At 31.6% G+C, this 122,022-nt stretch overlaps 12 protein-coding genes and 1 non-coding gene across 15 annotated transcripts; 4 read left to right on the top strand and 9 right to left on the bottom strand.

Annotated features, from left to right (window-relative positions):
* Window positions 1-10,449: 10,449 nt before the first annotated feature.
* Window positions 10,450-14,684, top strand: LOC113854354 (indole-3-acetate O-methyltransferase 1-like). The gene is made up of 4 exons (XM_027485304.1): window positions 10,450-10,554; window positions 11,247-11,663; window positions 13,016-13,291; window positions 14,328-14,684. The coding sequence occupies exons 1-4, from the start codon at window positions 10,453-10,455 to the stop codon at window positions 14,682-14,684; spliced, it is 1,152 nt and encodes a 383-aa protein (XP_027341105.1). The 5' UTR covers window positions 10,450-10,452.
* A 12,280-nt stretch (window positions 14,685-26,964) lies between these two features.
* Window positions 26,965-28,471, bottom strand: LOC113854351 (disease resistance protein RPM1-like). Its single transcript, XM_027485301.1, has 3 exons — window positions 28,431-28,471; window positions 27,650-28,208; window positions 26,965-27,594 (listed from the first exon to the last, which is right to left on the bottom strand). Exons 1-3 carry the CDS (start codon window positions 28,469-28,471, stop codon window positions 26,965-26,967), a joined length of 1,230 nt encoding a protein of 409 aa, XP_027341102.1.
* Window positions 28,472-32,902: 4,431 nt separating this feature from the next.
* On the bottom strand, window positions 32,903-35,725 carry LOC113854349 (disease resistance protein RPM1-like). Its single transcript, XM_027485299.1, has one exon. It carries the CDS (start codon window positions 35,723-35,725, stop codon window positions 32,903-32,905), a length of 2,823 nt encoding a protein of 940 aa, XP_027341100.1.
* A 10,714-nt stretch (window positions 35,726-46,439) lies between these two features.
* LOC113854596 (65-kDa microtubule-associated protein 1-like) lies at window positions 46,440-51,309 on the bottom strand. Its single transcript, XM_027485692.1, has 10 exons — window positions 51,183-51,309; window positions 50,504-50,590; window positions 50,223-50,426; window positions 49,849-50,103; window positions 49,526-49,741; window positions 49,075-49,230; window positions 48,671-48,982; window positions 47,868-47,955; window positions 47,140-47,288; window positions 46,440-46,965 (listed from the first exon to the last, which is right to left on the bottom strand). The coding sequence occupies exons 2-10, from the start codon at window positions 50,573-50,575 to the stop codon at window positions 46,663-46,665; spliced, it is 1,755 nt and encodes a 584-aa protein (XP_027341493.1). The 5' UTR covers window positions 50,576-50,590; window positions 51,183-51,309; the 3' UTR covers window positions 46,440-46,662.
* A 2,019-nt stretch (window positions 51,310-53,328) lies between these two features.
* Window positions 53,329-56,739, top strand: LOC113854343 (probable pectinesterase 66). The gene is made up of 5 exons (XM_027485290.1): window positions 53,329-53,474; window positions 54,578-54,737; window positions 55,602-55,817; window positions 55,995-56,245; window positions 56,571-56,739. The coding sequence occupies exons 1-5, from the start codon at window positions 53,329-53,331 to the stop codon at window positions 56,737-56,739; spliced, it is 942 nt and encodes a 313-aa protein (XP_027341091.1).
* A 2,896-nt stretch (window positions 56,740-59,635) lies between these two features.
* On the top strand, window positions 59,636-62,003 carry LOC113854597. The gene is made up of 3 exons (XM_027485693.1): window positions 59,636-60,050; window positions 60,736-60,888; window positions 61,595-62,003. The coding sequence occupies exons 1-3, from the start codon at window positions 59,766-59,768 to the stop codon at window positions 61,706-61,708; spliced, it is 552 nt and encodes a 183-aa protein (XP_027341494.1). The 5' UTR covers window positions 59,636-59,765; the 3' UTR covers window positions 61,709-62,003.
* A 1,444-nt stretch (window positions 62,004-63,447) lies between these two features.
* LOC113856155 (grpE protein homolog 2, mitochondrial) lies at window positions 63,448-66,348 on the bottom strand. Of its 2 annotated transcripts, none has more exons than XM_027487850.1 (6): window positions 66,036-66,348; window positions 65,532-65,706; window positions 65,253-65,446; window positions 64,986-65,153; window positions 64,373-64,501; window positions 63,448-63,940 (listed from the first exon to the last, which is right to left on the bottom strand). In XM_027487850.1, exons 1-6 carry the CDS (start codon window positions 66,174-66,176, stop codon window positions 63,881-63,883), a joined length of 867 nt encoding a protein of 288 aa, XP_027343651.1. In that variant the 5' UTR covers window positions 66,177-66,348; the 3' UTR covers window positions 63,448-63,880. The 2 variants fall into 2 exon arrangements, with proteins under 2 accessions (XP_027343651.1, XP_027343652.1); XM_027487851.1 differs by having other exon boundaries at window positions 63,587-63,900.
* A 1,900-nt stretch (window positions 66,349-68,248) lies between these two features.
* Window positions 68,249-69,992, bottom strand: LOC113856324 (upstream activation factor subunit spp27). The gene is made up of 2 exons (XM_027488109.1): window positions 69,693-69,992; window positions 68,249-68,638 (listed from the first exon to the last, which is right to left on the bottom strand). Exons 1-2 carry the CDS (start codon window positions 69,864-69,866, stop codon window positions 68,510-68,512), a joined length of 303 nt encoding a protein of 100 aa, XP_027343910.1. The 5' UTR covers window positions 69,867-69,992; the 3' UTR covers window positions 68,249-68,509.
* Window positions 69,993-71,134: 1,142 nt separating this feature from the next.
* On the bottom strand, window positions 71,135-78,204 carry LOC113854340 (EH domain-containing protein 1-like). The gene is made up of 16 exons (XM_027485283.1): window positions 78,120-78,204; window positions 77,765-77,844; window positions 77,450-77,518; window positions 77,300-77,357; window positions 77,095-77,147; window positions 76,978-77,014; window positions 76,811-76,866; window positions 75,880-75,993; window positions 75,622-75,724; window positions 75,459-75,508; window positions 72,956-73,084; window positions 72,615-72,866; window positions 72,427-72,506; window positions 72,020-72,146; window positions 71,422-71,565; window positions 71,135-71,320 (listed from the first exon to the last, which is right to left on the bottom strand). Exons 1-16 carry the CDS (start codon window positions 78,202-78,204, stop codon window positions 71,135-71,137), a joined length of 1,623 nt encoding a protein of 540 aa, XP_027341084.1.
* A 1,315-nt stretch (window positions 78,205-79,519) lies between these two features.
* On the top strand, window positions 79,520-82,123 carry LOC113855054 (protein transport protein SEC13 homolog B-like). Of its 2 annotated transcripts, none has more exons than XM_027486502.1 (2): window positions 79,520-79,661; window positions 80,392-82,123. In XM_027486502.1, the coding sequence occupies exon 2, from the start codon at window positions 80,396-80,398 to the stop codon at window positions 81,299-81,301; it is 906 nt and encodes a 301-aa protein (XP_027342303.1). In that variant the 5' UTR covers window positions 79,520-79,661; window positions 80,392-80,395; the 3' UTR covers window positions 81,302-82,123. The 2 variants fall into 2 exon arrangements, with proteins under 2 accessions (XP_027342303.1, XP_027342304.1); XM_027486503.1 differs by having other exon boundaries at window positions 80,389-82,123.
* Window positions 82,124-82,687: 564 nt separating this feature from the next.
* Window positions 82,688-86,415, bottom strand: LOC113856274. Its single transcript, XM_027488025.1, has 4 exons — window positions 85,889-86,415; window positions 84,537-84,986; window positions 83,454-83,772; window positions 82,688-82,824 (listed from the first exon to the last, which is right to left on the bottom strand). Exons 1-4 carry the CDS (start codon window positions 86,300-86,302, stop codon window positions 82,688-82,690), a joined length of 1,320 nt encoding a protein of 439 aa, XP_027343826.1. The 5' UTR covers window positions 86,303-86,415.
* Window positions 86,416-89,583: 3,168 nt separating this feature from the next.
* On the bottom strand, window positions 89,584-92,644 carry LOC113854624 (aspartyl protease family protein At5g10770-like). Its single transcript, XM_027485747.1, has 3 exons — window positions 92,309-92,644; window positions 91,162-91,596; window positions 89,584-90,780 (listed from the first exon to the last, which is right to left on the bottom strand). The coding sequence occupies exons 1-3, from the start codon at window positions 92,511-92,513 to the stop codon at window positions 89,954-89,956; spliced, it is 1,467 nt and encodes a 488-aa protein (XP_027341548.1). The 5' UTR covers window positions 92,514-92,644; the 3' UTR covers window positions 89,584-89,953.
* Window positions 92,645-98,816: 6,172 nt separating this feature from the next.
* Window positions 98,817-98,923, bottom strand: LOC113856766. Its single transcript, XR_003502999.1, has one exon. It is a non-coding gene; the product is annotated as a small nucleolar RNA R71 (small nucleolar RNA).
* Between the last annotated feature and the right edge of the window lie 23,099 nt (window positions 98,924-122,022).

Genomic DNA, 122,022 nt, shown 5'->3' with positions numbered 1-122,022 from the left:
ATATATATATATATATATATATTATATATATATATATATATTTATTTATTTATTTATTTTTCATATAACTTTTATCTTGATTTTGTAGATGAGAAGTATATATATTTTTTGGCAATTATAATTTTAGATTTTTATATTATTTTAAATTAAAATTAAAATTTTCAAATATCAAATATTTTATTGGAAGAAAAACAAAAATGAAAGGAGAGGATTTCAATCTACTCATTTTCCCAAATCTCTTATAATAAAATTATTTAATGTGAATTTGTCATTCTCTCCAACTTTTGAGTTTCCAATTGTAGTAGTGCTTACATTGAACTGGTACGAATCTTAAACTATCTCTAATCTTTAATATTCCCCAAAATACAAGATTTTACTCCTATCCACACCCCATCACCAAATTTTGGGTGCCTATCCTCACTAATCTTGGTAGTCCCTATAGTGTCACATTATGCAAAATAAACTTAAATAATATTCCCTATAGCATAGTTGTCTTGTCTCCCCCACTACAAACCTAGTAGCATTATCCAAAAAAATCCCTCACCAATATCTTGACTTGTAATGGATATCCACCTCAAAACTTTAGAAACCTTGTTTTAAATCAAAAGTTTCAAAACCTTGATCCTTTGTAACCACAATTTGTAAACCATCATATATATAAGCTTGACATACCATAAAAGACCATGGTATTAAATATGCATTACAACTACATGTCTCTCCATATCTATCCTTGCTTGTTTCATCCTGTATCTGTAGCAATAGATCAACCTTTTCGCCATAATTAAGACAAATTTGAAAACTTTCTAGAGACTGTATTTAAAACAAACATCATGTGTAAATATCTCAAGTTATACACAAATATCATATTTAAGGACTAAAATTATTATCTAACCCTCAATTTCTATTACACACCCAAGACAACTGTATCCCACATATTATTCTTAGGTCTACAATGATGGAGACTGAATTGAAGGTAATTTTACATATGAACCGATTTAAAAGTTTAATTTTTGTGTAATTAGGAACCAAATTTAAAAAAGAAAGCCAAAGGTTTTATTAAACCTTAAATTAATTATCTCACAATCGAACTTTTTAAGGTTATTTATACTGGTAAGGTCAAATATAGCTTCATGTCTTGATTCATCTAAATTGGTCTTAGAACATGAATTCCATATATGGTCTAAGTCTCAAACAGTGAAACTAAATGATGACATTTTAGACACCATATATATAATTCACAATAGCATGGTTTCAAGTTCTAACTCACTATGGTTCTCCCTCTTAAATTTCATGTTGAAATAGAAAAGTTTGGGAATCCAGAGCTCCAATTTCTAGTCTATCCATTGGCCCCCTCCACTTTTTGAGCTCCTTTCAAGTCCAAACCGCCGTGATATTCGGCGGCTTGCGTGAATCTATGCCGGACCATTTTCTTCTTCTCCTTTTCCACATTTATATTCAACTACCTAACTACCCTTATAATTATTTAATGCTTATACAGTTTCTCTTTAATCTATAGCTGCTATATATAATATATTAAGAAAATCTTTAACTTGAGTCTCTAAAGTTATGTGTTACTCTATTAATCTCTCAAAGATTTACATAATGACTACATTAAATTAGTTTTCTAAAAGTTTAATTGTCACTACATTGATACTTTAAAATTTAAAATATCACCAAATTAAATCAATCTTTATATATAAAAGATTAAAGTAGTGAAAATTTTTTTAAGGGACTAGTTTAGTGATAAAATCTAATTTTTTTAAAAAAATTTTGAAGAATTAACTTGATAACCTAAATTTTTGATAAACTAATGTGATGCGCTATTTGTAATTTGGAGGATCAGAGTGAAATTTTTTTTTCTTTATTATAATATTCTATATTTCCTCTTCTAGCCATGTAACCTTTAAAGCAATGGGTTCATAGGTACCAGCTTTCTTTTGTTATGATGAATAAGGGTAGAGTGGATGTCCATATTGGAATAAACATTTGAAATCGTTTGATTTGTGGGTCATCTGGGATCATCATGAGTCAATTTTAATCTTTGGTGGAATTAAAATATATAACAATGCTTGAGTGGACTATGGTAAGTTACTAAACAATATAGACTTGTGCGTTTTAACTATTAAGAGAGTTCACAAATGGTGGAATGGTAAAAAAATGGTAGTTAATAGCTATTTAACTTTCTATTTATATACTTGTTCATTGGGTCATCTAGCTAGGGTTGTTTGTGTGCCCCCCCTCCCCCCCTGTTTCGATCGGATTTGCACTATGGAGACAGGAGGATGAGGGGCCTTATGAATTAGATAAAAAGTTTGCAAATGCTTGTTATGTGGCTTAATGTGTGGTGCTTCATTACTAGGTAGAATGGATCTTTATGCTTATATAGTTCCTATATATTTTGTTTTCAAGAGAAATTGTTCAGAAGGTAAATAACTTTAGGTTTTGTCCATATTAAAGAAGGTGATAAAATTTAATTAAGGTCTATGGTATTGGATTAAATTCTACTTGTTTCTTATATAATCAAGCCAAAGAGTGATTTTGAGTGTTATTTTAAAAACAACAATTTTAAAGAGATATCAGAAAATAATTTATGTTTTTGAAATTTGATTAAAAAAATAGAAATTGCACTTTATTTGTTTTAATTAGAAAAATACCTTTATTTTAAAAGGAAATTATAATTTCAATTTTTTTTTCAAAATAACTTCTCAAAATAAGAATTTTTTTTCCAAGATTCTGATTGTTTTCAAAATATCTTAACCAAACACATTAAAATTCTTAATTTTTTGTTTAAAACAACAGTGATTAATGAGACTTTGCTTCCTCTATCTATTACACACCCTCTCACTCTCTTTTCCAAAAACTGCCAGTTAATTTGAGAGTTATAAAACCAAAATTCGATTGGTTTAAATATAAAACGATATGTTTTGGTAAATCTTGTGGGTTTTCCAATTTCCATTGATGGTTCCAATTACGCAGTATGAATTTTCCACTTGTCTACTCTCAACATGAATGATAAAATAGAGAGCATATGTTACATATATAGAAATAAAGACATAGGGAACTTTAGAGGCTAAAAAAAGCCGGCATCAATGCTTGCATTCCTCGATCATGTGTACTACTAACGATACGATTTTATGATTTTGTTGTCTCTCTTTTACCTTTTCTTTTGGGGACATACTATTAGGCTAATTGGGTAGCTAGTGATGGAAAGTTAAGACATTATAAAACAGTGGGAAACAAAACGTAGTAATAAGGATTTCCATAGTCGTAGGCTGTGGCTTTCCTTGTTCTCTATTCTCGTAGCCATCTAGCTAGCTAGGCCTTATCTTTTTATATGACCCCTTAAAATTTAAGCAAACCCCATACACTCATGCAAATATGAAAGGAACACCAAATTTAAAATATGTTGATATGTAATGCTCCAAAGGAACAGCATTCCCCAAATTATTCAAGCATACCACTTATCGGTACCAAACATTTCAGGCAAAACAAACCATAGGTTGGGTATTTGTCAGTTCAAGTAAAACTATAGAACATTATATTTTTCACTTAAACTAAATTAGATTGATAGTATAGTTTTTTTATATTGTTATTTACTTATAGATAGTTATATTATTGAAAATTATGTAGATTTTGATTGATTAACATTATAAAAATTATAGTATATCAAAATAAACTTTCTTTTAATCATTACAAGTAGGGCATTTATTAGGTTTTATCCTTTGTCTATTATTATATCTACAAATATAAATTTGGGCCATCGATTTCTCTATGGCAATCAAACTTTTTTATGCCATGCTGATTGGTCAACAACATGAAAATTATAACCCCCAAAGTCCCACTTGGCGGATTTTCAGACAAAATGAGTCCAAAGAATAAGGCATTGGTGAAATTATGAGGTAAGCATCCACATGCCTAGTTGTATAAAATCAAGTTGTTAATTCACATGTAACAGTGTGGTTTAATCCAATGAACATGATATATATATATGTTAAAAATAAAAAATAAAAATAAGGTTATCTTAAATTAATTATCCGTCATTATTTCATTATGTTGAAGAAACAGATGTTTCTGATTTGAGCATGATTATCTCTAATTAAAATTTAAATTAATAAATTTTTAAAAATATTATTAATAAACAGTTTTAAATTAAAAAAAATTAAAGTGCAATAGTAGAATAATTTTTTTTACATTATCATCTAAATATAGATTGTTATATATTTAAAAATTTTTAACTTTTTAAATAATTTTTTCAATAGTGATTATAATGATTTTTAATATAAAAAATTACACTACAATGCATTAAAATTAAACTGATTTTACAAAATTAAACTAGTAAAAAAATTAAATAATAAAGTTTAAAATGTTTATATTATAAATAAATGATAGATTCGACGAGTACATGCTTTTGCAACAAAGACAAAAACATAACAACATGAATGCATATATTATAAACTAAAATTTTAAATAGAATGGAAGTGGTTATGACATTGGCAAAAAGGAATTCATGGTAATGATTAAAACATTGAGAGAAAAAAAAGAGAATAAGAAAGCTTATATACCTTCCAAAAAATGAAAATTTATTTATCATTAAGCACATAAATTATGTAGCGGGAGACTGTTCTAATTTAACTATTAACATTGGGCTTAAATTGAAAAGAATAGATAAATGTTAAGGGAATAAGAATAATTGTTTCTAAGAAATAATAATAATAATAATAATAGTAATAATAATAATAATAATAATAATAAAAGAATGATGTTATAAAAGAGAGCTTGTAAGGTGACTAGTTGTAAATTCTTTATTACCAATTTACTATCATAGAAGGCTATGTATGAGGCTATTTAGTTGTTAAAAGCAGTTAGGTAGGTACAAACGAAACCTTGATTTCTGGGGTGATGGCTTAATTAATCAAACATAATTAACCATCATTTTGACTTTAACAATCACTTTGACTCTCGTTATTTTATAATAATAAATTGCTACAAAGTGGACAAAATATAAATAAATAAACAAATGTAACTTTGATAGGGAGAAAAACTGTAAAAGTTGCTCTTAAGTTGATATGTATATTTGACAAACTTTAGGGAAAAAGCAAATGATACTTCCAGATCATCCAAAAAAGTCACACTTCCATAGCTTTAGGCTTTCTTTGGTATTATATATATTTTCAAGGAAAAGGAAAATGAAAGAATGTTTATGTTTATAAAAAATGATGAAAGAAAGGAAGGAATATTTTAAAAGTTATCATTCATTTGTTTAGTATTATACCAATGCAAAGAAAGGGATATCCTCATTTCTTTATTTTTGGTTTTATCAAATAAATTTTTTTTATTTTTGAATATTTTATCTTTTTATGTTATTGGTCATTAAGAATTAGAAATACTTATTAAAAACATTTATCATATAAAAAAATATTAATATTCTATCCCTTTCTTTTTAATCTTTCTATTTAAAATAATAATACACATATTTTAAAATATAATTAATATCTTTAATCATATCAAAAAATTATTGTTATCCCTTGATTCTGGGGTGATGGCTTAATTATTTTAAAATATTAAAAATTAGATACAGATGAAGGCATAATTAAAACACTAACAATTAATTTTATCTTTTTTTAAATAGATATATAAATAAAAATATTTTTTCTCCAAAGAATAGATATATAAAAAATCTAAAAGAATGTTTCAGAAATCGAAAATGTTTAATAAAATATAATAGTAGATGTTCTTGGGATAACTATCCTTTTAAAATTTGAATTAGTTTGTGTCTCTTGTTGTATGAATGTGAGTAGTTTTATTCTTTTTCATTATTATAGATTTGTTAAGTGCTAACGTGTCAATTGGATTGTGATCACGAGTCTCAAATCATTCGTTGAAACACATTAAATTTTAATTCTAGTTCAATATATGTGTCTCCTAGTTCTTAAAAGTGAACACTTTTAGATTTTGGTTGAACTAAAGACAAGTACCTTAAATATATTTGATCTACTTGATTCTAGCTTATGTATCGATATCGTAGGTATTTTATTTTACCATTTGGTCAGTCTTTTGAAAATCTTGACTTGTTTAATAATCTTTCTTGGTGTGTCTTTATTTCTTTTTTGGGGTCCATTATCGAGTCGTTGAAACAGTTTAATAATTAATGTTCTTATCTTTTAATAAATTAATAGACTTGAACCTTTATATAAATGGGTCTAATTTTTTTTAAAAGATAAAAGTTTATAAAATTTTAAGATATGTATTACACAAAATATTTAATAAGTAAATAATAGTAATAACATTATTATTATTATTATTATTATTATTATTATCATCATTAATATATTATTCATATTCACTTTAATATATAGACTCACTTATTAGGTTTGATGACAATATTATTATTATACCTAAAATCTAGCCCTTTCAGTTAAACATATTTTAAGAAAAAATCTTAGATTTAATTAAATTATTTAATAAATAAACTTGGGTCAAGTCATGTACAATATAAGTTAGGCTAAACGAATTTAATCATGATTTATTTTCATCCCTAACTCTTGCCACATTTTCGCCCTCACAATCATTGTCTTTCTTCTAAAAATTTTATAAATATTTTCATGAACCTCATGTAAAAGTGCAACATGTGATGGCTACTGAACAAATATTTTCCTTTCCTTCCTTATAAAATGGCATACCAAATAGCTTTTGGATCCATAATTAGTTGTCTTATGTATTATTATTATATATTATTGTTATAAGTATTACTATTGTTAAAACCAAATATTATTATTATATATTCATTCAAATAAAAGCCTTATAGTATTTACATTCTAACTAATAAAAATAAATCAATATATTAAAATAAAAAAATAAACATCTCTTTCATTCAACATTAAAACATGTATAAGTTGTAGTTTTGTTCCTAATTTATAGTGTATTGATGACCATACATCTTTTACAATGAAGAGTGATATCCAAGTAGTTTTAATATTTCATTATTCTGTATGATCAAAGTTTAATTTATGGCCAATTAGAAGATTAAAAAAAAATAAAGAAGAAAACCTGAAGTTTAAAATTTCAAACTTTTCACAACAACTGGAAAACTAAACAATTAAACTCTGTAGAAAATGAACAGTGTTGTCGCATATATGACAAGTCCATTATAAAAGACTCAACAAAGAAAACTAAAATACTTCAAAAGGGAGAGAAAAGTTGGCGAATTAGACCAAGTGATTCCTTTATAATACGTATCATTACTCAATAATTTCGACTACATATTAAACTAAAGCTCTCTACCATCAGATTTTTTATGTGTAGCCTCGTTAATTAATTATACTTGTATCATGATGCATTGAGCTAATTTTCTTTTATATAGGATGAAAAGGCTAGCTATATGTATAACATAGTAGTATAATATGAAGATCAATGTATAGCACTTATGATTTTGTACTTGTTTTTGCGGATTATATTATGAATTAATTAATATCACATGCTGAGATCAAAGTATAAATGGGAATCAATGCTATATATATGAGCACAAAGTACACTAGTATATATTTTTGGCATTCTCAAAGCTTGCTACAGTATATTTTTCCAACAGGTTGATTACGTGCACAGAAAAACTGCAGTTCTAGATGACAAAATGTATTTAATGATTTTTGGGACATGTTTGAACTTTGAATCATGAGAATCTCTTCGTAATTAATCTTAGAGCTGATATGATACAATATCAATTAATCAAGTGTGCATGTTTTGATTAGTTTACTTTTTAAAAATAATTGATTTTTTAATATATATATATATATATATTGTTTAATTGCTTTTACAAACACTTCTAAAGTTAATGTTTGGAGTTTCTGCTGGAGAAATTGAAATAATGAAAAATAACAGAAGAAGAAATTTTGAACCAGTCCCTATTTTTGGAAATAATATATAACGTTTAACTAGCTTAGAATTTTGCTTATTAAAAAGATATTTTTAAAAAATACGAAAAGCAAATTCTGAGTTTTGAAGGTGATGAAAAGTAGACTAAGGAATTGTTACTCTTAATGATGATGAATTATCTTCAGTATGTATTGATTTAGATTACAGTAATTTGGATCCAGCACATTACTTATTATATATATAAACAAGATGATTTATTTTGGACCCACATATGAATTATTACCTTTGAATAAAATTTAAGACCTTTATAAAATCTTTTTACTTTACTGCCTCTATAATTCACACAAACTATGAAGTAGAATATGATTACAAAGGTGTTACACAATTTTTTTTTCCACATATATTACTACAGATATTGATTTGGAAATGTTTTATTAATTAGTTCATTATTCTAACAGAAATTTGATTTTTTTAGCATTTTTTTTCAGTTCAACATATGTGGATAAATGAGAAATTCTAATGTGCAACTAATAGCATTTGCCATGAATATATGAACATTTGTTATTTAAAGAAAATGAATACATAAATAACTTGTTATTATACATCCCAATTAAATGCATCATGTTAAAGAGGAATAAAGTTAAGAAGCAATAATGAATGGTTTATTTTCATTTTCATTACTAGTCTTTTGCTAACCAATCATTTAAAACAGTAGTTAACAAAAATGAAAAAGTTAAGGTATAGTCAAAACTTGATTAGTGTGAATAATGTCTTAATTTCTATCACAAACACGTTGTTTATTGATTTTACAATTTATCCCTCTCTCTCACACACACATGTATAATTTTAATAAATTCAAAAAAATTAATGATTATATATATATATTTTTTATTTATCTTTAAAATGAATAATTTATTTTAGTTGAGTCAAATTTCCTCTTACTCATGTATCCACATTAAGAAAGGGGAAATTAAAGAAGAGAACTAATGAGTTAAGTTTCACTTTAATTTGTCAACCTCTGTAACTTAAAAAATTCAACATATTCCTAAACCAACTTGCTTAGAAATAATAATAAAAACTAGGTTTACAAATTAGTAAATTAGGCAAGGAATTAGTAATCGTTATTAGAACTCAAGTCTACAAACATAGGTGTAATAATGATGTCGAATATTTGAAGCTCCACTATATAGGTCATCTATCCTTCTTCCATTAAAGTAGCTTCATCCATTGACTTCATTGTTTTTCTCCTTTGTTTTATTGGCCTTGGCGTGTGTGAGTTAGATTCAAGTGAAGAAATATTGATACAGTAGTAATGTCCAAACACCAGAATACCACTAATATCTTTTTTAATATAAATACTATTTTGGTATTGGATAAGATTTCATGGTAACATGATCACCATAATGAGTCCAAACCAATATGAAATTTTAATTAATAATTGAAGTATTAAAAAAATACTTCTTTTAAAAAAAAGTGTGACATAATTGATAATAAAACATTCTTATCACAGCTGAACATAAGTGTCGTTAAGTCTAGTGATATAATTTCTTATTGGTATCCAAGATTGATCTTAATTAGGTCCTTTTGCCTAAACTTTAGCCATTCCTCTTCTCTCATACCATTTTTCTCAGACGTTCTTTTTTGTTTAGCAAAATCAAATGGCTCCTTTACAAGAACCGAAAAAGATGCCTCCTTCAAAGTTAAATAAAATATAAAAGATATCTTCAGTGACGTCCTTTCTGTTGATTAATTAATCAATAAATTATACAACATTTCTATTCATAATAATGTCATGCAATAAAATCGATATATTAATGCCCAAATACATGCAATCTGTAAGACAAGGATTTTTTGTCCCATTAATGAATATTGTTTCTGATAGGTTAGAAAATTGTATTCATTAAATTAATCCAATTTGGTGGAAACTGAAGAAAGTTAACCGTGACTGATTGAATAAAAATTCAATTTACAATTTAATATAAGATTGATTGAAATTATGATGCTGATATTTATATAGTTTGGGTTATAAAACAAGTCAAACCATGGGTTGAGAAAAGGGTCCAAATTAAAGAGTGGTGCAACATATTTGCAAGGTTATTTATTCATTTTATTTGCAGTGTAAGGAAGGGGAAAACAGGGTAATTCAATCTTGTATAGCCATTTTCAGTGAGTTTCTTGGTGCCTCTAAAAATAAAAATCCGGCGCAAATTTGGGCCTTCCTTGTTGCATGTGAGGCCCATAATCTATGCTTTGAATTATTCCTGTGTTTTCTTTTATTATACTTGGTTTCTTCTTTAAATAATGCATAATAATTGCTGCTTTTGCTACTAACTACTTACTTCCCCTTTGTATCTAGCTAGAAGCAAGGAGGCTATAGAATATAGAAGCAGACATAATTGATAACAGTCCTTCTCTCCTTTGTCTATATATATTAACTCTCTTGTCTCTCATTTTAGATATCATAGGTAGAAACCTATAGAAAACTCCACCACCATATAATAGATATATATATGCACACGCATTTGCACTCTCTTTCTTCATTTGGTTTCTAGTTCATTTCCTTTCACCAAGGCTATTGCTTCCATGGGAGACAATGTTGTAGTGTCCAATATGGAGCTTGAAAGATTGCTTAGCATGAAAGGAGGCAAAGGAGAGAGCAGCTATGCCAACAATTCCCAAGCACAGGTACCCTCTTTTCTTTCTATATCCTTCTAACTCCTCAATAATTCATCATGGTCTTCCTCCTCCATTCTCTCTCTCTCTCTCTCTCTCTCTCTCTACACAAACAATATGATGCCTCCAAAGTCAGCATCTAGCCAACAAAGTATGGAATATGACAAATACTTTTTCTTTCATATATATATATATATATATGTGTGTGTACACATGTATATGTATATATATTTACAGAATGAAAATGACTATTTTTCAACATATGTTAAACTAAATACACACTATGGGTGTATTTAAGTAAACATCTAGCCAAGCATTTTTTAATAAATTTTTGAGTTTAACTAGTGAAAATATTTTGATTAAAATATTTTAACAATTACTTTTAAATTAATTATTACTATAATCAATTATTCATGCTAATATGATAATTTATGATAATCTATGATTGAATAATAGTGTAACAAAATAGTGTATTTAAATTAAATTTAAATTTTATTGCATAATTAAAACTTATGTGAATGATCAGACTTACTGAAACAACTGAAAAAAATATATTTTAATAAATTATATTAAAAAATTAAAATAGGCTAAAATAACATATAATAGTCATAATGAAATTAACCCTCTCATAAAATCTCTCAAAAATATTCTAAATATACTAAAATAACAAATGATGATTTATGATATATAATATATGTATGCAGGCCATACATGCCAGGTCCATGCTTCACCTTCTCAAAGAATCACTAGATGGAGTTCAACTTCAAGCCCCTAATATCCCATTTGTGGTTGTGGATTTGGGGTGTTCATGTGGTAGCAATACCATTAACGTGGTGGATGTGATCATCAAGCACATCATCAAACGCTATGAGGCCTTAGGATTAGACCCTCCTGAATTTTCAGCTTTCTTCTCAGACCTTCCTAGCAATGATTTCAACACCCTCTTCCAGCTCCTTCCTCCACTAGCCAACTATGGTGTTAGCATGGAAGAGTGCCTCGCCGCCAACAACCACCGCTCCTACTTCGCCGCCGGCGTCCCCGGCTCTTTCTACCGGAGGCTTTTTCCAGCGAGGTCCATTGATGTTTTCCACTCAGCCTTTTCTTTGCATTGGTTATCTCAGGTAATTGAGAATTATATTGATTTTACACATATTTTGTATATATATATTTATATTATATCACTCATTTTATTCTATAATTTTCTCTTTTATTTATTTCTATTTTTCTTAATTATAGAAAAAGGTTATATGAATAAAATTTGTCATTAATTGATATCTATACCTCTTTATTTTTGTCTTTTTCTTCTATTGATGTTCTTATATTTGAAAATAATCATTATTGATGGAAAAGTAATTATCTCAAACTCCTGTTTTGTTTTTGTTATGTTTGTTTTAAAAGAAAAAGGCAACATCAAATTATTCTCATTTTTAATCCTAATATCTTTCATGAAATGGATCATTTTGTTTTTGAACCTTTTATTCCACCTGAACCAGTGAAATTACACATATTAAGTAGATTTCAAATCATGCTATTACTTTTCTTTCTTTTATAAAGCTTTTGATTAGAATTCCAACTTTAAGGTACCATAAATTTCTTGAAAACTTTTGGTGAATAACGATTACGTTAGTTTGTTAAACAACTTTTAACCATTTTCACTCTTTTATATGACTTTCAATGTCTCATTCACACCCCCACCACCCTCAAAGAATCTATGTAGTCTCTATGTAGTAATTTCTACGGCAAAATAAGAAGAAAAACAAATTTGCCACTTCCCGAGGATAACATTAAAAACCCTTACATGTGTAATGCATTAATTTGAAGGTAAAGTCATATATTATGGTCAAAAGTTGAAGCAACAAAATTATTGTCTCTAGAGTTGAAATAAAAAATAACCTTGTTTCAGGGACATGGTGACGTATTTGGACTATTTTTGAATGCATGGATAGTAATCACATAATCTTATTCAACTCCATGCATTTTGATTTTTAAATAATTATTAGTATCTGGGGCCTATTGGGTTTGATTAATTACCAAAAGCGACACTTGCTTTTCTGTTGAACTGCACTACGTGTTTATTTATTTTATTGTCAGAAAATCAATTCTTATATTTTTTTTTAAGGTCTAAATATGTTTAGTTTCTTAAAAAGATACTAAAATTTTATTCTGGTCTTTATAATTAATTTGTTTTAGCTTCTATTTTTTTTAAAATTATTGATTTTGATCTCTCTCAGTACTAATGACATATGACAACATTTAAGTTAACCACATCATATTTTTTTAAAAAAATGTAGACACTAAAGCAAAGAGATATACAGAGAGAAGATTTAAAATTTATTATATTTTGAACGACAGAAAAATATTTAAGCTTTTTTTTACGACAGCACACGTTTTAACAAAAAATCTATGTTTGAAATTAATTTTACTAAAGTTTAAAATAATGATCCTAAATTTATAATTTTGGTTTGGGACCCAGGTACCAGAATCTGTGATGGACAAGAGATCAAGTGCACACAACAAGGGAAGGGTGTTCATCCATGGTGCTGGTGAGATCACAGCAAATGCTTACAAGAAACAATTCCAAACAGACTTGGCAGGGTTTCTGAGGTCAAGGTCTGTGGAATTGAAGAGAGGGGGGTCCATGTTTTTGGTTTGCTTAGGCAGAACTTCAGTGGACCCCACAGACCAAGGTGGGGCTGGTCTCCTCTTTGGGACCCACTTTCAGGATGCTTGGGATGATCTTGTCCAAGAGGTAATTATCATATTCACTAACATTTTTATGCGTGCTTCTGTGTCAAACAGTGCAACATCACAACCTCGTAGTGCATACATTTGTCATTGCTATGCCAAAAAGGACTTTTAGATACATGAGGAATATAGAAAACATAAATAATCAATTCTTGTAGGTGTCACCATAACTTATTATTATTATTGTATTTTTTAGATACACGTTAAGAAACCGTATTCATTATTATTATGATCAAATTCACTTGTTGTCATCATTGAAACAAATTAATCTCAGCCGTTTGTTGGCCACCCCAATTTGTTCAAGCCATCCATACAATCATCATCATGTCGGCAGAAATAATAATTAGCTTCTGGCTAGCACAATATTACCCAACAATTAGGTTTTGGATGTTTAGAACACAAAATCATCATCATAACCTAAAGCAAGACAACAAGTCTCTGATCCATTTTTACCTAATGATTTGTAGACTAGGGGACCCAAAAGTACTGTCTTTTTAAACAGAACCAAATTCATCTACATTATGTTCTACCAAGAGATGTTAGTTATCCAATACTGTAATTAATAGAGTACATGAAATAATGATACCATCATAATAGGACTCAATATTATGTGAGAATGGCCTTCAAGCATAAAACGGTGGTTTTCTAATTGATCACTTCTGTTGAGTAAACCGTTTTCATTAAAAGTAAAAACTAATGTAATTACTAACTAGTACCATTACCATTAGACCATTAGAGTGCTTATTAATAATTTAAAACAGAAAATATTAAATGAACATGATTTTTTTAAAGTTGTTTTCAACATATTAAACGTTATACTTTTCATGAAACACTATTCATTCTTTTAGTTAATTCTTTAACAAGTGCAACACTTACCGAACTTAATCTAGTTTGAGGTCATTAGTTCTCTGTTTCTAACTTGGGTTTAGAATGGTCATTTGTATCTTTTAAGCTTTTTCAACCAATTAAAGCATCTAGTATCACCTTTCATGCATTGATATGTATAAGGTACATGGATTAAATCACATGCTTAATAACAGGGATTAATTAGCAGTGAGAAAAGAGACAATTTTAACATTCCAGTTTATGCACCAAGCCTGCAAGACTTCAAGGAGGTGGTTGAAGCAGATGGTTCATTTGCCATAAACAAGCTTGAGGTTTTCAAAGGGGGAAGCCCTCTTGTGGTGAACCAGCCAGATGATGCTAGTGAAGTAGGAAGGGCTCTTGCCAACAGCTGTAGGAGTGTGTCTGGTGTCCTTGTTGATGCTCACATTGGTGACAAGCTTAGTGAGGAGCTGTTTAAGAGAGTGGAGCATAGAGCCACAAGCCATGGCAAAGAGTTATTAGAGCAACTACAGTTCTTTCACATAGTTGCATCTCTTTCTTTTGCTCTATGAGAAGAGACAAAGAAGAAGGGCCCTTTGACAATAACAAGAGGACAAAGAAAGAGGCTTATCTTATCTAGTTATGTTATCCCTCCCTTTCTTTTTGTGTGTTGTTTTCTTCTTTTACACTTTTTACTTCATAGAAAGAGTCAAAACACACATGAGAGACAGAAAAGAGAGTTTGGCACTTGCAACTTCTATTTTCTCCCTCTTATGAGTGTTTTTTGTGTGTTCTTGCTGACAGTAGCCCCTTTCTACCATCATGTGCTTCCTGACTTGTGTCCCCTTGGATCCAAACTATGAAAGCTTTCTCAATAGCTTGTCATAGTGTAGCATGTACATGTCCATATTTTGTGAAAGTTGCATGAATGGAACGGTGTGCCTTCTGTACCTAACAAGCTGGAGTGTTGAATATTCCTCTTCCTTTCTTTCTTGTTCTTATCATTTAACACTGTTTATCATATTGGAGGTATATCAAATAATAATGTAACAAGTGAGAGCAGTTAATCATAATTATGAATGAAAGATTGAATGGTCATTAGTCAAAATTAGCTCCTCTTATACTCTCATGTAAATGCTATGAAGTATATCAGATGAGATAATTTTTACCATATAACCAAACCAAAATGAAGTTAATATTCGAGTTAAATAAAATAATTTTGACCTTTAACATTAACTCCTCTCACTAGATATGCTTTACATATACACACACATCCAAATTGATCATAAATGGCTAAATGTTGGTTAGTTAAGTGTTGTTATAATTGAAATGTGGAAGCGTGGTTCACTTTTCAAAGGCTTTGATGTATTCCTTGTGTCCACATCTCTTAGGTAGCTGACTTTACCATCCAGATTATATTGAAGCATGTGAACCATGTTTTGCTAAAAACACTACTATGTTGAGATCAATAACTAAACCAAATATAGGCATTTAATTGGTGGAGAAAACAAATGATAACCTCAGTAGAATGTTCAAGGCCCCACAACTTTCCTAATGCAATATTAAAAATAAAAATAAAAATAAAAAATTCTTACAATTTATGCTTGAATTATCTAATCTTAAGCGTAAGGAGGAGTGTTAAAATCTTACATCAATACAGAAAATAGAACTTATAAAAGTTTAAAATAATCGTCGCCTTACTAGGTAAATTTTGGAGAGTATGAAAAATATCACGAAAGAAACAACAAAATATGAAAAAGAAAACAAAGTGTTAGCTGAGTCTTCAGTCCGTGCAAGCATCTGTCAGTGAAAGTCCCTTTAGAAAATTCCCACACTGAAGAATGACTATCATGTCCATAAAATGAGAGACAGGTAAAGATATCAATCCAAATGTGCCACACTCCACCCAAAGGGAACAACTTCAAGGCACTTTGTACCCTTTCTACTCTCTAAACCTCCAAGTTAAGTAGGTAGAAGTTGAAACTTAGTTTGGATCCTAAATAACTTTGACATTTTATATGCTACTACTAAATTCACAATTTTTATTGAATCAGAAGAAAGAAACTACTTTACTTCTAATCACTCTTCAAAATCCACCACTGGTGTGTATACAAAATTATAATAATCATATCTGAATCTTCTTGTCAATAAATTAAACCCCTTTTCTTATTATTTTACATCAATTATCAATCTTTTCAACTTTCAAAGGTTTTCCAAAGAGGAACTTAGTCCCCAGAGATATAATTTTAAGGAAATAAAGGAGACTTGGTAGCGAAAGGTAAACACTGAATCGTTACACACTTGAAATTTGATTTATTGACTTAGTTTGATCAACACATATACAAGAGCGTTTACAAATACTCAAGTGATTATAGACTCATCTAATACATATTGAACTTCACTTACAATATCATATTAAGCACACATACAAGAGATGCTTTGTAGTTATAACCTCTTGAGACTACAAGTTTTTATTTTATGTTTTCAACTTAATAATCATTCACCAATCACTCTCCTTAGATAAAATGTATTCCCTAGGGTCAGAAGAACAGTTACTTTCTAGAGCTACTGAGGCATGATCACTGTCAAAGCAATGCTTAAAGGTCAATCTTAATAATATTAACCCTGGTAATTGCTGTCCTTTTCCACGCTCGTTGATTTTATAAACCACTACTCCAATATGTAAATGAGGGCATTGTGGTACTTTTATGTTTATATGGGCCACTATAAGATATCTTAGTATTATATAAAGAATAAAAACAAAATCCAAATCGTAATTGCCTATCTATACACAAGGACAAGTTTTCAGGCTTTTAAGAATTTTATTTGTCGGTGAGAACGACACTTCACTGTTGATTATTAGTACAATTAACGTTATTGGACTGCTATTCCATTTGGTTGCATCTATGTATCAATTCAATAGAAGGTAAAATGGTAAGGCCAAAATCAGTTAGTACATATGGTCCTACATTATAAAATTTTCATAAATAAAATTGTTCATGAATATCCTATTTCCCAACAGCATCCTAAACTAGGACAAATAATGAGCATAAAATGTCATGAATCATCCAAAAATACGTTAATTAACAGAAACATTCACTTTAGTTGTTAATATCATGCATAGTGAAGTACAACATCAATTTATTAATTGCAAGCCCTAATGAAACTCAATTCAAACCTTTTAAAGTCATGAAAGCAACTGCTAAATCTGAAAATTAGTTCAATAACTGAAATCTAACTCTTATTCAGGCAAATATATAGGCATAGTGCATTATTTAACATAGGCATGGTGAAAATGAGGTGTTACGTGGTGATGGTGTCAGTGGTGTCAGATGCTTTGTACAGATTGAACATAAAGGGTCTGCTCCTAAATATTTCCAAACAAACATATAATGAATGACACATTTTTTGATAATAAGTCTAATAAAGATGACTCTTCGTGGTCCATGTACTGTGGAGATTCCTTAGCTTTTCAGATTGATACTATAAAGCCCTTTGTCTCCCTTTCTTTTCATGGGCTTTTGTAGCTATGTCTGTGGGCTTTATCTAGATTGAAGAGCCACGATTCACTTGTGGTCCGCTGGATCAATGAAAATATTAGAGATCAAATGCTCTTAGCATATGAAATTCACGTTACTAAAAGCTTTGAGCAGCTAGACGAGCAGTTGTCTAGAGATTGTGCAATATAATCTGAGAAACATTAATCACTGGACAAAATCATTAAATCTTAGCATTAACTTCAAATTTTTTTCATTGTTTGCAATTTGCACTACTTTCTATTTTATTTTGTTTTACTTTTGTTTCTCTTACGTTTTCCTTTGCATGTTTATCATTTTCATTTTAGAGGAGAATGGGATACAAGGATTGAACGGAAGTATTTAATAATGCAATAATGTTATTAACACGTTTTCTTTACACCATTTTTACACTATTTTTTTTATCTTTATTTTCTTAATAAGAATAATCTTATTAATGAGTGAATTAAATATATTTGTTATGAAATCAAATAATAAGGAAAACTAATGAAAAGTACAACATAATAAACGATGAGAGCTTAAAAATCTTTAATGTTTTTATTTTAATACTTTTTATGTGTTAAACCTTATTATGGGTACCCATAATATTTCCCATAATAAATAGGAAATTTTTCCATCAAGTAAGTTCGGATGTGGGTACTACATCACCCTACTTAACACATTTATATAATATCTTTATTATATTCTTAACTAAAAATTAAAATTTATTAAATAATTTTTTGTGTTAAAAAATTAGTCTTAATGCTTTATAATTAGGAATTGAATTTTCTTTGAATAATTTCTTCATTTAAGTTACATATTTTTACTTTTAATCGATACTCTTTTATTAGTTTTTTTATCAATGATATTTATGTTGTATTAATTTGTCATGTAAGCACATAATTGGAATCATACTCAAGTTAACTAAAATGCCAATAATATATCAAGATATGGGTATGTAGGTACTACTTAACAAGTAAGAGTATGAGTATAGAAAATGCTACTAATTTAGATTTGAGTACAGATATATTTTTATAACATGGTTACGAAGACAGATACAATAGTCTCGTATCCAAATCGTATCTATTATCATCCCTATGAATATGAATTGAAAATATTTGCATATAATAAAATTCTTAAGAAAGTTATGGGTGGGAAAGACCAAAAACAGAGGTGACAGGGATGTAGCAGATCACTTGTCTCAAACAAAAGGGTGGGCTAAATCGATTCAAAAACAAAAAGGCTTTTTCTTAGAAGTGCTGAATGATCCGCATGCAACTAAACTACATATCCTGGACCATAAAAGGGAGTGATTATGATACATTATGGTTTCCACTGGAAGCTGCAGCAGCTTTGTTGGAGCAAAGGTCCCTTTTTCTGTCAAAGGAAAATAAATCATGTGGAAGCAGATCACAAATCTAATTGTAAGGATTCTGCTTGTTTTGGACAGATTCAATAAAATGAGTTAGCACCTGAGATTGCATTATCGGTATCAGAATTTTGGAGGATAGTTAATTCTTGCCCTCTCTTTAAAGAGCCAAACATGCTACCACGGTCTAATTGTCCTAACCCACCCACAACACTAGTTCTTGCATTGCCCAACACCATCATGAAAAGTACAAATGTGAACATAGCAGAATTATAATTTCCCCCTTCAAGCTACAATAATATCAGCACTAAAATCAAGAAAGATGCGAAGGAAATCAATTTATTGTGTCAGAATAAACCTAACACCCTAGACTCCTTGTAAACCAATAAGGAATTAGGACAGTAGTGTTACAATGTGGATGTTCACTGTTCAGTATTGAAAAATGTGACTCTCCCTTACAAATTGTAATTGTAAAAATAAACCAAAACGGGATAAGTTTGGTTATATTATACTAGACTTGTCTTTTGAAAGAAACTTCTTGGAACTATAATTTTTACTTAGTTAACTAAGCAATTTGACTGCTATAAGATTCAATTTCTCAAGTGTGAATAAGTGAATTTTTAGTGAGATTTAACCATAAAATGCTAAAGCTACTAAGGTTGACTTTCCACATCAGTGGAAAGGGTCATTTACAGAAGGAGAGTGAAACTGCTTGTTATGGAATTCAAAAAAAAGGGGGAGGAGTATCAAAATGGAACAGAGCTTGTTTCAAATAGACATTGCTGAGATTCATCATATAGACATACTCGTATGAATATCAATATCTTGCACAGATGTCTTGAGGAAAAATAGATCTCTTTAACATCAAGATAGATAAGATATTAGCCCATTCTTCAATGTAAATATCAAAATTCCATTCAAATCATGCTTTACTGAATTTGTTCATACATTTATACATGTTGAATTAATAACTGTTTACAAAAAAAAAAAAATATGGAAGTAAGAGGTTGAAACTCCTTGAAAACATCACTAAGTTTAGATAAAAATCTTATTGACCAAATGATGGATCATGGATTAGTATGCAACTCAAGTGATTTCCTCAAGGAGTCTACACCATTTGACCCCTCAACAACTACAAGTGCCTCAACAGAAATTCTTGCAACCTTGTGTGCCTCTGCTATTTTTTCCTGGTGGTGGCTGGTTCAAATAAGTATAACTGACTAGATTAGTTTATGAGACATTTTCATTTCTGCAGAGGGAATTTTGTTTGGTAATTGACGAATGGTTTGTAGTTGGAGGATCTATATGAAGAAGCATCATACCCTTGACAGAATGATAATCGTGAGAATAAGGATCTTATGATCTGGCAGGTGGATCTGGATGGTAATCTTGGGAAGGTAACCTTCAGGTGGAGAAATATTTGAAGTATTCTGATTATTTCTAACCTCTATCATGAAACTGAAAAGATTATGGAATGTTTATTGATTGCTGGTTCTAGTTAGTATCATGGAGTTCTGGAGAATGCTTGGCAATGGCTATATGTTGGTAGTCGACAGGGTCATTATAATTATGCCATGAATAAAACTTTGGTCCTGGATTGATAATTGTAGTTTGAGTAGTGCCAAGATCCTGCAATAATTAATAAACACACTTTCAGGTTACCTGTTTACAATTATTTATCAATTTGTAAGTTTTGCATACTAAATGAAAATGCTTTGAAGACTTTGGTTGAATGTTTGAAAGTACTTTCCATCTATTGTCTGATTTTAACCTTCTTCGATGAACCTCAGTCAGTCAATCACAACACTGAAGAAGTCTATACAAAGAAGAGCATAATGATGATGCATAGTACTCACAGATTTAAGATCCTTGTGGAATTTCTCATTCTGCAACCAATCTAACAAAACTCTCAACATTTTGATTAGTGAATCAAACAAATTTTTAATTTTTTTACTAATTAATACATTATTTGAAGATATAGTGAAGTTACTTTTCACTGTAATTTTAATTCTTAGAGTTGGGATTGATATTCATCCAACTTCTTCAAGGACAGGTCAGACTCATCAACAGCAAAATGATCACGTCTAATGAGGCTTCAAGTCCTTCATTGTTTGACTGTACACCTGAAGACTCGTTTATCCTTGCATCCATTTGTAGCCACAACTGTTCTAGAATTGATGCTATAAACTACAAGTTGTTCCATTTTAGTGCCTGAAGTCTTTTCAGGATAAAAGGAAACAAAAATTAAGTGAGGAAATTAGTTATGCTAGTTAAGTATTTAAATGCATCATAGAGTTATATTTTCAGTTGTTGGTCGTTGCTAAAGGACATATTTGATTATTTGCTAAAATTGATTGTTTCCAATTTTACAATCATCATTTTAGAAGATACTGTTTGAAGATATGTGATGTTTGTTGCGGGTTTTAACTCTAAAAAGTTTTCAATTAAGGGATAAATGTACAGTCAATTGTAGTAAAATGGAGTGTTTAAGACTTTCCTAGCATCGTTACAGTATTGTTTCCATAAAGATTGTATTGCAAGTATCTTCTACTATTATTCCTTAGATGTTAAGCAAATTCAATGATTGAGAATAATTGAATTAAAATAAAGTTTTGATTTGAAAATAAAACAAAAAGCGAAGAAATTACAAAGTTCATTTGACATGGATAAAGATTGGAGTTTTAGTTTTGTTTGGTGAGCAAATGTACTTGTCAAGAAATAATAAAGGGTTCTAAAATAAGTTCTCAAAAATATTCTTGCAAGGATTGATTTCTGATTATTAAAATTTTTTTAATATAATTATTTAAACTTCAAAGATATGAAATTAATTAAATCAAAAATTTATAAAATTAATTATAAAACTAAAAACAAAGAATATAATACACGTCTTGGTTAAACTTATGAGAGAGGAACCTAGAGCATATGAGTTCTCTCATTCAATCATTTATGTTATTTTTCCGTTTAATTCTAAATTTAATTTCTTTATGATTACCAATCATTCATACAATTACTATTAATACTTATTGGTCATACAATATTAATATTCTTTTCTCTAAACTAACATCTCTAATGGTTATGCAAGATATTAATTCAAGAAGACATAAAGTACCCATGAACTTGTTAATTTAATAACGATTAGAAGAGAAAGATTAGTTTGGTTCACTTAATCCTTTATCTTATTTTATCCTATAAATTCATTAACTAATCGAGGTATGGTTGTCTAATGATATAATTAATTAAGATTATACAACTATACGCAATAGAATAAAAACAAATCACGAATAGAAACCAAATTTAGATTCAAACATTAAAATTCCATAAATTCATAAACAAGTATTCCAATAGCCCTAACTATAGACTTAGCTATTCATGATAAAGAGAAAAATTAAAACAATCATAAACAAAGCCATAGAAAAAAGCAAACTAGAATGAGATGAGTTCCCGGTCTTTAAGTAAAGTCGCTCAAAACTTCAAGTCCTGCCAAGAGTATGCCAAAGATCTCGTGCAAGAGAGAGACTAGATGAAAGGTGTATCGAAGAGAAAAAGACAAGATGTTCAATTCGGTGCCCGATATCTCTTTTTCATATGGTTTGAAAACCCTAAAAGTTCTTTGTAATTGGATATTTCGCATATGTGCACAGTCGTGCAAGGTCATAAACACGACCTTGCATAGGCTCGAAGTACCCTCATGCTTGTTGAAAGGGTCTGGACGTGCTGACTGCTGCAAAGGTCTAATCTTCCATTAATTTGGGCCCAAAACGCACCCAAAATCTATTTATTACCTCTTTATACTAAACTGCACAATTAACATATAAATTATTATAAAATTCAAATAAAATAAAGGTCAAACATGAATATATAGACTGTAAAAGAGGGTCTAAATACAAACTTATCAAATTTTTTCTTATGATTACTTGTATAGTCCTTAATTCAATCTCATTCAATTGTGTTAGAGCAATTATCAACCATCTAATCAGTTATTGCCATTGTCAAATGATCATGCAGTAATGGTAGTCTTCTTATCTATATATCACCCTAATAATCATAGACAACAATAAATAAATAAGAGCATTAAGATACATTAGATTGGTTAGACTGATATTCTTAACTCCTAAATCCAAATTACCTCTTAATTTCATTAACCTATTAATGAAAATCACCTATTAATTGGTCAACTAGGATTAACCCTTGAATGATCAATTCAAGAATATAAATGACAATAAAGAAAATTTCAATTAGCATATAACAACAACAACATAAAATCAAACTAAGGTTCAAAATGAGTTACATCACAAGAATTCACCTCAATTCTATGACAAGAAATATTTTATTACACATAGTCGTAAAGATGAAAACAAGGTAATTAAACACAAAATATTTATAATAACAAGCAATAAGGGAAGAGAAAACTCTAGTGAATGGAAGCATAAATTTGTGATGAGGAGACAGAGGGGAAGCTTAGGATGGAAGATGTAGTCTTTTATTATGTAAAGAGAGGGATAGGTCAAATGTGTCTTTACCAAAGAAAGTGGCTCAGAAACCAGAAATGGGAAGTGACCAAGTAGTGCTTAGAACTCTCAAATAGGAAAAGAGAAAACTAAAGTTTGAAACACTTAATAAAGGATGAGAATTTGCTTATTCAACTTGATGCCAAAATGAGGAATACAATGTGGTATTTATAGTATTACAAGGATACTTCTAGAACATAGATTATTTTATAGTAGATATTAGACAGGATATTTCTAGACTTGGGATGTTTCTAGAGAAAGGATAAATCTAGAGTAAGGATATTTCTAGACTATAGATATTTCTAGATAGTGTAATTATAGATTATCCTAAATATAGGTTGAGAGAAAGTGAGATCCTTTTTATAGAATATAAACTAATTTTTTTATAGTTAGCATTATAGGCTTGAGCAAAGGGCATGCACCAATTGAGCATGCCCTTGACAGAGAACATCATCCTGTGAGCACAAGATGTGCTCCTCACAAGCATCCTTTGGTCAGAGACTTCAGTATTTCAGGGCATGCTCCTCCTAACCATGCTCTTGACAGAGGTGTTGCAAATCCGGTACAAGGCATACTCGTTTGGAATCCAGCATAGAGCGTGTTGATGTTGAGCACACCCTCTCCAAAAGATCCATCAACAAGGGGCCTGTTATGCCAGCAAATGATGTGTTGGATGCATTCTTAGAATACATTGGCATTCTTGTGAATGTGAACTTGTTTTAAAAGCATTTCCACCCAGTTCCTACAAATTGATAGCATAATATGAGTACATAGCAATACCGTAGTTGTGTGATCCGTTGTTTCTTCACGTAACTTGCATAAGGCAGAATTTCACATATTAAAAATAGCATGAAATCCATTTCTTCAATTCAATTTGTAGTTCAAATAGGAGTGAAATTGGAAAGTGGTAACTGAACCCAAGTCCTCGAGGGAACAATATATACTCGATTCATTCTATATTACTCAAAACTAACTGTGCACTTGTCGAATTTACACATCAATTACGTAAAGACTAAAAGTTTTGATCAAGTAAACAAAATATCTTCTAAAATGTTAAGAAGAAAAAAGCACACCTTTGTTTTTTTGAACTTTAGCACTTTGCGATTATGTCTATGGTTTGATTTCAAGCCTCTTGGATGAAGCTCAATCGGCCAATCACCGTACTGGAGAAGCCTAAAGAAAGGACATCATAAAGATGATGCTGTGGACACAAACTTAAGATATTTGTGTAATTTCTCGTTCTGCAAGCAAAGTAACAAAACTCTCAACATGTTGATTTGTGAATCAAACAAAGTTTGCAAATTATTTTATTAATTAATTCATTATTTGATGATATAGCAAAGTTACCTTTTCACTTTAATTTGAAGTTCTCTGAGCTTGGATTAGTATAAATCCAACTTCTTCAGGGACAGGACAGACAAATCAACTTTAATTAGGGTTCAACTCCTTCTACAGGATATGTGACCTTATACCTGAATACACATTTTACCCTTTCCTTCTTTTGTTGCCACAACTCTTCTATTGGCACTACTTCTACAAGCTGTTCCATATTAGTGCCAGAAGCCTTTTCATGCTATAACGAAACACAAATTACAGAGGAAATTAGTTTTCCTGTTCAATTTTGACTAGATCATTGAGTAAGTTTTGCAGTTGGGTTATTGCCAACATAAGGACATATTTGATTAGTTGCTAAAATTTATTGTTGCCAATTCTACAATCATTATTTTAGAAGATATAGTTTGAACATATGTGATGTTTATTATATATAAATTGAAGCACGCTTTACAATTAAAAAGTTTTAATCAATTTATTTACCTAGTTCTCTTTGTTTGAGGACTGAAATATCAATTTGAAGCAGAAAAGTATATTGGCATTCATGTGAAGGCGAACTTGGTTTAAAAGCATTGCCGCCCAGTTCCTACTAATTCCAAGCACTTTTTTAGTATAGAGCAAAACAATAGTGAGATTGTTGATAATATAATGACCCATTCTTAATTCTTTTTATTGCTGATAAAAACACTTTTACCACTGAATTCAAGTGGGTGATGAAGAGTAAAATAGACAGTAAACAATTCTAGAAAAAGATAGGCAAAGCAGATTTGATTATAGGAATCACATAAACACTAATCAGTAAACAGTAAAAGTTTTGATCTAGTAAACAAAAAAATTTACCAAGAATATGGGTCTGCAGTGATTAGGAAGAAAAATAAAAGATCTTATATTTTTGAAATTGGTGCTTTGTGATTTCTATCTCCTTAAGTGACGATAATGCGTCTTTCATCTGCGCCCATAATTGATACGCGGGGCACATGCTGGATGGCTGGGTGCTCTGGTCCTTCAATTGGAGCAAGGTTGTCCTCAAATTCATGTGACATTCCTGTTAAATAGAGAGCTTCAAGTTCCTTTAAGTGTTGAATGCCTGAGGGTACCACCTCAAGTTTGGGGATGTACCCTAAACAGAGGGTTTTGAGAGCACGTAACGCTCCTTCTTCGATACAAATGGAATTCAAGTTTTCTAGTCTGAAAAGATCAAGTTGCTTGAGTCTTTGAAACCCTCCATCTTCAAAATGCAAGCTTACACCATTATATGACATATGCACAAGGCGTGACAAAATTGGCAAATCTTTCAGTGATTTCATTGGATCATGAGTTAAACAAGGGCTTGTCAAGATCAATTCTACAAGGTTTCGAAGCTTGGGAATCCACTTTGGCAACTTCTCAAACATAAACATTAGGTGAAACTTTCGAAGCATAGAAGGAGATGAATCAAACTGCGAACCAAGCACGTTGATAAAATACGTAGGCTTTCCAAGTGTTGCATTTTACTTATTGAGGAACTTAGAGCACTTCCTTGTTCTTCCCTGACATCAAACAAGCTCAACTTCCTCAATTGTGTTAGCCTTCCCAGCTCTCTAATTAGCTCTACCCCATCTTCACCTATGGCCACATTACTTAACGTTGTAATGAAGTCATGCCTCCAAGACCATCCTTCAATTGAGACAAAGGTATGTTATCCCCCCGAAGATGTCGTACCTTTCTAAGCTTTCTAACCTCCTTTGGCATCATTTTCAAAAGTGATCCCCTTAGATCCAAGGTCTCTAAGTTCTGCAGCTTAGCAATGGAATTTGGAAGGCTTACTATAAATGTTCTCCTAAAGCTTAAATACCTCAAGTGGATTAAATTTCCTAAATTTTCAGGAACATAATTTAATTGAGAACCTTCAAAATCAAGTACCTTCAATAACATGTACTTGTCAGGTATTCCCCTCACAAAGTGCTCAGGTAATTCTTTAGGTGTGAAGACAAAAAGTGACCTAATGTGTGAGCTTTCACTAGTACTCATTTCGTCATTGGAATTATTTCTAACATATAGCCTCTAGTTATTCCCCTTAACACTGACTTATCATTTGCGCTATGACAAAAACTCAAATCCTCAATTTTTTTAAGAATCATCTCATGTATTAGGTCATGAACACGATAGGCTCTAACTTTCCCATATGTCGTGTAAGTGAAGATGCTTGCACCAAACTTCTATCGATCAACTCTTCTAAATATCCCTCTGCAACTTCCTCTAAAGATTTTTCCTCTTCATATTTCACAATCCCTTCAGCTATCCATTGTCGAATTAGTCTTTTAGATTTAATTTCACGGTCTTCAGGATATATGCCAAAGTATAAAAAGCATGACTTAAGAAGGTAAGGCAAATCATTATAACTGAAACCCAAAATTTTTTTTATACTATCTATTTGTTGATTCTTCTTCAGCTCTCGATAAAACTTTTCCCATTCATCAACTCTTGTCGTATCTTTCCTAGATAAAAGACTACCAATAACCACTAATGCAAGTGGCAAACCATTGCATTTTTTAACAATCTTTGAGGAAATGTCCTTCAGTTTTTCTGTGCAGGATCCATCAAATTCAAATTGAAATGCCTTCTTGCAGAAGAGTACCCAAGATTGTTCAGGAGGTAGGGATTTCAGTTCATGTATTTTAAGAAAAGAAGATTTCTTGCAGGAATCTGCAACTTTCTTGTGCCTAGTTGTGATAACTATCCTACTTCCATTTCTACTATCAAGTGCAGCAAAGTCAATCTCATCCCAAAAATTTTCATCCCAAACGTCATCAAAAAAGACTACCAATAACTACATTGACTTCATCTATCAATGTATCACCTCGCATTTTTGAAATATTCTGTGGAGGTTCCATCTTTCTTTCCTTGTAAAACTTCTGCAACATGTCCCTCAACAAGTCATCTACATTATAGGACTGAGACACTGTGATCCATGCATGGCAATCAAAGTGTTCAATCACCTTCTGGTTGTCAAAAACATTCTTGGCAAGAGTGGTCTTTCCTTGCCCTCCCATTCCTACCACAGAGATGACTATGCGCTCTGTTCTTCCCCTTATCAACCAACAGACCAATTCATCTCTTGGTTCTTCAAAGCCCACAATTTGTGCTTCATCCATGTAAAGGGGAGCCCTGCGAATCTTCTCCAAAGTGGTGTATTGGTTTCCTCTAGAAGTGCTTGGTCCTTGTTCCATAAAAGGTTGAATTTTGAAGTCACTCTTTCTTTCACGTATTTCATTGATTGCACGAACTCGTGATTTGACATTCTGAACCTTATATGCTATTTGCAGACGAAGGATCATGGTTTTGATGAAGTCAGCAGGCTCACATGGTAAAGCTGTTGGGTTAAACTCCCAACTATGTGTCCAAAAGTCCAAATTTTAAGCACAATTTTTCACATAATTGAGGGGAGTGAGAAGTCAGAAGAGTGGGTGAGAGAAGTCAAAATTGAAAGGTTTTTTGTTGCATCCGGTGCATGGTGTATTTTGCAGAGAGAGACATCAAAAGAGAGAAGGGAAGTGAGGGAAGAAAGAAGCTCCAGACCAGCTACTCCATTTCTCTGATATCTGATTAGTTCACCTTTTCTTTGATGTCATCGTGTGTGGTGTCATCATCTCCATCTGCGGCAATTCTAACTGCTTGATGAATGATGACTTGATTCCTTTTTAGTTCTTTTTTCATGTTTTCAACGTCTTTTGGGACACCCTTGATGATATCGGTTACTTCCTTTACGAATGGAAGCAAATGATCACGAGCGAAGGAGAATCGAGTCTTTGTGGTGAGATGAGATATAACATTTATCTTCTTCAATATTTATATAGCTTAGAAGTCCACAATGAGGGAAAGGCTTTGACTTTCCCATGGTGATTGTTTAATAATTATTAAGCAAGTTGGATTTAGCTAATGTATATATAATTGTGGGTGAACATGTTCATTCTTCTATTGTTTAATCCATGCATTTAATTGTTACTTGAAGCAATAGAAGATGATCGTGATTGTTCATTCCTTTCACTTGTTCATTTATGCATGGGAGTTTGACTAACTCAGACATGATGCATGCTAATTGCAGAGACTAGTGGGAGCATGTGACCTCTGCCATCATGCTTATTATTAAGATGAAAACAATTTTAATTAATATTTGAACATGTAGTAATTTATGAATTTGAGGCATTGTCAAACTTTAATACATGGTTGTTTGGCTTAATCACAGACATGATCCGCGGTATTTGCAAAGTATTATTATTGAGTAGTTGAAATTATTATTCAGATTCTTAAGATACACTCACAAGTCCAAAGTCAAAAAAATGAGAAAAATTAGTAACTTATTTCTAGGATGAAAATAGGTGTTTAGTTAAGCCTACCGCCTAACATTTTTAAGAACTAGTCTGGCTTAGCCTATTTAAGTAATAAGCTTAACTTAAACTTTTTAAATAGTTTAATTAATTAAATAAGTTATTTAAGTAATAAGCTTAACTTAAACTTTTTAAAAAGTTTAATTAATTAAATAGGTCAGACTTAAATTTAAAAAAAAAGTCTATTAAACCTATTTAAAATTTATAAAATTGTTAATAATATATTAAACAAGTTTATGTCATTATTATAATATAATATTATATTAAATAAATTAAATTTTATATTTCAAACTCTAATCATTTTTATTATAGTTAAAAAGTGTTCTTACTACGTATATATACCTTCTACGAGAGAGAGTCTTGTTTGTTGAAGTTATAATACTTATTTGTATTTGGTGATTAAAAAAGTTAATAGGCCAAATCAAACTTTTAAAAAGATTATACTAGACTTAATAAAACTTATGACAAATAATTGGTAAGACTTAAGCTTTAAAATTATTAAATAAATCATGTCTATTTATGCAAAGTTTAGTCTAACCTATTTTCATTTTTATATATTTCCAAAGTCACTCTTAATTTTTTATTAGAATTTATTTAAAATTAAAAAAATTATATAAAGTATACTCTTAGTTGAATGATTTTCACTCCTCTTTTAATGACAATTTTTATATAATAGGAAAACCATTAATCATTGGAACAAAATCATCAAATATTTCATTTTTTTATTGGACAAAATTTAGGTGCAGCTATTAAAGTGGTGCAATTTACCAATAGAGTTTTTTTTTTTTTTTTTTTATAAGCACAAGAGTTTCATTAATTAAGCACTAGGGGTGCTTAACCCAAATTTACAAGTATTAAGTACCATATATTAAGTCTCACAAATCAACCAAAAAATAAACAATCTTTCCTTGACCTAACCTTCTCCTATATAATAAGAAGGAAAATATGCTCTGAAGTAATAGCTCCCTGTTATCATGCAGGAAAGAGCAATTCCATGGTAAGGACGGGTTCAAAGCATCAAGCAAAGAATGAGAAGTAGACTATTTTAGCATGAGCTGTAAGAGCTTGCCATGTCTTCAATTTAATCCTCTCCATTACTTTCAGGGCATCCAATTCACAATTAGAAAAAATAATTTCATTTCTATGCTTCCAAATACACCACAATGTCAAGCTCCAAATAACCAAAGTTAGTTTCCACCATTTCTTACTTGGCAGCAGCTCAGAAAAACCAATATCGTTATGTACTAAGGAAGAATATGAGCATATTGAACGATTCAACCAAGCTGGAATGCCCTCCCAAATGGACTTTACAAAACTACAATCTATGAATAAATGTACAGTGTTCTAATAAGATTAGCTTTGGAGGGAAAAGAGTCACGGATCACCTGCCATATAAACACTTGGACTTTATGAGGAACCCAACAGCGCCATACCTTGTTCAAAATTTGAATGCTTAAAATGTTGAAATTTGGTCCTATATCCACATTGCTTTGTATAGTGCAATACCCAGATTTTGTAGAATAACCTTTAATCCTATCACTCATCCAAATCCATCTATCCAAAGTGTTTGGGTGTGGTCGGTAATCTTGCAAAATAATAAAAAGGTTAGTAGCAAATAAGGGACCATGTCGTGCTTTTAGACAAATAATCTTGAAAAGAGAGACTCAAACCTATCCATGTCAAGTCACATCTCACTCCAAAAGCTCATATTCGATCCATCTCCTAATACTTTCTTCACACTATTTACAAACCAGTTGTTTGCAAGGTAACCCAATCCTCAAATGTCCTTCCACCAGGTTGAAGCTTTAGGATTTCTCAATAGAATATTTGGTGTAGCAAACAAGGGACCGTGTCGTGCTTTTAGACAAACAATCTCGGAAAGAGAGACTCAAACCTATCCATGTCAAGTCACATCTCACTCCAAAAGCTCATATTCGATCCATCTCTTAATACTTTCTTCACACCATTTACAAACCAGTTGTTTGCAAGGTAACCCACTCCTCGAATGTCCTTCCACCAGGTTGAAGCTTTAGGATTTCTCAATAGAATATTTGGTGTAGCAAACAAGGAACCATTTACCAATAGAGTTTTATTTTATCAATCTACAATAATATTAAATATAAATATTTTATTAAATAAAACTCTAATTTTAATTAGTAAACAGTACTAGCAATACCTACAAAATAGCACCTAAGTTTTCTTCTTTTCCATTTTTGTTTGCTCTAGTCTGTGAGTATTTAATTTACTTGTTATTTCATATTTTTATCTCTTTCAGTTTAGAGGAGAAAATAAAATACAAGGCTTAAACTAAAGGTCTTGGTAATTCAATAGTATTAATTATTAACACATTTTCTTTAAATCCTTATCTTACACTTTTTTTAGATTAAAAAATACATTCCAGCACATTATCTTTTTAATTCTATTTCCTCGACAAAAGTATTCTTGTTAATAATTTTAATGACGATATTTGTTATGGAATTAAAAAATAAATAAATATTTAATAAGAAGTGCTAATACTAAATAAGAGAATATAAATATCTTTACTTTTTAGTTAATATATTTGTTAATATTAACAAATTTATTCAAGTATATTTCTGCATAGGGAATTTTGTTGGGTAATTGATACGGTTTGTAGTCGGAGGAGCTGACTAGGAGAAGAATATGAAGAAGCATCAGACCCTTGATAGAATGATAATCTTCAATCTCAGAATAATGAACAAAGGTGATGGAATGTTTATTGATTGTTGGTTAATTAAAATAATAAATAAAATATAAGAAAAGTTTAGGCTTACAATTTCGAATACCAACAATATTTAACGTGTATTGAAAATTAACTTCAATAATAAAATGTTTAAATCTATACTCAGAACTCTAAAATATGCATCTCTTAAAAATGAGAACTAGTCCAGACCCAATGACTTGGTGCAGCGCGAGCATGGAGAAAAGTTGAAAGGGGTGATTGTCCCCTTTTTATTCTCTGACTTCAATGACTTCAAATGGAAGGATAAGAAGGCATTCTTGTGAAGGAGAAGATGATTTCAATGCACTTCCTCCTTGTTCAGTTGTTCCTACCAAATCAAAGCACAATATTAGTACTGATAGAGCATCACATCACATCACACTAGTGAGACAATAATGACAAAATAGTTCCCCAAAACATTACTTTATAATATTTTGTTGCTGATTAAACATCTTTACCATTAATTTCTAGTATAAAACATGTTCTGCAAGAAAATGCAGGCAAATTTTGAGAAATAATTTTAAGAATTAGATAAATAGTTAAAGTTTGGCTTAATTTTACTTTTAGTCCTTAGACTTCCAAGGTATGTACAATTTTCATTTCCTTAATGATTGCTCTCGTTTAGTTAGTCTTTTAGTTTTTCAATTGCTCAAGTTAAATCATTTACTTCAAAATGAAAAGAATTATATTCTATATATTTATTTTATATTTTTTATTGAAATATTTTGAATATTTTTTCTTTATTTATTTGAATAAATCAATAGAATATCATATTTCTATTATACTTTTATTAATTATTGGATAAAACTGGGAGAAACAAAATCACAGATAAGTTAAAGTAGTAAAAGCATCAAAAGTGCAATTAATCAGGAGTAAACAAGAATATCATTATGCAATGACTATGGGGAAAAAAAGCATACCTTTTATTCTCACAAGTGGACACCTGATTTCTATCTTCTTCAGTGGTGAAAAGTGTAATATCTGTGGAAGTTGACAATTCTTACAACAGGCACATGCACAATTATGGAGTGACTTCGTCCTCTAATACGAGATATGTTGCTCTCAAATTCAGTTGACATATCTTCCACATGGAGAACTTCAAGTTGCTTCAAGTGTTGGATGCCAGAGGGTACCTCTTCAAGTTTAGGGATAAATTCTAACCAAAGGGATTTGAGAGAATGCAGTGCTCCTTTGTCAATACAGATGGAATTCAAGTTTGGCAAATATATGAGTCTTAGATCTTTCAGTTTCTGAAACCCCCCATCTTGAAAATGCATGCTTACACCTTTATATGAGAAAATATGGAGGTACAACAAATTTGGCAAATTTTTTAATAATTTCATTGGATCATCAATTAACTGGAAGTCTATCAAGCTTAGCTTAACAAGGTTTTGAAGCTTTGGAATCCACTCTGGCAATTTCTTAGACTTGGATAATAGGCTAAGCTTCCGAAGCATAGGTGGGGCTGAATTAAACTGTGAACAAAGGATGTCATCTAGAATTCTTGAATCAATGCGTAGGCTTTCCAAACATTGCATCTTATTTATTGAGGAACAGAGAGCACTTCCCTGTTCTTCCCTAACATCAAACAAGCTCAACTTCCTTAATTGTGTTAGCCTTCCCAGCTCTCTTGTTTGCTCTGCACCATGTTTGTCTATTTTCACTTTACCCAGAGTTTGTAGGGATGTCATGCTTCCAATACCATTCTTCAACTGAATCATAGACAGATAATCGCCTAAAAGATGTTGTAGCTTACTAAGTTTGCAAATCTCCCTTGGAATTTCTTCCACATATGTTCCCCTTAGGTCCAAAGTCTCCAAATTTTGTAGCCTAGCAATGTAATTTGGAAGAATATATATTTGTGTATTCCTGAAGCTTAAATACTTCAAGTGTATTAAATTCCCTAAATTCCCTAAATTCCCCAAGTGTATATACTTTGAGTGGATTAAGTAACTCTCGAAGCCTAAATACTTCAAGTGGTTTAAATTCCACAAACTTTCATGAATTAAAGACCGCTTAACTTCTTCAAAATCAAGTACCTTTAACATGTATTCAGTAGATATTCTACTCATAAAGTGTAAAGGTAATTCATCTGTGAATACAAAAAGTGATCGAATGTGTGGTCGTTCATTACTACTCATTAAATCATTGGAACCAGTTGTTATTGATAAGCGTCGGGCTATCAACAACTCACCATGTACCACATGACAAAACCTCAAATCCTCACATTTTCTAAGAATCATCTCACGTGTTAGGTCATGAACTCGACAACTTCTAACTCTCCCATCAATGCTAAGTGAAGATGATTGCACCAAACTTCTATCAATCAACTCTCTTAAATATCTTTCTGCAACTTTCTCTAAAGTTTTTCCCTCCTCATGTTTTACAAACCCTTCAACCATCCATTGCCGAATTAGTCTTTTGGATTTAATTTCATAGTCTTCAGGATATATTCCAAAATACAAAAGGCACGATTTAAGATGGTATGGCAAATCATGATAACTTAAACCCAAAATATTGGTTATGCTATCTATATGTTGATTCTTCTGCAGCTCATTATAGAAGTTTACCCATTCATCAACTGCAGTCGTATCTTTCATAGATAAAAGACCACCAATGACCACTATTGCAAGTGGTAGACCCTCACATTTTTCAACAATCTTAGAGGATATATCTTTGAGCTCTCTTGGACAGCATTCATTAGACTCAAATTGGAAGGCCTTCTTGCAAAAGAGTTGCCAAGATTTTTCTGGGGACAAGGAGCGCAAGTTATGGATTTCAACAAAAGAAGATTTCTTACAGTATAGAGCAACATTCATGTCTCTTGTTGTGATAAGTATCCTACTTCCATTTTTATTATCAGTTACTGCAAATTCAATTTCATCCCAAAAATGCTCATTCCACACATCATCAAACAAGAGAACATACCTCATTCCATTCAAGAGATTTCTCACTTCACTTATCAACGACCATCGATCCATTGTAGAAATATTCTGAGGAGGATCTTTCTTCTTTTCTTTGCAAATCTTCAGCAGCATGCCCCTCAACAGCCCTTCTGCCATGTAGGATTGAGACACTGTGATCCAAACACGGCAATCGAAGTGTCCAACGACCTCTCGACTGTCAAAAACTTTCTTGGCAAGAGTGGTCTTTCCCAACCCTCCCATTCCTACCACAGAGATCACAGTGCGCTTCGCTCTTCCATTTACCAACCAATGAACCAATTTATCTCTAGGGGCTTCGAAACCCACAATTTCAGCTTCTTCCATGTAAAATGGAGCATGTCGAAGGTTCTGCCATTGGACATTTTGGCATCCTCTAGAACTGCTCGGTCCTTGTTTTCCAGAAGATTGGATTTGGAAGCGATTGTCACTTTTACTGCTTTCCATGATTTCACAAACTTGTGAATTGATGTCCTTAATCTTGTGCGCTATTTGAAGACGAAGGATCATAACTTTGATGAAGTCAACAGGATTACTCAAAGCTGCACATCCAGGATCATTACCAGCCTGTTGTTCCTCAAAGATCATATATTCATCAATGACATCTTCCATACGAAAAGCAACTTCTATCAGCTCCTTCACCCTCCTTTTGATTGTGTCATGCGTCATGTCTTCTTTAGCTGCATCCATCATATCTGCATCATGAATGAAGGCTTGAATCATTTCCAGTTCATCTTTCGTGTCTGCAACTGCTTTTGGAAGGCCCTTGATCATATTGAATGCTTCCTTCAAGAATGGAAACAAATGATCTCGAGTCAAGGACAATGCAGTTTCCGCCATTTGAGTCTAGCTATATATGATTTCTGCTATTGCTATATGGTGAGATGAGATGAAACTTCATGTCCTTGCAACATTTATATAACACAAAGTCCACTCTGAGAAAAAGACATTGAGTTTCTGTGTGGCATTTCTTAATATTTATTGAGCAAGTTGTGTTTAGATCGTGCTTTAAAGAAACCATGCTTGTCATGTTTAATTTTTCAAACAGCTGGAAACATGTGACATATTTCAATATCCTTAATTGTTAATTAAGATAAAATAAATAAATAACATTGTAAATAGAGTAAGTCATGACTTTGAGGCATTTACAAACATTCATGGTAGTTTGGCTTAATCTCAGACACGATCTGCGCTAGCTGTTGAGACAAGCTGGAGCAACAAATATGGATGGTTCTGTTCAATTGTAAATGGGATTGCAACATATATATATACATATTAAAAATAACTATAGTATCGCCGTATCCATACGGTGTTCATTATTCTGGAATCGCGTGTCTGTTTCATACTAGTGCTTCATGCTATAATTTTTTTTAAAGATGAAAAAAGACATGAAATTGAGAGTATTATATAGATTGTTGAATTTATTTAATGGGATGCATTTAAAGACAAACGATGCTTAGGAACAAGAACTATTTGTATGACTAATGATATTTAAACTTATGGACATATTTAAACTCTTCAATTCTAAAGACTTCATTATTATTTCAATTTTACTAGTTTCATGATCCGGATTGGACCCATCACCGGACCAACCCATCACCAACACACAGACTAAGTTGTTTAGAAAATCAACTAAACCTCAAACTTAATTAGAAGTAACATATGAAACATTAAACTTTTCTAAATTCTTAATATAAAAAAATTGTCAAAATTTTGAAAGAGTTTCTTCTGTGTTTCCATCATCCCTGATAAGAATCAAGAAAGGTCCATTGAAGACAAAGACTTAAAGACATTAGAAAGATACAAGAGTAAAAAGAATAAATAAAGACTTAAAAAAGATTGTTACTATCTTATTTAAAAGAGAGCTCAATTTAAAGTTAGAAAAGTTCAAGATAGTTAATTACATATGCTTAGAGGATTTGAATCTAACGAGTTTTATTAGGATTTAATTATTATGTTTAATTTATTTATTTTAATATTAGTCATTACTTATTTTGAATTTTTATTTAGGATAAAATCTTGTTATTTTATTTAGTTTATTTAAATTTAGGCTTGTTGGTACAAGAAGTCCATTAGGGTTTGTATTAGCATTAGTTTACAAGTATTAAGCATATATAAGCTCTTGTAGACACACTTTTAATTAGTTTTGAATACAATTTGAGATTGAACACTCTTGTGAAAGCTGTGACTTTAGATTTTTGAGTGAGTCAATTTTCTTTTATCTTATCAAAAGGTTAAGACTCTTGTGACGATTGTTTCTTGGCTTATCAATCTTACGACTGTGACGCTATTTTTCATCTCTATTCTATTTTTACTTTTTATTAATTTTCTTCTTATTTCAATTTCTATTTGTGCCCTAATAAATTCATTTTTATTGTGTGAAATCCAATTCAAGATTGTTTAATTCAGCGACATGATTTGTGGTTGTCATCAATCCCAAAATATGATAATCTATGAAAATAAATCTATGATTTAACCACAACTAATGGAATTCAAAATTCTCGTAATAATAATATTAAAACATCTATTTCATGACCAATATAATACCTTACTCTTTAACAGTAGCAGAAAGTCCAAAATATAATTAAAGCAAAACAAATATATGCAAATATGCTATTTGATGATCTAAAAATAATGAATAAATAGGGGTGACTCAAATAAACTTAATGAGAACATCATAATCAAGAAAGAAAAACAAATAACGTAAGAGTGGTTCACAGTTATATAACTTACTTATAACAGATAATAACCAAAAGGAAAAGAGGCCATGCGGAAAGATGCTTCTATGATGAACAGCTTCGCTTTTTATTTGATTTCATCACATGTCGTATCATCTCCAACTGCAGCCACTCTATCTGCATCTAAATGATGGCTTGAATCCTTTCTAGTTCCTTTATCATGTCTTCACCATCTTTCGGGATGCCCCTGATCATATTGGCTGCTTCCATAAGAATGGAAGCAAATGATCACGAGCAAAGGAAACTGCAAAATCTGCCATTTTTGTCTTGATCTGATTTCTTCTATATCGTGAGTTGAGAGGAAAAATTTATGTCCAATATTCATATAGCATGAAGTGCACAATGAGATGAAGATTTATCCCTTCGACATTGTTAAATATACGGAGCAGGTTGGATTCAGCCATTGCATACACTTCTGTTGTTTAAGGAGACCATGCTTGTCAATGTTAGTTGTACCCGAAAAACATCATGCGAAGTCCGGAGTTTCCTTTGACATTGGTTAGTATTAATATTTTATTGAACAAGCTGGACTTGTCTAATGTATAATCTTAACTGAAGAAGTTCATTCTTCTATTGTTTAAGATAACCGTTCTTGAAGTATTTACTTGTATAATTATAAAACATCGTCCTTGTTAGGCGTATTTTAATTGTTCATGTTTCCTATTGGCGTTTAAGTGTGAGAGGAAGCCTTTTGAATTTCCAGTGTCTTTCTTGAATATTTATTTCAGCTGAGTTGAGATTTTTCCTTTTTATTTAATTTGTCTAGCTAGAGCAAGTTGTGAAACTGGTTATTTAGCTGATCAGTAAATGTAATTAAACAATGTTAGTTTATTGTTTAAAGAGAACGGACTTGATGCCAGTTAGTGTAGTTAGTTGTAAAAATAAAGCAATAAAATAAAAGACCCTACTCATCAATTAATTTTCTTCGTGTAACACATCATTTTGAATGTTCATTTGGTTCTACATATTTAGTAATAGAGTCATTGTGAGAGGAAGACTTTGAATTTCCTTTTGTAATTGTTTAATTTTTATTGAGCAAATTTTATTTAGCAAGTTTTTTTTATTGTGAATGAACATGTTCATCCTTTCTAAAAGTTAACACTTCACTTTTCCTAAATGTCTAATTAGCAAGTGTTCAGGTTAATCTGAAAATCACTCATCCAAATCATTTCATCAATGAAACATGCCTTTAAGTGCCTGCAGAGAAATGTGGACATCATCCTTGTACAAACGTTGGTTTCCAATGTATAAGGCTTCTTCTACTATTGTTGAATCTTCAAGTTCTGCTTGATCATCATTGTCATCTCCTTGTGCAGCAAAGATGACACTTAACTTCCCCCAGACCTTGCATTTCTGTCTATGAAACTTTTCCCATGGTTCACCACAAAATTTACATAGGTCTTTGGAAATTCTCTCATTCTTCTCTTTTCTATTTGGAGTACCACCCGCTGTCTTGGTCTTTTTCTGTGTATTAGAAGCAGTAGATGTTGCTGATTGAAATTGCTAGAGATTAGTGACAGGAATGTTTCATTGGCTCATATTAGAATAGCTCCAAGCACGAATTTTCACTTTTGAGATTTCTAAATAGGGACTCTTTGTTGTTGTTAATTTTTTCTTCAATTCTTTGTTAGGAATTGAAATTTTTTTAGAATACTTTAAGATTATAATATTTTTTTTTTTTGTTTTACCTGCGACTGTTTGTTTGTTAGGTAAAAGTATGGGTTAATGCTTAATTTGAGAAAAAGTAGTTGACATGGTCAGATTTAGGTAGAAAGAATGTTGCTCCTTATTTTGTGTTGTCTTATTAAACAGCTTTTGTTAAAATCTATTGCAATATATATTCAACAAATGTAATGAAATGATATTACGTATTCTTCCTTCATTTATCTGGATTCATAACATGGTATCAAGAGCTCAGTAGTTCTTGAAGGGCCTATGAGGGAGTAAAAATACCTGTTCAAACTAGAAACAAAAACCTACCAGCAACAAAATGGCTTCTTCTTTACCTCCACTTCCAATATTTGCAGGAGAAAACTAGGACTTGTGGGCTGCAAAAATGAAAACTTATTTGAGAGCTCAAAATCTATGGGAAGTGGTGGAAAATGGAAGCAACTCAGCCCCTTTACCAAACAACCCAACAGTGGCTTAAATAAGGCTTCATGATGAAAATGTGGCAAAGGAAGGCAGAGCACTTGCCATCTTACATGCAACAGTACATGATGATGTTTTTATCAAGATCTTGAATCTTGAGAGAGCAAAAGAGGCTTGGGACAAGATCAAGGAGGAGTTCCAAGGCAGTGAAAGAACTAGGAGGATGAAGGTGTTAAATCTGATAAGAGAATTTGAAGCCATCAAAATGAAGGATTCTAAAACAGTGAAGGGGTTTTCAGATAGACTCTCTAAGGTGGTTACACAAATCAGATTACTAGGCAAAGAGCTTAGTGATCAAAGAGCTGTGGAAAAAGTCCTGGTTTGTCTTCCTGAGAGGTTTGAGTCAAAAATCTCCTCTCTTGAAAAAAAAAATAAGGATTTTTCTCAAATATCACTTGCAGAGCTTGTGAATGCTTTGCAAGCTACTGAACAAAGAAGGTTGTTGAGAATGGAAGAAAATGCTGAAGGTGCTTTTGTGGTTAACACCAAAGGCAAAGCTCAAGGCAGCAATAACTTTGCGAAAAAACCTTTTGGTGGAAAGAAAGGCAAAGGGAAAAAGGAAGAAGATAGTAACAAAGGAGGAGCTTGGAAGGAAAAATATTCACCGTGCCCTCATTGTAAGAAGAAAAATCATACAGAAAATTTTTGTTGGTTCAGACCTCAAGTCAAATGTAGGGCTTGCAACCAACTTGGTCATGTGGAGAAGGTTTGCAAAAACAAAGCAAAGCTGCAAGGACAGTAAGCTCAAGTTGTTGAGCATCAAGAACAGATTGAGGAGCAGTTATTCGTTGCTTCTTGTTATTCGGCAAGTAGTAGCAAAAAAACTTGGCTCATAGATAGCGGATGCACAAACCATATGACTCATAATGCTAGCATTTTCAAGGAACTTGATCACTCCTACTTCTCCAAAGTCACCATTGGCAATGGAGAATGTGTTTATGTCAAAGGAAAAGGAGTGGTGACTGTTGAAACTCCCTCAGGTACTAAATTTATTTCAGATGTTTTATTTGTGTTTGAGATAAATCAAAATCTCTTGAGTGTGGGACAAATGCTTGAAAGACATTATAGCTTGCATTTTGAAGATATGAGCTGCTGGTTGTGAATTAATGTGTGTTAGAATGAGGGATAGAAGTTTTTCCCTAGAGTTGAAACAAACAGCTATGCATGCTTTTCCAAGTGCAGTAGATGATTCTATTTTATTGCATAAAAAGCTTGGTCATTTTAGTTACTCCGCCTTAAAGCAAATGAAATCAAATGATTTGGTGCAAAATTTGCCTATCATTCATGAAAATGTTGATGTGTGTGATGTATGTCAATATAGTAAGCAAAGCAAAATGTCATTTCCTACTGAAGCAAGTTGGAGAGCTACTGAAAAATTGAAACTTATACACACTGATGTGTGTGGCCCTATGAGTACAACATCTTTAAATGCAGCAAATACTTTCTGCTATTTATTGATGACTTTACAAGAATGAGTTGAGTGTTTTTTCTAAAGCAAAAGTCAGAAGTGTTTGTTTTTTTTCCGAAGTTCAAGCTAATGGTTAAAAATGAGGATGGATGCAAAATTAAAAAGCTCAGATCTGATAATGAAACCGAGTATACAGCAAGGGAGTTTCAGAATTTCTGTGAAGATGCTGGAATTCAACATCAATTGACTGTTCCTTACACTCCTCAACAAAATAGAGTGAGTAAAAGGAAGAACAAGACAATTATGGAGATGTCAAGGTGTTTGTTATTTGAAAAAGGTCTTCCTAAAACTTTTTGGGCTGAGGCTGTTAACACCTCAGTATACTTGTTGAATATGTTATCTACCAAAGCCTTGAAAGGTAAAACACCTTTTGAAGCATGGTATGGAAGGAAGTCTTCGATGGAGCATCTCAAAGTATTTGGTTGTGTATGTTATGCTTTTGTTCCAGAGGTTAAAAGAGACAAGTTGGATCACAAGTCAGAAGTTGGTGTTTTCTTGGGGTACAGCAGTAACTCCAAAGGTTATAGAATATAAATCCAGCAACAAAGAGAATTCTTGTCTGCAGAAATGTTAAGTTTGGTGAGTTATCTAGATGGAACTGGGACAAAAGCAAAGTAGAAACCTCAAGCAAAAGGCAACTTGGAGCAGACAATATCCAAGAACAAAATTCAGAAATTGAAGAAAAAGATTTGGAGGATGATGAAGATTTTTCGGTTAGATGCACTAGAAATCTAGCTGAAATTTATGAGAGGTGTAATGTTGCTGCACTAGAATCGAAAGGTTATGGTGAAGCTGCTGAACTAGAAGGTTGGAGAGTTGCTATGCAGGAGGAGATGAAAATGATTGAGAAAAAAACAAGACATGGCAGCTTGTGGATAGGCCAACTAATCAAAAGGTGATTGGTTTTAAGTGAGTTTATAGAACCAAACTTAATTTTGATGGTTATTTAAACAAACTTAAAGCTAGATTAGTTGTTAAAGGCTATCATCAACAACATGGAATTGATTTTTTAGATACTTTTGCTCCTGTGGCAAGACATGATACAATCAAAATGCTAGTGGCATTGGCAACAAAATTGGGTTGGAAGATCTATCATTTTGATGTGAAGTCAGCTTTTTTAACTGATTTGCTTGAAGAAGACATTTATGTTGATCAACTTGAAGGTTTTCAAGTTAAGGGCAATGAAAATAAAGTCTACAAACTCTATAAAGCTCTTTATGGATTGAAATAGGCACCAAGGACCTGGTATACCAGAATTGACAATTACCTTTTGCACAAAGACTTTGAAAGAAGTGAAAATGAAGCCACTTTATATGTAAAGAAGTCAAGGAATGAAGTGTAGCTCATTATATTATTGTATGTTGATGATATGCTAGTCATAGGGAGTGATTCTGATTCCCTTAGACAATTCAAGCATGATATAGAGAATGAATTTGAAATGACAGATTTGGGATAAATGAATTATTTTCTTGGAATGGAGATTTATCAATGCAATGCAGGAATCTTTATTTCACAAAGAAGATATGCTTTGGAGGTATTGAAGAAGTTTCATATGGAGAAATGTAAACCAGTGACCATACCCTTGGCTGCAAATGAGAAGCTGTCTCTTCATGATTCTACTGGTAAAGCAGATGCTTCTATTTATAGAAGCTTAATTGGAAGTCTATTGAATCTTTCAGCCACTAGACCAGACACAATGTTTGCTGCAAGTTTGTTGTCTAGATTTATGCAGTCACCTAGTGAAGCTCATTACAAAGCAACAAAACGAGTATTGAGGTACATAAGAGGTACAATTGATTATGGTTTGTGGTTTATCAAAGATAAAAGTGTTGATCTTAAAGGATATGCAGATAATGACTGGGCAGGAAGTGAAGATGATGCCAAAAGTACCTCAAGTTATGTTTTCTCTTTTGGCAGTGGAGTTTTCAGTTGGAATTCAAAGAAACAAGATGTAGTGGCTCAATCTTCAACTGAAGCTGAGTATATTTCAGTTACAGCACCTGCAAATAAAGCCATTTGGCTTAAAAAAGTGTTGTATGATGTGGGGCAAATACAAAATAAGGCTACTGTAATATGGGTTGATAATAAGTCAGCCATTGCAATTGCAAATAATTCTATCTGTCATGGTAGAACTAAGCACATCAAGGTGAAATATCATGTCATTAGAGAAGTAGTGAAATCAAAAGAAGTAAGCTTGGAGCACTATAGCTCAGAGAAACAAATTGTAGATGTCATGACCAAAGCTCTCTCCAAGGGCAAATTTAAAGTATTGAGGTCAAAGCTTGGAGTATCCAAGAAAAATCTCAAGGAGGAGTGTTAGGAATTGAAATTTTTCTAGAATACTTTAAGATTAGAATATTTTTTGTTTTGTTTTACCTGCTACTATTTGTTAGGTAAAAGTATGGGTTAATGCTTAATTTGAGGAAGAGTAGTTGACATGGTCAGATTTAGGTAGAAAGAAGTGTTGCTCCTTATTTTGTGTTGTCTTATTAAACAGCTTTTGTTAAAATCTATTGCAATATATATATTCAACAAATGTAATGAAATGATATTACGTATTCTTCCTCCATTTATCTGGATTCATAACATTCTTGCATAATATTATCCTGTAGTCATGCAATTCGCATGACATCTTAGACAGATTTAGGATTGTGAACACAATCAGATTTCTCCAAAGAGGAATGTAAGCCTCCTAAGAAAAAATTAATTGTCTTCTCCTCAGAAACTGTTACTCTAGCTAATAATTCATCAAATCTTTCAAGGTACTCTATCACAGTTGAATCTTGTCTCAACTTGGATAATTCAGAAAGTGGATCATTGTAATTACCCATGTCAAAACGTGTTGCAACATTAGTCAAGATTCTTTGCCAAGATTTATTCTTGGATGCATTGAGCGCCATGTAATAGCGTTGCCATGTGAAAGCCTTTCCATCCATGGATAGAAGAAGTTTCCTTCGCTGTTCCTCTAACGTATCTTCTAATTCAAAAAATTGTTCCGCCTTGGCATGCCATTCCTGATAGTTTGATCCATCAAATGAAGGAAATGGGATGTGAGCACGTTCGAGCACTTTGTATCCTTCGACATTATTCTCGTCTTCAACTTCAATCTCAAGTTTGTCGCTGGAAGTGGAACCAATTGATGACATTTTTGCAAGAACTTGTTCCAGCATTGCTGACATTGACTTCATCGCCATCTTTGTGTCATGACGTAATTCAACAAGATATTCTTCCAATCTTTTCTCTAAGACTTGAATGCATTCTTCAAGATCCTTGTTTGTTGTCGAACCTCCCATTATTGTTGACGGCTAAAGCTGATACCAATTGTTATAAGTGGGAAGGATTCCACTTATATATGTCCTCACTGTACTCACGAATGCGGGATCCCACACGTAAAATCAAAGAATACACATAATACTCACAGGGATTCAATTCTTGAAAATTCAATATTATTTTCTTATATATGAAATTGTGATTACAAAGAATATTTATAGAAGTACTTCTAACGGTTAGTTTGACAATCTTCCCTCTATAATTCCCAACTAACAACTATTAACTTTTTTTTATTACAAAACATATCCTTTTATTATTTATAACATCATCCTTCGTTTCCAGTTCCCATTTATCCTTAGCATGGCTTACTCATCCTATATAGCAAGAATGGGAACACCATCATATGTGAATGATGTGCACGTACGAGCATTTCTCATGCAACAATGTATCTAATGCATTTTTCACTTCTACTAGCATTACAATTGTTTTCACCTTATTTTACATCGCAATGTCAGTGGGGGAAAATGACAATTAAATGAAGAAGCATTAAATAAAAAATTTATATAACGATGGTCAATAGCCAAAAAAAGCTGAAGCTAAATTTAATATACTTTCCTACATGGCAACAAGGCAAGACATATTTCCATTATCATATCGAATAGAATATTCAACCCTTGACTCGTGGGAATAAATAGTAAAACGGGATACTTGACACTTGTCTAAATCAAATGAAAAAAGAAAAGATTCATTAAAATAGGTCAAGGAGTATACACATAAAATAATGCACAGTAATTTTGTAGAAGAAGCAAAAAAATGAGGAAAGTTGATGTAGTATACAAGAGGGAACTTTAAAATTCCAAAATAGTCCTATTGGTCAAAGTTCTCACATTAATTATGTTGAGGAGTGCTGGGAAGATTCCTTTGACACACTCTTTTTAACACATTCTCAATTGTCAATTAAAATTTATTAAAACTATAAAAATATGAAAAAAAAAATTAAGAATGAAAAGTATTAAGTATAAGACTTGCATATTTTGTGACTTTTAATAAATTTTAATCAATAAATAAGAATATAAGCTCTGTTGCAACATTTCTCAACTCTCTTATGAGTTTTAGCATCATTATCGTAAAACACAAGTAAAATATATAGAATGAAGATGGTTGATTATAAGTACCTAATTATAGTCTACAAGCCAACTCCCCTCTTCACATGCGCTGACACCCAACTTAAGGCTTCTTTCACTCTAGCTATCTATTGATCCATGTCAGCCACTAATTCGGTTGGTTCAATGTTTATAAATCTATCAGTGACAAAATACTCTCTCTCAAGTAGCTCCTAGGTCAGTGTCTTTAATGGCACAGACAATTATTCCTTCATTTCGTTTTTTGTCTAAATAAATAGAAAGATCAGCAACATGTCCTTCATCTTCTTTTGTTGTTTATCTGTCTTGTTGGTCAAAATAATTATCTTGTAGGCGTAATATCTTTTTCTATTAATTGTTTAGTTGACTATACATCTTTAAACTTTTGTTTCTTAACAACTTTTCAAGTGTGATATGAGATGAAGTTGTCCAAGTTACCCCATGTGATAAATAACATCATCCTAAGTGGACTAATAAAATTAAAATGCTGTATTGAAATTTGTATCAACTTTATATTTAACTTTTTATAGACAAAATCCCGTCAGTGTACTTAAAATGGAGTTATTTGTCATCCCACTAGAGATAATTTAGACAAAGCCAATTTAGGGTTACTAGGCTAAACCCGAGTTAATACAAATGCTTAAGAGTTTCAAGGAACTCTAACCTTTTCTAAGGATGTGGGTTCAAATTTCTCAAAACTCAGAAGTCATCTAAAATCACGTCTTACGAGCGTTCCTCCCAAGTGAGATCCCTCACGTCTAAGGAGATAGGAGCCTTGTGATTTCAAGACCACCAACATGTTTTGCTTGCATTCTTTTCATTATGAAAGTGCCTCAAAAGGATATAGCAGCATGTATTAGGAAAACTTCTAAATGGCACATATAACATACACATCTTATAATAGTTTCTCACCAATTACTTGTCCCTGATATTATATTCCCACAGCAGTAACTAGTATTATGACAATGATACAAAGATAACATTATATGGTTGAAAATACAGATCCCATTAGGGTGATGTTGGGACTGGTTCAGTACCAGAAACATGGGACACAGCATCTTCTTTTGATATTGACACATAATTAAGGGGAGCCACTGGTCTAGAATTATCTCTTTTTCCATCTTTTGTAGTGAACCTGCTTCCATTTTGATGAGCATTAAGAGATAATCTTCGGTTAGGAGTACCATTTGCTCCTCCGTTGGGACGAGGGCCAACAACCTTCTTGTTCCCAAGTGGCCTTGCAGGGCTGGGTCTTGAACCAAAGACAGGTTCCTGTTCCGAGTTTTGCTGCTCTAGATACTTTTTCTGGTCCTACAGAATGTGATGTGAACTCATTTCAGTACAAGAGAATTCAGCATTTATAAGAATGAACAAAAATAGATTAAGTTGACGATTTGATTTTGCTAGGAGATAAGAGTCTGATTGGCAAGTGCTCAAAGTAATCTGACTATCAGTTATCCTAATCATCGCATCAATGAAACTTACCCTCATCTTTCGCTTTTCCTCTTCCCTTTCGTGCCTGAGCATGGCATATTCATCCAACATAGCAAGAAGAGGAACACCATCATATGTGAATGACATGTTGTGTACTTCTTCCCAGACACGAGTTTTAGCAACCAATGTATCAACCAAAGCTGCAATTTTTCACCAAAATGAAAACAAACTAAATTATTTAGTGCTTATGCATGCAAAGAAACCACAATTCGATAGTACACAAGCATCTGCCAGCCAGCCACAGATTACTAGTTCATGTGATTCTCTCTGTCCCCAAATCAATTGTCAAGTTGAAGAAAATGGGAGTCGATGCAACGTCCTTGGTTATCAACTCAAGACAATTCAAATGCATCTACTTGATTAACATAAATCTACCAACCACTAACGATGACAATCTATCCTCGACTTGTATAAAATTACAATATATTTCATAGAAGAAAACACAGTTACACATGAAAATGTAAAGATATATTTCATCTGCAATCTGAAAATAATAATGGTAATAATTTAAATGCTTAAAACGTTTGACACCATCATTTCATCCATACAGAGCCAACTATTCAAAAAAAACTAAAAGAATTTATTGCTATCAAAATATTTTTGCCACTCTAATGAAGTAGCACCATCTTTTTTGCTAATGTAAGGAGTTTAATGCTGAAAAATGGATCCAATAAACAATAATTGTTTCTGATGGTTGTCTATTTCCATTCGACAAATACCTGGAATTTTGTTAACCAGTATCCGAGCTTTCTCTGCGCGTTTGAGGTTTAAGTGTGCACCTCTACTTGCATTATACCTGTTTTCATCCTGTATTACAAGGTAGTGTCAGGGGAACTTAACAATTAAAATGAGGATCACAATATAACCATTGTATATAATGACAGCAATTGTCAGGAATGCAAAAGCTAAATCTTATATACATTCCACCATGCCTACAAGGAAAGACCCATTTGCCTAATCAGACTCAGATTGTGCACTGTAAAATAATTTAATACCGAAAATGAATAGGCGGTTAAATCCAGGAAGTTACATTAAAGATTTATATTGGCGTGCAAATGACTGCCATGGTCAATTCTACCTGGATTAGGTATCTTGAATAGAAATGACATAAGAACCTCACCAATTTATACCAGGTTAAAGCAAAATTCATTCAAACATGAAAGGGAGAATGCATGTCAAAAGTGCACAGTATTTTGGTAAGAGAAGTCAAAGTCATTGAAGTATACAAGAGATAACATTAAAATTCCATTCTTGCAGATGCACTAGCTTCAAACTTGCACTCAAATAACATCATATCTCATGAAATTTCTGCACTACATTGATATAATAACATCATTTTATTACCTTCAATATTCCTGTTAAAGTTATCACAAGAATGAAATCAGTTTAAGGGTTTATAATTTTATTGGCATTATCCTAAATGTCTATATCACAATGATACTATTTCAACTTTACCACCTAAAATATAAGTGCATTTTCATAGAGGAGTGAACATAGAATGAAAATGGTTGATTATAAATACCCGATTATAGTCTTCAAGCCAGCTCTCTTCTTCACATGCTGACATCCATTTCTCAACCTTGTCCAATATTTCTTTCCGACTTAGAGCTTCTTCTTTCGCTTTTGCTATCTGTTTGTCCATGTCAGCCAGTAATTCAGTTGGTTCAATGTTTCCAGAGTCAATCAGTGACAAAATGTTCCCTCGTGCAACTTCTGGGTCTATTTCTACATGAGCACAGGCATATATCCCTTCAAGCTCATCTTGCTTCTTGAAGGCAATTTCTTTCATCCTGCTGGCTTTCAGCTGGTCAAGCCTTTCAACTTCCGCTTCAGCCTTCAGAACAAATAACAAGAAAAAAATCAATTAGCACTTTGCATCATTTATGGAGCATGACTCTGCAAACATCATAAAGTTATAATCACTACCTGCTCAATCAGATCCAGAGCAAGGGCCCCAGGAACAGTAACTTCATTGACAGAAGTTGACATATTACAGGTAACATGATCAAATAGTCTCCTTTCCTCCATAGGAGTATCCATTAGATTCCACAGATCGATTAACTGAGAAGCTAATTCTTGGAGCTGCAAAGGATGCACAGGCTAAAGTCAAATCTATATATATATATATATATATATATATATACAAACACATTGCTGATTAAAAGTCAAACAAAATTGAATCCACCATGTCAGCAATGATATTGCTGAGGTGCCGAAGTTAGAATTTATGGAAATTCCATGTAAACATTAATAAAAACATTGGTTTGCCATAATTAGTAACCTCTGAAGCGTATACACCTTGTAGCCCTAGTATGCTTAAAAAACATGAATGAAGGAAATAAAACTGAATTAACATATAGTATTTTAAATGCATTACCTTGTACAGCCTCTGCTTTTTATCTTCTTTCAGTATTGAGACTGTCTTAGCCAGTTTAGCTAGTGTTCCATTGCTTATGCTTTTGGAATGAACACCAGTAGAATCATTTAAGCTTGGATGAACCTCAGTTACAATACTGAAGAAGTCCATGCCAAGGACGGCACAAAGATCATGCACAGTGCTCACAAATTCAAGAACCTTGTGCAACCTCTCACTCTGCAAGACAACATAAAGTAACAAACTCTCAGTGTTAATTACAAAATCAAACAACATTTTCAATTTTTTACTAACTCATACATTATTTGATGGTATAGTAGACTTACCTTTTCCCTTTGAAGTTCTTGAAGTTGGGATTGATATTCATCCAATTTCCTCAAGGACAGATCAGACTCATCAACTTCAATTGATCCTGCCTGACCAGAGTTCAAGTCCCCAGCTATCTCTCCACATATTTTTTGGATCTGTGACTGTACATCTGAAAACTCCTTTATTCTTTCCTCCTTTTGTTGCCATAACTGTTCCAGAATTGGTGCTATAGCTGCAAGTTGTTCCTTAATAGTCCCTGAAGTTTTTTCAGGCTGCAAAGAAACCAAAAATATGCATGGGAAATTAGTTTGCCAGTTCAGTATCTATATGCATCACAAAGTTACGTTGCATTATTGGTAGCTGCCAAGTACATATATAATTAGTTACTAACAATTCCCATGAAGCTCTTTTCACCAAGAGCTGATAGAAGAGTAGAAAGCTCAAGCTTAGCACCAGACAAGGATTGAAGTAGCTGTGCCCTTGTCTTAGCAGCCTGCTCAACCTTTCTTTTGTACACATCAAAGCACTCTTGCTCTATCTGAAGGAGCATCTTGTCTCGCTCCTCATCACTCTCACCAACCTCATCCCATATTTCCTACAACAAATAAAGATAACCTTGCTGTAAACCATGCACATCTGCAGTAACACAGATGAAAAGCTTAATAAAATTACCTGCAGCTTATTTAACAAGGAACCGCAGGTGTTTTCATCAATAAGAGGATTTTGAGCATCCATCACTGCCATTAGTTCATGCGCAATCTAGCCAGCACAAATGGGAAAAAATTCATATGAAACTCCTTTCTCCTTTCCCTCAAACATAGAGGAACACAATCATCCCTTCTTTCCAAAAGGAACACAAGAAACAAGCAGGTATCCATTTCTAAAGCTGCAAAATTTCCCCCATTTCCGAAACACTCTCCAACACTTAAACACAAATGGCTGAAAATAATTACTCCAAATGCAAAGTGAATAAATTAAGAAGGATCAGTCATGAAACTACTAGAAGCTTAAAGCCAAATCCTCCTTAGCACTAAATCAACACATTGACAACCTCAATGACAATCAAAAACACACAAAAAAAAAAAAAAAAAAACTTCACCATCAAGCTACAGTAAACTTCTCAATCAATAATGACAACCCCAAAAAGGAAAAAATGCAAATTTTGAACCAAAATGCAAAAGCACAATGCAGAATCCAGTATCAACAAGTTAACACCTTGCATAGACAAAGTAAGAGTAGGAAACAAGTGGATCTTCTGGGTGTGGAAGATCAAGACAAGAAGAACCGAATGAGGAAACAGAGGAGCACATTGTTGACAATAGAAGAAACGGAAGAGAGAGAGAATGGTTACCCAGTTGTCCTTTCAGGCTCAAGAGGGTGTTGGATTCCTGTGGTTTAAGATCTAAGCATCACAGTGAATGAGAGTGACAAAGTGTAGTGTTTTTGTGTTTGTGCTGAGTTCAGTGAGATAAAGAGCAGAAAAAAGAATGTGTGTGTAATCTTTGTGTGCAAGGACAGAACAAGTTCATCAGAGTGTGCCACTGTTTTTTGATTGTCCGGTAAGTCAATTACATTATTGCCCGCGTCCTGGCAGGTATTTACGGATATGACACTGTGTCACAGTTGACAAAGACAAAAAGTAGAGTTTAACGCTCCTTTCAACAACTAAAAATTAATATTGAATGAAAAAAATTATATTTATATATAAACATATGTTTAAAAATAAAAATGATAATTAATGTTATCTTTTAAAATTATATAAAAAAAAAATTCTTTAGCATGGTCATGGTTGTTGAGTTATTATGTTAAATCGAATATATTTGGTTCATCATAATTTTATGTGTATAATCATTTTTTATTTTTAAATTTTTAAATAAGCGACTTTGTTAAAGTTAAATTAAATTAAATATACATTTAATCAGATACATGTTTGGAATAATTTTTTAAGAAAAATAATTAATTATTTTAAAACCTTAATAAAAATGTATAGTTATTTTTTCAAAATGAGATAAAATGGACACACTAAATGAACGAGGGAAAATGCCATTGTTATTAATTGATAGATTCATTATTTAAAAAGAAACAAACTTACCCAGCAGCTCTTAAAAATCTGATTTTAAGATTAATTAGTGTAGCAATGCCGTAAAATTAGGTATGCATATAATTAAAGTATCAACTACTAGTCATTTCATATTATTAAATAATCAGAGACCTATCTTACATTTATTTGTGTGTATACAGTAATTTATAATTTTAGAGTTTTTTAATCATAAAATTTCTTGTTATGTTTTTTTAATAAAGAAATGTTGAATTCTCTTTATAGGTATTACAAATAAGTTAATTTTAATTCGTAAACAAATTATTTTATTTTATTTTAAAAAATTATAAATATTTGTTAAAAATATGTCTTATGTAGAGTTCAGAACATAAAAACTAACAATGCTACAAAATTTATTATTATGTACCGAGATCTTGCTATTATAAAAAAATATATATATATTTTGAGGGAATGATACCTATTTAAAGATTGGCAAAGTTGTTAAATTAAAAAAAAAACTAATATTTACTTCGTTTAAAAAAAGGAATAACAGTTCAAACATTAAAACTATAAAAAAATGAATTTAGAAAAAAATGGTAATTCTTTAAAAATCATAATATTTATAACTCTTTTTTTTAGATGTTTAATATTTTTCCCTTTTGTTTTTTGTTTTCTTTAATGTATATCAATAATATTTTTCAATTGACAATCAAAAATTATTTCTTACAAGGCGTAAAAATTATCATCAATATCTTTTTCATACACGTAATTAAAAATTAAATTCACGTGATCGTACTTAAAAAACACAATTATTTATTAATTATGTCGGATTTTTTGACATTTTTTTATTTCATTACTTTATTCTGTTTTTCCTAATTGCAAAATAACTTAAAACAAAATCTAATAAAAAATTATTGTGAACAGAATATTTTATGAAAAATGAGATGTTACATGCAATTTCTCCAACAATAATATTTTTAAATTTTATTTTACACGTTTTTAAATATAAAAATCAATTGTGACTTGATCGCAATTGAATGTCCCATGAAAATTTTTAACATAAATTTTGTTCTAAGTTACTTCAAAATTTAAGCGTGTATTTTTACATTGAATTAATAAAAATACAAATTAATTAATTTTTTTTCATAATAAATGTTTAAGATTTAATTAATCCCCCGTTTTCAATTTATGGAAAGTGGTTTTCTTGTTAGAAAAATAATAAAAAGCATTTTACTACCAAATAAAATGGCCTATACGAGTTTGGATAATTCATTAATTTATATTTTTTATTGATTAAACAAAAAGTTACTATCATCTGTCTTAGTTTTTGTATGTTGCATGTATTTAAAACCCATCAATTTGAGCAATGAGAAAAGTGCAAAAGAAAAAAGAGATGAAGCACTCACAAATTTTCACTCTTTTGAGTTTTCTTTTTGTTATTTTCATAGTTTGCAATGGCATGAATTGTTCTAATCCACCGAAGGTTATATATGTTAATGAATCAGGGCAAAGAGGAACCTTCAAAACTATCCAAAGTGCAATTGAATCTCTCCCTAAACCCAACTCTCAATGGACTCATATCAGAATCTCTGCAGGAACTTACACGTAAGGATATATTTTTCTTCACTTAAATTATATTAAACATCATTTTTGTTTTACTAAAATAATTTCATTATTTTAATCACTAAAAATTAATCATTTATGTAACTTTAGATATTATGATTCGCACTTCTGTTCAATTCTTATTTATATTCAGTTAATGTTGAATATAATTTGAAAATTAAATAAAAAATATTATTTTTCAAATTTTATTTTATTATTATATGATTTTTAATTTATTTTTAAATTTGAAGTAATAATTAAAATTTTCAAATAAGTCTGTTGAAAAAAATATAAAATAGAGAAAAGAAATTATGATTAAAAGGATAAATTATAAAAAATAAAAAATTATTTTAATAGAGAAAATATTTAGTCAAGAAAAAATAAAATTTAAAATAAATAAAAACGATGCATTATATATTTATACAATTTTATCATAAAATTGAATAAAAAAATATATATAAAAATATACTATAAATTTATTATAAATGCAGTTTAGTTTAGTTTTAAGAATAAGAACAGAAAACTAAACTAAATTACAGTATAAAATGCGATTTATTTAATTTTCAGTTTGATAAACCTTTGGTTTATTCACTTTTTTTTTTTCATATTAGTTTAGCAATTTGAAAGTTTTAAACACTCCTTTTAGATACCACTATTTCCATCTTTCACTTGCTTTTCATTATTTTTTATATATATGCATCATAAACATATATCTCAAACAAATATAAAAGAAACGATTTAGTTCATTTAAAGTAAATAAATGTGTAAAATGGGATAATCAATAAATATTTATCTTTGATTTAAAAATATGTATATAATAAATGATTAATAAAAAAGGAATCTACTTTTAATAGTACACAAAACATTTCTTTTGAAAATCATCAAGTATTAATTAACCAATTAAAAAGGCTTATTAAAGGATTGGAAGAATATATTTGATACATGCTAGTTTAAAGTAGTATAAAATTAATTATAATCAAAATATTTAAAATCTTTAAATATAATTAAGGTGCATGCATACATTAATATAAATTACAAGTATATTTTACATTAAAGAGTAGAAAAGTTAATTTATTTCTATATGTGATGCGATGGTTTTGGGGCAGAGAAACTGTGTTCATCTCAAAACAGAGGGCATGCCTTTATCTAGAAGGAGGTGGCAGTTCATCCACCATTGTTACATCAAGTGGCCATGACAGAATGAGTACTTCTTTCACTTTTGCATCATTAGCTGATGATATCGTAGTAAAGGGCATTTCATTTGTGGTAAGTACAGTTGACCAAAAATAAATAAATAAATAAAAAGCATGTTAAATATTATAATTAAAAGAATATATGACTAGTAATTCTCTTATTTTGTATTTAAAGACATACAATTAAAATTAATAAAATATTTTTTATTAAAAATTATAACAGTTAATGTTATTAAGTATTAATCCATTAAATCTTGTGATATTATAAAAGCTTATTCATATAAGATTTTATTTTGCATTAGAAAAACCAATGAATAATATGTTTTGAAATATGAAAATATATGTATATATATTTAATTCTTATAATAATCTTTTTTTAATTTTTTTTTGCTAATAAACGAAACTTTAAAGTCCAAAACAACTAAACAGACTAGATAATAAGTATAGGCCAAGAAGACTCCAATAGATCAAGATTAAGAAGAGAAAAAAAGAAAGCAAGAACTTCATCAAACTGAAATTTGTTTCTAACTTAGCCAACCAATTAGTACAATGGTTAACTTTTCTTAACACATGACTAAATCTAATAAATTTAATACTACTCAAAAGAGATCTAATTTCTTGAATTACAGAGAAAAGAGAGTGTCTACTATCTTAAATTACATTTTAAAAAATATATATTAGTCTCTCACCATAAATTAAAAATATGATTTTTATAATTTTAAAAACTAATAACAAATGAAACTTTTGTGATAGACTAAGACCAAAAAGATATCTATAAATTTTTAGAAATTATAAAATTAATTCAGCCTAAACTGTAATGTTAAAATTCAATTTCATAATCTTTTATCATTAGTGATTATGATTTCTTTTATATAGTGAATGGAATCAAATCTCAGAACAACCATTTCTTAAAGTTGAAATCTGATACTTTTTGCAGAACTCATATAACAGGCCACCTTATGCGCAACTTAGTAAAGGCAATTTACCAGCATTGGCAGCCAAAATAGAAGGTGACAGAACTGCCTTTTATAACTGTTCCTTCAAAGGGGTGCAAGATACCTTGTGGGATTGTAAGGGACGCCATTACTTCAAACATTGTTACATTCAAGGTGCAATAGATTTCATATTTGGAGATGCACAATCCATCTATGAGGTAATACATACATAATCAAAAACCCAATATCAAAACCATTTATCCCATTACTCATCTTTGCTTCATGTTCTCAACTTGAAGCTTTTATCACTTCATCAAAATCTTGGTTAAAATACATATTCAATTTGAAAGTATATATACAAAGCTTGATTAACTTGGAAATGCATGGCTAAGCAGAAGAGTGTGATCTACTTTACATTGGGGGGAGATGGGCCAAAAGGGCATGATGGCACCATAACAGCACAAAAGAGAGGATCCATGGATTCCCCAACAGGGTTTGTGATCAAGGAATGCAACATAAGTGGGAATGGAAGGGCTCAACTTGGAAGAGCTTATGGACCATTTTCAAGAGTTATTATTGCTAATTCGACTCTCAGTGATGTGGTTCGGCCAGAGGGTTGGTCTGCTTGGGGCCAAGTTGGACACGAGTAAGCATATTTTCCTTAAGAAATTCATATATATATATATATATATATATATAGAGAGAGAGAGAGAGAGAGAGAGAGAGAGTTTATCTTTATATACTCTTTTCAAATATGCAAATAGGATAAGATTCGTAAAAAGATATAATTACTCACGTAAAGTACCTTGGTAAGAATTAACACTAATGAACAGTAACATAAAGTCAAGACTACTAAACACACGATCACTTATAAAATTAAAAATTTCATATAATTTATATGATTTAATTTTGATTATTTGTAATAAATTTAATGATTAAAGATTATTTCTCTCACTTAGTTGAATTTGCAGAGCAAATCTTACGTTTGTGGAGGAAGGTAACAGTGGAGTAGGGGCAAACCAGTCTAAACGTGTCTCTTGGATGAAGCATTTGGATGCAAATGAACTAAACAAGTTTTTGAATATTTCTTACATCGACCAAGAAGGGTGGATCACCAAACAGCCAATTTATTATTATTAGTTTGCACCTTTTAAGAAATTGTTAGGGAGGGTATTTTAGAGAAGAAAGAAAAGAAGGATATTTTTTATTTTAAAATTAATAAAATTATATACCATTTATGATATTAATTAATTAATTCTATGTTAAATTTGTGTTAATATATTATGTTATGTTTTTTGTTTTAAAAATTTATAAAATTGAACACATAGATTAATTGACAAGACTATTTTAGCTAACATTTGAATAAGATTGTTTCTAATGAAAGATATACGTTGTCCAGATAAAAATTCTGAAATTAAAATATATTTATTTAAGATAGAATTTTTTTTCATTTTTTCTTTTAATAAAAAATTTAATTTTAAGAATACTAATTAAGGTGACTTAAGGGAGTATTGATATGATAAAAAGACATTCATTATTTAATATTTATTAATTTTTTAATGAATATTTTAAGGCACTAACTAAGAAAACATAATTGTGAGTTGCCTTTGGCTAACGTGTCCAATGCTCCGATTTGCGATTTCGCTTCATTTGAAAGAATTGTCAATTTTGTCTCGCCGCCTCATAATTAATAGAATATAGTTTAAATGTATTATTTGCGTAAAAAACTAAATAACTTAAAATTCTTCCTATGTTTAAATTTATTAAATAAATAAATTAATAACTATTTTTATATTTTAAAAACATTAGATATAATTAATTTTACTTAATATATCTTCTTTATAAAACATTAAAATGAGATTGATCAAGTGGAATATTTTCTATTATTATAATCTATTAAAGTTGAGAAGCTCCTTTTCTAGTTAAGTTCGCAAAAATTGCCTTGTATGAGCATATGATTGAGGTTAACTCTATTCTTGATTTAACAAGTTATCGGATAAAGCATATAAAATTATGAAATGCATAAAATTTTTGAGGACTAGCAAGTATTAAATTGATAACTTCTAAATAATCAGAATAACATATTACTCTTTTGTAATTTTCACTCTATACAATACTTTAACTTATGATCTATAGAGCTCAGTTAGACCCAAGTTACCTATAGAGCTCTCATTTACATTAATAATGATGTTGCCTTCATGTTGAGGAAGCCACTTAATCACATCTCATATCTTGGTCTACAAAGTTGACCAAGCTTTACAATGTCATAGTCTAACTTTAGCTTTCTCATCTCAATCAAAATAAAGGTTATAGACCACATAAACCCTTGAAACACCTAGTGATTTGATCCCTCCATGCTATTCAACAAAAGATATATATATATATATATATATATATATATATATATATATATATATATCTTGTAATTTTGTAAATAATTGAAAATGATAAAAAAAATAAAAATTAGAGTTTGCTGAACAAAATTTAGAAGTATTTCCTGGGTTAGGACCAACTGATAGATAACTCTACCATAACCCATAGTATGAGACTAAATAACTTAAAGTCAAATTAAATTATTTTAATTAATATTAAAATAAGGCTTAATAAATTATTCTAGAGTTGAATAGGGCTGGCCTCAGAACTTTGATCCCTTTTTAACAGCACTATATATATATATATATATATATATATATATATATATATTATTTCAATTAATTTATTTTTTAGAATAAGATGCTTTAACTTCCTTTCTATTTTACATTTCTTACAAAAAAAAAAAACTCTATTTTTATAATTACACAAATGTTTTCTATTTTAAAAGTATATTACACTTCAATCTAATTTTAATCTTTTATTTAAAAGAATCATTAATCCGTCAACGCTTGCATTAAGTATGTCTTTGTCACCTTAAAACAAAAAAAAAGATAACAATTGACCATTGAAATAAATGAATGATATAGTTTTAAAACATACGTGTATTTTTATATATAAATTTAAAAAATAAAATTTCAGAAAAAAAAAATTCATTATTTTCTTTCAGAATTAAATTTTTAGAAGGTAAGTGTAAATAATGACGATGAGGAAGAAGAAAATTAATAGGAAGAAGGAAGAAAAATATTTTACGGGTGGTCCATGTTAACTGAAGTATGTGGGAAAGCAAAATGTTAGCCCAGAAAATACTTTTGAGGAAAAAGCTTTTTTTTTATTCTATTATAAAATTTTAATTATAAACTATATAAATGAAATAAACAAATCTTTTTTAAATAACTATATATGGTCACTAATATAGACAGAAGAATATGATTTTACTCACACGCTTATACATACATATTTTTTAAAGTTACATTCATTTTTACGGAAAACATTTATATTCATATTAAAAATATTTAAATATGATAAATATAGTTTTATATACTTAAAAATTAAACATATAACACCTTAGCTAATCACCTTTACAAACTTAAAATGACAGTATTGATACTCTACTGCAATTTTAGGTCACAATTTTTTTTATATAAATAATCAATCCTAGTACATGTTTTATAACAACTTTTTTTTTTTTAATAAATACCTTTTAACATTCATGTATTTATATTCTTTGAAACATATTAAAAAAAAGTTATTTTAAAAAATATTTTATGAAATTAATAGGTAAATGATGACTCTTATTAGTATGATATTGATAGAAAAATTATAATTATAACTTTTTTTTTGGTCAAAATTATTATTTATATATTTTTTACTTTGATTTTCAATATATCAACCAAACTATAAATATCTTTTTATTTTCAGTTCTGGTTAATAATATCGTAATTGATAAAAATTTGTTCATTAATGTCTTAAAATATTAATTAAAAAGTTAATAAATAATAGTTTTGATTAAAAATTATGTTAAAAACATAAAAAAAAAGTATGAAAATGAGGGTGTTATTATACTTATCAGTAACTTTTTTAATCAGCATATCATAACATTGGTTGATCTTTTTTAATCAATAAAAATTATAATAGTATTATTTTAAAATTAGACTGCAGACAGATGTCAATTGTGTTATCTCTTTTGGAGAACAAGTTCTGTGAATAGTCTCTCTGTCACCTCTTTCTTGTCAAAAACAAAAAAACCAGAGTCACAGAGCAAAACCCTCGTCGATTACACCACCGTTCGGAAAATGGAGGCTGTGGGTTCAAGGCTAAGCCGTGCCTCTTCTCGCTACGGTGCCCCCACCGTGTTCAGTGGCCCCGTCAGAAAGTGGAAGAAGAAATGGGTCCACGTTACACCCTCTTCCCTCCACACCAACACTCACTCTCACTCTCACAACAACAACGCCACCAACAACGCTTCCTCTCACCTCCTTCTCCGCCGATGGACCCCCATCACCGCCCCTACCGCTGCCGATGATGCCTCCGGTGACGTCTCCGATGAGCCACCCAGAAGGAAGTTCCGTTACACCCCTGTATGTCTATGTGTTTGTAAAAATGTTTTTTTGCTTGCCCTTTTGTGTTTTTGGAAAAAAATTTAATTGGGGTTTTTTGTTTTTTGATGGAACGTTTCAATTTATTTTTTCTTCTTCTGTGTTGATGGGCTGTGGTGTTTATGTGGTTTTTTGGCCTTTGGGGTGTTTGTTTTTTGGGATTTTTCTGTGGAATGAAGTTGGGGTTGTTGGATTGGGACTTTTGGATTGTGTGCATGTTGCATGAATTGAAATTTGGGGTTGTTAGAAAGATGATTTTTTAGCTGCTTTCTTCTCTAGGTTTTGAGTTTGGATTTGAATTTTGCTTGTGATGGTATTTCTCCTTATTTTGGGAATTGAAGCATGTTCTCTATGGTCTGTTGGGTCATTATTTGTTGTCCTATTTCTTTTGGTATGAAAAGGGTAGTGTTTAATAATTATATTAGGGTTGGTATGTGGGATATGAGTTATGCCTATAGGTTTTTTTAATTGGGGATTGCAAAGGAACTCCCTCACACAATTCTAGTGAAGTTTTGATCAAGAAATAATATTAACAAAGAAAGCCTGATTGTGCATTATCTTATCAGTTACATCTTTTGGCCTTTTCTCTTTTTTTGGTGATGAATAATTTTTCATTTAAATGGATTTTTTTGGTTACGAGTGAGGGTTGGTCAATGTCTTGATGCAGATAGCTGTGCTTGAAGATAAAAAAAAGACGGTTGTTGAAAAGGTTGAACATGAATCCACGCCTGAGGGTGACCAATTGGCTGCTAGACAGACAAACTTGACTCATGAGATGCATGGGAAATTAAACATGAATGGAAGTGCGGATGATGCCAAGGTACAGTAACTGAAATCTCCCTTTTTGTTTTGAATGGTTTCTAGCCTGTTTGTGCCGAACCCATAATTGATTTTGTAGGGAGTGATAATTTATCAATGCTGTTCAACTTGCACTGATTTTTTGTGAAAGTATAACTACAACTGTTAATCAAAATATGCAAATTGCAAAATCAATTTTGGTCCTCAGGACAGGTATTCGAACATTTCTCTCCTTAGGGTACTGGTTAGCATTTGCCTTCAAGCAAAGTGTGCATAGAACTTGATGTTCCTCAAATTTTATCTTTTCTTCACTTGTACAGACTGTGCTTCGATTACCCTTACTTATTATCATGGTAACACATAAATCTCTAGTTTACATTCAGGAATGATCATGTATATTCATGCCATAAACCTTAATACCATGTAAAGACTGCTATCATTTTGCTGATTCAGGTGTAAGTTGTAATACTATAAACTTTGACTATGTTGTTATTTGTTGCAATTTTCAAAATAACTGGCCCCGAGTCCTTGTGTTAGGCAATTGATGGCACGAATAGACAAAATTATTTTGTCAATGTTACATATTATTACCTTGTAAAGACTTGGTTTTTAATAGAACACAATGGGGATCTATGTAGGAAAAAATACTTTTTTTTTTAATTGTAAATGTAAGCTTATAACATTATAATGATTAATAACACTTGCTTACATATCAATTGCTGTTGCAGGATCAGAACACCAGTAAGTTGGATCTTGATTTGGGCTTACAAGGCAACGATGTTGAAAGCAACCAGAGCAGTGATGATCAATTGGAGAAAAAACATCCTGTGGGTGCTCCATGAGCTGAGACTACCTGGAAGTAGAAAATCAAGCTTTGTGGAAGCATAATGTTAATTCAAGAAATACTGAGCCAGTATATATCACTTGTTACCATCCTATTTTGACATATAAAGTAGTTAGCCAGAATCGTATGTATATAGACAGCACTTAACTAATGGTACTAGTAGTATTCATGAATAATATGTAACTAGTTTTGTTCAGCTTAGGATGATCAGTTGTAATATATGATGGATCATATGCATGATATGAGGCTACTTAGTGGTTGTAGTATATAGAAATATAAAATCTCAAATATTCTACTTACTATTTCATTAAACAGAACTCGAAGAGACATGCAATGTCAAACACGCAACCCTCCTCTCTTAATATGCAAAACATCACAAATATGAAATACTCCACATTAAACCCAGCTAGTGCATGGATGGATACTACTAACAAGGTGGCAAACGATGTTAGAAAACTTTTTGTTTTTATTGTTACTTGAATTAGTTGCAAAACCAGGACCCTTGGCTTGAGATTATTTCCTTCAATGATCGCCATGTCTCGTTCTTACCCGCTTTATTCTGTCCATTTAGCTTTATAGTCCATAAAATGGGATCAGCCTAGAATAGGTATTAAGTATGATGAAGGGGGTTCCTTTCTGTACTTTTTTTTCACTTTCACAAAAAAAATTTTATTTTTTTCTTCTAAAATAGCCTTTATGATAATAAAAAGAACTTATAAAATAATTTTTTAAAATAATATTTTAACATTTACAGAAATTAATTTCTGAAATTATTAATTTTTAAAAAAATAAAATTTTGAAAGTGTAGAATCTTAATTTTGAATTTTTTTGAAATGGTTAATAATTCTGAAATTAAGTTTTTAGAAATATAAAATTTTAATTTTAAAAAATATTTTTAGAAGCATATAGTTTTAACTCTGAAAATTTCAGAAAGAATTAATAATTCCTAAAATGTAACACCTAAACCTAATTTTAGACTTAATTTAAAAATTGTAAAATTCTAATAAAAGTTAATAAGTCAATGGAGCTTGACGAAGATGCTACCTTTTTTTTAATGATAAATAGCTTTTTATAATACTCTCAAGACAATGAATGAAAAGTCATTAGCGAAATTATAAAGGATATGACTATTCAACGAAAAAAAAATAGTAAATTAAATTATGAGAATTTTAAGAAAAAAATTACAAAAGAAATTCTAAAGGAAAAAAAATAGTGAAAAAAAAACCCTCTAAGCTGAATTTGAACGTATTTCCCTTAATATTTAGTTGAACCAAAAAATATTTGTAAGAGCCAAATAAAAAATCAGTGCCAGTAGAAAAACATTTGAGATGACTTTATCTTTTATTCTTTTAATACGTGGATGTTTCACTCATTTTCTAATTAGCTTCTTATCATTAAATTCTCTTACAAAACACGATTTAAATTGTAATACATTTTCACTCAAATCAATTTAGATTCATTCAATATGTAAAAATTAGTTTTTCACTTAAACCTTAAAAATTCGCTTAAAGAGAGAAAATAGAGAAGGCCTAAATGAGATGGAAGGAGGAGAGTGAGAGAGAGAGAGGGGGGAGAAGGAGAGCGCTGCATTTTTTACTTAAATTCACTTAAATGAAAATGCACCTCAGACCCTACAATTCGTGCCAAAACTATAAAGAATCCGTCTCCTAAAATAAAATTCACTAAACTGATAATGACACATGTATAGAAAACCCCACAAACACAAAAATAAAAAGGCAGCAAAAACAATAAAATAAAATTAAGTAACAGTTGCATCATCTCAAGACAAATTTCAAATCTTCCAATGAGTGGTCTTTCATCCCTAGTAACTTGTGAATTGTTAAAAGTAAGGAACTAGAGCTTAAACTAAGTGAGGGTAACGGTATGCTTAAGTCCCACTACAAAAGTCATTACAATAATGAACATTAAATAGCATGTATACAACCAAAATCTCAGGGAATCAAAACCCACAGTACATAGTATTTTGTTATTATAAAAATAAAAAGAAAAGAATAGTCTTCTCCATGCAGGGCAGAATACAGACTCCGCAAAGAGAAATACTGCCAGGGAGATGCATATTTCAAAAAAACATGGAGTGGTATTCAATAAGAACCTGCCACTCATGCATTTCTTCATGCCATCATCATTCAGCTACTTTGTTATCCTCCACTTATTGGGTTACACCAACTTCTGCTGGACGAATAACACGATCATAAAGTGTATATCCAGCCTGCAAGTACAATCATAGCATTGCTTATTATTCATGCAGTCAATCTCTAAGCCTTGTCTAGAATGGAATGGAATGAAATGGCTAAAAACAAATGGTGGTATTGTTTGGGAGGGTGTTTATAATTGAACCATCAAACAAAACCAAGAATAAGACCACATTTGCTCTGACATTAAGTGAAAATAACCTCTTATAAAAAGAATTTAGAAAGCAAAAGCCCATTGATAATCATCAAAGCAAATAATTGGCATGTTTGATACAATAATAAACAAAAAGCTAGTCATAAATACTGGTAGACATCACTTAGACTTCTAATATTGCAAATTTTGTATTCAAAAGGCTTTGCTAAACACATAAATACAGACATTTTAAGGTGAAAGAAATTGGAAATTAAAAACAAATCATAGTTCGTAAACAGACAATTATCTGAAATACCTTCAGAACAATTCCGACAGTGCCTGGGGGCTTAGAAGCATCAGGTATCTGGAAGATGGCATTATGCCTGTGTGGATCAAATGCCTCATTTGTGGGATCAAATTTTTCTACACCAAACTTTTTTAGCACCTGTAAGCAGCAGTTGTCAATGTTAAAGAATAGGATACGCACTAGTATTATCCCTAGAATCACATTAAATCAAACAAACAATGATGCAAACAATATAAAATGTTTCTCACAGTCTCTCTCCACTCCATTAGGAACCATTCTACTTTCCTACCCATGGTTATGGGGTTTATTTTAAACCATTGTTACTTATGGTTACCGGCTTAAGTACACTGTCACTTTATCAATCTCAAATTACCAGTGTTCATTCTTCCTTTTAATTTTAAAATTCCCTCACATTTGCCCAATGAAACTTCAAAATCCACCTATTTTCTATCATTAATCCATAAAACTATACACATTTGGAACACTCAGACAAGAGGTAAAATGTAGCCATATAAGTTAGAAATATAACCACATAAATGACTCGGGACAAAGACCGGGTACCACATTAGCTTTGAGTGACGATAGCAATTAAACAGCCACAGGATAAAGTAGAATTGTCTACCTCTGAAAGTTGTTTCTCTGTCATTTCAACACCTTCTAGAAGTGTTTTTAGGAGTTGTGCTGCTTCAGCAGAGTCCGCAGGTGATTCAATTTTTGAAAAGCTGTCCTTTACAACTGAGGAAGCCCTTCCCAAATTGTCAGCAACATCTAGTAAACTCTTCGCAAAACTCTACATCACATTTGAAAACACTCAGCACAAAGTTTAAAGAACATAATCGGGTAATAAGAGTTTTGAACCGCAAAATTGAAAAAAGGTCAAAACATAGACCTGTATGGCAAATTTTTTTGAATTCTCTGCTTCACGTCTTGTCCTGTCCATGACATTCTCCATCTCAGCATAAGTACGCAAAACTTTGTCCTGCATTTTCTCAATCTCCTTGTGCTTCAACTTCAAAAGTTCTGCCTTCTCAGAAACAAGCTTTATCAAATCATCTCTTGATAGATCACATTCACTCTCTACATCTGAATCAGAAAACAAAAAGTTCATTCAAAACCTCTATTCTTTCATTCAATAGATTGAGATTGAGATGAAGATTACAAATAGGACCTGATTCTTTGGTTCGATCCGCAGCTTCGGCTCGTTCATCAGTTACCTTAGCTTCTTCACTTGTTTTTTCAGGGTCATCACTTGCATGTTCAGGTGAAGCCGATGAAGAAACTCCAAATCTCCAAGTCAAGGATGAATTTACTTGACTCAACAAATTAGCTTGAATTGGAATCAGCTGGAATAATAGAAAACACACAAGGAACTTGATGAGGATTTCACAATGCTAACTATAACTAAAGTTGCTCAAAAAAGAATTGTAAGGAAAAAAATAGGATCCTGGAGTGTGTGTGTGTGTGATATATATATATATATATATATATATATATATATATATATATATATATATATATATAATTTTACCAAATAATTCATTGAATCATCACAAAATAAACTAAACTCATGAAGCACCAAAAATTGTAAACTTTTCACCTAAAACCCTAGTTAAACCCCACTACTAAAAACTGCGAAAAATCAAATTTTTTCATGTTTTACGAAGTGGATTACCTTATTAGGTGATTGATGAAGGAGGGAATGGAACTGATTGGAAAGGCTGGTGGATATTTGGGAGTTCCTTGAAACAGAGAGAAGCGTGAAGCTTCGAGAAACGGTGGCAGAGGAACGGGACAAGACCCTGTAAGCGAACATGACAGAAGAAAATCGATGGACAAAATGAATTTGGATTGAAATTGAAGAGGGGAAAGTGATTTGAGAGGAAAAAGGAGAGAAAAATAAATGAGGAAAAATTTGCTTGGAAAGAAAGAAAACAAGGGTTTAGGGTATATGGGTCATGTTTCTTTGTTGACAATATTGCCCTTGCGTTTTTTTATTTGGAAATGGAAACTACAATATATCTTCTTTCGGGTTTTGGAGAAAGATGAACAATATGGGAATTTCATTTTAAGGGTTTTTAGTTTTTGCTTTGGGGATTAGAAGACTCCAGAACAATGAAAACAATGGTAGGTACGCAAAACAAACTTAAAAGCATAATAGATTTAGGGTATGTTTGATTTTCTTAACAGTATTTTTTATGAATTATAATAAAATAATGACAATATCAGTGAATTCTAACAAATATTAATTTATTTTATACATTATATACTTATGATAAATACTTTTAGTAAATCATAACAGCATAATATTAAAGTTTATAATAAACATTCTACTATTAAATTTATTATATATTAATTAAGTTTTTTTTATTTGAAAGATTATAATCATATTTGAAGTGTTTAGATACATAATTTAAATAAGGTAATATGATAATATTAAAATTAAAATAGAAACATCTTTCATCTTGTTTTATTCTTTTTTTAATATTCAGAACAATAGAAAAAGATTTTCTTCTGTAAATTGCATATGCAATCAGTGTATTTTGGATTTTTGCTTAAAAAAAAAATTTGTTTAAACAAAAATACAAAAATAACACTAAATAAGGAAATCTGAATCCCATAACAATAGATCTCAAATTATTTTTCTTCTGTCGTTTTCCATTTCATTATATTTTATCAATCTAAACATAGCTTCTCAATTTTTGTACATTGCGAAAATGCATGACTTTATTGATAGATCACAAATTCATTTACTTTCATATGCATGCAGTAACGGGGAAAAAAATTATTCTCTAATTATTGGAGGAGTGCACTAAGAAAGGAGAAAAAAAAAAAACTACATTTATTTTGTTGATCCCACACTTACAAACCTTGACTGTATTACAAACTTTGTACGTGGATGTCTAAACAATTGAGTATGTTGTGTGAAATTTGAACTTATACATTTCTTAATAATTTTTTAATAAAATATGAGATTAATTATATTATATAGATTAATTTTATAAAATTTAATAAAAAATAAAATTACTAAATATTTCATTATGTTATTTTATTTTAATGAATAATATATTTTAAATATAAAAAAATAGTTTACTGCTGTTCGTACCTCTGCTCTCAAGAAATGTATGCCCGTCTCAATATAGTACAAAATAATAGTGTAACATGTTTTTTTTTGTGAAAAAGTTATTTGATATCATATTCTTATGCACCAATTTTAACATAATATATAGCATCATGGGTTCCATATAACTCACCTCTTATTATAAATACATTTTAAATGCATAGAATTTAAAATATTTTAATAGCATTTTTATAATTGTTCAATTTCAACAAAATTTGATTCAGATAATTAAGGTATGGTTGAATTGACAAAAATTACATTCTATATAAAATTATTTACGGTATAGTGAATATATCTTACATCGAAAATTATTATAAACACAAGTAAAACAAATAGTTTTTTTTTTTTTTTAATTAACAAGTGTGGTTTTCAATTCATTTGCAACCCTATCCTCAAAGGAAACCCTCACAACAGCAATATGTGGATTCCGTTTTGCAGCCAGCCACAAGTGTTCACTTTGAACCAATCATAATATTTGTCATAGCATTATTTTTGGTAAACAACAGCATCACTAATTCCATTGACAGGTCCGCATAACTTAGAATAGCATGGTGCAGATAGGAGATGAGCATGGCTTACATTATAAAGTAATTCAGAATATATCAGGAATTTACAACAAATACATCTTAATATTTTCCCTACCTTTCTGATAAATTAACTTTTTGGCTTCCTCTTCCATAAAACAATTCTGAGGACTGATAAAATGACTTGCTATAAATGATAAAACCATAGAATTTATGCATACAAAATCAAAATTAACAGGCAGAATTCTTAATTACAAATTCAGAAAGTGGCAAAAGCATGCTTTGAAATAGGACTTCTTAAGTTGGATTACATGTAATAAGATTAATCCATCCATACAGCATAAAGAAAACTGCCAATTTGATGGTTCAACAGCTAGGTTCCTACACATAGGTCGTTACAGTATGAGGGAGGAAAAGCGAAAAAGGAAATGAATTCAGAAACTCATCTTGAAGAAGGTTATGTTCTCCAATAAGACAGACATCTTGATTTATATCTTATAGACATCATTTGGGCTCTTTTGGAAAATGTAGCTTGATAAGTGCAGGAAGTTCTGCTAACTCCACCTGAGGTTTCCCCAACAAAATACTTTTTAGCTTTTCATCACAGTTGACCACATTCTTGTTGTTTGGATCCTGCACAATTAATGAAACAATTCATTTTATTCACTCTATGGAAGCTACAAATTGATATAAAAATAAATAAACCCAACCCATAAAACATCATAGCCAACACAACAATTGGATATGTGCATTTTACAAATTTATAAATTTCATCTACATAACTATACAAACTTCAGAATTACAAAAGTTCATATAACAGTTCAAAAACTTCAGACAGAGATCTCCTCTAATTTGGACTAATATGTTGATAGTGCATAGCCCAAATAAGAACACAGACTAGTGATTTGTTGTCTTGCACTCTTGCCTCAACCCATGTATACAAGTCAACAACATTTTGCTCAGTCCTACTGTAAAATTAAAGCTACAAGAAAGCATATCTTAGCCAAATTAACACTTAAAGATCAACTATAGGTCAATGTTTAAATTGGTGGAAAAGAATGGAATGGAGTAAAATGAGCAAAGTTCCATTGTTTGGATTGTTTAAAATAGGATGAAATGGAATGGAACATAAAAGAACTCATTTCATTGCAATTCATTCAATCAAATACCCTTTTTCTTCTCTTCCAATTTTGGGGTATAGTACCGCACCCTTTTTTTCCCTTTCCAACATAAAAATACTCAACAATAACTTTATTCCAATCCATTCCATAGCATCTCATTTCATTCAATTCCATTCCACTCACTATTACATATTCAAACATAGCCTAGGTATATCAACATTGAATTGCTGAACTAACTCACAATGATCCATTCCCATTATTCGTTATTTCTACTTCCTACCTGAATTAATCACTACCACTCCACAAAAAAGAGAAAGCACTATATATTTTAAGCAACGTCCCAAATCAAAACCCCTTGAATGGTTTAGAAAAACCCTTCAATAAACACTACTAGTGAATAATTCATTGAACAAGCAATTCATATCATAGTGTCATCACAAGTAACTTTGGCATAAATTTTATAAATTTTCAAAAGCAAGGAAAAAAGAATCTAATTTCACAATAAGCAAGAATTGCATTTAATTTTTAAACAGAAATATGAAAATAAAGAAAAAGAAAAGAGGAACCTGAAGATTATTGGTTTTGATGTAGGACCAAACGCACTTGAAACAGCCCAAACGAGAAATCTGAGACTGACCTACGAATTCTCTGAGAGTGGAAGGAAGGTTGACGAGGTCAATCAAGTTTGCAAGCTTCTTTGGGTTATCAGTGATCGCTTTCTTCATGCGTTGTGGAAGCATTTTGCTTTGAATTTGTAAAAATCAATGGCTATGGCCAATAAAAAATCGAATTTGCGGGAGAAAGAGAGAGTTTGAAGATTGCTACAACTACAAAATGGAAATTGAAGCAAAAGGTGTTGTGGTAAGAGGAACACGAATACACAGGTAAAGGGTACAATGGTGAGGAAGGAACAAAGTGTGTGTGTGTGTGTGTGAATACACTAAAATTACGAATTATTAAAATGTCATTTTAACATTTGGACTTATAAAATATCAATCATTTTAGGTATTAAAAAATGTTTTTCTAAAATTTAAAAATTAAAGTAATCATTATTCTTAATTTTAATAATAATAGTAAATATGTTTTTAAAGACAAATTAAATTTAAAACAATCAATCTCATATATTAGAAATAAAAATGTTACAATAAATTGTTTTGACATTTTTAAGTATTTTTTTTATTATTTGAAAAAGTACTATTTTAAAAGTAATTGTATAATCTTTGTCAGTTTTAGTATTTGAAACAAATATACAATTTTTCAAAGTTTTTAAAATCAAATCCAAGATTGAACTGGAAAACATCCGAATCATGATTTAAATGATTTAATCAGTAAAATTTGTAGTTAAATTGTAGTTTAATTAGAGAAATAACCGGTTCATACTTCATAATCCAGTGGTGGATGTAATAAGGTTTCCTGAGAAATATATGTGGGATTCAAAGTTAATTCATTTTGAATTAATTGAATTCAAAATTTAATTATATATTTAAACCTAGTAAGATTAGGCAGAAACTGATCCCTTATTTTTTGTCAACACTTTTATATTCTTTTTCCTTACACAGTAACACATGCAACTCCATTTACTTCACTTAATAACTTCAGTAAAGACAATAAAAGATATATGCTCAAGTTGCTATTTTTTTTTTACTTTTGCTTTTTCATGGTACAAATATAGTGTGTATTTTAAAATTTTATATGATTTTAATATGTATACATCTATCTTTGCATCATAATAATTATTATTAAATCTTATATTTTTCATTAAATTCCCACCAGTGATTTAGGATCCTAAATCTGCCACTGTAAATAACTCATCTTCATTGAACAACAAAACTCCCTTCTACAAGGAACCCGATTAGTACACGTTTTACAAGCTTCTCTCTTATAAATTATTTGAAAAAATGGTAAAGCATATTTATATTAATATGCACCAGATGATACATAAAGATCACATAGACATGTACATTACTGTGCTTGTATCATTCTGTCCCAATCTAGATTGCCAACAAACTTAGCCATAGGGATTCCTAAAAGTCTTCAAAAGGTTAGGAATATCATGAGCAAGCATGTCATCCACTGCTTGTATCATTCTTGGTTTCAATTTCTCAAACTTGTCAAAGTTGTAACCACTCAAGGTCTCTTTGAAGTGCTCAACATTAGGGAAGTCACCAGGTGGTAGATGGAACTCCCTTTGTACCTGTTTAGAATTTTTGTTACACATTAGCATTTCAATTTTCAAGCATATTACCATAGCTACACAGACAAGTGAGCAGAAAGAATATAGAGTCAAATTCATACCTTTGCAAATTCAGTTTCCATATTATCAATGAGCTTTTTCTGAGCTTTAGATTTGCCAATCATAGCAGGCATCTGCTTCTTAAGATGACTAATAATATAAGCATGTATCTTGGCAGCTCTGGCTCGTTTAACAAATTCATTGATCTACAATTTATACACAAATGTAATCTTAATTGTGAATGGAAGCAACTTCAATAAATAAAAGCCATTCGGCGATTAAGGACATTGAAATTCTAGAGATCAGATAATAACCTGTAATAGCAGCTACAAAATCTATACCAAATAAAAAATAATGGTCTACTACATCAAACTTTTGTAAGCACAAAATGACACTTCAAGCACTGAGGATATTAATTTTTTACCGAATAATAGTGCTTCCACCAACAAAAATTATTAAAAAGAAAGTTTGTATGAAAAAGTACTCTCATATCAATATGCCGGTCATATCTTTCATTCTTCACATTTCAGAATATATTTTAAGTGTTAAATTCCAAAGATGATTCCCATCGAATAGTGTTGCTAACACAACACATTTTAAGCATAAATAATCCTATTTTATTGGGAAACATGAAAAACATAAAGCAAATAAAAGACTCACTTTTCTATCACAAGCCTTCTTTGGTATATCTTTCAGATCTGAAAGAAGGTCATCCTGTTCTTTTTCAAAGAGTTCATTACCAAGAGGACCATTGACGTCATCGTTTAGAGGCTTGTCGTTGAAGGAGCTGTAAAAATGAAATTGATCACAGATTCACAGGAAAGCACAAGGCAGCTCAAAGCAACCAATGAGAAGAAGTGAAATCATATCTAAATTGCATAGGAATATGTACAACTGAAATGAAAATCAGAAAAAATAAGAGAAGCAACTTCATGACATGCCAAAAGTGCTAAACGCAAAACAAGAAAATGTTATAAGCCAAAATCAGATCAAAACCAGTTCTCCATGTCAAAGACAAATTTTAAGATTGATAATGGAATGCAGATACATGCATAAAGTGACCTTACCCAATGTACACCCGTGAGACCTCAGGAACATTCAACACCTTTCCAAGTGACCACATTAATGCACCATAAATCCTCATTAGCTGCAAAATTTGGCCACACAAAGCATACAGGTCAGATTTCCCAAGACAATGTTACTATAGATTTGTTAAGAAAACAAAAAGAAAATTGATCACACGTTATGCTCTTACTTGTTGTGTATCAACTTGGTCTGCTTTGTTTAAAACCACTCGAATTTTGTCATCATGTCCCCGAAGAGATGCAATTACACGCTTGAATTCATCACTGACATCAAGTTTGTGCGGATCAAACAGAAGGAGTATTAGATCACACTTAGCAGCAAACCAAGATGTTACTCCTGTAAAATCATATTGTCTTTGTGTCCTTTGCTTTTCTCCAGATAAAACTCCAGGGCTGTCTACAAATGTGATATGCTCCAGAAGCTTTGGGCAATTGATAGAAAAAAAAAAGTTACATATGCTACCAAAGGAAAATCTCCTAATTTTGTTTCAATGGATATAGAGAAACATACAGGATGAGGCATTTGAGAACACTCAAACTTGGACAAAAATGCTGTGCCAAAAGATGTGAGACCACCAAATGGCATGTCTGCTTGGACAGCAACGGTATTGCCGGGAATACTTCTCTCATCAGGACCAGACTGTGTAGATAGAACAACAATTAGATTTTCACAATCAACACAACAACTGATTTTCCTATATAACTATCATTTTAAGAAATCAAACACTGCTAAAACTACTGTATAAACCAAGGACCACACACATATGACAAAAGCCTAGCAATCTCATTAGCAGCTTTGGCATTTTGATTATCAACTCAATAAACCATGAGTAATTTCAACAAATAAATTGGTACAAACCCCAAGATATCTCAGACATTTTCATTTCAAAATGTGATATCTTTGAAATATAATTATATCCAAGATCAAGCACTAACATATAAGTCTGCAAGAAATTTCAGTGAAACAATTTCAAAAGACATCCTTCTCAAAAATTTCTTAGTGTGAAGCTTGCACTACTTCACATAGAATTCATTTCCTTCCATTCTGTCAATTAATGACACGAGACAACCTAACAATTTACTCACTCAAAGAGAATAAGCCTTTCAAGAGATAAGATTTCCTCAACCACACTTTCATATTTACAAGTCAAAAACATTCAGGCAGTAGAAACCTTTTCTCCCTTTCTCTCTCTCTCTCTCAATCACTTAGAATTTTTCTATTTCACATAATATATCTGTGACAGTATCCATCCAATGCATCTACAATAATATTTATCATCGAGTATCATAATAATAGTTTGATCCTCAGGATTAGAATTGCATATGAATGATCTAAATTTAGCATATTACTGTAGAATTTGAGTTAGAGAAGTAAAATCTCTTAAGAGGATGAAGAATGGTAAAGCATTTAGCCCTAATAATATTCCTACAGAAGTTTGAAAAAGTTTGGAAAAACAAGGACTAGAGTGACTTACTAAGCTCTTTAATGAGATTTTAAGATATAAGAACATGTCAGATAAATGGAAGAAGAACGCTTTAGTTCTTATATACAAAAACAAGGGTGACATCTAAAATTGTGCATTCTATTGAGCGATTAAACTTATGAGTCACATTTTAAAAAGGTGATTGAACATAAAATACAGGAAGAAAATGATATTGTAGAAAATCAATTTGGTTTTATACGAGAAAGGTCTACAACAAAATTATATATCTTTTATGAAAGATAATGAAAAAATATCACTAAAGAGAAAAGGACTTACACATGAATTTTATTGACCTGAAAAAGACATATAATTGAGTACCAAGAGAAGTGATATGGAAGGCTTTAGAAAAGTAAGGGATCCATGTAACATATATTCAGGGTATAGAAGACATGTATGAGGAGATAACTTCATGTGTGAGAACTTTTGAAGGTATATTTAAGGACTTTCCAATTAGAATAGGCAATCAAGGCTCTTCTTAATTGTTTAATCTACTTTGCATATGATATTGTGTTGATTGAGGATTCGAAAGAAAAAGCTAATGCTAAACTTGAGTTATGGAGAAAGACTTTAGAATTAAAGATTTTTTTTTGAGTAGTAGTAAGACAGAATATATACATTATAGGTTTAACAAAAAATAAGATGAGGATAAAAAATGATATTATACAACAAGTTTCCAATTTTAAGTATTTAGGATCAATTATACAAAATGATGAAAAAATTAATAAAAATGTTATTCATAAAAAACAAGCTAAGTGGTTAAAATGAAGAAAGTCATCAGAAATTACTTGTGATCATAAAGTACATATTAAGTTGAAAGAAAACTTTTACTATATTACAATATGACTAACTATCCTATATAGTAGTGAATGTTGAGTCTTAAAGAAACAATGTGAGAAAAATATAAGATTAAAAAATGAGAATGCTAAGGTGATGAGTGGACACATAAGAAATGACAAGATCCAAAATAATAGTATACCAACGAATATTAGAGTAACACCTATAATGAAAAAGATGACTGAAAATCGTTTAAGATGGTTCGGTCATGTGCAAAAAAATATTTGAAAGTGTCAGTAAAATAAGTGGATTGCTTGATTCTTAGTATGGTAAAAAAGAGTTGAGAAAGGTCAAAAGAACCTTAGACAAAGTTATTAAAAAATACTTTTTGATTAATCAGATTTTTTTAAAATTTGATTTTTGATCAAGCTTAATGACGTTGTGTGATCTATGTAGTCAATATCACCCGGTGAAATAAGGTTTGGTTGTTGTTTTTGTATCATAATAATACTGTTATTTCATTTTATTTGAACAGACATGAAACTGTGACCCATTATTTGCATTTCAATTTGAAATAAAAATGCTCATTCTAAGTTTCTTATTGCAAGCTTAAGCTTTAAAAATTAAAATAACAAAAACATAAAAAAAAAAAAATCAGAAACTTGCTCTTGTGACCAATAATCCACTATTCAAAGATGTTGAATCGTGCAAGGAATTAGAAATTTTAATATATGGTTTAAAAGCTTTGGCACATACCATGACAACAACAAACCTATCAGTTGTTGGCTCTGGTCCAATATGAGCTCCTAATGACATTTATGAGAAAAATTCATTAGCACATATTGCATAACAGATATGAGCAGTCCACACTCCACATAGATATTACCCACGTCAAAGTCAAGGCTAGGGAATCACTTGCCTGGATAATTGGATTTAAGCATATGTCTAATAAATGTTGTTTTCCCAGTTGAGTATTGACCCAAAAGCAAAACCATAGGTTTGGCATCAAAATCACTATTTGTCTGCAGTTAGTAAGGAATAGCAATCAATAGATAAGCTAATAGCATATCTTTCTCCATATATAAAACTTGGTCACAATATGACAGAATAAACAAATGACGCAAAATCTAGAGTAGCTTTCTCAATTAAACGAAAACAAACAGAATCACATACTGACCAGGAGAGGAGATACAAAATCATTAAAGCGGTAAGTAACTTCTAAAGGCTTCAACTTCTGAAGGTAAAGTCTCTTCAAACCATCTATAACTGATGTCACTGAGGAAGCAGGCACCTATAGACATATGCACACAAGCGAAAAAACTATATGAATGCACTTGAAAAAATTTAAAAACTAACAATAGCATGGAAATAGCCAAAAACAGATATAAGAACCTACTCAAGAACATTTCTAGACTAATATCAGAAACCAAATTATAAAGATATGAGAAAGAAGCAAAAATTTAGAAGTCAAAAACAAGATATTTACAATTCCAAGGTGTCATCTGTTCAGTGTAAGAACATTTACTAGTACTAGCTTATGTTGCTTACAAACATACAAGTACAGCGACATGGTTGGTTTCAGTACCCTAATATTGCCTAAATCCAAATTCAATGAAGCATGGACATTTCAAAATTTTCCCTGTTGACATGTCTATTTTCAGTATCCATGCTTCTTGGTGCAATACAAATTCAATCATAAAATAGTGAGCTATAGTTCCAAATAAATCGCAAAAGTTCTCAGATCCTGTACAGGTTGCAAAAAACTAATACACAGTTCAAAGATATATAGATTCAGTTGATCTATTCCTCTATCCCATCCATGAGTCTGACCTGCTGGATTCTGAATCGTAGATTTAAAATTATTAAAAAGAAAATGCAACAAAAGATGAAAAATATTAAGCAGCTCCAGAATAATAAATCTATGCGTTTTATAATTGTTATACAACTCATAGCACCTGAAAAATGCAAAGCAATTTAAACCAAACTTCCAATCCCTAAAACATTTCAAAATCTTGATGATGCAAGCCCAGAATTTCGAAACAATCAGAGTAAGAGTAACAGAATGAATGGACCCAAAAAGAATAAAAAAACAGTAACAGAATGCTTACCTTTTTTACTGACTTTGAATCAAACCAATTACTTGAGGGTGATGGCTGAGGACTAACTGCATTATTCCAATCAGTGAATATGGAATTTCAAGACAAAGAAAAAGAGAGAAATAAAAAGCCAAAAGCAATATGAATTCTCTTAATCAATAAAATGAGGTAAATATTACCATTCAAATGTTTATCTTTCTGTTTATGCCTTTTCTTCTGCACAAACAAAGCCAAGTAACGCTAAGTACTGTCATTAAAGTGAACATAAAGTATTAACATAAAAAGGAAATACTTACTGCAAGTAATGCATCCAAACCTTCCATTCTAGGTGGTTTTGAAAATTGTAAAACTGAAATAATAGAAGTTAAGCATCTGTTAGGCAGCTTTTATAAGATAGACATTAATGAGCAACAAAATTCACATTGCAAAGTCTTTTACCGATACAGATATACAGTTATTCAACAAAACAACAGAAGACAAACGTAAATGTCCAGAATTTACCATCTCTACTCAGCATATCATGTGATATTGGGCGCCCAGATTGTCCCAAAGAAATGAGCTATAAACCAAATGGATTGGGTTCAGGAAATTGGTCAGCATTAAGCTTCAATGAAGCACAGTTTCTAATGAAAAGAAAAATTCTTCTCTTACCTGCATAGCGATGACAAAGTCTTTGAAACCAAGATATCCTTCTCGTTTTGAATCTGCAATGGCCCACACCTTATTTTAATAAGGGGGGAGCAACAAAGGAACAATTTAGTAACAAGGAAGAAATAAATGAAAGACCATAAAAACTATCAACTAGGACAACTCATAGAACAAATCAACCATAATTGTCTACATCAAATCTAATGGAGACATAATGCATCGAATCCAAACTAGTATTTACATAAGTTTGTAAGAGTTCAGAATCGATCTATTATCAATGTAATAAGCATCATTAATTGCAAAGTGTTATGCCTTAACCTGCTTGAGTTCTTGCCGAGACAAGTTTGACATGGCAAAAAATTTGATGGCTTCATTCCCCGTGAAACGACCATCCCCATCTGAAAACACCGAAATTCCCACCAACCCAATTATTCACAAAGAAGGTAAACAAAAACACAAATTTATTTTGCACAGAAACCACGTAAAGGACGAAATGGACTGGTTAAAAGGATAAAACTCAAGTGCAATTCCTTATGTAGTTTGATGTTATTTTTCAATCAAAAATTGGAAACCGTCAAAAACTTGTGAACGCTTTTAACTTTTAAGGCCAGAAAAGCAACACCCCAGAAATTTCAATTAACATAAATGACAATAAAGAGTTCAAAAGAAGAACCTTCATCTGCATAATTGAACCACTCTTGATAAAGGTTCTGGTGATCTGTGGAATATGAACCGTATGGTACGATGTCAAGTTCCATGATGTATTATGAAATTGAAAATTATGGATTTTTATGATCTGGGGTGAGAGAAGGAGAGGTTGCAGATGCAGAGGGATGGTCACACGAGAAAGGGTTCCATTGGTGGGGTTGCAAGCCTGAAATGGCACAAACATGGTGCTTTTATACTTAACGTTGGTGCATGAGAATCTATAATTTAAATTTTCGTTAATAACTACATGTGAACGCGCCAAAGTAGGGAATGGTCATGGTGTTGCTTTTTCCTTAAAATTGGGTCTCTCAAAGGGTTGTCAAAATTAGAAAATAAGTATGGCTTATTTAGTAAGACTTACATGAAAGTTCACCAAATAACAAGAGATGCTAAAAATAAAATTATCAAAGAGTGTGTTACTAAAATTTAAGTTGTTATACATTAATGTGATTTCAATAACTGGATTATTATCAAAGCTTGTCTTTATAATTTTAATTTCAATTTTGTTTTGTTTTGATTTTTCAAAATAAAAAAATCATGAATTTGTACCTCTTCTCAATTATGAGCTATATTTTGAGGTTCCAAAAGCAAAACCAAACATGCTACAAGTCCTCCCATGACAAAAAAAAAAAATTAAAATAAAAATAAAAGAAGTGCATGTTTGGATGCAAATTAAAATAATATGTATACACATTTCAGATTCATAAGTCAGTGTTTGATTCAGATATAAAGACTTTGTCCCAGTATCTCTATCTCTGAAACAAACGCTACTGAAGCTATTCTTAATTTCCTTAGTATTTCTATAACTGAACTAAATGCTAACTAAGCTACTCCTAATTTCCTTTAAAAAAAGGGCACATTTACCACTTTCAATCTTTGAGCCAAACATGCCATAATTATTAAGGGACAAATTTTTTTTATTGAAAAAAATAAAAATAGGATTAAATAGTTCTTTTAAATATATTTTTTTTATTTTGCAGTGTTTTATTTTTCCTCATCATTTTACTTCATGATTGAATTTTGTTTTTGTATTGAAGTTTTTTTTTTTTTAAATCACGCCAACTTTTTGTATTTTTTAGAAATAAATTTAAGAAAACATTAATTATTATTGAAAATTAAATTTTAAAATCCATTTTAATTTATTTTCTGGAAGGGTGGTAAAAAAGAAAAAGATATTTGGTCAAAACTTTATTCCCATTAATCTATCTGTTTTATTTTTATGTTTTGGTCCAGGTCCACGAATTTGGTGTGGTGTTAGGCTTAAAGGATGGGCTAGCTTAATTGGGCCAAAAAGCCCAATAGTTTTCAGTGACGGAGAGCCCAATAAAATCAATTGAAAAGAACGAAACGGCAACGCTTTTTGTTTCTCCATATTTTCAGTTTCTCAGTGTCTTCTTCGTTAGATCGATCTCATAGACTTACCGGTGACTCCATCTCGCTCCACCGTCCACGGCATCTCCGGCCACCACCTTTTGCTCCCCTAGACACTTTCTCTCTTCTACTTCAGGTTCCTTTTCAATTCTCTCTCTCTCTCGATCTGTTGAAATTTCAACTTAGATCTTCAGATTTCGTTCCCATTTCACGATTCTTCCTATTCATTGGAAAGCGCTATTTTTTAGGGCTAATTTTATCAATTAAACTACCCTAGGTATTTTCTCGAATTTGTTTTTCTCCAGATGCTGTTCTTTCACATATAAAAAAACGTATTTTTCCATTTTTTCGGTTCTGGGGTTTTGGTGTTTCTAATTTTTCGAATTGTTTGCGATTCTTTCATCAATTATCGATCAAGCCTTGCACGAAATTTTGTTTCACCTTTTTAATGCAAAATTCGGTGGAAATCTGTGTCAAATTAAAAAGCTTTGCCTGGATTTTCAACTTTTCATCTGCTTGTGAATATAGGGTTTTAGTTTTGGGTATTATGTTATGGTTCATTGATTCATAATCAGGCAAAGTGAATTTTGTTATATAAAGCTTGAATAGCTACTTTCTTGGAAAATAATATATATTCTATGTAGATTGTATTGAAATTTGAATCTTATACATATACTTTTGTTCATTCAATATCTTTTATTTTAGATTATTGTTACTTTCATAACATTGTAAGTGACCAGTTAATAGAGGGTTTAGTTTAATTTGGTATAGTATAGTTTAATTTAGTTTAGGTTTAGGTTAGTTTCATTAGCAAAATGGTTGCTTGAAACTAACTGTTTGAATCTTTATGTCTATGTTGATAGCAGAAATATGCCTTCGCAGAAGGTTGAAACGGGTCACCAAGATACAGTCCATGATGTTGCAATGGATTACTATGGTAAGAGGCTGGCCACAGCCTCATCAGATCACACAATTAAGATAATTGGGGTGAGCAACACAGCTTCTCAGCATCTAGCAACACTGAACGGTCACCAAGGGCCTGTTTGGCAGGTGGCATGGGCTCACCCCAAGTTTGGTTCTCTACTTGCTTCATGTTCCTATGATGGGCGTGTCATTATTTGGAAGGAGGGTAACCAAAATGAATGGACTCAAGCTCATGTCTTTGATGACCACAAGTCATCTGTGAATTCAGTTGCTTGGGCACCTCACGAGTTGGGTCTATGCTTGGCTTGTGGCTCTTCTGATGGGAATATATCCGTTTTCACTGCAAGGGCAGATGGTGGCTGGGACACCTCGAGGATTGATCAAGCTCACCCAGTTGGTGTCACTTCTGTGTCATGGGCACCCTCAATGGCACCTGGTGCCCTTGTTGGTGCAGGGTTGCTTGATCCTGTACAGAAGCTGTGTTCGGGTGGTTGTGATAATACTGTGAAGGTATGGAAGCTGAACAATGGACTCTGGAAGATGGACTGCTTCCCGGCTCTTCATATGCATACAGATTGGGTTCGAGATGTTGCTTGGGCCCCCAATTTGGGTCTTCCTAAATCTACAATTGCAAGCGCATCACAGGATGGTAAAGTGATTATATGGACTGTGGCAAAAGAGGGGGATCAGTGGGAAGGCAAGATTTTGAATGATTTCAAGACCCCTGTTTGGAGGGTGTCATGGTCATTGACAGGAAACATACTGGCTGTGGCTGATGGGAACAACAATGTGACATTATGGAAGGAAGCAGTAGATGGGGAATGGCAACAGGTGACAACAGTGGAGCCTTAGAATGTGATTTTTCAGGTCTTGCTTATTAATTTGAAAATGGTTAGAGTTTTCATTTTTAAATATAACATCTTGTTTCTTTGCATGTTATACAGTTGATTAATTGTGCTTCATAATACATTAGTTCCTTGATGTTTGTTATCCATTGAGTATTCTGTGCTTGGAAGAATGAAGTTGGTTAGTTTCAGTTGTTTTACTTTATAAGATTAGAAGAATGTTTTACAAGTATATAGTGTGACAATCTCTTCTATTCTGGGAGTTGCATAAATTAATGGCTGTTGGATATAACTTTAGATGCTCGTGATTAACCACCATTAGTGGCAGTGCATGTCTAGGTAGGGGTCAATGATCTCTCTTATTTTACAATTTACAGGGTTTATAGTATACTTCATAAATCATTATGCTTTATGCTCTTAAAATCTGTCTGTGCTTCCAGAAGTGCGTTTGATGTATGGTAAGATAATGATTTACTTATAATATAGACAAAATCAGAGCGGTATAATGAGTTTGCTCTCATATTTCTATCAAGTTAGCCGAACAAATATATGCCTGTTGCTATAGGATTTATATGATTGTTAAGGCAAGATTTTGGTTTTCTCTATGCATTAGAAGAAAGCATCCCGTTTTTGTTTATTCACAGGACAAATTTCTAATGTTCTTTATATGCCGCTGCATGCACATAACCGCTCTTTCTTACGTTGAGGTTTAAGATCTCTTTAAAATTCGAGGTGAAAATTTAAGATACGGCTTTTAATGTAAAGTTTCATATAAAATATGCCCTAAATTTTTTTATATAGAAACACTGTAAGTAAACGAATGCCCAAGAATTCTCTAAAAAAAAAAAAGTGTGTACGGTAAAGGTATGCTATACATAAATGTAAAGCTGGAATTAATGCAGAAATTTACGAGGCAAAAAATAAAAAGTAACTGGTAATTATAATAATAACCCGTGAACACAGGATAATCGTTCAAAACGAAAAAAGAAATAAATAAAAAGCTCCTAAAATAAGACGATGAAACAAAATCTTACAAAAGTAAATTGAGGTGTCTTCGGTTTGTTTCTTATTTTTATTTTCAATTGATATATTTATGTAAATAGATATAAAAATGTTATGTTATTTTTACTTTACTTTTATTTTTAAAATTTACCAAAAACAATGAAAATAAGAAACAACGTGAAAATGAGATAACATGATTATAATTATTAATAAAAATATATTAATTAAAATAAAAGTACAGAACAAACAGATACAATACTAACTTCTGATCCAATTTGAAACGCTATCAGCTGGCAATTGGCTGTGGATCAAAGATAAGGGATTCCACAAACCACTCTTTGGAGACCATGATTCATTCATACACTACAATGAAACCTTCAAAAAATATTCTTCAAGAAATGCCTATGGTTTTCCCAAGCAGCCAAAGAACTAGCGACAGTTCAATACCGAATATCGTGTGGAGCGAACTCCTATCCAACATGAACCCAAATACTGTAATCCCTGCCCTGTTGTTCTCGAAGTAATTTACTGCAAATATGATAAAATAAATAAAACGAGGGTAAAACTTGAACACATTCATAATAAATAGCCATGATATGATGATTCAACAATCATGTTCATTCATTTTAAAATAATACATAAAAATATTACTTTAGATTTTTTTGGGTTATACCTCAAGGAATATATTATCTTATTTTTCTTGCATTTTAACCTTTATAAATTAAAATCTAAGATAAGTGTCCGAGGGATTAGGTACAGGATGAGCTGTTCTTCAAAAGGTAGAAGTTTGAATTAATTTTACTTTTATAAATAATATATTTTTTAAGTTCCTAAAAGTTTAAAGGATATTATTTTTCAAAACTAAGCTACATCCAAATTTGGATTCCAACTTACATTTTAGGTTACGTGCTTAACGAATAAACTTATATAATATAGAGAGTGACTTAGCAGATTGCTATTTCATACGGTGATTAAAGTACTATAGTCAACGGAGTAATAAAGGCCACATAATATTGACAATAATTAATGTTTATCATGATGTGTGAGAGTTTGATCTTAATTCAATCCTTCTATTTTTTAGTTAACTTGATTTAATTTTTTTGTTTCTCAGTAAAAGATAATTAGAAAAATATAATAATAGGGTGTGAGAAATTTACCAAGAGCTTGTCTCTTCTGATATGAGATGGTGCTGTAAGCATAGGATGGGATAAACTTAGTGGTATCAATCTCATCTTCTTCATCACCTGCTTCATCAGTTTCTGATTCCCCATCTGTTCCCACATTAGGAAAACTTCTTTCATGGGAATTCTGAATCACCATTGGTGTGTCACCTTCTGTTGCTCCATCAAAAGAATCCAACGTAGCACAAACATGCCACTTGGCAGCAAGCCCTGTGATGGCTTGTGCTTTGTGTGTTATCTTTGTGGCACTACGTAACAATATGCAAAGCGCAGAAAGGAGAGTGACTGAACACAACTGCAAAGATTATAACCCTCCACAAAGTTAGGTCCCGTTTGGTTTCCCTTGTTTCCGTCGATTACTAAATGTTTTGTTCCCCTTTTTGTATTGTCTTTTAATTTTTGATTACTTTATGAACTAGATATGAAGGAACATGAAATCAATAATAGGATAATGCCTAACTTGAGCAAAGGAACAAGAATGCAATCACGATTGCATATAATTGGACACGTCTTCATCTAACCTCAAATTATTTAAGTCACATCAATTTTTATTTATTGAACTCAATGAAATCTTGTATGTACAGCTAAGAAAGGTGGGCGCGTACATGTGTAAGGTTATAAAAAAATATGAAGAAATAAAATAGCTTTTACAATTGTGTTCAATAATATCATGATGTGTCATTTGATGTTATGATACATCGAAGGTTGAAACATAACGCTTCACATTTTTCAAATTTATTAACAAATATGCCAAATAAATAAAACATTCTATCATGCTCAAAAGTGTAACTTTATCCTGTTAACAATGTTAGATTACTTTTGATCTACGTATATTCAATCAAATAATCAGAATACAAATTAAAAATATCTACTATTTCAAAAACATTAAAAAAAAAGCTATACAATATTTGTTTTTGAATTAATTAAGAATATTTAAAAGAATTATTTAATGTCAGTTAATATATGTCTTTAATATAAGACAGAATATTACAAAATTAAATAAGAAAAATATTAAAAATAAATAAAAATAAAAGAAGCAGCTAAAGGGTGGGGACATACCGCAAGCTCGCCGGTTTTGTAGATGTTAACATCATGTGTAGGCTTAGTTGTGACAAGGAGGCACGCAAACTGACTTCCAGTGACCAATAAGAGGGCGAGTAGTATGAACGCGCGAAACCTGTGGCTTATGATTCGCAAGTGCCTCCTGATCCTAAGGTGTTCCGACATCACCGATGCCACGTCAGAGTCCACGTGGAAGAATCTGGCGAAGTCGCGCAACCGTAGGATCTGGAGATGACAGTTCAGACGGAACAGAACGCACACTAGGAAGATCACTGTGGTTCGGTACAGCCATGACCACAGTTCCAATATGCACGCTACCGCATCGCTCACGTACACGTTACCCAAGAAGGGAATTTGTGAGGCTCCAGATGCGTACCACCATATCTTGTATGCAACCTCAGCCACGAAGCATGGCCCCACAAACACTGACAAGATCTTCACTGACCTCTGTACCCCCACAAACAAACACAATGGAAACAATGCTTAAATTGCATATAGTATTTGTATCACTAATATTAAGGATACGTCATTGCTTTTATTAGTTTATTTTATCCATTAGTATTTTTCTCATTTATATTGACTTTGTCACTTACTATTAATGTGATGTGTGATGTATCAGTCTTGATGTTGTGCATCAAAGATTTTATATTGTTCTTGAGAACATGTTATGATGTTTCATTTTCCGTATGAAGATTGATCCAATTCTAATACATTGTATAGGAATCAATGCATTGTAAAAGATGGTATAAGAGAAAAGAAGGTGCACCCAACAAGTTTTAAAATTCTTAGAGAACAGTTTCCTTATGCTTTGCATGTTTCTAGCTGATACTATGGAAGGAATCGCCAAAATACATGGCTCTAGGGTAATTTTGATACTTTAATATGAATATTAAATTGTCCAACAATAGCTACGATTATCAACATTTTATTCCATTTTCGGCTAAACATATATATAAAACATGAAAAAAGTAATGTTCAGAAGAAGTCTTCTTGAAGCTGAGAATAATTAATTAGCACTACAAATTTCCAGCTGTTTCCATTAGCTAATATACATCATGTTTGTCAACATGGGGCAGTTCAAATCGTAATGTTTCAATAGTTATGACTTCAAGCTTTTGTTTCCATGGATCAAAGCTTAATCGAATATCATTCTTTTTTATTAACGAAAAATAAAATTATAACTACTTTTAGAATAAAAATTACCTTTTATAATTACCATCAAATATCTAAAATGTAAATGACATATTTATTTAAATTATTTTTTGACTTTATTTTAAAAAAATTAAGGTTTGGAAGCAAACGAAAAAAAAGGTGACATGGAATAAAAATGGAAGGAGAGAGTGACATACATTGAGCTGTGCCATGTAGTTCATTCTAACGGTCTCGCTCTCATCGCAAAGCTTGTCGAAGAAGAGAAACCTTCGGAGACCATACTTCCTAACGAAGCTTGCGAGGCACAAAAACGACAACGCAGCCACGGAACTCAGAGAAACCTGAACGACGGCGTCGTATGGACGCGAGTGGCGTGCGTCGCATGAGTCACATGCCAGGAGGAAGTGTGACGCGGCGGGGACGGCGATGGCGAAGAGGAGGAAGACGGACCAAGAGAGTGCGGCCGTGAAGGGGTTTGACTGGTCAACGCACATCCACCGTAGGTACGATCGGAAAGTGTGGAACTCGTCGTTCACGTGCGAAACGCTGCGGTTGAACTTGCTTCTTCGGTCCAGTAACGATTCCGCTGCGGTGGTGGTGATTTCACCCATGGTGAAGGTGAATTGTGTTGTGATTTGTTGCGGTGGAATCGTTGATGGAACTTGTTGTGACGTGTGGTGTGTTTTTGTGTGGGTATATATAGCTTCGCTGGCATTTCACAAAGGAAAGTTATGTATGATTAGACTCTCCAGTCTCCAATTTTTGGGTATTTAAGGGAGAAGGAGAAAGGAAGACTAAAAAGAAATAACATGGAGTATTATGATTTGAAAAATGACATAAAATAAGCTGTCAATTTATAAAATATTATGATTTTTTGTGTTTTTATAAAATTTTATTCATTTAATAAAAATATATTATTTTAGTTTGTAATAAGGAACTAAATTATGTACTTTTTATATTAAATATTCATATTTGGTAAAAATATATATTTTTATTTTTTAAAATTTATGTAACATCGGCATAAGGTCTTTGAGAATTTTTAGATGAATCTAAATGAATGAAAAAAGAAGAATCTTTTTCTTTTGTACGAAAAAGTTTAAGATAGGAAGCTTTTGTTAGCTGAAAACTGAAACTTACATAAATATTTAATAAAATAGTTTAATTTCAAGTATAATTTTTTATATTAATAATTAATTCAAAATTATTTTAAATTTTATTTTTAAATTAATTATTACAGAAATTGATAATTTTTTAATTATGTGATCATCTGTGATTAAATAATAATATAAAAAATGCCATTTTTAAATATATATGTACTTTTAAAAATTTTAGTTTATTTTGTTTGGTTCACCAGTTAATTAACTTGTTTATTCTAGGAGAGAAAATCAATTTGGTGTGTGTGAATTTTAATTTCATGTTTCTTTTGTTTGGATTTTCTGTAAAGAAGTGGTGGTGTAGCATGGGGATAAAAAAGAGAGTAAAAATGGCAAGATTTGATTGGTGATGGAGGGGGAATGTAGGTTTATGATCTGGCTGATCATGTAACTGGGATTTTTAATGTAAAGTGTGTGGAACTGTCCACATGACATCAAAATGCTAATTTGGATCTCAGAATGGGGTGCTCTAGGTTATAATTAATAATATTTAAAGAGTTAATCTTGGAGTAACATTTTTAAGTTCTTTTGAAGAAATGTTTATATTTTGGAAAAATTATCTTTGCACATTATAATTTTGAATAGTAAAAAAAACTATATTTAAAAAGCTTGAAAAGAAAAAAAATTGTATCAAAATAAACTAATAAAAATGTTACAAATATACTTTTTAATCGCACTCTTTAAACACATTTCAATCAATACAATTTCTTAAGACTCATAAAATTTTAAGTGAAACACAATAATTATGAATAAACTCAAATAATATGATTTTATTAATACCATAAAGGCGAGCTCACAAAATTGACTGAATTAATCTCACTTGTAATTAATGAATTGCTTATTTAAATTTTACAAATTAGAAGCAATATACAAAACATAGTAACAAAAAGTGTTGGAAACTTGCTGACATTTTTAATTGGGTGTGACCCAAAATCATTGTGGAGGTTAACAAAATTAATTATGATAAATTTTGGTCACGATTTGGCATTGATCCAACTTTGGTCGAAATTTTGATATGTCTAATTTTGGTGGCTGATTCTTGATCATAGTGAAGAGTGAAGAACTTATAAATTTGTAAATATGCTTTTCTATATTGAATATTATTCTCACATTATTTTAAATTAGAGAAATCAATGAATGTTTTTTCCCTCAATCACCGCAATCAGAGAAATTTAATAGCAAAAATGACACGAGACCAGCTGGTGGTGGGTCCACCACATGGGAGGCGTAGAGTGAGAATTAGGGCAACCAATGGAAAGCATCCATTAGTATGCAAACAACAATACGTGTAAGCTTAAAGCCCTTACTTTTGTGTATGGTTCTTTTGTCTTAGCAAACCATGAAATCATAAGCAATAAACAAAGGCAATGAACTTGAAACTTGGACAAAGCTCATTTGCAAGATTTGCTTCTTTTGGAGCCATTACACTTCTCCAAATTATTTATAATGCAAATGATTAGTAGACAAGGTGCCAAGCCAGAGCCGTTTTGTGATTGTCAACTAGGCTTGTTCCAAAGTGGTTAATTGTGCTGACAGACACAGAGATCGGCAGCTAGCCCACTTTCACATGCTTTGGATTTAGAATTATTTCAATACATATTTTAATTCAATATTTTTTTACTAATTTTTATATAAAAAATTATATTATACAATTAATTAAAATAGTTTAATTCAAATTATATTAAAAAACTCATGAAAGTAAGTGAAACAACATTATAAATTATTTTTATAAGTTGTTTATAAGTTTAAACAGTATTTAATATAGTTTTCACCTGTTGGTAGCAAATAGGGGGGAAAAACATGTTTCTTTGATTTTGACGAAAACCAACTACTACACCAAATCTGAACTGTAGAAATACGATTGGGGATGGTATCTACCTTCAAGGTTAATCTCTAGATTATTCGTTGGTTTTGCCATATGGATATATTATTTCGTTGTCACTTGCACATTCTTTCATTAGTATCACAATAATTACCTTAAAAATTGTAGGTTAACTTTAAAGTTAATAATACCCCCACACAATTGTATGACAATAGCAAATTTTGGTTTAATTGTACCCTAAAAAAGTAATGTTGTATAATAAAGACTTGTTAATAACAGTGAAACATATCCTTTGCTCTCAAGTATTTTACTTCTTTCCTTTTCTTTTTTATAATCCATAGCTTTCTCATATGCAGTTTTGACAGTTGTAAGTGAGCTGAGAAACTCAATGTTTTATGGAAGCTGAGATTTATTACTTAATCAGAGAAGCAAAATTGATCAACTTGGAGCCTAGTAAGTCAGATTTGGCTGAAAGTGAATTCGTTTTCAGCCTATCATCTCCTAGGCGAAGAAGCAAAGAGTTTTGGGAAGCTACAAAATTATGTATAGAGGCCCAAGTTTGAAAGTGTCATAGCAAATTCGGTATATATTTCCATACCTGACCCAACAACAGCACAAAATAAATAGGCATATGCATAGTCAAGACTCTTAACCATGTTATATTGGGCCCTAGGTTGTTGGGCTCCCTTTAGAAAATTAGTAAATAAATTTTATTGCCTAAGTTTATTTCCATTTAGAAACTCAACCATAAATTATTTCCAAATAAAGTTTTGTTACTCCACAAAAGTGGACCAAAGCCAACATAGTTCAGTCGCGTTCAAAGCCTTTCTGTCATCACTGCATAACATATATCTGTTACACTGTATATCATTTTAAGCATAAAAAACATCATGATAAAGATTATATATATATATACACACAGAAAAAACATCATCATGATCAAGCTAAATAACAAAACGAAGTAATCCAGAACAATAAGTTTTAAATTTATTCAATAAACCTTTAATAACAAGGACAAGTTTACACTTGTTTCACATTACATATCTATGTACAATTGCAAGCAATCGCACACCTAGAGAGTCATGACATCCCCTTCAATCTATATATTTTTCTTCAATTAATCATCACTATTTTTTCCCCATAATTTACCCCCATTTTTATTTCTACTATATATAATATATGATTAGATAAGCCATTATAATAACAACAATTAAGAAATGCCAGAGCCAATTAAGAATTCTTTCTCCTGAACTAGCCCAAAGCATGCTTAATACCACTAATCAAACTCACTTGCACCCACCAGCACCAAACCCTATCCTACCACCACCAAGATCATAAACAACCTCTAGGGTTTTTTGTTGCACATTTCCAAAAATAGTAATATCACTGTCATCTCTATTTGGAGCAAAAGCCAAACACGCTTGCTTTGCACTTGCCACATAAAGTGTTCCCACCGCCGGCAAGTCCACCGCGGCACCGCCAGCAAACACAAAGTTTATCTTTGGAATGTAAACCTCGTCGTATCCACTAAGATCATAACACGTGTCGAATATGGACAACGCACTGGCCATTTGATACTTTGACATGCCCTTTCTAAATTCTGATCGGAGTTCATCATATGCAGTTGGTGGCAACCGTGTGATGACAGTGCCAGAGTCAATGATGGCGCCGCCGGACGAAAAAGTGGAGGAGGAAACAGGAAGCTTGGTGCCGCCAACGGCAATGCCGGTGATGTCAAGGCCGTAGAGGGTGTGGTGACGGGAGAGGGTGGAGAAGGGAGTGTATTTGATGTTACCGATGCCGGCGCCGCCAAAGGTAAGATAGCCAGTTGAACTAGAGGTGGAAGGAAGACAGTAAGAAAAAATTTTGCTATACTTTGAGGATGTTTGTTGCACGAAGGAAATGGGGTGGCGGCCGAGGCCTATTAGGCCAGCGGCGCCGCTGAAAAGGCCCTCATTGTCTTGGCCGCAGCCAAATAAAAAGTTGTCAATTACGTCGGAAGATGTTACCGACAACCGCTCACTGCCAAAGATACCGATGGAAAAAGATTGATCACCATATTGAATGCCGTATATGCATGCCTGTGTCGATGAAGAGCATTTTGGCTCGTTACCTGAATAATAATTGCATCAAAAGTGAAATAATAATCTCATCATATAAAAAACATGTCATCAAATAAAATAAGAAAAAAATGGATCACTGTTATTTATTTCTTGAAATTGTAAGAGTTAATTAACTTAGTTTCCTTTATGAAATCTTTATAATTCTTCTCTTTATATAATGTCATTTATTTTATGTCATCGTTTGCGTATTTAACATTTTACTTTCTTACTTTTATCAACTCTAGCATGCAAATATATTTGGATTAGTCTAATTTAGATTTTTTAGTTTCAATCTTCAAAAGTAAAAGCACATACAACTTAATTAATCATGATTTTGTGGTTAAGTTTTCCATCATATATATGCATCTTGAAATTGAGAATTAAGGGTTTACCTGTAGCTGTAGCGAGCTGAGTGCAGAGTGGAGATTTGCATGTGATGTTGGAATATGATGTAGATTTGGATGGATCAAATATTTGATCTTTCTGCTCGTAGCAAGATTTAGCACAAGGTTGACACTGAGTCCAAGTGAGATCGCTGCCAGTATCGAAAATAAGTGACAAGTCCCTTTTGGGTGTACCAAGACCCACCACCACAAAGTAGTTCCCAGACCCAATAAGGGCACCAGACTTGGCTGGTAGGGTAGTAGAGTCCAATTCCTTCACAGTCTTGTCATGGCCCAAATTCTTAGAGAGCCTTGAGTGAATATATTTTACCCTTTCTTGGTCAAGCCTTAGAATATCACTGTGTGTTGTTCTTCCATCATTATTCAGTTGGGAGCATGGCCCATGTTTGTGTACCACTTCTAATGATGCTTTTCTTTTGGGACCTGAATTTTATTATTAGTGGTGTCAAATCTTTGATGGGTAACCATTACGTTAAAGTTTAAGTGAATATATAACAAAATTGATTTAACATAAAGATTATTATTTTACATTCGACTACGTCAATCCTCTTTTTTTTAGTTTTAGTTAAAAGAAATAGTTATGAAAAATGTTTTGTTTAAAATATGATAAATGAAAATTCATTTTAAATATATTAATTGTTATATCTTTTTATACCTTTATTTATTTGTATTAATAAAGTATTTACTTTTTTTATTATATAAGTTGATGCATTTATTCATTTAAATTTATAACATATAACTATTTTGTATTGATATTAATAAATAAAATATTTATTAAATAGGATTGAAAGTAATATTTATGAAAAATACTCAAAATACATTTTCTAACACATTATTTTTAATATTTTTAAAAAATAATTAAAAATATGTTAAATAATACGTTGCTATCAGGCCTCATTGCTTGTTTACTCTCTCTCTTAGTTTTCTTAATGAAGCAGATACATGATTAATTTCTCAGAACACCAAAACGATTAGACTAGAGAATGTTTTCATGTTCTATATTTGTACCAATATCTACATATATATAAAATAGTACAAAGTAGGTGCATGCATGCATGTAAATAAAAATATTCACCAATGAAGCATAATTAACATATAAATTGGGAGGCAAAAAGAACAGGAAGATTGAATTAACCTGTAGAAGAGCTGCAAGAAGATGATGGTAAGAGAGAGCTAAGATGAACAAGGTGAGAATGTTGATGAAGATTGTTGGTTTCTTTGTTCTCCCTTCTGGTTTGAAAGGCAAAGCCCTTTTCCAAAGAAGAGAAGAAAAAGAGAAGTGTTAGAGAAGCAAAGAGAAAAGAAGGCATTTGGGTGGCCATAACCATAACCCTTGGCATAAGGGAAGAAAGCAAAGATAAATAGCCACTCTTTACAATACAACACAGCACACTGTGTCGGGTGCTTGGCCTTTCTAGGCTAATTCATCAATGGAGTCCAATGGATTATCAATTCTTACACGTCCCCCATTAAATATATATATATATATATATATATATATATATATATATATATATATATATATATATATATATAAGATAACACTATTTCATTAACATTAATGAGCTTCATTATTCCTTGTCAAGTGAGTTGGGAAGCTGAGTATATAATAAATACTTATTTTTTTAAAATAATAATATTATATACTTGAGACTAACCTATTAATATTGTTACTTTTAATAAAACCTTGTGAATCCGCGTTGAAGTATCACATCATCTAGCTATCATATTGCAACTTGAATCACCAATAATTAGTCATCGTGATTATGATTTTCATGAATTGAGTGATTGGTTAGAGTCATTTACAGCGAGGCGAGGATCGTAGAAAAACTTGGGAGTTCACACATTAACGGGGCATGCAAAGATTCTATGGAAATTCCTTGTCAATGTTGTGGGCAATAAGTATGTCCTTGTTAAGGACATACTTGTCTTTTAAAGTCTTTTTTTTTTATCCTCTGATGTAACGTTTTTGTAGAATATTTTAGATTTTCCTCTGCTGTGACGTGAAGGAGAGTACCTATAAAAGTACTCCGATGGTGAAGTTGGTGTTCAGAATAGAACAATTAATGCTATTTAATATTCTGAAGTCAACTCCTTTACCTGTATTTTTTACTTTCTTTTTATAGACATGATATTGGACTAATGGACTTTATGACTCAGCTTTGCCTTAACCTTTTGATAACTTAGGTAATTAGCCCTTTTCTTATTGATTATGGATTATTAATCTTTAGACAGCTTATTAATTTATTTTAATGTGATTGGAGAGGTGTTCGTCCTAAGGTTAGGCTGAAAGGGTGTGGGTACCCTTCATCCTGGTATTAGGCCGAATGGGTGTGGGTACCCTTTATCCTAGTATTAGGTCGAAGGGTTGTTAGTACCCTTCGTCTTGATTTCAGGCCGAAGGAGTATTAGATTTTCTTTTTATATGATGATCAAATAGTATCTTATTCAGTATACTTGTCCCTAAGCCTAAGGAGGTATGATGCAAGGGCTTTGAATTGATCTGTTAGCAACTTGTTACTTTTTGATGTATGGTCTTTGTCCATAGGTAAGGTTGAAGGGGTCTGAGTACCCTTTGTCTAAAAGTAAGGTCGAAGGGGTATTCAGTTTCCTTTTTCTATGATGATGACTGAATAATATCTTATCCAATACAATTGCCCCCAAGCTCGAGGATGGATGATGTAGGGGTTTTGAATTGGCAATTTAGGGTTTCAGCAGCTTAGAGTTTTAGTAAATTAGGGTTTTTTCATAGGTCGTGCAATAAAATGAAAGGTTGTACATTCATAACCATTGATCTATAAGAGATTTGATGGTTAGGAAGATGAGTGACCCTTCATCTACCCGAAGCCTTGTGTTCTATAAAAGGGATTTGTGGTCCAGGCATTATGTATGCTTTTTTGCTCTGCACGAGGGGTATACTCTGTTAAACGCTCAAGTATTATGTGCATTTTTGGACTCCGAGGTACATCTCGCTTAGCTTGTATCTTTTTGTCTTTCGACTTATTTGGATATAGAGAATGCAATCGAATGGGAGGATTCCTTGTCAGAGGAATTGGGACCAAGTGGTGCTATGGTAGGAGGAAATATAGATAGGGCTCTTACTAAAGTTATGACCGAAGGGGTGGAAGATATATCAAGGAGTCCTGATGCTAAAGTGGCTACTGAACCGAGTAGTATGGTGAGGGATTCAGGTGACCAGGCAAAAATGCCTATTATCGAAGGGGTGAATTTTGAGTCAGATGAGTTACTCCCAAATGCAAGTCCTATGCGGGAAAGACCAAAGTTCTCACCATGCACTATTCCTGGGTATGGGTGGGTGGACAGAGAAGTGGCTGCTTACTTCTCGCGCTTCACACAGAGGGGGCAACTTCAAAACTTTGTAGATTTGTATATGATAGCTTTGTGAGACGATTTAGATCCCTACCAAATAAATGTTAAGGTTTGTCGAGGAGATGGATCGACAAATTCTGAACTTGTATTTTTAGGTGAGGATGCTGGAATGGCCGACACTTTCTTTGTATACGACTATATGTTTAGGGAATTAGGGATAATGTTACCATTTGATGAATTTCAAATGGGGGTGCTGCGTATGTTGAATGTGGCATTGACTTAGTTGCACTCAGATGGGTGGGCGGCAGTTCAAGCCTTTCAGATTTTGTATAAATTTCATTATATAAAACCTAGTGTAGGTCTTTTTCTTTATTTCTTTTGTATTCGACCTTTTGATAAAGCTAGGTGGGTTTCCTTAATAAGGCAAGCCGAATTGCCACTATCCAAATCGTATACGTCTTTGTTTAAGGGTTTCAAGGCCGGGTACTTTAAGTTAGAGGTGGACCCCGTTGTCAGCAAAAAATATTTTCATGATAATGAAGATAAACCCCTTTTCACTGGACCCGAGTCTCTCATCGATACAATGTGTATTCGGAAGAGATGCTGACTTAGGAAGAGTTGTCGGTGTTGGATTATTTGTAAACTCTCCTCCGAGGGTATGCTTTATTCCTTTCCTTGTAGTTTTGTTGGTCATGTATATTGATTTGATTTCTTGTTTTTGGTGCAAGTATAATGTACAAAAAGGAGCCAGTATATCCTATCGACAAGCATTAAGGTGTCGGGCTCTGGAGGGAACTTCGGCTAAACAACATCGCTACCCCTAAATAGATTGAGTATCGGATCTAGCTGTTGCACGCCCTCCTCCCGCAAGCGTTCCCCTTCCTGAAGGCCTCCAAAAGAAAAGAAAAGACAAGAATAAGGGGAAGGAAGTTGAACGCAGAAGGAAGCATGCCCGCACCGACCCCTCTTGGCATGCTTCCTCTAGGCCAAGCAGTTCTTTGATTAAGTCTATCATTCCGCCAATGGTAATGACGTAAAAATTTCTTTGGGAATGGTGTTCGGGCTTCAAGGCTGATATCTCTAGACCTGGTGTTAGAAGCTGGAAGGACCCTCCTGGATAATCAGGATAAAAGGTCCAAGGGGACTTGGTTTTGCAAGCTCCAAACCTGACCCATGGTGATGGCTCATAACTTGGCTTTATAACCTATACTTGATCTTAAGAGAGCTCAACACTGAGTGGTTATCGTCGAAAGAGCTTTGGAGCAAAGTGAAGAGGTCCAGTCAAATTTGGCCGAGACCAACCAGGCATTGGAGGTTGAGGTAGCCCAACTGAAGGAGCATCTCAAGATAATAGAAGATCAGGTTCAAGCTGTTGAGGACAAAGCTTTGAAAAAGCTAAGGGTTTGGAGTTAGTCGATACCTTGGCAAGGGAGCGTCAGCACAAGGAAGAGGCTGATGCGAACATGAAGGCATTTGTTTCCGACTGCCATGGCAAGATCATAGCTGAGCACGAGGCTGGATTCCATCATGCTATGAGGCATGCGGTTGAATTTTGCCAAGTCCCTACGAACTTCCATTTTGACTTAGTGAAAGACTTCTTTGGAGGAAAGTTCCTAAATTATGACGAAGTGACTGACGAGGTGGAGCATGATGCTAAAGGCCCTTGCCAAGCTTGTGGTAAGAGGAGACCACGACCCATGACGAAGATGATGATCAGGTTGAAGATGTCGGTTTAGACTAATAACAGGGGGGTTGGTAATAGGGGTTTTTATTTTTGACTTTGGGCCATTAGTGCCAAGAACATGTTTTTATTCATACATTCACTTGTGTATTATTTGGTCAATTTACTTTTTATTTCACCAAAATTTAACTATATTAAAGATGATAAATAACAACGATAATTTGTAGTAAGTTGTCTTATTGAACAGAGTAAGTTGAGGTATTTATCCCCATGTCTTTTTAATAAAATCCGAGGTGTGTATTTGTTAACCTTGAACTGATTAGTTTTTAAACCGATGCTAACCGAGAGGACTTAAGAGTCAATAACTGAATTAATTATGTGAGATACCCGAAAGATACCTATGTGCAACGTTGTTTTGTCTTTAGCCGATGGAGTAGTTTAGAAGAAGATCTTAATTCAATCTTAGCTGAGTGAGGTACTCGGGAGGGAATAATTGATAATAATATAAGCATAACTTGTAAATAATGAAAGATGTCTTTATTGATGGGGTGCCTCGTTAAAAACTTTCTCAGAAAAATCTCTTTTCACGTTCTTTTAAGAGGGCAAAACCCGAGTGAAGAAAAGAGTGCACTAAATATAAAGTACAATGTTTAACTGAAATAATGCTTGAGGTGTGATGTGTTTCAAGTTCTCAGTATAACTTTACCCTCGAGTGTCTCAAGTTTATAAGAACCGTTGTTCAAGCTAGCCATTATCCGAAATGGTCCATCCCAATTAGTGGCTAGTTTTCGTTCTTGCCGATCACGGTGTGCTTCTCCAGTAACCCTCCATACTAAGTCTCTAGCCTAAAATCGTCTCGGGTTAAGCTATGAGTTATACTTCCGTGACATTGCTTTTTTGCTTGCTTCAGCTATAATAACGGCATGGTCCCTGAGTTCGTCTAGTAGATCTAGGTTGGTGCTTAGCAAAACAGAGTTTGCATCTTTTTTGAAGTGTAGTCTTTGGAAAGAAGGTTCACCAATCTCCACCGAGATCATGGCCTCGGTGCCGTAAGTCATCTAAATGGAGTTTCTTTGGTAGAAGTTTGTGGGGTACACCTATATGCTCAAAGGATCTCTAGTAGCATCTCGGCCCATTCTCCCTTGACCGAGCCTAAGTGTCGTTTAAGTTTATGGAGGATGACTTTATTAGTTGGTTCAACCTGTCTGTTGCTCTAAGGATGTTCTATCAAAGTAACTCGTTGTTTTATATGAAGTTCTTTAGGGAACTCATTGAAGTGCCAATCCGTGAACTGAAGACCATTGTCAGTAACGAGAGCATGCGACATACTGAAGCGTGTGATAATATTTTTTCAAGTAAATTTTTGGATATTATTAGACGTGATGGTTGCGAGAGGTTCAACTTCAATCCACTTGGTGAAATAATTGACCGCAACAATAAGAACCTTGCATTGACCCTTGGCCATGGGGAATGGTCATAGCAAGTCCATCCCCCATACAGCAAAAGGCTAGGGAGAGACGACATGGTGCAGGATCTCGGCTGATTAATGTATGAGTGGACCGTGCTAATGACATGGAATGCATTTCTTGACGAATAGTTCACAATCCTTGGTTAGATTTGGCCAATAATATCTTGCTCTTAGTACTTTTGATGCCATTGTCCTTCCTTCCGAATGGGTTCCACAAACGTCTTTATGGATTTCACGCATGACATAGTCGATTTGTTCTTTTCTAAGACATTTTAGTAGCGGGGTTGAGATCCCTCTTTTATACAATTCCCCACCGATGAGGGTATACTTAGCTGCTTGTATCCTGAGTTATTTAGCTTGCTCGGGATCATCAGGGAGTTTGTCTATGACAAGGTATTGAGCAATGTCTGTCATCCAATTCCGAGATGTATTCTCAACCTCCATACATTCCATCCTCTAAATGCTAGGTTTTTCAACTTCCTACTGAATCATGCTTTGTAGTAGTCCTGGCTTTCGATGGCTTGCCAATTTTGTGAGTTTATCAGCTTGTTCATTCAAACTTCACAGAGTGTGACGAACGTGTACCTCATCAAATTTGGAATGCAATCGTTTAAACTCTTGATAGTATTGTAGCATAAGGGGCCCTTTAACTTGATAGGTGTTGTTTACCTGCTCAGCCTCTACCTAAGAATCGCTCCAACAAGTAATTCTTTTGACTTTAATTTCTTTTGCAAACCGAAGGCCAGCAAGTAATGCCTCATATTCAGATTAGTTATTTGAGGCCTTGAAACCGAATCGTATTGACTGTTCTAATGTCTCCTTATTTGGTCCTTCAAGAATGACACCAGCTCCACTGCCGTATTGATTTGAAGACCCATCGATATGTAGATTCCATATGTCGGAAATGGGCAACTTTTGAGGGTGAAACTCGTTAAGAAACTCTAGAGTACCTGGCTTTGAGTGGTCCCCATGTCTCAAAACGAATGTCGAATTGAGACAATTTGACAGCCTATGGCATCATCTGCCCAACCAACTCCGACTTGCGCAACACCTTTGCGATTGGGCTTTCTGTTCGTACCACTATCCGATGGCTTGGGCTGATTTAGTGAACAAATTTCTAACTAAGTACTTTCCGCCATCAAAATCTACCCACCAAAATCTACCAAGCTGCGAAGTGAAATCACCTCTTTTGTTCAACAAGATGGTGAATCTCTTTATGATGTATGTGAAAGATATAAGGATCTGCTGAGAAGATGTCCTCATCATTGCATTTCAAAGTGGATGCAAATCTAAACTTTCTACAATAGGATGAATGTTGTCATAAGAACCATGGTAGATGCAGCAGCTGTAGGTTCATTGGATACTAAAACTGTAGAGGAAGCTCAACAACTAATTGACATGATGGCAACCAGCATGTATCAAAATTTCAGTGAGCGGTATGTTGCAAGTAAGGGAGAATTTGAAGCAAAGGCACTTGAGACTTTGATCAGCCAAAATCAAATGAAAAATCAATTACTTTATGAACAACTTGCAGTCTTGACTCAACAAATCAATACTTTTAAAGCTAGAGCTGCAAAAACAAGCTACTTGATATGTGATTTTTGTAGAGGAAATCTTATGAATGGAGCATGTGATGTCAAGAACATATTAATTACTTAGGTGATTTTCAGAGGTCTCAACTTACATTCCATTCTGATTTTCAATATTAAGCCAATAAAAGTCAACCACATTTTCAATGGAATCAACAAAGTCCTGCAACAAAAAGTGATATTGCAACAGCACCATTGTCCTATGCCTATTTTCAGCCTCCATGGTCATATTGTCAAGCTTATTCATCTCAACCTCCAAGAGAGCCACAATTTTCAAAACCTTTGTCTGAAAGGATGAATGAAATGGAGGAAACACTACTACAATTTATGAAAGTTACACAGTCCAACTTCAAAAATCAAGAGGAATCTATGAAGAAGTTGGAGACTCAAATAGAACAAATTTCACAGCAATTGGCACATAGGGATGAGGATAGATTATCTAGCAATAGTATTGTGAATCCAAGGGAGCAATACCATGCTGTCATATTAAGAAGTGGAGCAGAGGTTTCTAATCTAAAAGATGAGGAGAAGAAGATAGCTACAAAGAATGCTGAAGAAGAAGCTTAAGACAACTTGCAAAGAGGGAAATTCACTCTTTTAAGTAAAGAAAATTTAGAGGATAACAACTGCACTAAACTAGAAGGAAGAACCAACAAGAAAGAAGAAGAGAATGACCATTCAATTATAAGTGAAGTTTTTACTGTAGTGGCATATCAAGCTGATAAAGAGGAGGGAAAGAAGCTTAATGAATATATCAAACTGCTGGAAGTCCCTCCACTTTTATTTCTTTCAAGTCTTGAATTAAATGAAGAGTTGCAAGTTAGTGAGAAAAAGGGAAAACGTTTAAAGATAGAGCAAGAGCCGTTATCATCAAAATTATCTCTTAGAACCAAAGATTAATAGGTGTCAAGCTAGTGACGTTAAAAGAGCGCTTTGTGAGAGACAACTCACACTTCTTTCCCTTTCATTTCTTTTGAATTTCTAATTTTTAGTTTTATTTTTCTGTATAATTTGAGTTTCTGGTTGCTTTGCAATTGCTTTTAGCAGTGAAAGTATCAACATACAAGGAAGTTTGCTGATGTAACTTGTTGTGGTTTGCTGGAACAACACCTTTCATGTAAAGGGGAGTTATTTCTTTCTTTACCTCCTGATTCATGTGCTGAATTGTATCATATTTCCTGCTGAACTAAACAAACAAAACATAAAAAATATGAATATGTTCATAATTGTTTGTGTATTATGTTTATTTTTCTATTTTGTGATGAATAATTCAGATTCTTCTTACATTTCTTTGTTTCTGAATTCTGAGTAAATATTTTGTTTGTGTACTTCTTCATGTGATTGTCACACTTCATTTTGAAAAATAAATAGATTCTTACCATTTGTGCATATGGATTTGTAAGGTGAATTGTGAGTATGATTGATTGATATTATGACCTTTATTCCAATGGTAAGAATTTGAGCTTTGCATAATACATTCTTTCATGTGTGATTGATCTTAATTTTGCTGCACTCTCTAGAACTTGCTTTGTTTCTTGATTTAATATGCAATTTTACAATTCTCACATATATGATGAAGGCCTTCTTTGATTGTGCCTAGTTAGCCTAAATGAACCTTCCTTTGTACTTGAATGTCTTAATTCACCCCTTTGAGCTTAATATCCCTTCCTTGATTTTCTCTCATTACAAGCTTTGATGAAAAACCATTTTAACCATTCAAAGGAAAAGAGGCATATTGAGTCTAATCAAGGATGAGTTTAAAACTAAGTTTGGGGTGACATCTAGATTTTATTTGCTTGAGGACAAGCAATGTTCTAAGTTTGGGGTGGAGAATAGCAAAGCTATCTAAGTTTTGGTGTCAAAACGAAAGAAATAAACAACAAAGTTATAAGTTCAAAAGAAAGATATGCTGCAAAGTGCTGCAAAAAAAAATTAATTAATGAAAGGAATGGAAAGAAAATAGTGAATGAAAGTAAGAAAAGAAAATTTAAAATTCTGCTGCAAGAATGAACATTGTTGTTGATCTGAAAAAAATTCCGTTTGCTTGATAATTGAGGGAATTATTAAAAAAAAATGCAGTTCTATACTAGTTTTAAGTCCATTCACTCAAAATGTCTCTTTTCTTTTGGAATTGCATATATTGTTTCCCATTTTGTTCAATACTTACCTTAACCTTAGCGCTATTATAACCTGAAAAAAGTCCTTTTGATGTGTGATTGACTGTATTAAGCAGAGGAGATTGGGAATATGGGCAAGCATATGGTAGGGTGAGATAAAATTGATGATCTTGAGGGTAAACACTCACCTTAAACACTTATGAGTGAGAGGGAAACACTTTCTTGTGAGTGATAATGATATCTTTCATTAATGTTTCACATGTAACTTTGTTGTTCATTAGCTCAGATTTGTAAGATTCTGCATGAAAAAGATTTGTTTGAGTGTGACTTTCATTGTGATTGAATGCATGAATGATTTGTTGAAAGGATAATTGGAAAGAATAATGTGGAATGAAGAAATCTGTACAAACTAAAAATAAAGTTTGTGTAAAAAGATTTTCATTATTGTTTTGATGATGCATTGAATTCCCCTTGGTGTGTTCTGGTTTGCTTGAGGACAAGCAAAAATCTAAATTTGGAATGGCGATAAATGCAGATTTTACTAGTATTTTACCTTAGTTTTGAATACATTTCATATGAAAAACATGATGGAGAAAGCTGAAAAACTCATAAAAATAATAGAATGTTCAATTCATTTCTAAATAGTTTAATTGTTTAGATTTTGTGAATTTTCTATGTAAAAAGTACTGATTAGAACGTATTTTGCAGGAAACTCTAAATTGAGATCATAAGGTTGGAGGATCAAGAGAGAAAGTTGAAGAAAGTAGCAAAAATTGGAATCAAGGAACAAGGTTTGGTAAAGCAAGAGCTGGGCGTGTCACTTTTCTTGGCAAAAGTGATTGTTCCAGAGCCTAACATTGAAGGATGACGTGTAAGTTATCATTATTGTTGATGATAGTGATCATTCCAGAGAGCTTTCAAACATAGCAAGATGCACGTTATCACTTTTGTTTACAAAAGTGATCGTTCTAGAGAGAGCTCCAACATGGCAAGATATGCGTGATCACTATTGTTGACAAAAGTGATCGTTCTAGCTGCGCGTGATCACTAACAAAAGTGATCATTCCAGAGAGAGCTCCAGCATAGCAAGATGACCGTGATCACTATTGCTAACAAAAGTGATCGTTCTAGCTGCGCATGATCACTATTGCTGACAAAAGTGATCATTCCAGAGAAGCCTTAAGCAAAGCAAGCTGTGCGTAATCACTATTGCTGACAAAAGTGATCGTTCTAGCTGTGCGTGATCACTATTGCTGACAAAAGTGATCGTTCCAAAGAAGTCTAGCAAAATAAGCTGCGCGTGACTCCTATTATACACGAAAGTGAACACACGGCCTCTGCGGGACTCCTATTGTACACGGAAGTAAACACTACGCCTCTGCGTGACTACTTTTATGAAAAATAGTGATCACGCTTGATAGGCGGAAAATTCTATAAATAAGAGATTAGCCCAGAAACTTGTATCTTTTCTCATTTTTTCATTTCCACACTTTAGGAGAGTTAGAGAGGGAGATTGGGGTCAACTTCCAAGCTCTAGATCTTGAGGAATCAGGCTAGGGATTTGATTTATTAAGAAATTCTGCAGCTTCTCTTATACTCTTTCTCTTTCTTTTAGGAATATGTTCTGATTTCTTTTTCTTATGGATTGATGGATCTGATTTTGATATTGTAAATTGATTGTGGATCTGGATTTTAAGATCTTGATTGTATTGAATGTTTAATTCTTTTCTTAATGCAATTCTTGAATTAGCTATTCAATTGAATTGAACCTAGAGGATTTTCATCAATGGAAGTTGAGTTAATTTTCCAGATCTGAATTGAATGTCAAGGTTATAAAAATCTTAGGGATAAGAATTCGTGATCTTGTGATCTCTTAATTTCTCATACTTAATGCAATGTTTGATTGATTTACATCTAAGGAATTAGGGTAGTTAATTGAATATTAGGATCATTGAGGTGAGGGCTCTTGATCTACTATAGTGTTGTTCTTCTTTTATGTCATCATGCCATCTCGATTGTTCGGTCCATTGACCTTTCCCCCTTTCTTTCTGCCACGTCACAAAGCCTTGAAGGTATCTCGCTTTTATCAAGTCTTCGATGTGGTCCTTAAGAGTTGTGCATTCTTCTGTGGTATGTCCCCAATTCTAATGATATTGACACAACTTGGTTTTGTCTGCCCAAGGAAGGGTGTTTGCACGCTTAGGGATGGTCAGCATCTTTGTCGCCAAGGCTTGCTCAATTACTTTAGATCGATTAGTATTTAGTGTTGTGTAATTTGCATACCTCGGTCCCCTCAGGAGTTGTTTAGCTTTGATCTTTCGGTCTTTATTTTCTTATTTGTTCCTGGCATGTTCGCTCCCATCAGATTCTCTTCAGCCGAGGACTTGTTCCATTCGAGGTTGGTTACAGAACTCGGCTAGCTCTTCCATTTGCATGTACTTAGTTACTCGGTTGTGTAGTTTATCTAAGTCAACAGGAGGTTTTTTTACATATACTATTAACGAAGGGGCCTAGTCTAAGAGCTGTTGTGAGGTGATGCATTACGACTGCCGTGTCCAGGTTCTGGATGGAAAAAGCTACTTTCACTATGACAGAAAAATGTTTTTGGAGCACTAACTTAGACAGCGGTTAGTAAAAATCGCTTTGTAACTATATATTTAGGGAGCAATTTTCTATTAACCGCTCTCAGATATATACTTCTTAGAGCGGTTAATAGAAAACCGCTCTTAGATTTATACTTTTGAGAGCGGTTCTTTGTTAATTGATCTCAGAACTATACTTCTGAGTGCGATTCTCTATTAACCGCTCTCTAAAGTCACACATTGGAGAACAATTAATAAAGAACTGCTCTCTAAAGTCATTAAAGTTGTTTATAAATGAAACATGTTCAACGCATTTCTTCTTCTTAGCTAACAAAGTTAGTCTCTTTTAGTGTAAGTTTTGTTCGTCTTCTCTACTCTCTTATGTTTTCTTCATCTTTTTCTGTTAGCTTGCTCTCTTCGTCTTCTCTCACTAACAAATTGTTTTTTTTTTTTTTCACATTTATAAGTACCTCTTCATTTTCTGTTAGCTTGCTCTCTTCATCTTCTCTGCGCTAACAATTAGTTTTTTTTTTCATATTTGTAGGTACCTCTTCATTCTTTGTTAGTCTGCTCTCTTCATATTTTTTGCGCTAACAACTTGTTTTTTTTTTTTTCACATCTGTAGGTACTTCTTCATTCTCTCTTTCTTTCTTCTTCTCTTTGTTAATGATGAATCATTCATTCTCTCTTTCTTTCTTTTTTCTCTCTATTAACGTTAACAATCATCTTACTAATTTGTTCTCTTTTTTTTTCCTGTTTGGTTCATGCAGATGTGAACTGTTTGGTTAACACCAAACGTATAAACTCAAGATTCAATTTTGATTTGTGATAAAAATGAAGAAAACTCACAAAGAAATCAATTCCAAATTTTGATTTAAACGTAATAATAAATTAATTTTACTTTGCAGCAGAAAACTCAAAAAGAAACCAATTTCAAATTTCAGATTCGCAATATACATTTATACTTTGGAGAGTGGTTTCATGTGGAACCGCTCTCTAATCTTACACCTATACTTTGGAGAGCGGTTCCGGAACTGGTCTTCCCAATCTTAACTTTTGAAAGCGATTGTTTAACCGCTCTCTTAAATATAGCATATCAGATAGCGCAAGATTTTAGAATAGTTCTAAATGCTCTCTAATTTAAAATGGAATCGCTCTTAGATCTCCATTCTAGCGTAGTGTTTCCCAGAGTGCTCCATAAATGCTCTAAGTGTTTCCTTCTTCTCTTGACGGATGTTAACCAAAGTCATCGAGGTTAATTGATGAGGACGACCAGTAGCGAACTGTAGATTAAAGCATTTGACCAACGTTGCAAACGAGTGAATAGATGTGGGTGGTAGTTTGGTGAACTAGTTAAGGGCTGGCCCTCGAAGCAATGTTGGGAATATTCGGCATAGCAAGGCATCATCGTCGGTATAAAGACCGACTTAGGTAGTGAATATATCGATGTGTTGCTCCAGATTGGAAGTTCCATCGTATTTTTCCAGCGTTATACCCTTCCAAGTGTCCGATAATTTTGCTTCCAGAATTGATTGAGAAAAAAGACTACGGCCTAAGATTCTATCTCGTTCGACCGAGGGGCTAGTCCTTGTTTGCTACTGTCTTACTATCTAGGAGAGGTCTTCTTCCTCTCCCCTCTGAATTAGAACTTTTGGTCTTGATGGATTTTGTATATGTTCTTCATGTTGACTTGGCATTCTCCATGGCTGTTTGGGGACTTTTTATTGACTCCTTGTTAGTACCATATTTGCTAGACGTTGAGGCAATTTGAGTCCCACAGTAGGCGCCAAAATGTTTCTGTTAAGGATACACTTGTCTTTTGTTCTCTCTTTTTGTCCTCTGATGTAACGTCCTTGTAGAATATTCCAAATTCTCCTCTGCTGTGATGTGGAGGAAGGTACCTACAAAAGTACTCTGATGGTGAAGTCAAGGTTCGGAATAGGACAGTAAATGCTATTTAATATTCTAAAATCAATCTCCTTACCTGTACTTCTTACATTCCTTTTATAGACATGATATTGGGCTGATGAGATTCATGAATTAACTCTGTCTTAACCTTCTAATAACTTAAGTAATTAGTCCTTTTTTTTATTAATTATTAATCTTTAATTAGCTTATTAATTTATTTTAATGTAATTAGAAAGGTGTTCGTCCTGATGTTAGGCCGAAAGAATGTAAATGCCCTTCATCCTGGTATTAACCTGAATGGGTGTGGGTAGCCTTCATCCTGGTGAGTGTGAATACTCTTTGTCCTGATGTTAGATAAAAGGGGTATTTGGTTTTTTTTTTTTTCTATGATAACGAAATAATATCTTATCTAGAATAAAGGATAAGAAAGGCATGCATGTCGTGAACATGGTTGTCCAAATTAAAGGTCATTTCAATGTTGCGTGTGTAGAAGGTTAGTGGTGCCTGTTTGCTTCAAACATCAAAAGAAGCAGCCCCATCAATGTTCCTGACCATAGTTTCATTATTATCACTAAACAAAAAGGTTATCTTATTCAAATAAAGATGGCTGCTGACCCCAATAATACTTCTAACTACCCCTCACACATAAATAAAATTAATTTAATTAATCTCAACCATATGATCAAATTGACACAATTAATAATAATATATTAAAAATATTTATTATACTTTTATTTTTTAATATAATATTTTATTTTTTTAACAAAGTAGTGTTATTATTATTATTAGTCGGTTAAATTCAACTTTTAAAGATAAGATGAATAAAATGGATAAAACTAATTACTAAATTATGTTAAATGTGAACTATAAATAACTCTAAATATACAATAAAAAATACTATGTTAATAAATTATTACATATTTATTAAATTTATTAATATAATATATATTTATTAAATTTATATTTTTCATATTAATACAATTTATTAAAACTTATCACAACAAAAAAGGTTATTTTAAAAAATAATACCTAAAAATATATAAAACAATTCTTATTTCCTTTGATGTTGAGAATAAGATTTGTTTATAAAACGTATTTAAAATTAATGAAATTTAAAATGTAAATAATATAATAAAATGCAATAAATGTATAATAAATGTTTAGATCAATTTCAAGAAAAATTTGACCAGTAATATATAATTACCATTCAATAATTAAATCAATAAAAATTAGATTTTATACAAAGTTATTTATCTATCTAAACATAAACATAATAAAAAAAATTCAAACTAAACTAATTGATTAATTTATGTTTTTAATCCTTTTAAACATCGTCATATTTTAATTTATTTTAAAAAGTATTTAATTATTTACATTTTTGTAATCATTAATTTTTTTAAAAAATTGTTTTTAATAAATCATTATGTATCATTTCTAAATGGTAATAGACATGACTAAATGTATGTCATGTTACTGCTAAATGATGATAAATAAACGAGTGAAACTAAAGTTTAAGTTTGATTTATAAAAAAAATAGAATTAATTCATCCATTTAAACAGATTAATTTTTAAACTTAACTCAATTATAAAATTTGAAGCTTGAGACTTGAATTTTTTTTTTCCAAAGTAAAAAACTTTTGGTGTTTCCAAGATCAAAGGGGTCAAGACTAAACGTCACGTACAGTTTGTAGTTGTCATTGGCCTGAGGGGATTTACGCATGATAAGATTACCTGAAGACCTCTTGCTTGGTTGATTACATTGTTTATGACTTATTTATTTTTTCTTTCACAAATAGTGAATACTTTTTTTTAATCAATTTAGTATTTAATAAATATATTTATATCAAAAATTAAAGTAAAAGTAAAATGTTAATCAACCTCTATATATATATATAATTTTTAAATAGTAAAATTAAAATTTTCATAATTTAATTTTTAATTTAAAGATTACCTCTATATTTAAAATTATTTGATATAATAAAATATTTAATAATAACATTTATTCTATTTTAAATTCATAATATTGATTCAATTAAAAGTCATCAAATGAAAATTTTTAAATATTTATTTAAATAATTTATTTTAGTTTAATAATGCTAATGCAATGCACCAAAGTTACTAGTAAAATATTATTTTACCTCCTTAAATATCACTTATGATTAGGAATAAAATCTTTAATGATGAAAATGATAGAATTATTTTGAAAATCCAAATATGACTTTAATATACTGTTTTTAAAAATTAAAATGTAAATATTGTAAATATAAGATGACAATAATGAAAATTGTCATATTTTAGGCTAATATAATAAATAGAGTTATAATTATCAATGTATACATCCATAGATGTACATTGATAACTCTATTCAATAACTTACTATAAACATTGAATTTTATCAACTTAATTATTAAATTAAATGTTATGATTAAACATATCAAGACTACAAATTTTACACAAATTTAAAAATAATTAATATTTCCTCAATCAATATTTTTTAACGTAAGGGAAATATTACAAATTTTTTAACGTAGATATAACTTTTAAGATGTAAGGGAAATTGAATTTTTTTGTAATATATTTAATCTCTTTAAGGTCAATTCTCAACTTGTTGCTTGATAAACATTCATGCATGTACATATGCTATTTCATATACATTTATCATAAGACACAAGAATCCTTTATAGTTATACCGTGCGCTCACTCTCGTAACGTGGTTCGGCATCACCTATGTCTAAGTATTATGACTAAAAGCATTTTCCATCACGAGGTACGTGATCTATTTTCTATTCTTATTTTATTGATACAATCACTAACTTGAGCATTAAAGTGCTTTTTGTAGGTATATTACTCTTGAACTTTTTACTATTAGACTTACTTGGGATGTTCTAGCTAGATCAACTTCTATATGAAGAAAATAAATAAACTTTAATGTCAAAGACTAAATGATCTTATATATGTAATTTATAATTTGTGTTTGAAGAATAGGTATATAAATAAAATGCATTATTTTAATAATTGAAATAAGAGTGTCATAAGAATGTTGGTATATAAATAAATAGATAGTTTTAGGTGAATTTTTGAAGTTAGAGACAATGTTAAGAAAGGGGTGTCACCCGTTGTAAGGAAAATTTCTATTTAAGAGTCTTATAATATATTTACAATTCAAATGCATAAGAATATTAATTTTTGACAAGTTCTTATTCTTAAAAAATATATTTTTTAAAACTCTGAGTATAAATATAAAAATTTTATTATTAAAGTTAATTATAAATTTTTGTTAAATATTATTCGTATTCAAATTTGTCAATTTGCACTTTGCTCACGGTTCCATGGTAGTTCTTGCAAGCGAGTTAATTAACTCTTTATTATTTGTGAGTGAATTATGATAATAATATCATATTTTATAATTATAATTCTAATTATTTTTTATGTATTATTGCCTAAAAGCTTTTTTCTTAGGAAAACAAGTCTTAAATTTATTTCTTGGTCATATGAAAATTTATTGTGATGTATATATTTTGCTCAATTACATGCATTTATTTGTAAGGTGTGAAGGAAGTAATTGCTTCAATTTCTTTTATAAGGTAATTGCTTTAATTTTGTTAGATGCTATTTAATTATGTGATATATATACATTGAAACTTATATTATTAAAAATAAATTTAGGTTGTATAGAAGAATGATTTTCAATAGTATAAATATTTTTAGGAGAAGTTATGTTAGAACTCTGTAACAGTGAGCAGAAATAATGAGATAGGGGAAGATGAAATTGTCATTGCATAAAGAGGACTATAGATAAGGTTGAGCTATCCTCGTTGAGACTGTTCTTAGAGGGAGAAAGCTATCAACTAAGGAGAGTTACTTTAATTTTTAATTCTTTTATGAGTGACCCTTTCAATATTCTCTCTCTCATGTTTGAAAATTTTATTATACATATTTTTGTATGAGTGCTTCATTACAAAAAATATTTTATAGTTTTGAAGGATTAATTTATGATTAAACTTTTGGAAAGATCGTTAGAATGAATTTATTTTTATAATATACGTGTTATAAGCAAGTCTTTTATTGTGGATCACTCTGCGTTATTTATTTCATTTTCTTATTCATTATGATTATTATGCTTTCATTAAATTTGTATGACCTTTTTTATTTGTTCATTTATTATCTTTAGATTATTAGATAGTAAAGTTGCATATATATTACTGAAAATACTAGTCCATTCTAAATAAGATCTTCCTTGATAGGTCGCCATTATTTTAGTGATTTTGTTTTTTTTTGCCTTTTTAATATTTTGAATTTTTTGTGGCCATTAAAAAATTAAAATTATATTGGTTATGTAGTGATATTTTAGTATTTATAGTACGACAATCTTGAATTCTACTTATTGCAATTGAATTAAAAATTGATTTTGATAAGTTATCATATTTTGAGATGGTGAAAATTTGTTATATTACTGATTTAAAAAAATTTATTGTTTCCTAAGTTTGTTTTAAAATGGATTTGCCAGTTTAAGAAATGTGTCTACATAACTTAGTTTGTGCCTTAGTCTAAAGTCTAATTATGGGTTATAAATTTTCTGAAGTGAAAATGTTATCATTTTGTTAAATTAAATTGCTTTTTTTTTTTATTTTTTTAACCCTTTATTTTAGATTGAATTACAGTTAAATAGCGCAGGTTTCCATTTATCAGGAATCTATAGCCTAAGTTGATTTGTGCGTCAAAGAGGAAGAATCTCCTCCCAAAATTTGAAGATGATGAGATTGACAATATTATCTATTAAGAAAATACAAATCCACTACTTGGTGGATCGTTAAAATTAAAAATAAAAAACGTTTAATTGTTATATGTGTGTTTGTAAAGTATTATTTTATAGCTACACTTTAAATTCTTTCCTTGTTCACTCAGATGAAGTTGGAGTAGAAATTCAAATTACAAATTTGCCAATATTAGGATTAAATGATTTTTCTCTTTAAAAACTTTGTTGGTGGTGGAAGAAGTGAAGACGTTGTTAACGTATGTTAAAAACTTTAGAGTGCCGTATATGTTAATGTTATTAATTATGAGTAAAAATTAAGAATATTATTATGTATTATGCCAGATTTTTCATCAACAATTTTAACTGACCTATGTATGCTCTTCTTTCTCAGTTCTTGGTCCAACGTTTAAATGGCAGAGAGGAGCAAAGAGCTTCTTCAGTTGTAGTACAATCATGCTCCTTTCATCTTCAATGGATTTTGTTTCTTTCCTCTTTTTGTGTTGTTTAAATTTTGGGGCTCTTTAATGATGAAGTTGCTTTTTTTTTTGTGTGTGTGTGTGTGTGCAGAATCTGCTCCTTTTGTTTGTGATCATAAGAGAGAATCAAAGACTCAGTTCTTCCAAGCCAAAGTAGAGTTTAAAATTCTTCCCTACTTTTTTTAATCCTTTACTGTTTTTTTGTTTGTTTGTTTTTGGTTTTCTTAACTGGAGAAGTAGCACCTCTGCATCAGTGCTAATGATCATTTTTTCTTTTTTGCTATAATGCTTGGTTATCATTATTCTGGTAGTTACTTCTTATTTGTGTTTAATTCTGATGTCAGTGGTTCTGAAATTTTTTGAGAGAGATGTTTAGAATTGTTTAGAATTGTTCCATTGTTATCTTAACAAAAACTCTGGATGTGATGTGATGTGTGAGATAATTGAGATTGCCAAGATTTTGTTACATGCAGTTCTGGATGAGGATTACTCCTGTTTCCTTCTCAGTTTAATTTTCATCTTTATGATTTGAATCTCGTTATAATGGCCTATGATGTTCCTTTACAAATGTTAATGATGATACTTAGGATATATTATATATATTGACACCTACAATTAATGCATAACATTGGGTGCTACTAAATTGCTCTCATGCCTGAAATGCTAATTGGGTAGTACCCAATGCTTACTTATCACTCCAAGTAGAAGTTACTCCATGCAAAACATTGAATCCTGCTTAGTTGTAGTCAAAATGTTAAGAAAGTTTTGTGTTCATTTTATGACATTTCTTATGTTTATTGTTTTAGAATTATATTTCTATGACTGTGCGTACCATGTTGTATGGGTACACTAATTTGATGAAATTCCTTTGTACCCAGTACCTGAACTGGTACTCCTATCCATATGCACACAACCTAACACTCAAAATGTCCCCTTTTTGTGATGAACCATATTAGACCACGTTATTATATTGTTATTAACCACTGCTGCACTACAATTTGGAACTCAAACGAACCATCTTCCTCTGTCAATGGAGTCCTCATAGAGGTCTATGTTCTTGTTTGGCCCTTAAGTTACTTTTGGTGTAATTTGCATGACAAACTAGTGCTTTTCTGCCCCTCATTTTGCATACCAAATGGATTAGCCATTATTTTCACTGCTTTGTAACTATTTTATTCTTGTGGGGAATTGGATAAGAGAAGGTTGGAAGATTGAACTGGAATTTCTTTAATAAGAATTATTGTTTTACCTTCTTTCAAATTTTTTCATTCTCTTCTCATTCTCACTTAGATTAAGTGCTTCGATAGAAGATTAAACTTTTCATTCAATTCGCAGAAAATAGATAAATCTGATTTGAGTTTTTGGTCAAATTATTCTGAATTTGTTCTCTTTTTCTCTAATTTCAAATTTGTGTATTGCGGTTGTAATTAACTTTTCTGTAGTTAAAATTTAAATTATGACTCAATGGATATTCTGATTTGATAATTAATTTGAAATAGGTTAAATGATAATTTGATTTAATTTGTGTGATCTAGTTCAATTAAGTTATTTGATTAAATTAATAATTAAATTGGTTAATCGATCAAATTCAGATTAAAACCTTTAAATACTATAATAATTGGAAGTACACACATTTAGTATTCTATAAGTTGAATCTGATTTTATTTAATTTAATTTTGTTCATAATTTTAATTTAATTAATACGAAATTTTCAAACTCACGAATGTAAAAAAACCTAAAATTAAATTTAATTAAATATGTATATTTGTGAATCGACCTAAATTGAACTCTACAAAATTCTTAGAGAAACTTAATTAGTTTGATAGAGATTCAACTCGTCTATCAAAAGTAAGAATTTTTCTCAAATAATATTATATTTAAAAGTGAGTTTTCTTTTTCATCATACTATATAATTTTTTCTATATTAGATATTTATTTTTAATTAAAATTTTGAATTTTTTTATAATTTGTTTTTAATTTAAACCTTATTTATAAGATAAATATTATTTCTAGATTCATGTGTGTGAGTAGGCTAAGATATTGGCATCACATTGCATTAACTAAATCCAACTTCCTCAATAAATGTCAAACAACAACTTCCTCTAACTAATTCATTAGGGCCTTTAAGTTATACAAATGTAAGGACATAAAGTTCCATCTCATCTCATTATACAGCAACTGCAGAAATCTGATTGGCAACACTCAAATGGCCGAAACTGCATTGTCCTTGGCTCGTGATCATTTGTTTCCATTCTTAATGGAAGTTGGCAACATGATCAGGGGCGTCCCAGAAGATGTTGATGACATGAAAAATGAACTAGAAAAGATTCAAGCCATCATTCATGATGCAGATAGAGTGGCTGCAGCTGGAGACAACACCACACGTGAAGAAGTTAAAGCAAAGGTGAAGTTGCTGATAGAAGCAGCTTTTAGCATGGAAGATGTAATTGATGAATATGTGATCCATCAGGAACAAGAGACTCGAGATCCTGGATGTGCAGCTTTACCCTGTCAGCCTGCTGATCTCTTCAAAACCTTGATGCTTCGTCTCCAAATAGCATATAAGATTCAGGATGTTAAATCACGAGTTCGTGCAATCAACGAAAGCAGTGAAATTGAGAGTGCGTTCCATGTCCAACCTTTTCTAGAAAAAGGAGCAAGCAGTTCTAGAGGAAACCAAAATGAGCAAGCAGTTCTAGAGGAAACCAAAAGGAGCAAGCAGTTCTAGAGGAAACAGTTCTAGAGGGAAGAGCAGAGCGCACTGTCATCTCTGTGGTAGGAATGGGAGGACTGGGAAAGACCACTCTTGCCAAGAAAGTGTTTGACAACAAGGAGGTGATCGGGTTCTTTGATTGCCATGCGTGGATCAGTGTCTCAGTCCTATACTGTAAATGGCTTGTTGAAGGACATGTTGCAGAATTTTTACAAAGAAAAACAAGTGGATTCTCCTCAGGATATTTCTACAATGCAAGGCGATTCATTATTAGATGAAGTGAGAAACTACTTGAGCAAAAAGAGGTACCTCATTGTCCTTGATGATGTTTGGGATGTCAAATTTTGGGATGAGATTGAATTTCCAACTCTTGATAATCAAAATGGAAGTAGGATACTTATGACCACTAGGGATATGGAAGTTGCGGAGTCTTGTTTTTAAAATACATGAATTAAAATCCCTATCTCCAGCAGAGTCACGGGAGCTCTTTTGCAGGAGGGCATTCCAATTTGAATTTAATGGATATTGCCCAGCAGAATTAGAGCATATATCTTCTGAGATTGTTGAAAAATGTGATGGTTTACCACTAGCATTAGTGGTGGTTGCTGGTCTTTTATCTTGTAAAGGTTCTAGAGTTGACGAGTGGGAAGAGTTCAGTCAGAATCTAAATTTAGAGCTGAAAAGGAATGAAGAACTAGGTGATATAACAAAGATTTTGAGTTTCAGTTATAACAATTTGCCTTACCATCTTAAATCATGCTTTTTGTATTTTGGAACGTTTCCTGAAGACTTTGAAACTGCATCGAAAAAATTGATTCAGAAATGGATAGCTTAAGGGTTTGTAAAATATGAAGAAGGGAAACTTAGAGAAGGTTGAAGAAGGATATTTAAAAAAGTTGATCGATAGAAGTTTGGTGCAAGTATCTTCACTTAGCATTGATGGGAAAGTTAAAGGTTGTCGTGTTCATGACCTAACACGTGAGATGATTCTTAAAAAATGTGAGGATTTGAGATTTTGTCATAGGGTACTTGATGGGTCAGCATTGAGTGGGATAACTCGACGCCTATCAATAGCAACTCCTGTCAACGATATAATAAGTAACAGTGAATGCTCACCCATTCGGTCACTCATTGTTATTACAAATGAAGATTTATCTGAAGAATTTGTGAGGAGAATACCTACCAAATAAATGTTATTGAAAGTGCTTGATTTTGGATATAGCTTTTTGGATTTTGTTCACGAAAATTTGGGGAATTTAATCCATTTGAAGTATTTAAGAATCGGACCTGCAGGAATAAGAAGTATTCCAAAATCCATTGCTATGTTGCAGAACTTGGAGACCTTGATTCTATGGGGATGTTATGGAGTTCTGATGCCAATAGAGGTGAGCAAGCTTAGAAAGCTACGACATCTTCAAGCTGGTTCTATGCATATGACTCACTCGAAGGATGGTATCGGAAACATGACATCCCTAGAAACACTAGGTCATGTGGGAACATTTGATGATGGAGTAGAGCTAATTCAAGAATTGGGAAGGCTAACACAAATGAAGAAGTTGGGTTTGGGAGAAGTTAGGAAAGAACATGAAAGCACTCTATGTTTTTCAATAAGTAAGATGAAACACTTGGAAAGTCTAGATGTGAAATTACAATATGGAGTTGAAATCTGCAATCTGGAATTGAATTCAGCCCCACTTATGCTTCGTAAGCTTAACCTATGGTATAACTTTGAGAAGTTGCCAAAGTGGATTCCAAAGCTTCAAAAGCTTGTTAAGCTTACTTTGACGTGCATGCAGTTAACGTAGGATCCAATTAAATCACTAAAAGATTTGCCTAGTTTGTTCTACCTTGAGATTAGAGATTTGTTTACAGTGAAAAATAATAGTTTATAAACAAATAATCCAAGAGCAATTTAAGAACTGAATTTAGGTACTTTTAAGTTTTTTTAAGTGTGTTGTTAAAGTAATGCTCAAATCGACGTTGTAAAGTAGAGGATGAAACAAAAATAGCAAATGATGATTACACATAACTTAATCAGACATGGAGGTTTTTACATAAATGTACTTAAACAGGAATTAAAATTACAGGAACGAAAAGTAAAGCAAAGCAAATTAAAAGTAAATACAGGAATATAAATGTGCAGGAACATAAACGTACGACTTTTCACAACGATGAACAGCGACCACCGTGAGTCTCCTGGTAGCTGATGTCTAGCGCGGTGCAGGGTTTCAGCTTGCAGAGATTTTTAAGTGCAGTGTCTGAGTTCAAAAGTTCATCCATAGGAAAGTGAAGCTTTGACGTATTTATAGGTAAGGAAAATCACCATTGTTTTGCGGACACTTCTCGTTAACTGCCTTAAATTGCTGCCCATTATCCATTACTGGCACTGATCATGTTGTCGGATAACCACTTCTAAGCCTTGTAATAACTTTTGAGTCTTATCATGACTCTTATAGACTTTAGAATCTTTTCTTTTTGTTTTCTATTTTTTGAGCAGTTTTGAGAGAAATTTAAGAGGCTCGTTTAGCATTATGAATTTAGAATAATTTCCTCCTTGATTTCTATTTTTTGACTAATTCTGGAGAATATAAGAGCTCTTTTTGTTTTCGTGGACTTAGAATATTTCTTCTGCTCATTCCTATTTTTTGAACAATTTTAGAGGAAATTTGAAGCTCAACTAGGTTTGTGGACTTAGAATATTTTCTGACAACTTCTTATTTTTTGAGCAATTCTGTGTGTCAAGAGCTTTAAAACCTTCAAAAACTCCTCGAAAGACCTTTAGTCTTATGGACTTAGAATAGTTTTCTTGCCGGTCTCATTTTTTGACCAATTTTAGCTATTCTTAGTCCAGGGACTAGAAAATCTTCAAAAACTCCTTTAATCTTGTGAACTTAGAATAATCTCTACTACTCTCCTGTCTTTCCAGTAGTTTTGAGAAAAATTTAGAGTGTGACAAAAATCTTTAAAATAACTTGAAATATGATCTTTTCGACAGAAATAAAGGATCTTTCTCAAAAACCTTCCAACACTTCTTGGGTTCAAACCTACTTTTTAATAAAGAATGAAACTCCTTTTCTTACCCTCTAAAACTCCTCGAAATGTAGTTTCTTTAGTATAGAAAAAAATACTTTCTAAATACTTCCAAAATTCTTCGAAGAGTGGAATTTTCAAGATGAATTTAAGACTTAGATAATTTTTCAAGTCTTTGATTTGTCAATATGAGAGCCTAGGACCCTTAATCTGTTAATATCTTTATAACTTAGAAAAATTTTCCTTTTCCCGAACAACATTATAAAGGCTTAAGCTTGCATTTTCAAGACGGAGGGTTTCAGAAACTGAAGCATCTAATACTCTCATATATGGGGAGCTTGAATTCCATCCATATCGACACTGAGTTCTCTCAAATCCCTCGAGTTAGAACGAATCAACCATCTTAACACAGAATCATCTGGCATCCAACAATTGAAGGAACTTGAAGTTTTGGAAGTGACGGAGATATCAGATGAATTTGAGCATAACATTGCTACCATTGAAGGACCAGAGCACCCGGCCATCCAGCATGTGCCCCTCATCAAAATTATCAGCAAACCTTGAACCCCCATTATTCATCATGCAAGAAGATAGAAATCATAAAGCATCGAATTTTAAAAATAAAAGGTGTGTTTTTCTTCCTGTTAATTACAGTGAGTTACTTCGCAATATTTTAATCATATTCTATGTTATCCACTAAAATATTTAATCCTACAAAATTCTAATCAACAAAAAAAAAAAAAAAACTGAGATATTGGTTTTGATATCTATTTTGTTGCAATTATTTTGTTATAATTAGCAATCTCACTAATGTAATCACTAATTTTGTGCTTTGAATTTGTAGGATCTGAATGCCTTTGCTTTGATATCATGTTCGGCGCGCGTCACAAGAATGTCACTGTATTCTTCAATTCAAATTTGACATTTCAATCTCCAAATAAAGAGAACTAAGTAAATAAAATTGATTTGATTTTGTTTAATTGTAAAACATGCTTTAATTTTTATATAATAAACATCGAACACCTTCAACTTCGTTAAAAAAAATATGATTGTAAAATTGGACATTACAAATTTTAGTAACTAGAAAAATATCTCCCCATTTTTATTAATCTTTAAATTATTTACTAACAAAGTACATTTCATCTTCTTTATTTATATTTATTCATTATATCAATTTGAATTTCTTTTGTTCTTAAAGGTACTTATGCATTTCTTAAAATATTTTGTACCAATAGAGATGTAATGTGTGTATTGTTGAAAAAAGGGGGTTTGTTGAGAAATAATTTATGTTAAAATTATAAAATCCCTTTATAATTATAACACATGCCCGCCACATATTTGATAAAATGCTCTAACTGTAATTTTTTACTTTCACTCCTGATTAGTTTGCAACTCATGTAGCAAGGTATGGGAACAGACCAATCATTCTGGAGGGTCAGGAGCTAAATAGGCAGGAAATGATGGAAATTAACAAGATGATGATGAGGATGAATATATGGAGGATATAATGCACTAGTTCATGGGAGGAAACTAAAAGCATGGACATATAGATTTATCATTTTATATTTTAGTTTATTACTTTACTTTCTAATTATCATGATAATCTACAGGGAGTAATAATTATAAAAGTTAATAATAGGAAAACAAACAAACGAAAAATTATAGACAAATTTTTATTAATTACATATGGTAAAATCTGTTTATAAAACATACAAAAATTGTTATAAATATATTTACCACATATGATTAAATCTATCTGTAATTTTATAGACAGTGAAATTTATCTATGATAAATATATTTTACAAACAGTAAAATTTGTCTAAAAATAAAAAATTAAGCTATTTTTAAAAATTTACGGAGACAAATAAACATGTTCATAATTTTTTAGATGGTAAAAATCATTGATAAAACTCTTTATAAATTATAGACGGGAGTAAAATCTGTTTGTATAATTTATAGAGAGGAAAAAACAAATGATTCTTGTATTAGTGATACATCAAAGGTTGAAACATATACGCTTCATTTTTCAGATTTATTAAGAAATATGTCAAATAAATAAAACATTCTAACATACTCAAAAGTGTAACTTTATTATGGGGTTTTCTACCTAAATAAAATAAAAATAATTAGATATTACGTATATACACAAAAATAAAAAGTTTTACATAAATAACATGATTTGAATTACTAGAAGTTGATTAAAATCGATTTCAGACACAAATTTAGAAGACGATTAGAACTGTTTTTAACAGCTCAATGAGGAAGTTGATTATAATCGACTTCTGTGTTACAACAGAGTCGATTATAATCAACTTTTGTTTTACAAAAAAGTTAATTATCGACATTAGTTAAAATCATATCATGCCTTAGGTGCATTTTTGGAGTTTGAATTATGATTCATGTATACTTGAGTTATATAATTTTTTTTAATCTCTTACTTAAATTAAAAAAATATAATTTTAATTAAATTTCTTAATATTTTTGTATAATAATTTTATAAACTATTAAATAATATCAATGTAAAAATAATATTTCAAAGGATATAAAATTTAAATTCTAAACTGCATGAAATTAAAATTTTAAAGTACATAAAATTAAAATTTCAAAGCACGTAATCCATAAAATATGTAGATCACCATGTAGCATATGTGACTATAGGCTATGCCTGTTGCGTCTGAACCTAACAAGGTGACTCTCTGTTGCACAATGATGATATACAATCTGTCGTACAGGTTTGCAGTGTGCATATTCCTCCTCCTGTTGACTTTGTTCATGCATGTACTAGTCATCCGCTTCCTACTATTGGACATTCGTTTGATACTCCTCGTCCTCCTCCAGTGAACCATTAAAGAAGGGAGTTTAAATATGTGTTGGTGATGGTCAATATAGATTATCTGATAGTAACATAGATCTGGTTGTATTAGTCGAATTTAGCCAAGCCATGATGAAACTTGTGACGTGTGGTGTGTTTCTATGTGAGTATATATAACTTCTCTAGCATTTCACAAAGGAAAGTTATGTATCCCTAAACTCTCCAATCTTCAATTTTTGAGTATTTAAGGGAGAAGGAGAAAGGAAGACTAAAAAGAAATAATATGGAGTATTATGATTTAAAAAATAACATAAAATAAGTTGTCAATTTATAAAATATTATTATTTTTTGTGTTTTTATAAAATTTTATTCATTAATAAAAATATATTATTTTAGTTTGTAATAAGGAACTAAATTTTTTACTTTTTATATTAAATATTCATATTTGGTAAAAAAGATATTTTTATTTTTTAAAATTTATATAATATCGGCATAAGGTCTTTGAGAATTTTTAGATGAATCTAAATGAATGAAAAAAGAAGAATCTTTTTCTTTTGTAAGAAAAAGTTTAAGATAGGAGCTTTTGTAAGTTGAAAAGTGAAACTTGCATAAATATTTAATCAAATAGTTTAATTTTAAGTATAATTTTTTATATTAATAATTAATTCAAAATTATTTAAATTTTATTTTTAAATTAATTATTATCAAAATTGATAGTTTTTAATTATGTGATCAATTGTGATTAAATAATAATATAAAATAATATCATTATTAATTAAACTTTTTGATAGAAAATAATTTGAAAAGTTTTATGGTATATACGTACTTTTAAAAGTTTTAGTTTATTTTGTTTGGTTCACCAATTAATTAACTTGTTTATTCTAAGAGAGAAAATCAATTTGGTGTGTGTGAATTTTAATTTCATGTTTCTTTTGTTTGGATTTTCTGTAAAGAAGTGGTGGTGTAGCATGGGGATAAAAAAGAGAGTAAAAATGGCAGGATTTGATTGGTGATGGAGGGGGAATGTAGGTTTATGATCTGGCTGATCATGTAACTGGGATTTTTAATGTAAAGTGTGTGGAACTGTCCACATGACATCAAAATGCTAATTTGGATCTCAGAATGGGGTGCTCTAGGTTATAATTAATAATATTTAAAGAGTTAATCTTGGAGTAACATTTTTAAGTTCTTGTTGAAGAGATGTTTATATTTTGGAAAAATTATCTTTGCACATTATAATTTTGAATATTAAAAAAATATATTAATTAAAAAGCATGAAAAGAAAAAAAATTGTATCAAAATAAACTAATAAAAATGTTACTAATATACTTTTTAATCGCACTCTTTAAACACATTTCGATCAATACAATTTCTTAAGACTCATAAAATTTTAAGTGAAACACAATAATTATGAATAAACTCAAATAATATGATTTTATTAATACCATAAAGGCGAGCTCACAAAATTGACTGAATTAATCTCACTTGTAATTAATGAATTGCTTATTTAAATTTTATAAATTTCAAGCAATATACAAAATATTGTAACAAAAATTGTTTTAAACTTGCTGACATTTTTAGTTGGGTGTGACCCAAAATCATTGTGGAGGTTAACAAAATTAATTATGATAAATTTTGGTCACAATTTGGTAGATTTGTCAAAAGGGTTAAGGCTCTAGGCCAGCCCTACCCAACTTTAAAATAACCCATCCAGCTCTAAAAATTATATTAATTAAAAATAATAATTTGGCTCTAGGTTATTTAGCCCATAATATATGGGTTAGAGTAGGGTTATCTATGGGTTAGTCCTGATCCAGAAATTTTATCCAACATTTCAAATTTTACTCAAATCATAGAAACCTTATCTTTCCACTGGCTTTCAAGCTTTATGCTTCATTCTGTTCCTCTTTGCTTGGCTCCTCTTTCACTGCTATGTTTCTCTTTCACCAGCCACTTCCATAAAAAGGTATGTCATGACTCAACAATTTATTCTACATTTATGCATTTGTATTGTCTCTCAAGTATTGTTTTATGAAAGAATAGAGAGAGAGCTTTTCATTCCAAAACTTCTCTTTAAACAGTAGAAGAAGAAACTAAAAAGTCAAGAGAATCCCAGCAAGCAAAAGCAAACATCCAAAACAATGAAAAGTAGGAACATAAAGGAGAAAAAACTAAGAAGTCGAGAGAGTGTGTGGGAACTGCCGTGAATAATGATACCTTAATGCCCAGATTTTGGGTGTGGTATAAGTATAAGTAAAGGGAAGAGAAAAAATTGAATGTGAAAATATAATTAATGTTATTTTTAGCCCTTTGATTTCAATTAAGCGAGGCAACATTGTTGTAATTTTGTTGTGTCGAGAGAGAGTGTAAGTATATGATTAGAGAG

Source organism: Abrus precatorius, unplaced genomic scaffold (genome assembly GCF_003935025.1).
Source record: "Abrus precatorius isolate BTA unplaced genomic scaffold, Abrus_2018 Scaffold11, whole genome shotgun sequence".
In the NCBI taxonomy this organism is placed as follows: domain Eukaryota; kingdom Viridiplantae; phylum Streptophyta; class Magnoliopsida; order Fabales; family Fabaceae; genus Abrus; species Abrus precatorius.
Note: the sequence above shows the minus strand (reverse complement) of the source record. Positions and strands in the feature narration are given on the sequence as shown.

What these genes read in the sequence shown, in the direction of transcription:
- LOC113854354 (XM_027485304.1), top strand. Translation starts at nt 10,453, where the DNA reads ATGGGAGACAATGTTGTAGTGTCCAATATGGAGCTTGAAAGATTGCTT. An exon ending in CCAACAATTCCCAAGCACAG is followed by an intron (nt 10,555 to 11,246) that starts GTACCCTCTTTT and finishes ATATGTATGCAG; the next exon opens with GCCATACATGCCAGGTCCAT. An exon ending in CTTTGCATTGGTTATCTCAG is followed by an intron (nt 11,664 to 13,015) that starts GTAATTGAGAAT and finishes TTTGGGACCCAG; the next exon opens with GTACCAGAATCTGTGATGGA.
- LOC113854351 (XM_027485301.1), bottom strand. Translation starts at nt 28,471, where the DNA reads ATGGAGATGATGACACCACACACGATGACATCAAAGAAAAG. An exon ending in ACGATGACATCAAAGAAAAG is followed by an intron (nt 28,209 to 28,430) that starts GTGAACTAATCA and finishes TTGGACACATAG; the next exon opens with TTGGGAGTTTAACCCAACAG. An exon ending in CATTGATAGATGAAGTCAAT is followed by an intron (nt 27,595 to 27,649) that starts GTAGTTATTGGT and finishes TTTTGGGATGAG; the next exon opens with ATTGACTTTGCTGCACTTGA.
- LOC113854343 (XM_027485290.1), top strand. Translation starts at nt 53,329, where the DNA reads ATGAATTGTTCTAATCCACCGAAGGTTATATATGTTAATGAATCAGGG. An exon ending in ATCTCTGCAGGAACTTACAC is followed by an intron (nt 53,475 to 54,577) that starts GTAAGGATATAT and finishes GTTTTGGGGCAG; the next exon opens with AGAAACTGTGTTCATCTCAA. An exon ending in ATGCACAATCCATCTATGAG is followed by an intron (nt 55,818 to 55,994) that starts GTAATACATACA and finishes ATGGCTAAGCAG; the next exon opens with AAGAGTGTGATCTACTTTAC.
- LOC113854340 (XM_027485283.1), bottom strand. Translation starts at nt 78,204, where the DNA reads ATGGAACTTGACATCGTACCATACGGTTCATATTCCACAGATCACCAG. An exon ending in GTTTGGATGCATTACTTGCA is followed by an intron (nt 77,015 to 77,094) that starts GTAAGTATTTCC and finishes TTGTTTGTGCAG; the next exon opens with AAGAAAAGGCATAAACAGAA. An exon ending in GTTCTCAAATGCCTCATCCT is followed by an intron (nt 72,867 to 72,955) that starts GTATGTTTCTCT and finishes AATTGCCCAAAG; the next exon opens with CTTCTGGAGCATATCACATT.
- LOC113855054 (XM_027486502.1), top strand. Translation starts at nt 80,396, where the DNA reads ATGCCTTCGCAGAAGGTTGAAACGGGTCACCAAGATACAGTCCATGAT.
- LOC113854597 (XM_027485693.1), top strand. Translation starts at nt 59,766, where the DNA reads ATGGAGGCTGTGGGTTCAAGGCTAAGCCGTGCCTCTTCTCGCTACGGT. An exon ending in GGAAGTTCCGTTACACCCCT is followed by an intron (nt 60,051 to 60,735) that starts GTATGTCTATGT and finishes GTCTTGATGCAG; the next exon opens with ATAGCTGTGCTTGAAGATAA. An exon ending in GAAGTGCGGATGATGCCAAG is followed by an intron (nt 60,889 to 61,594) that starts GTACAGTAACTG and finishes TTGCTGTTGCAG; the next exon opens with GATCAGAACACCAGTAAGTT.
- LOC113854596 (XM_027485692.1), bottom strand. Translation starts at nt 50,575, where the DNA reads ATGGCAGTGATGGATGCTCAAAATCCTCTTATTGATGAAAACACCTGC. An exon ending in AAAAGCAGAGGCTGTACAAG is followed by an intron (nt 49,231 to 49,525) that starts GTAATGCATTTA and finishes CATCCTTTGCAG; the next exon opens with CTCCAAGAATTAGCTTCTCA. An exon ending in GGCTTGAAGACTATAATCGG is followed by an intron (nt 47,956 to 48,670) that starts GTATTTATAATC and finishes CTTGTAATACAG; the next exon opens with GATGAAAACAGGTATAATGC.
- LOC113854349 (XM_027485299.1), bottom strand. Translation starts at nt 35,725, where the DNA reads ATGGCGGAAACTGCATTGTCCTTGACTCGAGATCATTTGTTTCCATTC.
- LOC113856324 (XM_027488109.1), bottom strand. Translation starts at nt 69,866, where the DNA reads ATGCTTCCACAACGCATGAAGAAAGCGATCACTGATAACCCAAAGAAG. An exon ending in TCAAAACCAATAATCTTCAG is followed by an intron (nt 68,639 to 69,692) that starts GTTCCTCTTTTC and finishes TTAATTGTGCAG; the next exon opens with GATCCAAACAACAAGAATGT.
- LOC113854624 (XM_027485747.1), bottom strand. Translation starts at nt 92,513, where the DNA reads ATGCCAAGGGTTATGGTTATGGCCACCCAAATGCCTTCTTTTCTCTTT. An exon ending in TTCTTGCAGCTCTTCTACAG is followed by an intron (nt 91,597 to 92,308) that starts GTTAATTCAATC and finishes AATAAAATTCAG; the next exon opens with GTCCCAAAAGAAAAGCATCA. An exon ending in TCAGCTCGCTACAGCTACAG is followed by an intron (nt 90,781 to 91,161) that starts GTAAACCCTTAA and finishes ATTATTATTCAG; the next exon opens with GTAACGAGCCAAAATGCTCT.
- LOC113856155 (XM_027487850.1), bottom strand. Translation starts at nt 66,176, where the DNA reads ATGTTCGCTTACAGGGTCTTGTCCCGTTCCTCTGCCACCGTTTCTCGA. An exon ending in GGATCGAACCAAAGAATCAG is followed by an intron (nt 65,447 to 65,531) that starts GTCCTATTTGTA and finishes TTTCTGATTCAG; the next exon opens with ATGTAGAGAGTGAATGTGAT. An exon ending in CAAAAAAATTTGCCATACAG is followed by an intron (nt 65,154 to 65,252) that starts GTCTATGTTTTG and finishes AATGTGATGTAG; the next exon opens with AGTTTTGCGAAGAGTTTACT.
- LOC113856274 (XM_027488025.1), bottom strand. Translation starts at nt 86,302, where the DNA reads ATGGGTGAAATCACCACCACCGCAGCGGAATCGTTACTGGACCGAAGA. An exon ending in ACTACATGGCACAGCTCAAT is followed by an intron (nt 84,987 to 85,888) that starts GTATGTCACTCT and finishes GTGGGGGTACAG; the next exon opens with AGGTCAGTGAAGATCTTGTC. An exon ending in ACAAAACCGGCGAGCTTGCG is followed by an intron (nt 83,773 to 84,536) that starts GTATGTCCCCAC and finishes TAATCTTTGCAG; the next exon opens with TTGTGTTCAGTCACTCTCCT.